The sequence below is a fragment of the Salvelinus fontinalis genome, chromosome 18 (assembly GCF_029448725.1).
Source record: "Salvelinus fontinalis isolate EN_2023a chromosome 18, ASM2944872v1, whole genome shotgun sequence".
NCBI lineage: Eukaryota > Metazoa > Chordata > Actinopteri > Salmoniformes > Salmonidae > Salvelinus > Salvelinus fontinalis.
Genome location: NC_074682.1, coordinates 29,781,996 through 29,926,174, shown reverse-complemented (window position 1 = coordinate 29,926,174; position 144,179 = coordinate 29,781,996). Strand labels below are relative to the sequence as shown.

General features: G+C 42.8%; 4 protein-coding genes and 1 pseudogene across 9 annotated transcripts; 2 read left to right on the top strand and 3 right to left on the bottom strand.

The window, feature by feature from the left end:
* Nucleotides 1–65,591: 65,591 nt before the first annotated feature.
* LOC129815261 (prolargin-like) lies at nucleotides 65,592–76,485 on the top strand (annotated as a pseudogene).
* Nucleotides 76,486–84,394: 7,909 nt separating this feature from the next.
* il19l (interleukin 19 like) lies at nucleotides 84,395–93,861 on the top strand. Its single transcript, XM_055868898.1, has 7 exons — nucleotides 84,395–84,565; nucleotides 84,773–84,835; nucleotides 85,062–85,214; nucleotides 85,356–85,418; nucleotides 85,738–90,996; nucleotides 91,349–91,394; nucleotides 91,863–93,861. Exons 1-5 carry the CDS (start codon nucleotides 84,407–84,409, stop codon nucleotides 85,843–85,845), a joined length of 546 nt encoding a protein of 181 aa, XP_055724873.1. The 5' UTR covers nucleotides 84,395–84,406; the 3' UTR covers nucleotides 85,846–90,996; nucleotides 91,349–91,394; nucleotides 91,863–93,861.
* On the bottom strand, nucleotides 88,260–91,321 carry LOC129815259 (zinc finger protein 189-like). The gene is made up of 2 exons (XM_055868897.1): nucleotides 90,839–91,321; nucleotides 88,260–90,688 (listed from the first exon to the last, which is right to left on the bottom strand). The coding sequence occupies exons 1-2, from the start codon at nucleotides 91,029–91,031 to the stop codon at nucleotides 89,946–89,948; spliced, it is 936 nt and encodes a 311-aa protein (XP_055724872.1). The 5' UTR covers nucleotides 91,032–91,321; the 3' UTR covers nucleotides 88,260–89,945.
* A 1,778-nt stretch (nucleotides 93,862–95,639) lies between the features above and the next one.
* On the bottom strand, nucleotides 95,640–107,326 carry LOC129815258 (zinc finger and SCAN domain-containing protein 31-like). Of its 2 annotated transcripts, XM_055868895.1 has the most exons (3): nucleotides 106,998–107,326; nucleotides 106,483–106,530; nucleotides 95,640–97,074 (listed from the first exon to the last, which is right to left on the bottom strand). In XM_055868895.1, the coding sequence occupies exons 1-3, from the start codon at nucleotides 107,182–107,184 to the stop codon at nucleotides 96,188–96,190; spliced, it is 1,122 nt and encodes a 373-aa protein (XP_055724870.1). In that variant the 5' UTR covers nucleotides 107,185–107,326; the 3' UTR covers nucleotides 95,640–96,187. The 2 variants fall into 2 exon arrangements, with proteins under 2 accessions (XP_055724870.1, XP_055724871.1); XM_055868896.1 differs by lacking the exon at nucleotides 106,483–106,530 and having other exon boundaries at nucleotides 106,998–107,324.
* A 904-nt stretch (nucleotides 107,327–108,230) lies between these two features.
* On the bottom strand, nucleotides 108,231–125,850 carry LOC129815257 (zinc finger CCCH domain-containing protein 11A-like). Of its 5 annotated transcripts, XM_055868889.1 has the most exons (17): nucleotides 125,559–125,850; nucleotides 124,125–124,378; nucleotides 122,221–122,347; nucleotides 121,965–122,084; nucleotides 120,799–120,922; nucleotides 119,533–119,712; nucleotides 119,004–119,093; nucleotides 118,361–118,441; nucleotides 118,046–118,153; nucleotides 117,425–117,520; nucleotides 116,850–116,912; nucleotides 115,915–116,427; nucleotides 111,754–111,833; nucleotides 110,734–111,640; nucleotides 110,472–110,644; nucleotides 110,176–110,354; nucleotides 108,231–110,044 (listed from the first exon to the last, which is right to left on the bottom strand). In XM_055868889.1, exons 3-17 carry the CDS (start codon nucleotides 122,272–122,274, stop codon nucleotides 109,858–109,860), a joined length of 2,955 nt encoding a protein of 984 aa, XP_055724864.1. In that variant the 5' UTR covers nucleotides 122,275–122,347; nucleotides 124,125–124,378; nucleotides 125,559–125,850; the 3' UTR covers nucleotides 108,231–109,857. The 5 variants fall into 5 exon arrangements, with proteins under 5 accessions (XP_055724864.1, XP_055724866.1, XP_055724868.1 ...); XM_055868891.1 differs by lacking the exon at nucleotides 124,125–124,378; XM_055868893.1 differs by lacking the exon at nucleotides 122,221–122,347 and having other exon boundaries at nucleotides 125,559–125,848.
* Nucleotides 125,851–144,179: the final 18,329 nt, after the last annotated feature.

Sequence of the window (144,179 nt, the reverse complement as noted above, 5' to 3'; positions counted from 1 at the left end):
ACGCGTTTTCACACTTATGCACGTACGCACACACACACACACACATTTTTACATACACATGTATGCACGCACGCACGCACACACACACACACACACACACACACACACACACACACACACACACACACACACACACACACACACACACACACACACACACACACACACACACACACACACACACACACACACACACACATATTCACACAGACAGATGTTGGTGATGAAAAGCCTCTCAGAGTGGCAGAAACATTAAACAGTGTAACCATGGGAACTATTCCTGCCTGATTGATAATGCCAAATCATAGAAATGCATTGAATAGAACATGAAAGATTCTGAATAGAACAACACTCAATGGGAATGACCATTCTACACACCCACATTCTGTGCTAGACTAGTGCATATTGAAATGGCGCCCTCTAGCCACAATAAGAGGGAGGGCCCTGGTGTATGATTAAATCATAAACATATCTGACTCACACAGTGAGGGTGGTGTTTTTTGTTGTTGAATTTAAACATTTTGATAACCTTTTGAGGGTTGAGCTAAATTATCTGGTGGTGACTCATGGAGTTGCAGGACTGACAATGGCAAGTGTTTTATGCTTGGATTGGCTATCTTTAGCTGAAGATGTGCTGGAACTTTGCAATTCCATGGTAACAGAATGATGCTGAACACAGATTTCTCTCTGAAATGGTATCAGAATGGATGCTGAACACAGATTTTTCTCTGAAAAAATGTATGTCAAAAGAACAAACATTGATTACAAAGTTAAACAAACCATACAACTTTATGCACAAAGACTACAATTAACAATTTCTGCACAGTTTTTCAAGTAAATGTGTTTTTGTAAAATTTTCTGTGGAAATTGTGAAGTCATCCTTGTGCATAGGGTTCTATGGTTTGTGTAACTTTGCCATTATTGGTTTAGTTTGACATACATTTTTTAAAGAGAAAAATCTGTGTCTCAGGACCATTCTGTTACAGTGGAATCTCCCATTTAGAATAGAGTTGGACAGCAGCAGAGAAAGAGCAGAGGACTGGACAGACTGTAGAACTCATAGAACTTAGTGGAACAGGAACCATAAGGACTGGAAATCATCCAGAAGACATCACACTGCTCAGATATGAGGCAGGTCTGTCTTTCTGCAACAGCAGTTAGCAGAGAATTACATCTGGATTGCATGTGTGTCTTTATGTGTCGGTGCACGTGTTCTAACATCAGATCAGAGACAGTTATCTGTCTGTTGATGATGTATGACCTCATCAGCTGTATATATGAGCAGACTGCTGGTGATTTAGTGCTACCACTCACATACTGTACACACCCAACTATCTGATAGCGCTGATATATGGGGATGAAGAGAATGGGAGGGTTGGCTGGGGTACATATGGAGGGGAATGGGAGACTGAGGAGAGAGTGGAGGAGATAAGGGGGAAGTGTGTGGGGATATAGGCAGTACAGTTTTGGAGGGTCTGGGCAGGGGAATAGGTACCACATGGAGAGAGCGAGAGTGAGAGAGGAAAGAGAGAGAGTTTTTAAATTTAAAGTAGGCAGACAGCCATAACTTCACTCTTTGTCTGCCTGGAGAAAAACGATGGACTTGGTCCTCTCACATTCACAAGGCTTGGCTTGGCTCTTTCTCAGCGTGGACTGGCTCTCCTTCACTGTTTACTGTTCTACTTTAGGACTTTTCCCTCTATCACTCTGTCTCTTCTAATCACAAGTTTGCTGGTTCAAGCCTTGTTCCAGCTGTTACCTCTCAATCCTTACACATATGGGTAAAACTCTGAAAATGAGCATGGGCCATACATGGTTACTGTACTAAACCTGAAGGAATGTTTTTGGTGTGAAAAGTGAATAGTGCATGCTACTGTTGCTGTCAACCTATACTCCCCTACGTATGTATATTGATGCTCCATTTTTTTATTTGTCTCTCTACACCATATCAAATATTTATTATGAGGTGACAGTACCTCATAGGCATTGAGGAGTACACCACATCAGTCACTGGCTTCATCAATAAGTGCATCGATGACGTCGTCCCCACAGTGACTGTACATACACACCCCAACCAGAAGCGATGGATTACAGGCAACATCCGCACTGAGCTAAAGGGTAGAGCTCCCGCTTTCAAGGAGGGGGAATCTAACCTGGAAGCTTATAAGAAATCCAGAAATACCCTCTGACTAACCATCAAACAGGCAAAGCGCCAATATGGGACTAAGATTGAATCGTATTACACCGGCTTCGACACTAGTCGGATGTGGCAGGGCTTGCAAACTATTAAAGAGTACAAAGGGAAGCGCAGCCGCGAGCTGCCCAGTGACATAAACCTACCAGACAAGCTAAATCACTTCTATGCTCGCTTTGAGGCAAGCAACACTGAAACATGCATGAGAGCACCAGCTCTTCAAGATGACTGTGTGATCACGCTCTCCATAGCCGATGTGAGTAAGACCTTTAACCTTTTGCCAATAGGTGGCGCAATTAGCATTTTTTATTTCTGGGTGTCGCCAAATTAAACTGCCTCGTGCTCAATTCTTGATCGTACAATATGCATATTATTAATTCTATTGGATAGAAAACACTTTCTAGTTTCTATAGCCGTTGGAATTTTGTATGTGGGTGACCCAGAACTCTTTCTACAGCGAAATCCATGACAGGTACTGCGATGGTCTGAGAGCGAAGCTCTGATTTCAGATCAGTTTTGGAAGTCTCTGTATATCCTATGGAACGACATGAACTGCACCCGCCTTCCCCTGGATGTCAGTAACCAATGAGAAGTGGAATGGGCTTGCTGCGTAGCTCTCAGAGGTTATAAAAGGCCAAGGAGCGAGAGGAGCCTTCCTTTCCACGCTGAGCATTGCGCAGAGAGGGACCTCAGGATGCCATTTTCAAACACTCAATTTTAAACGTTAGATGTATCCATCTGTAATTTAATTAGACATAGGTGTTAGAAGCATCATAACGAAGCTATTTTAAACCGAGTTATATCAGATTATGCGAGTATATTGCTATTTTTCGGAATTTCCTCAGTATTGCGCCTTGAGGATTTGGACACGTTATGGCAAAATAGCTATGGCTAGCTAGTGTTAGCTGCTATATCAGAAGTTGAATGCAACGTTTTACAACCAAGCAACGATTCTTTTGGACAAAGAACCACCATGGCAAGATTCTGATGGAAGCTCGTCGAAAAGTAAGAGCTATTTAGGATGTTATTCCGTTTTTATGTGGAAAAATGTAAACTCAATAATGGTGATTAGTGACGCCGTTATTGCGTCACTAGTCTGGCTGTAACGCACACTGTATGTCTAGTAACGTTAATTTTAAAAATCTAACTCTGCGGTTGCATTAATAACTAATACATCTTTCATTTCATGTCCAACCTGTATTTTTTTTGTCAAGTTTATGAATAGTTTTTGATAAAAATATTTGTATTTTCAAAATGGCGCCGGCCAGATTGCTTGAGTAGTTGAACACTATTTCCATTGTGTAAGCACGATTTGTGCCGCTAAATATGCACATTTTCGATCAAACTCTATATGGATTGTGTAATATGATGTTACAGGAGTGTCATCTGAAGAATTCTGAGAAGGTTAGTGAAAAAATTAATATATTTTGGCGATGTTGAGTTATCGCTCTCTTTGGCTAGAATCAATGCTCTGGTAACGTTTGCATATGTGGTATGCTAATATAACGATTCATTGTGTTTTCGCCGTAAAACACTTAGAAAATCTGAAATGTTGTCTGAATTCACAAGATCTGTGTCTTTCCATTGCTATGTGCTGTGTATTTTTAAGAAATGTTTTATGATGAGTAAATTGGTAATACACGTTGCTGTCTGTAGTAATTCTAGGAGCTTTGGTGAGATTTGTGATGCTGGCTGCAATGGCAAACTATGATTTATACCTGAAATATGCACATTTTTCTAACAAAACCTATCCTATACCATAAATATGTTATCAGACTGTCATCTGATGAGCTTTTTTCTTGGTTAGTGGCTATCAATATCTTAGTTTAGCCGAATTGGTGATAGCTACTGGTGTTGAGAAAAAATGGTGGACAAAGAAAAAGGGTGTCTTTTGCTAACATGGTTAGCTAATAGATTTACATATTTTGTCTTCCCTGTAAAACATTTTAAAAATCTGAAATGGTGACTTGATTCACAAGATCTGTATCTTTCATTAGGTGTCTTGGACTTGTGATTTAATGATATTTAGATGCTACTATTTAAATGTGACGCTATGCTAGCGATGCTAATCAGTGTGTGTGTGGGGGGGGGGGTGGCCAGGCACGACTCCAACACCATCACCAACTTTGCAGATGACATGGCCAGGCACGACTCCAACACCATCACCAACTTTGCAGATGACACAACAGTGGTAGGCCTGATCACCGACAACGATGAGACAGCCTATAGGGAGGAGGTCAGAGACCTGGCCGGGTGGTGCCAGGACAACAACCTATCCCTCAACGTGATCAAGACAAAGGAGATGAATGTGGACTACAGGAAAAGGAGGACCGAGCACTCCTCCATTCTCATCGATGGGGCTGTAGTGGAACAGGTTGAGAGCTTCAAGTTCCTTGGTGTCCACATCACCGACAGACTATCATGGTCCAAACACACTAAGAGAGTCATGAAGAGGGCACAACAAAACCTATTGCCCCTCAGGAGACTGAAAAGATTTGGCATGGGTCCACAGATCCTCAAAAGTTTCCACAGCTGCACGATTAAGAGCATCCTGACTGGTTGCATCACTGCCTGGTATGGCAACTGCTCGGCCTCCGACCGCAAGGCACTACAGAGGGTAGTGCGAACGGCCCAGTACATCACTGGGGCCAAGCTTCCTGCCATCCAGGACCTAAAAATTGAGGCCCTAAAAGGCCCTAAAAATTGTCAAAGACTTCAGCATAGACTGTTCTCTCTGCCCCGCACGGCAAACGGTACCGGAGCGCCAAGTCTAGGTCCAAAAGGCTTCTTAACAACTTCTACACCTAAGCCATAAGATTCCTGAACAGCTAATCAAAGGGCTAATCAGACCCCTCTTTTACGCTGCTGAAACTCTCTGTTTCTAATCTATGTATAGTCACTTTAACTCTACCTACAAGTACATATTACCTCAATTACCTCAACTAACCGGTGCCCCTGCATATTGACTCTGTACCGGTACCCCCTGTATATAGCCTTGGTTGTTATTTTACTGCTGCAGTTTAATTATTTGTTACTTTTATTTTCTATTTTCTATTTTTTACTTATCTATTTTTTACTTAAAACATATTTTCTTGAACCATTTTTGGTTAAGGGCTTGTATGTAAACATTTCACTGTAAGGCACATGTGACAAATACAATTTGATTTGATTTGACATAATGGCACCTTTTATTTGATGGTAGTTTCATACATATCTGATTTACCATTTGAAAATTAAATCACTTTATATATTTAGTCCCCCATTTGAATATTATGGATTATGGATAATGGCTCGAGGGTGCCAGGCTGCCCATCCTTACGCACACCTGTCACCTTCGTTATGCGCTGCAGCGCTTCATTGGACACACCTGTACTTGCCTTCCCTATATCTGTCTGTTGTTATGTTTTTCATGTCCAGACGCTGTCCTGTCCTGTTTCATGTCTGTTTATTAATTAAACATTAACTCCCTGTAAATGCTTCTCATCTCCAAGGGTCTGTCCTTACAGAATGCTGACAAACAATATTGGAAGCATCAGGAGAATCTTTTTTGTTTTTGTTGGTGACGTTGGGTCCGGGTGTCGTTGCCGATGGAACCGGGGGTGCCTCAGCTGGCTCGTAGGGCTTCCCTGCCTTAGCTGGCTTGAAAGGTTTCCTGGCATCGTTTGGCTCGGCCGGGAGGCTCCCATCCCACGTCGTGCCTCAGCCAGCTTGTCAGGCTCCCATGCCTCAGCCGGCTCGTCAGGCTCCCACGCCTCAGCGGGATCGTCAGGCTCCCACGCCTCAGCGGGATCGTCAGGCTTTCACGCCTCAGCCCGGCTCGTCAGGCTCCAACGCCTCAGCCGGCTCGTCAGGCTCCCACGCCTCAGCGGGATCGTCAGGCTCCCACGCCTCAGCGGGATCGTCAGGCTCTCACGTCCATACCCTCCAGAAAATGCTAACCTCCCCTGCTTTTGGTAATGGTGAGAGGATAGCATGCTTTGTTGTAGCCTCTAACATTCTCACTCATCATTATCCATGATTCATTCATGATTTTCTAAATCATGGCATTATCAGAATTGATATAGAAGTGTTTCACAAACATCTTATCTACCACTTAGAAAGAAAATTCCTCCAGTCACCATTCACCATTCAGTTCCTATTAGGTAAAACATGATCTGAAACCCAACCAAAACAAACTGCAAATGCACCCAACGAGTTTGTAGAGACCACGAGCTTGATGTAGTCATTGAGTGATAGGAATATGGGACCATATACTATACTTGTGATGACACACTACAAGTGAAATTTGTCCAAATACTTATGACATCTTCAAATGGGGGGACAGTAAAGTGCTTTAATTTCTAAACGGTAAATCATATATAGTTGAAGTCGGAAGTTTACATACACTTAAGTTGGAGTCATTAAAACTTGCTTTTCAACCACTCCACAAATTCATTGTAAACAAACTATAGTTTTGGCAAGTCGTTTAAGACATCTACTTTGTGCATGACACAAGTCATTTTTCTAACAATTGTTTACAAACAGATTATTTTACTTATAATTCACTGTATCACAATTCCAGTGGGTCAGAAGTTTACATACACTAAGTTGACTGTGCCTTTAAACAGCTTGGAAAATTCCAGAAAGTGATGTCATGGCTTTAGAAGGTTCTGATAGGCTAATTGACATCATTTGAGTCAACTGTAGGTGTACCTGTGGATGTATTTCAAGACCTACCTTCAAACTCAGTGCCTCTTTGCTTGACATCATGGGAAAATCAAAAGAAATCAGCCAAGACCTCAGAAAGAAATGTGTAGACCTCCACCAGTCTGGTTCATCCTTGGGAGTAATTTTCAAATGCCTGAAGATACCATGTTCATCTATACAAACAATAGTACGCAAGTATAAACACCATGGGACCACGCAGCCTTCATACCGCTCAGGAAGGAGACGCGTTCTGTCTCCTGGGTAAGAATGTACTTTGGTGCGAAAAGTGCAAATCAATCCCAGAACAACAGCAAGGACCTTGTGAAGATGCTGGAGGAAACAGGTACAAAAGTATCTATATCCACAGTATAACGAGTCCTATATCGACACAACTTGAAAGGCTTCTCAGCAAGGAAGAAGCCACTGCTCCAAAACCGCCATAAAAAAGCCAGACTATGGTTTGCAACTGCACATGGGGACAAAGATTGTACTTTTTGGAGAAATTTCCTCTGGTCTGATGAAACTAAAATAGAACTGTTTGGCCATAATGACCATCGTTATGTTGGGAGGAAAAAGGGGTAGGCTTGCAAGCCGAAGAACACCATCCCAACCGTGAAGCACCGGGGTGGCAGCATCATGTTGTTGGGGTGCTTTGCTGCAGGAGGGACTGGTGCACTTCACAAAATAGATGGCTCATGAGGCAGGAAAATGATGTGGATATATTGAAGCAACATCTCAAGACATCAGTCAGGAAGTTAAAGCTGGGTTGCAAATGGGTCTTTCAAGTGGACAATGACCCCAAGCATACTTCCAAAGTTGTGGCAAAATGGCTTAAGGACAACAAAGTCAAGGTATTGGAGTGGCAATCACAAAGCCCTGACCTCAATCTTATAGAAAATATGTGGGCAGACCTAAAAAAGTGTGTGCAAGCATGGAGGCCTACAAATCTGACTCAGTTACACCAGCTCTGTCAGGAAGAATGGGCCAAAATTCACCCAACTTATTGTGGGAAACTTGTGGAAGGCTACCCAAAACATTTGACCCAAGTTAAACAATATAAAGGCAATACTAACAAATACTAATTGAGTATATGTAAACTTCTGACCCACTGGGAATGTGATGAAATAAATAAAAGCTGAAATTAATCATTCTCTCTACTATTATTCTGACATTTCACATTCTTAAAATAAAGTGGTGATCCTAACTGACCTAAGACAGGAATTTTTACTCAGATGAAATGTCAGGAATTGTGAAAAACTGAGACTGAGTTTAAATGTTTTTGGCTAAGGTGTATGTGAACTTCCGACTTCAACTGTATGTATGAAAAGGCCTTCAAATTAAAGGTGGCATTCTGTACTGTCAACTCATATGAAACATTAGATCTCGAATCGAAAATGCTGGAGTATAGAGACACATTTAACATTTTAGCGTCACTGAATAAAGAAGTAGGTGAGTGCTTGTGGTTGTTTGACAGAGTAACTTATTCTAGTGGTTAGTTGGCTCTCATTGGCTGCCTGCTGGTGAAAAGACTGAAGGAACCTGGCCAAGAGACGATGGAAGGTTTCCTCATTTCATGCTTTTGTTTATGAAAAAGCCATTAGCCTTTGTGTGTGTGTGTGTGTGTGTGTGTGTGTGTGTGTGTGTGTGTGTGTGTGTGTGTGTGTGTGTGTGTGTGTGTGTGTGTGTGTGTGTGTGTGTGTGTGTGTGTGTGTGTGTGTGTGTGTGTGTGTGTAATACGCTAGAATGGTATGTGCTACCTGTCGGCAGTCTGTCCAAACATAAGCCACAGTTTTAAAAGATCAGTCAAGGTTTTTGAAATATCTTTCATTCAATTATAAACCAGACAGACAAATCCATTTCATAACAATGTTATTGTGAAACTCTGCCATTATGTACCCAAGTTTCTGTTACCATAGAAAAGATTAGACAAATTATGATTCCAAAACTTTTTCTGAAGTTCTTCATTCTTGTTTGTCTGTCAAGCATCAGTTTGAACTCTGTATACGTGTATCAAAAAGCACTAACTGCTCTTCTCATCAAACTTTCCCTCAGTAACATTATAGCTCATAATTAAACACTTTATCGTAGATCAAAAGAGTCCAATATCATAATAATAGTGCCCTATTTAGCTCCCTATTAATAATCCTCCATTTTAGCCCCCTCTTTCAGTCTCCTAATAACAATACACATTATAGTTCCCCTTTAGTCGACTATTTCAGTCCCCTACTCACCATAATAGTCCCCTGTTTTAGTAGTCATAGCTAAACCGGGTGACATTATGTCAGACCTATGATGACACTGTTCCCCTGAGGAGACTGTCATGTAAAACCCTTTGATTCTTCCTCTCGCAACATAGACAGAAACAGCATGACTGACACTCAGAGGGTTGGGCAAAGTGCTTACACGTGTGTGTGTGTGTGTGTGTGTGTGTGTGTGTGTGTGTGTGTGTGTGTGTGTGTGTGTGTGTGTGTGTGTGTGTGTGTGTGTGTGTGTGTGTGTGTGTGTGTGTGTGTGTGTGTGTGTGTACACATAGCCACACACACAGACACTTTGGATTCTGATGGTGGTGTTATGATATCTGTTTGTGCTAGGGGGAGCTACTTCTGTGTCTTTTTCTCTCTCTATCGCTCTGTTCCCACACTCCTCTTTCCCTCTCTTCCTCAGTCCCCACCCTCTCTTTCTACCCATTCCCTCAGTCCCCACCCTCTCTTTCCCTCTCTTCCTCAGTCCCCACCCTATCTTTCTACTCACTCCCTCAGTCCCCACCCTCTCTTTCTACCCATTCCCTCAGTCCCCACCCTCTCTTTCCCTCTCTTCATCAGTCCCCACCCTCTCTTTCCCTCTCTTCATCAGTCCCCACCCTCTCTTTCTACTTCTCTCCCTCAGTCCCCACCCTCTATTTCTACTCACTCCCTCAGTCCCCACCCTCTCTTTCTACTCACTCCCTCAGTCCCCACCCTCTCTTTCTACTTCTCTCCCTCAGTCCCCACCCTCTCTTTCTACTTCTCTCCCTCAGTCCCCACCCTCTCTTTCCCTCTCTCCCTCAGTCCCCACCCTCTCTTTCTACCCATTCCCTCAGTCCCCACCTTCTCTTTCCCTCTCTCCCTCAGCCCCCACCCTCTCTTTCTACTTCTCTCTTACCATTTTTTCTCTCTCCCTTCGTCCCCATAACTACCAGCAGTAACCCTGGAAAGCGCTGTAATATTTCCATTGTACGCAGCTGAGATGCACACACACACATGCACGCACAAAACCTGGGCCTGTTGTCCGGATCATAATTCCAGAGATTGTCCCTTTGCATATTGATAAAGTACAATGCATGCAGATTAAGGGCACTCCGAAGAGCACCTGATCCTGATGGCATGCAGCCTTTGAAAACTTCACCAGATTATAATTCAAACCCCAAGCTGTGATATCAGACATGTCTTTCTCCCTCTATCCTTTATAACCTTTTCCCACCTTCTCTCGCTCTCTCTCTTCATTTTAGATAACATGTTTCCACCAAATGTTGCAGGATAGACAGTTACTATAGGGTGTTGTGTCTGAGTGGGAAGAGGGAGAAGAGAAAGAGGGAGAGAGAGAGAGCGAAAGTAGAGAGAGAGCAGAGAGAGTAGAGAGAGAGAGAGAGAGAGAGAGAGAGCAGAGAGAGTAGAGAGTAGATAGAGAGAAAGATAGAGAAAGTGAAGGGTATCGAGGAGGTCAAGGACCTTGCCTGTGTGCCTCAGGAACGTATTTGGCAGTGGGTTTAAATACTGCCGGCATCCTGAACACACACACACACACACACACACACACACACACACACACACACACACACACACACACACACACACACACACACACACACACACACACACACACACACACACGCTTACCACCAACCACTACACTACTATATGCTCATCGGTGCAGACCAGAGGTGGGACCAAGTCACTATTATTTGAGTCATATACAGGTTTCAAGTCACAAGGTCGGAATCTCAAGTCGAGTCTCAAGTAGACCGGGCCGAGTCAAGTCAAAGTCATGCATTCTAAGAGCAAGTTAAATCGAGTTGAATCACAAGTTTTTAAGTCAAGTCTCAAGTCAAGTGAGAGAAAAAATCTATACATGCCATGACTTATTCAGCTACAAAGTGGTGTCTATTTATTGAGGCTACCAGAGAGCCCTTTCCATTGTTTTGTCTACAACACATTTTGATGATGTCATTGTAAAATAGGGACCTTGTAGCAGTGGTAAGGGCATGACATTAGCAGAAGACAAGGCAGGTTGATGTGCTCAGTGTAGATTTATTTACAGGTCTTGGTGATCCAATGGTGAAAGCACCATATCATACAAAATATACAAGTAGATTTACCCAATATCCATGGGCAATAGCCCAAAAGAAGTAGCCTCTGCATCAGGCTTCTGGTGTGTTCAAAACAACTGGGAACTCTGAAAAATACGAGGTCAAATCATGACGTCAGTGATCTTCAGGTCAGAAAGTCGAGTTCCCAAGTTGGAATTCTGAGTTGGATGACCGTTCAAAACTATTTTTCCCCGTCGGAGCTTGTTTTTTCCGAGTTCCCAGTTGCCTTGATTGCACTGAAGTCGTAAGTCTGAGATTTCCAAGTTCCCCGTTGTTCTGAACGCAGCATTAGTCTGTCCTATTTAACGGAAAAACAAACAGAATCTGTCTATGGATGTGTTTACCCATGCAGCCCAATTCTGATATTTTTTTTCACAAATCGTCTGAAAAAGATCTGATGTGATTGGTCAAAAGACAAATTAGTGGGAAAAATTGGTCTGCCTGTCATAATGCAGCATAACAGGAGCTCAAACAGGTACTTATAAGCACGCCCTGCCCATAACCATAAAATTGGCAATTACAACCAATAAACTGGTTCTACAATGTAAATGTAAATGTACACATCCATCTTAATCAGAATTAATGATTATTAATGATATGTCATCAACATTTATACATGCAAACATAATTGTATCTTATTCAACTGAATCCAATGCGTGGCGTGAAGGCCACATAGACTATTTCTATGCGCACTAAAAGCCAACGTATGCTTGATCTGAACAAATGTGGTCGAATGATCTGTATGGAGGGTGTGACGCAATTGTGGAGGCTCTGGACAAATTGAGCTCTGTACCGCGTCGCTGTGCTACTCACAAATTATATAACATTGTGGAAGGCTCCTTATAGCCCCGTATTGATATGATTAGTTGACAGTAGGTGTAGGCGGGAGGTCCTGTATAAACACAAACTCACTTCCTTGACAAATTCCTTCACAACAGCTCTGCAACAAATACAAAGCATCTCATTGTTCTAAAAATGCTCCATTCCAAAAATATTACTTTAAAACTTCCAATTAGGTAAAATGATGAAATAAAAAGTAACAATTAGTATATGTATATTATTAAAGACAAATCAAATAAAATGAACAGGTCTTGACAACTATAGCAAAGGGAAATGTCTCCATTCTCACAAGTCAGCGAAGAGCAAGAAGTATGAATGCCCTGACGTCTGCAGGCGGTATCACCGAGTCACCGGAAATGCTGCACTGCCAATGCAGATAACAGATTGACCATGCAGAGCTTTTTAGGCGCACGCGTTCCTAATACGCATAACCAGAATGATAGAGACAGGACATAGATACACGGAACTCCGACAAAACCTTGGAATTTGGGAAATTTGAACAAAGGAAACCATATATTGAATTAAATAAACATAACGTATATCCCATGAGTCTTGCAAACGTTCATGTGCACAAAACATCGCGCCCACTCAGTGGGTAAGAAATGGTCACTGAAAATGTATGTCAAACATGAAACAGAAATGTCCCCAAGTGCTGCAATAAACGGTGCAGGGATGTAATGATGAAACGCAATAAATTGTTGAAGAAGTTTAATGAAATATAGACTGACCACATATGTATTTAAACGTGTGCAAGCGATAGTAAACATTTTAACAAGAGAACAAAGTGCTCTCCACTGGCTGGAGTTTGGCAAGCGCTAATGGAGACGCGCCTATGGTGCGTATTCGCAACAGTAATAATACATTTTAACAAATTCCATTATGCAAGCTTAATAAGTAAATTATACATTTCAAACAATTTTCAAAAACCAAAATACCAGTAGGCCTATGCTAGTAATTGTTGCTTGATGCCCCATTGCTGGTGAGCTTGCAAAGTACAGTTATTATTATTGATCATCAAACATTTTTTGGAGCTGTATATTTATTTATTACAGTGGTGGAAAAAGTCATACTTGTGTAAAAGTATAGATACTTTAATAGAAAGTTACTCAAGTAAAAGTGAAAGTCACCTAGTAAAATACTAGTTGAGTAAAAGTCTAAAATATTTGGTTTTAAATATACTTAAGTATCAAAAGTAAATGGAATTGCTAAAATATACTTAAGTATCAAAAGTAAAAGTAAAAATATAAACCATTTTAAATTCCTTATATTAAGCAAACCAGATGGCACCATTTTCTTGTTTAAAAAATGTATGGATAACCAGGGGCACACTCCAACAATGCATTTGTTTTTAGTGAGTCTGCCAGGCCAGAAGCACTAGGGATGACCACGCGTTCTCTTGATAAGTGCTTAAATTTGACAATTGTCTTGACCTGCTAAGCATTCAAAATGTAACAAGTACCTTTGGGTGTCAGGGAAAATATATGGAGTAAAAGGTACATTGTTTTATTTAGGAATGTAGTGAAGTAAAAGTAGTCAAAAAATAAAATAGTAAAGTACAAATACCCCAAAAACCACTTAAGTAGTTCTTTAAAGTATTTTTACTTAAGTACTTTACACCACTGATTTAAGTATGGCAATCCTCTCTCCCTACAATTAGATTTTTGCGCTGCACTCGATCCGTTTAGATGTACAGAAAATCGGCAATCTGTTCGCTAGCTCGCTCGACCAGTGTTGATTGACAGTTTGCCCGTCCAATCAGAGGGCCGAGTGTGCGTTTCACTAGCCAATCTGTTGTACGTTTTTTGTTGCAGGGCGATGCTGAGGCTACTGTCTCTGGCTGCGTGGAGAATAATCCACGGAGTCTGTGGCACAAATTGATTTACAAACGTTACAAAACCTGTTTAGATAATTTCGAGTCATCAGTCTCAAGTCAAAGTGAAGTCTCAAGTTATTTTATTTTCCTTCAGGTCGAGTGTCAAGTCATCAAATTTGGGACTCAAATTAGACTCGAGTCCAAGTAATTTGACACAAATCCACAACTCTGGTGCAGAGACAGACCGATAACCACTTCTACTGTGTTCGACTACATGTTTATACTGTACAGAGAACAGCTCAGGAATACAAACAACCACAAGCCAGAACTACACCTGTTCTACCACAACTAAAACAAGTATGTCTACTCTGTTTTCTTCATTTACCTGGGGTAAAAAAAAAGAAGATTTTATTTCATAGATGAGTAATTCCACTGTAATTGTACTGTAGTGAGTTACACTTTTAAGGGTGGGCATTTCATCTTCTGACTAACAGGCAGAGTGGGGTGGATGTGTATGACTGTACTTTAATCCAATCTTCCCCTAACTCAATGAGATATGAATATTAAGTCCAGTTGACTTGTAACGATGATGCAGTCTGCCATCTTTGTGTGTATTATGTGTGTATTATGTGTTTGGGAGCGAGCATGTATGCATGTGTGTGTGGGTGTATTATTAGGATGCTGCAGCTGTGCATGTGGAAAAATACAGACACACATTCCTCTCTGTCCAAGGCAGATGTTTCTCTGCACAGCAAGAAATGTGAGGGAAAAAAGTTGCATGAATTCCTGTACTGTATTACAGTATTGAGATGTTAAGTGAAGAAAACGTAGTCACTGGTTGGTGTCTCATGCTGTCACAACAGTCTCTCCAGGAGTCACAGGCCGTAGCTTCTTGCTGTAGAAGTGTTGTGTTAAATGTGCTAAAGCAGATAATTAAAGTTGCTGTGTCCATGGCTGTAGTGTGTTCATGGTGCTGTGTCTGGTACTGGTCTGGGGATGTGCATATGTATTTCATTAATATAATTATTATTCCCAGGTAATCTAAACTATCTCCATTGCCACGGTGCGGTAAATAGTGGCCCTAGGTCTCTGGCTGGGTCTGGTGCTAAGTGTCTGCAGCTGCAGGTCTGTGTATTTATATATAATATATTTCATAAAAATCACCATTATTGTTACTATTATCATTCCCAGGTTGTCCATGGCTGTGCTGCGGTCCTTCTGGCCCTGTCTCTCGCTCTGGTGCTGGGTCTGGTGCTGAGTGTCTGCAGGTCAGTGTGTGGCACCCCAGGGGTACCCCAAGAACTGGACTACGGAGGGGTTCCTCTCTGGATCAACCGTCTGCTGGAGGAACCCTCTGTCCTCAGCCTGAGGGGCTGCATGGACCGAGCATGGTACTGTATTTAACATTGAACCTTTATGGACTGCATGGTACTTTATTTTGATATATGGACTGATCATGCAACTTCAATTAGATATATGGTGTAACGAAAGTCATTTTCTTCCTCCTCCTCGGACGAGGAGAGGCGAGAAGGATCGGACCAATACACAGAGTGGTTAGTTTCCATAGTGATTTAATATATAACAAAACAATATGCGATACAAAATAACAAAATAACTACCGTGACAGTCCCGTGTGGCACAACTACTGACACGTAAAACAAACACCCACAAAACACACGTGAAACCCCGGCTGCCTAAGTATGATTCTCAATCAGGGACAACGATTGACAGCTGCCTCTGATTGAGAATCATACCAAGCCGAACACACAAAATCCCAACATAAAAATCACACATCGACAACCCACCCAACTCACACCCTGACCATACTAAATAAATACAAAAACAAGGGAAAACAGGTCAGGAACGTGACAGAACCCCCCCCTTAAGGTGCGAACTCCGGGCGCACCACCTAAAACTCTAGGGGAGGGTCTGGGTGGGCGTCTGTCCGCGGTGGCGGCTCTGGCGTGGGACGTGGACCCCACTTAAACAATGTTTTTTCCCGCCTCCTTAATCGACCTCGTGGCCTCCTAACCACAACCACCCTCCATATCAACCCCACTGAACCAAGGGGTAGCACCGGACTGAGGGGCAGATCCTGGCTGGCAGGCGGCTCTGGTAGATCCTGGCTGACTGACGGCTCTGGCAGATCCTGGCTGGCGGGCGGCTCTGGCAGATCCTGGCTGGCGGGCGGCTCTGGCAGATCCTGGCTGGCGGGCGGCTCTGGCTGGTCATGGCTGGCTGGCGGCTCTGGCTGCTCCTGTCTGGCTGCTCCTGTCTGGCGGACGGCTCTGGCTGCTCCTGTCTGGCTGACGGCTCTGGCTGCTCCTGTCTGGCGGACGGCTCTGGCTGCTCCTGTCTGGCGGACGGCTCTGGCTGCTCCTGTCTGGCGGACGGCTCTGGCTGCTCCTGTCTGGCGGACGGCTCTGGCTGCTCCTGTCTGGCGGACGGCTCTGGCTGGTCCTGTCTGGCGGACGGCTCTGGCTGCTCCTGTCTGGCGGACGGCTCTAGTGGCTCGGGACAGACGGGCAGCTCTGACGGCTCGGGACAGACGGGCAGCTCTGATGGCTCGGGACAGACGGGCAGCTCTGACGGCTCGGGACAGACGGGCAGCTCAGACGGCGCTGGGCAGGCAGGCAGTTCAGACAGCGCTGGGCAGGCAGGCAGCTCAGACAGCGCTGGGCAGGCAGGCAGCTCAGACAGTGCTGGGCAGGCAGCTCAGACAGCGCTGGGCAGGCAGGCAGTTCAGACAGGGCTGGGCAGGCAGGCAGCTCAGACTCTGGCTGCGCTGGAGAGAAGGAAGGCTCTGACAGCGCTGGACAGGTGGTAGCAACTGGAGAGAGAAGACGGAGAGACAGCCTGGTGCGGTGGGCTGCCACCGGAGGACTGGTACGTGGAGGTGGCACCGGATATACCGGACCGTGAAGGATTACACGCGCTCTTGAGCACCAAGCCTGCCCAACCTTACCAGGTTGAATGCTCCCCGTAGCCCTGCCAGTGCGGCGAGGTGGAATAGCCCGCATTGGGCTATGCTGGCGAACCGGGGACACCATTTGTAAGGCTGGTGCCATGTACGCCGGCCCGAGGAGACGCACTGGAGACCAGATGCGTTGGGTCGGCTTCATGACACCAGGCTCGATGCCCAACCTAGCCCTACCAGTGCGGCGAGGTGGAATAGCCTGCACTGGGCTAAGCACGCGTACTGGGGACACCGTGCGCTCCACCGCATAACACGGTGTCTGACCAGTACGACGCCCTCTCACTCCACGGTAAGCACGGGGAGTTGGCTCAGGTCTCCTACCCGGCTTTGCCACACTCCACGTGTGCCCCCTCCCCCCCCCCCAATACATTTTTGGGTCTGACTCTCGGGCTCCCAACCGCGTCGCCGCGCTGCCTCCTCATACCAGCGCCTCTCTGCCTTCGCTGCCTCCAACTCCGCCTAGGGGACGGCGATATTCCCCTGGCTGAACCCAGGGCCCCTTGCCGTCCAGGATCTCCTCCCAAGTCCAGGAGTCCTGTGTTTGTTTCTGCTGCTGCTGTCGCTGCCCTTTTCCACTCTGCTTGGTCCTTTGGAGGTGGGTGTTTCTGTAACGAAAGTCATTTTCTTCCTCCTCCTCGGACGAGGAGAGGCGAGAAGGATCGGACCAATACGCAGAGTGGTTAGTTTCCATAGTGATTTAATATATAACAAAACAATATGCGATACAAAATAACAAAATAACTACCGTGACAGTCCCGTGTGGCACAACTACTGACACGGAAAACAAACACCCACAAAACACACGTGAAACCCCGGCTGCCTAAGTATGATTCTCAATCAGGGACAACGATTGACAGCTGCCTTTGATTGAGAATCATACCAGGCCGAACACACAAAATCCCAACATAAAACTCACACATCGACAACCCACCCAACTCACGCCCTGACCATACTAAATAAATACAAAAACAAGGGAAAACAGGTCAGGAACGTGACATATGGACTAAGCATGGCACTTTAATTAGATACACTACCATTCAAAAGTTTGGGGTCACCTAGAAATTACCTTGTTTTTGAAAAAATAAATAATAATTGTACATTAAAATAACATCAAATTGATTAGAAATACAGTGTAGACATTGTTATTGTTGTAAATGACTATTGCAGCTGGAATGGAATATCTACATAGGCGTACAGAGGCCCATTTTCAGTAACCATCACTCCTGTGTTCCAGTGGCATGTTGTGTTAGCTAATCCAAGTTTATAATTTTAAAGACTAAATGATCATTAGAAAAGTAGTTTGCAATTATGTTAGCACAGCTGAAAACTGTGGCGCTGATTAAAGAAGCAATAAAACTGGCCTTCTTTAGACTAGTTGAGTATCTGGAGCATCAGCATTTCTGGGTTCAATTACAGGCTCAAAATGGCCAGAAACAATGAACTTTATTCTGAATCTCGTCATTATTAGATATATGGGATAGAGGTCGACCGATTATGATTTGTCAACGCCGATACCGATACCGATTATTGGAGGACCAAAAAAGCCGATACCGATTAATCGGGCAATTTAAGGGGTTTCGTAAACAAATCGAAACTCACGAGGCGCGGGCAAGTCCAGCGGAAATGTCGGACGAAAATTCCAAAAGGTTATATTACTGGTCGTAGAAACATATCAAACGATGTATAGAATCAATCTTTTAGGATATTTTTATCATAAATGTTCAATAATGTCTCACCTGGAGAATTCTTTTGTCTGTAGAAAAGCAATGGAACGAGAGGTAACATTCTCATGACCGCGTGTGACCAGCCCGTGGCTGCTGGCAGACCTCTGACTCATTCCCCTCTCATTCCCCCCTCCTTCACAGTAGAAGCCTTAAACAACATTCTAAAGACTGTTGACATCTAGTGGAAGCCTTAGAAGATGACCAATATCCCACTGTATCTTCAATAGAGGCTGAGTTGAAAAACTACAAACCTCAGATTTCCCACTTCCTGGTTGGATTTTTTCCCCAGGTTTTTGCCTGCCATATGAGTTCTGTTATACTCACAGACATCATTCAAAATGTTTTAGAAACTTCTGAGTGTTTTCTATCCAAATCTACTAATAATATGCATATATTAGCAACTGGGACTGAGTAGCAGGCAGTTTACTCTGGGCACGCTTTTCATCCAAACGTGAAAATGCTGCCCCCTATCCATAAGAAGTTAAGAGTTTAATCTTGGTTTCATCAGACCAGAGAATCTTGTTTCTGATGTTCTGAGAGTCCTTTAGGTGCCTTTTGGCAAACTCCATGTAGGCTGTCGTGCCTTTTACTGAGGAGTGTCGTATTTCTGGCCACTCTATCATAAAGGCCTGATTGGTGGCGTGCTGCAGAGATGGTTTGTAATGAACGTCGTCGGGAGAAGGAGAAAAGGACCAAGTTGCAGCGTGGTAAGTATTCATAATACGTTATTTTAATAAATATGAACACTCTAATAAAACAACAACATGACAAATGAACAGTTCTGTAAGGTGACGAAAAACACTAAACAGAAAATAATCACCCACAACTCAAAGTGGGAAAACAGGCTACCTAAATATGGTTCTCAATCAGAGACAACGATAGACAGCTGCCTCTGATTGAGAACCACACACGGCCAAACACAAAGAAATAGACAACATAGAACACCAGACATAGAATGCCCACCCAAACTCACGCCCTGACCAACCAAAATAGAGACATAAAAAGGATCTCTACGCTCAGGGCGTGACATGGTTGTCCTTCTGGAAGCTTCTTCTATCTCAACAGAGGAACTCTGGAGCTCTGTCAGAGTGACCATCGGGTTCTTGGTCTGACCAAGGCCCTTCTCCCCCGGTTGCTTAGTTAGGCTGGGCGGACAACTTTACAAAAGTTCTTGGTGGTTCCAAACTTTTTCCATTTAAGAATGATATAGGCCACTGTTTTCTTGGGGACCTTCAATGCTGCAGGCATTTTTTGGTACCCATCCCCAGATCTGTGCCTCAACACAATCCTGTCTCGGAGCTCTATGGACAAGTCCTTTAACCTTATGGCTTGGTTTTTGCTCTGACATGCACTGTCAACTGTGGGACCTTATATAGACAGTTGTGTGCCTTTCCAATATTTATTTTATCTTTTATTTAACTAGGCAAGTCAGTTAAGAACAAATTCTTATTTACAATGACGGCCTACCCCGGACAACACTGAGCCAATTGTGCGCTGCCCTATGGGACTCCCAATTACAGCTGGTTGTGATACAGCCTGGAATCAAACCAGGGTCTGTAGTGATGCGTCTAGCACCGAGATGCAGTGCCTTAGACCACTGCGCCACTCGAGAGCCGATTCAAGTCCAATCAAAAGAATTTACCACAGGTGGATTCCAATCAAGTTGTAGAAACATCAAAGATGATCAATGGAAACAGGATGCACTGGAGCAAAAATGCTCTAGTCTCATTGCAAAGTGTCTGAATATTTATGTAAATACTTTTTTTCTGTTTATAATTTTTCGTAAATTTGCAAAGAAATATAAAAACCTCTATTCTCTTTGTCATTATTGGGTGTTGTGTGTAGATTGATGAAGAATAATTAATATTTAATCACTTTTAGAATAAGGCTGTAACATAACAAAATGTGGAAAAGTCAAAGGGCCTGAATACTTTCCGAATGCACTGTATTCCTTATTCTATTCTACTGAATTTTAGTCAATACCACTCTGACGTTGTTCGTTCTAATATTTATGTATTTCTTAATTCCATTTTTTTTTTTTTTTTTATTGTTGTGAATTGTTAGATGCTACTGCACTGTTGGAGCTAAGAACACAAACATTTCGCTACACCCATAATAACATCTGCTAAATATGTGTATGTGACCAATAACATTTAATTTATTTGATAGAAGGTAAGACTATACACACACGCACATGCACGCACAAACACACACAGACAACATAGGGCTGGGAGGGAAAGTAAGTTAACGCTGAGGAGAGGAGAAAACCTCTGTGAGGGCTTGACCAGGAGAATAAGATCTGCCAAAATGATGCTCAGAAAAACACTCCTCTTGCTGTGCCTCCAAATATTTTCAAATGACGAAAGCTGATAGAATTATGAACTCCTGAATGCTTCTCTTGGACTGCAAATCAGCACATGGAGAGTGGATTTATCTTCTTGCCTCATCTTCAACAATGAACCTGTGAATCTCACAAACAGTCAGACACTGCTTGGCCGCTCGGTCGCTCAGCCGTGTCTCCTGGACAAAACACTGTTAAGATTCCTGGATTCCTGTTCTGGCTGAACAGAGGATGTTTGGGCGGGAGGTTGAGAGAGGTAGAGAGAATGACGAGAGAAAAACAGATAAACAGGGAGGGAGGGAGAGAGAGAAAGATTTCACCGCTGGGTTCTCCAGGAGACTAGACTATAAGCTGGTATGTCTGACAAAGAGCTAAACACCAGACACTCCCCTCACTGTAGAGCAACCGTTACTCTTCTGCCAACAGCTATAGGCAGGAACCAGTGGCAGTCATTGCCGTTTATGATGAGGGAGGACGATCATTTTTTTCATGTGTTTTTCTATTACAGTATATTGGATGACTGTCATTCATATTCCATTTACCCAGTTCAATGTAACATCGATAGGTTTAGGCTACTACGTGATACTCAACATTTCCCAAGAACCATATCCCTCTAGTGGTGTGGGGGCTGTGCTTTGGCAAAGTGGGTGGGGTTATATTCTGCCTGTTTGGCCCTGTCCGGGGGTATCAGTGCCACAGTGTCTCCTGACCCTTCTTGTCTCAGCCTCCAGTATTTATGCTGCAGTAGTTCATGTGTCGGGGAGCTAGGGTCAGTCTGTTATATCTGGAGTACTTCTCCTGTCTTATCCGGTGTCCTGTGTGAATTTAAGTATGCTCTCTCTAATTCTCTCTTTCTTTCTCTCTCTTGTAGGACCTGAGCCCTAGGACCATGCCTCAGGACTACCTGGCATGATGACTCCTTGCTGTCCCCAGTCCACCTGGCTGTGCTGCTGCTCCAGTTTCAACTGTTCTGCCTGCGGCTATGGAACCCTGACCTGTTCACCGGACGTGCTACCTGTCCCAGACCTGCTGTTTTCAACTCTCTAGAGACAGCAGGAGCGGTAGAGATACTCTTAATGATCAGCTATGAAAAGCCAACTGACATTTACTCCTGAGGTGCTGACTTGTTGCACCCTCGACAACTACTCTGATTATTATTATTTGACCATGCTGGCACGACAGTATCCCCCCCCAAAGGTGCGGACTCCGGCCGCAAAACCTGAACCTATAGGAGAGGGTCTGGGTTGGCATTTCACCTCGGTGGCGGCTCTGGTGTCTTAGTCTTGGCCCACTTAGGTGGCGCCTTTGGAGCGGGGACCCTTACCGCCGACCCCGGACTGGGGATCCTCGCAGCGGGCCCCGGACAGGTGGGCGACTCTGGCTGCTCCGGACAGGAGGGCTACTCTGGCTGCTCCGGACAGGAGGGAGACTCTGGCTGCTCCGGACAGGAGGGAGACTCTGGCTGCTCCGGACAAGAGGGAGACTCTGGCTGCTCCGGACAAGAGGGATACTCTGGCTGCTACGGACAGGAGGGAGACTCTGGCTGCTCTGGACAGGAGGGCGACTCTGGCTGCTCCGGACAGGAGGGAGACTCTGGCTGCTCCGGACAGGAGGGAGACTCTGGCTGCTCCGGACAGGAGGGAGACTCTGGCTGCTCCGGACAGGAGGGAGACTCTGGCTGCTCCGGACAGGAGGGAACTCTGGCTGCTCCGGACTGAAGCTCGTCGCTGGAGGCTCCGGACTAGAGGGTGTCGCTGGAGGCTCCGGACTAGAGGGCAACGCTGGAGGCTCCGGACTAGAGGGCGATGCTGGAGGCTCCGGACTAGAGGGCGTCGCTGGAGGCTCCGGACTAGAGGGCGTTGCTGGAGGCTCCGGACTGACGGCCTTCGTTGGAGGCCTCGTGCCATGGATCCTCACTGGAGGCTTCGTGCCATGGATCATCACTGGAGGCTTCGTGCCATGGATCATCACTGGAGGTGTCTTGTCATGGATCATCATTGGAGGCTTCTTGCCATGGATCATCACTGGAGGCTTCGTGCCATGGATCATCACTGGAGGCTTCGTGCCATGGATCATCACTGGAGGCTTCTTGCGATGTATCATCACTGGAGGCTTCGTGTCATGGTCATCACTGGAGGCTTCTTGCCATGGATCATCACTGGAGGCTTCGTGCCATGGATCATCACTGGAGGCTTCGTGCCATGGATCATCACTGGAGGCTTCGTGCCATGGATCATCACTGGAGGCTTCGTGCCATGGATCATCACTGGAAGCTTCTTGCCATGGATCATCACTGGAGGCCTCTCTCTGGGAGAAGGCACAGGACTCAACAGGCTGTGGAGACATGCAGGAGGGTTAGGGCTTAGCATAGGCACAGGACTCACCAGGCTGGGGAGACATGCAGGAGGCCTTGTCCTTGGCTGAGGCACCGGATGCACTGGGCCGTGGAGGCGCACTGGAGGTCTCGAGCAATGAGCCTGCACAACCCGTTCTGGCTGGATGGTCCCTGTAGCCCGGCAAGTGCGGGGAGTTGGAACCGGCCGCACTGGGCTGTGCTGGCGAACCGGGGACACCGTGCGTAGGGCTGGTGCAGTATAACCCGGGGCGAGGAGACGCACTGGAGGCCAGATGTGCTGAGCCGGCATCATCCCTCCTGGCTCGATGCCCACTCTAGCCCGGCCGATTCGAGAAGCTGCGATGTAGCGCACCGGGCTATGCATGCGCACTGGGGACACCGTGCGCTTCACCGCATAACACAGTGCCTGCCCGGTCACTCCCTCGCCACGGTAAGCACGGGGAGTTGGCTCAGGTCTCTTACCTGACTCCGCCAATCTCCCCGTGTACCCCCCCCCCCCCCCCCCCCAAAAAAAATATTGGGCTGCCTCTCGTGCACGTTACCTCGAGCCAACTCCTCGTAATGTCGCCGCTCCGCTCTAGCTGCCTCCAGCTCCTCTTTCGGACGGCGATACTCTCCCGCCTGTGCCCAGGGTCCCTTGCTGTCCAAGATTTCCTCACATGTCCAGGAGTCCATTCCACCACGCTGCTTGGTCCTTTGGTGGTGGGTAGTTCTGTAACGGCTGTTGGAAGAAGAAGGTGAGGACCAAGTTGCAGCGTGGTAAGTATTCATAATACGTTATTTTAATAAATATGAACACTCTAATAAAACAACAACATGACAAATGAACAGTTCTGTAAGGTGAGGAAACACACAACACAGAAAACAACTACCCACCAAGCACAGGTGGGAATGAGGCTACCTAAGTATGGTTCTCAATCAGAGACAACGATAGACAGCTGCCTCTGATTGAGAACCACACCAGGCCAAACACCTAGAAATACAAAACATAGAACAACATAGAACACCAGACATAGAATGCCCACCCAAACTCACGCCCTGACCAACCAAAATAGAGACATAAAAAGGATCTCTAAGGTCAGGGCGTGACAGGATCTTAATTTGATCACCCTGTTGCAGGAGAACTTTCCTGCAACGCAGGAATTTTAAAACTTATCATGTATTTGAGGTTTAAAAAGGCTTATGAAGTTTGTACATTTCAAATTTGATTTTCCTTATGAAAAATGTATCAACCGCTACAAAATATCCATTAATTATAATCCAATTATAATTCACATTTCCTGTTGCTGCAGGATTATTTTCCTACTGTAGCAAACTGGCACAAATTTAGATCCTACACATGTCCTACACATCTATAACACATAGTCTGAACAGAGTATGAAACAGGTATTCATTAAACTCTGTCTCTACCTGAGAACATCTTCCACAGAGGCTTGTTCATATATCACAGTACTGTAGAGTCAGCTTGGAGATGCATTGATCCAACACACACATATAAATGTGCACATTATACAACATTGGTTATTGTTATGTTTTACAATATATTACAAATTATTTTTGCTGTTATTGGATGATGCATGATTGTTTCTTATTGCTTTTGCAAATGACAATAACAATAAAATGTACACCATTATCACACAAAACAATCATAGTTTTTCTCTCTCAACTAATATTTTACAACAGACACTACTGATGTAGACATGAAATAATCCCTATTTTATGTAAAACAAAACTGTTGTCCATTCCAGAGCATCAGTCACTATAAACCCTGTTATATTCATTAGTCTAGATCCTGGTCCAATTGCTCTACAGGTAGCTAGTTCACTGTCTGAGACACACAAAAACATTCCTTTACTATGACCACATTCCATAATGACCTGCTGTTCTCTCCATGGAAACCCACTGTTTGTTATTCCTGAATATCAGCTTCACAGACCTAGAAATCATACATATAACCCTATCCCTAGAGGTATAGGTCTTCCCGTGAGTGGCATTTTAACATGCTGTGTTCCAAGTACTTTACCATACCTCTGAACCTATAGGGGAAAGTCTGCATGTGTGTGTGTGTGTGTGTATTAATGTCAATGCCATATTTTTACAGGTGGCATTGCATTTTTTTGCAGACCCAGCCATTTGGGGGGGGGGGGGGGCACTAAATCTGCACCAGCATACTGTACATGCAATGGAAACTATGTGGCTGAGCGTGTATGTTTGTGTGTCTGTGTGTTTGTGGAAAACCTGTGATAAATTGCTATGTACCAGACTACAATTTTCCTGGGTTGATCATATCCCACTAGACTCACCACACACACACACACACACACACACACACACACACACACACACACACACACACACACACACACACACACACACACACACACACACACACACACACACACACCACTAATCACATGTTAATTTTCTCCTCTCCACCACACTTACCAGTGGTGGTAATGTCAGAGACTAGAGATGAGTCTGTGTTCTGATTAAAGACATGTATCATCGCTTACTCAAGACAGAAATTCAACATAAAAACCTGAGGTTCCGTCCCAAATGGCACCCTATTCCCTACATAGTGCACCACTTTTGAGCAGAGCCCTATAGGCCCTGGTCTAAAGTAGTGCCCTATATAAGCAATAGGGTGCCATTTGGGACAGTTGTGCTAGGTCTGTGCCAGCAGTGACTGCAGTCTAGCAGTGATTCAAGGTCTAATGCAGACATTTTTATCTCTATCCAATCTTTTCTGGGTAAGAATTAAGTACCTTACTGTGAATGTTTTCAATTAAAATGGTAAATTAAAAAAATTAACAAAAATAGCTTCTTAGCAAAGAACACCTGACTAACCGGTGTCTGTATGTAGCCTCGCTACTTTTATAGCCCCGCTACTGTATATAGCCTGCCTTTTTACTGTTGTTTTATTTCTTTACTTACCTATTGTTCACCTAACACCTTTTTTGCACTATTGGTTAGAGCCTGTAAGTAAGCTTTTCACTGTAAGGTTTACACCTGTTGTATTCAGCGCACGTGACAAATAAACTTTGATTTGATTTCTCAAGCAAGAATTTTGCTAAGACTGTCTGGGAGTGGGAAGGGGAAAACTGACAACTAGCTGTTATTGGCAGAGAGGTTTGGAACTATCTTTCTTATTGGTCTATTAACTAATTTATCGCCTGGTGATGTCACCAGGCAGGCCAAAAAAACATCACACCAAAACAGGCAAACATTTCAGGCAGCCTTTTCAAACGGCTAATAAAACATGTAACCATTTGCTGGGTGCTTACAGTATATGTGTCCTATATCACACATGTACAAGTATGTATTATACGCATGTGTGAATTGGAAATGTGTTTTTTGCATATCCCAACCCTCCCTGAGACGCCCTTGGAGAGTGGAGTCACATCCAGGGTCAGCCATTATCAACAGTGACCCTGGAGCAATTAGGGTTAAGTGCCTTGTTCAAGGTCACATCGAGAGATTGTTCACCTTGTTGGCTCAGGGATTCAAACTAGCAGCCTTTTGGTTTCTGGCTCAACGCTCTAACCTCAGGCCCAGCTCTTACACTAAAAGGGCGTTATCATCATTTTTAAAGTGTCACAGTATTATTCGAACCTCATACTGTGGAAATGTATATTTAACTTCACGTTTGACTGCACTGGGCCTTTAAGTCATGGTGAGGCGAGAGGAAGGCTGTGTTAAGAAACTCTCTGGTTCTATCATGGTCCTAGACACCGTTTCCTACACACTCCCTAAAAGAGTACATCATCACAGCTACGTTACACTGACTTTCCACATCTCACCTCTCCTGTTGTCTGAATCAGGACAAAGCCATATTTCCATCAGGCTTTTGGCCCAGTGGTGTTGGAGTATATAGAGGCCTATCTCAGCTGTTCTAGCTTAGTTTTGTGAATGTTAAGATACTGCCTCTCTGACCTGGACCTGTACCTGAAGAAATTCGGCTTGTCACCAAAAACACTCACAAACCTTTACAGATGCACAATCTAGAGCATCCTGTCGGACTGTATCACCACCTGGTACACCCACAACCATAAGGCTTTCCAGAGGGTAGTGAGGTCTGCACAACGCATCACCAGGGACAAACTACCTGCCCTCCAGGACACCTACACCACCCGATGTCACAGGAAGGCCAAAAAGATCATCAAGGACAACAACCACCCAAGCCACTGCCTGTTCACCCCGCTATCATCCAGAAGGCGAGGTCAGTACAGGTACATCAAAGTGGGGACCGAGAGACTGAAAAACAGCTTCTATCTCAAGGCCATCAGACTGTTAAACAACCATCACTAACATTGAGTGGCTGCTGCCAACATACTGACTCAACTCCAGCCACTTTAATAATGAAAAGTTGATGTAATAAATGTATCACTAGCCACTTTAAACAATGCCACTTTATATAATGTTTACATACCCTACATTACTCATCTCATATGTATATACTGTACTCTATACCATCTACTGCATCTTGCTTATGCCGTTCGGCAATCGCTCATTCATATATCTTTATGTACATATTCTTATTCATTCATTAACACTTGTGTGTATAAGATAGTTGTTGTGAAATTGTTAGATTACTTGTTAGATATTACTGCATGGTCAGAACTAGAAGCACAAGCATTTCGCTACACTCGCATTAACATCTGCTAACCTTGTGTATGTGACAAATACAATTTGATTTGATTTGGACCTGGTTTACAGCCTCTCCTGTTGTCTGGACCAGAACTGAGATATATTTCCACACAGCCTGATTTTACATTCCCTGGCCCTGTAGTGTTGGCATGTGTAGAGCCCTGACGTTGCTATTCTTTGGGTTGCAGAGTTAGTTAGTGAATGTTTAATGAACGTTTTTCCGTACCTAATATGGCAGACGTAAAATAACGCCCACCTTCCTTACCCCAGACACCTGACCCCTCCCTCACACCAATCCCACAATCTCCCTGCCCTCTCTTCACCGCCTCCCTTCCCCCTCCTAGCCTGGCTCTTGCATTCCCCATCCTCTGAGCCCTAAAGGCAGCAGGACAGCTCCCGGATGGACAGTTCAGACAGGGGAAGGAATAAACCAGCAGGAAAGGAATGAAGGAGAAGGAGGAGGGAGGTGGGGATGGAAAGATGATCTACCCTTTAGAACCAATAACAGTTACTCTTTAATATTTAGCCAACACCAGGTGCCCATTGAGCCAGATCTGACTCTCTCCACATTCATATTTAGCCAACACCAGGTCCCCATAGAGCCAGATCTGACTCTCCCCACATTAATATTTAGCCAACACCAGGTTCCCATTGAGCCAGATCTGACTCTCCCCACATTTAATATTTAGCCAACACCAGGTTCCCATTGAGCCAGATCTGACTCTCCCCACATTAATATTTAGCCAACACCAGGTTCCCATTGAGCCAGATCTGACTCTCCCCATATTAATATTTAGCCAACACCAGGTTCCCATTGAGCCAGATCTGACTCTCCCCACATTAATATTTAGCCAACACCAGGTCCCCATAGAGCCAGATCTGACTCTCCCCACATTAATATTTAGCCAACACCAGGTTCCCATTGAGCCAGATCTGACTCTCCCCACATTAATATTTAGCCAACACCAGGTTCCCATTGAGCCAGATCTGACTCTCCCCACATTTAATATTTAGCCAACACCAGGTTCCCATTGAGCCAGATCTGACTCTCCCCACATTAATATTTAGCCAACACCAGGTTCCCATTGAGCCAGATCTGACTCTCCCCACATTAATATTTAGCCAACACCAGGTTCCCATAGAGCCAGATCTGACTCTCCCCACATTAATATTTAGCCAACACCAGGTTCCCATTGAGCCAGATCTGACTCTCCCCACATTTAATATTTAGCCCACACCAGGTCCCCATAAAGGTCCCCATGTGTCAAACTCATTCCACAGAGGGCCAAGTGTCTACTGTACTTGATTGATTAATTAAGGTCACTGATTAGTAAGGAAATCCCCTCACCTGGTTGTCTAGGTCTTCATTGAAAGGAAAAACTAAAACCAGCATACACTAGGCCCTCCATGAAATCAAATCAAATCAAATGTATTTATAAATCCCTTCTTACATCAGCTGATGTCTCAAAGTGCTGTACAGAAACCCAGTCTAAAACCCCAAACAGCAAGCAATGCAGGTGTAGAAGCATGGTGGCTAGGAAAAACTCCCTAGAAAGGCCAGAACCTAGGAAGAAACCTAGAGAGGAACCAGGCTATGAGGGGTGGCCAGTCCTTTTCTGGCTGTGCCGGGTGGAGATTATAACAGAACATAGTCAATATGTTCACATGTTCATAGATGACCAGCAGGGTCAAATAATAATAATCACAGTGGTTGTCGAGGGTGCAACAGGTCAGCACCTCAGGAGTAAATGTCAGTTGGCTTTTCATAGCCGAAATGAGTTTAACACCCCTGCCATAGAGTTTTAAAAAGTGATTCAGTGTTTGAATACAGCATGCATAACGTTAGCATTTATGCCACTTGCCAGCAAAATTTTTGATCAGAGTTCAGTTCTTACTTGCTTTAATAACCAACCTGATTTATACTGGGCAGAGAGTGAGCTTTCTTTGCCACTTAACAAGCTCTTAATGCTAGTGTCTGCTCATGTTTCAGACCTTCCTTCTAGACACTGCTGTGTGTGTGTGCGTGTGTGTGTGTGTGTGTGTGTGTGTGTGTGTGTGTGTGTGTGTGTGTGTGTGTGTGTGTGTGTGTGTGTGTGTGTGTGTGTGTGTGTGTGTGTGTGTGTGTGTGTGTGTGTGTGTGTGTGTGTGTGTGTTTACAGTTCTGTTTACAAGGCTGAGACCTCATCTCATTCAGCAGACAGAAATGCTGACTGGGTTCTCAGGGCTCATTTCCTGTGTGCTTTTTTGTTTTATAGCAACACAAACATCTGCTTCCTGTGATTAAATGAATGGACTTTCGTTATCCTCATACAGTATGAGTTAATTCTACTTCACAGCATGGACAAAAAAGCAGTTAATAGGATGGTTCTCAACATTCCACATCACCAATGAACTATCATAGTCCAAACACACCAAGACAGTCGTGATGAGGGCACAACAACACTTTTTCTCCCTCAGAAGACTGAAAAGATTTGGCAATGGTCCCCAGATCCTTAAAATGTTCTACAACTGCACCATCGAGAGCATCCTGACCTGACTGGTATGGCAATCGCTCAGCATCCGATCATAAGGAGCTACAGGAGCTACAGCTACAGTATGCTTGGGGTCATTGTCCATTTGGAAGACTCATTTGCAAACAAGTTTTAACTTCCTGACTGATGTCTTGAGATGTTGCTTCAATATATCCACATAATTGTCCTCCTCATGATGCCATCTATTTTGTGAAGTGCACCAGACCCTCCTGCAGCAAAGCACCCCCACAACATGATGCTACCACCCCCGTGCTTCACGGTTGGGATGGTGTTCTTTGGCTTGCAAGCCTCCCCCCTTTTTCGTCCAAACATAACGATGGTCATTATGGCCAAACAGTTCTATTTTTGTTTCATCAGACCAGAGGACATTTCTCCAAAAAGTACGATCTTTGTCCCCATGTGCAGTAGTCTGGCTTTTTTATGGCGGTTTTGGAGCAGTGACTTCTTCCTTGCTGAGCGGCCTATCAGGTTATGTCAATATAGGACTCGTTTTACTGTGGATATAGATACTTTTACACCTGTTTCCTCCAGCATCTTCACAAGGTCCTTTGCTGTTGTTCTGGGATTGATTTGCACTTCTTGCACCAAAGTACGTTCATCTCTAGGAGACAGAAGCGCTATGATGGCTGCGTGGTCCCATGATGTTTATACCTGCATACTATTGTTTGTACAGATGAACATGGTACCTTCAGGCGTTTGAAAATTACTCCCAAGGATGAACCAGACTTGTGGAGGTCTACAATTTGTTTTCTGAGGTCTTGGCTGATTTCTTTTGATTTTACCATTATGTCATGCAAAGAGGCAATGATTTTGAATGTAGGCCTTGAAATACATCCACAGGTACACCTCCAATTGACTGTCACGCCCTGGCCTTAGTATTATTTGTTTTCTTTATTATTTTAGTTAGGTCAGGGTGTGACATGGGGTATGTGTGTGTTTGGGGGTATTTATATGGTAGAGGTGTTGTTGGTGGTAGTGTATGGGTTTGTGTTGAGTGTATGTATCTAGCTGTGTCTATGGGTGTGTAGTTTTCTAGGAAAGTCTATGGTTGCCTGAATGGGTTCTCAATTAGAGACAGCTGGTTTCGGTTGTCTCTAATTGGGAACCATATTTAAGGCTGCCATAGGCTTTAGCTGTTTGTGGGTCATTGTATATGTATATGTCGACGTAAGTAGTTTGTGTGTGCACTTACGTTTGAAGTTTCACGATCGTTAGTGTGGTTTAAGTGTTTCGTGTTCATCTTCGTCGTTATAAATTAAAGAAGATGTATTCATATCATGTTGCGCCTTTGTCCTCTCATTCATGTCAACACGGTCGTGACATTGACTCAAATGATGTCAATTAGCCTATCAGAAGCTTCTAAAGCCATGACATCATTTTCTGGAATTTTCCAAGCTGTTTAAAGGCACTTAGTGTATTTAAACTTCTGACCAACTGGAATTGTGATACAGTGAAATAATCTGTCTGTAAACAATTGTTGGAAAAATGGCTTGTGTCATGCACAAAGTAGATGTCCTAAACGACTTGCCAAAACTATAGTTTGTTAACAAGAAATTTGTGGAGTGGTTGAAAAACAAGTTTTAATGACTCCAACCTAAGAGTATTTAAACTTCTGACTTCAACTGTACATTGACCCCCCTTTGTTTTTACACTGCTGCTACTCACTGTTTATTATACATACTCACTTTACCCCTACCTACATGTATAAATTACCTCGACTAACCTGTATCCCCGCACATTGACTCGGTACCGGTACCCCCTGTATATATCCTCGTTATTGTTAAGTAATTTTATTGTGTTACTTTTATAACATTTTTTACTTTAGTTTATTTAGTAAATATTTTCTTAGCTCTATTTCTTTAACTGTATTGTTGGTTAAGAGCTTGAATGTAAGGATTGCACAGTAAGGTCTACACCTGTTGAATTCGAACAGGCTTTCAACAGGAATGCTGGCCCATGTTGACTCCAATGCACAGTTGTGCCAAGTTGGCTGGATGTCCTTTGGGTGGTGGACCATTCTTGATACACGGAAAACTGTTGAGCCTGAAAAACCCAGCAGCGTTGCAGTTCTTGACAGTAACTGGTGCGCCTGGCACCTACTACCATACCCCAATACCCCAAAGTCACTTAAATCTTTTGTCTTGCCCATTCACCCTCTGAATGGCACACATACACAATCCATGTCTCAAGGCTTAGAAATCCTTCTTTAACCTGTCTCCTCCCCTTCATCTCCACTGACTGAAGTAGATTTGTGCCATCAAGAAGGGATCATAGCTTTCACCTGGATTCACCTGGGCAGTCTATGTCATGGAAAGAGCAGGTGTTCTTAATGTTTCGTATCCACAGTGTACTGTACATCATAAAGTCTGGGTGGTGAAGAAGGAAAAACATACTGGCTGTGCCCACAATAACAGAGACATCTATCAACTCTTCTCTATTTCAACGAACACAATGTAGTGTCATTTAATAACCCACACCATCTGAAGGATTATGCATCAACATAAAACATGATTCACAACATTGGTGTACTACATTTGGACTTTTGAATGTGAGGAGGGGAAATACATTTAAATCCCTAGATTCAGCCAGAGCCACATAGGAGTCTTTCTGACTGAGAATAAACACTAAAATCATATTGGTTTCATTATGAAACCATCCCTTCATTTTACTGTGCTACTGGAGTCACAAAGGCTTTCTTTCTATATTTCTGCTGAGCTCTGAGTCTCCTAAACAACTTTCTTTCTTTATCTTTTCTCAATGTATACATGGCTTTATTAGTCCACATGAAATGGACATTTGTCTTCTGCTTTAATCTAACCCCCAGATACACACACACCCACACAAACATTAGGTTGGAGAGGCTGGAGCAGAGGGTAGCCTCAGGACAGCCGCAGTGCAGCACCCAAGAACAGTTTAGGGGGAACACTCCTTGTTCAACTGAACATCGGGGGCTCACTCCCCGCCTGATTTTGTCCCCCCCCACCACACCCCATCAGCACTGGGATTCAAACTGCTTCTCTAACCTCGAGGCTACTGCTACCCCCTAAAAATGATCTCATCTTAAAATGGCTTAAACTGATCTCGTCTATACCTCTACTGTAAACTTCTCTAAAGTTTGGATTTGTTTGGACGTTGTTGGATGACGTTAAAGACCTGTGATGAGAAACATCCCATATTTCCAAACATGATTAATTCTGTCAATAACATTGCCGATGTTCTGATTACATACTACAATTTCGTTGATTATATAGTGAGGATTGTGGCAGGGCGTTGTGGTGTGTGAGTGGATTGCATGCCAGACAGTATTCTGGAGCATGATCTCATATGTTGACAACGTGTGGTTTACAGTAACACACACACACACACAACACAGACACACACACGGAAGAGGACGGGTCATGCTATGCAGGAGACACAGCTCCGTTCACAACTCCCTCCCTCTCCATGTGCTCATGCATGTGTGTGTGTTGGCCATGCGTACTTGCATCCATGCTTGGTTGTGTGTGCGTCAACCGTGAGTCCGTGCATCCATTTGTGTGTGCGTATACACACGATTTTTGTGAGAGAGAGCAGTTCCAGCAATTTTTAAGAATTCATCCTTTCTCCATGTGAAATAGGTAACATAGAGATGCAGTCTTAGGGGCAGATATTCAGGAGGCAGAAAGTTCTGGTGCAAAGGTGTCCACATTTATTGTGTTCAATAGTGACAGCCAGCGATGAATATTTACAAAACAGTTAGACAATAGACTTCTCAAGCAAAATAACAAACCGCACTTAGCTTAAAACAGGCTTACCCTTTACCTTCCAAAGGTATTACAGGTTGGGGGTTTACATGGCTCACACAGTCTCCCCACTTGGTCTTCTTCTTCTTCTTCTTTGGTTTTTAAATTGTGGTTGGCGATCACAAGGTGCATTACCGCCACCAACTGTAAATCCATTACAAAAAACACCCCTCCGACTAACCCTACACTCATTATATACCCACTACCACATTCCACTACTTTGACCCTCTCTGCTCCTACACCACTGGGAGGACGGAACACCACCACTCAGAACACCCTGTAACTCTTCTGAAGTCAAATCTCGTACACCCAAGTACTTCTCTGTCACTGCCACCACAACATCTATTTTCTGTGATGTTCCATTTCTGTGGTAGAGTTGATAACTATTGCTATGCACACTAAGATGCCAAGCTGTTTCCGTCTGGAGACAAAGGGCCGGGAGACGGGGGTTTAATTCTAGATACATGGACATTGGGATGTATACGGAGGGTGAGGGGAAACAGAAGGAATATAGCAGAGGGGCTCAGGACCTTAAAGATGGGGAAAGGGCCAATAAAACAGGGAGAATGTTTGAGGGACTCCATCCGGAGGGGCAGATCCCAAGTGGAAAGCCAAACCTTCTGCCCAAGCCGGTAGCAGGGAGCAGGGGTCCGGTGGCGGTCCGACTGTTGTCGATACCTGGAGGTGGTCTTGAGAAGAGCGGCCCAGGCTCTCTTCCAGGTCTGGCGACAGTGATGGAGGAACATCTGGACAGAAGGTATGCTGATCTCTCGCTCCGGGAAGAGCGGGGGCTGATTTCCCAGGGAACACTCAAAAGGTGAGAGACCAGCAGCAGAACAGGGAAGGGTGTTGCGGGCATATTCCTCCCACATGAGTTGCTGGCTCAAGGCGGTGGGATTGGTGGAGACGAGGCAACGAAGAGTCGTCTCTAGGTCCTGATTGGCTGGCTCCAACTGGCCGTTAAACTGGGGATGAAAAGCAGAGGACAGGCTGGCCGACGACCCAATGAGGGTGCAGAACGCCATACAGAACTGGGATGAGAACTGAGGACCGCGATCAGAGACCATGTCGACTGGAAGTCCATGGATCCGGAAGGCGTGCTGCACCATGAGCTGGGCTGTCTCCTTAGCTGAGGGAATCTTAGGAAGGGGGATAAAATGGGAGGCTTTGGAAAACCTATCCACCACAGTAAGGATGGTGGTGTTGCCATCTGACGGAGGGAGACCCATGACGAAGTCCAAGATATATGGGACCAGGGGCTGTGAAGTACAGCGAGTGGTTGAAGCCGGAGCTTGCCGCGGAGTCCTGTTCTGCGCACACACAGTGCAGGCGGCAATGAACGTGGAGACGTCAGGAACCATGGTGGGCCACCAAAAACTTTGTCAGACGAAACCCAAGGTCCAACAGGAGCCAGGATGACAGGTGAGTCTCGAGGAATGTGCCCATTCCAGGACCGGAGCATGGGCAGAGTCCGGGACAAACATCTGGCTATCCGGAAGGCGCAGGGGTGCAGATGGAATATCGGGAAAATGCACCAAATTATGTTTTAATCTTCAACGTAGAAATACTACCAAAAATAATTAACTGAAACTTGTTACAAATGACAATAACCCATGACTAAAATCCAAGATGGCGTAGCAGTGCAGACGTGGTTATCGTTGTCCCGTGTACATTTGTTTTTTTGTTGTCTTTTTTGTATATAATTTCTATCTCTTTTTCCATTTTTATTTCAATATACCATCCGGCAACCCGCCTCACCCAATGTGATACGTATCTGCTATTTTTAGACTCTATAGCTAGAACCTCCATCAGAAGCTAGCCATCAGATGCTAACCAGATAATTAGCTACTAGCTATTTAGTCATTGTTAGCCACTGCTAGCGGCCTTTACCTTTAGCTTAGCTTTAGCTCAGACACCAGACGCTTTTAGCCCAGTCTGCATAGCGTGATATGAACCCTGAGCATTTCGGACTGCTTTTCTCCACTACATCTCCAGATTCCTGCCGTAAGCTCTGGACCATTACTCCAGATCATCGCAGCTGGCTAGCTGCTACCGAGTGGCCCAGTCCCGAAGCTAGCCTTGAGCCAGGCCTATCTCCCGGCCTGCTCAGTGGACACTATGATCACTCGGCTACACAGCTGATGCCTCCCGGACTCTTTACTAACACGACTAGAAGCCACTACATCACCGGATTCCTGCTGTAAGCTCTGGGCCTTTGCATTGAATCATCGCAGCTAGCTAGCTGTTACCGAGTGGCTATAGTGGCTAATGCCCTTGTGTCAAAGCTAGCACCAGTTACCTCAAGCCAGGCGCATCTCCCGGTTAGCAAACAACATTTGTCGTCACGGAGCCCCGCCGATCCATCACGACTGGTCTGACGACGTATTTCCGTCCAATGTGCCCTCAACCGGCCTTTGTCGTACGTCGGTGAAGACGCTTCTGCTAGCCCCGGCCTGCTAACTTTATGAACGCCATGTCTCCCGCTTGCTAGCGTAGTAACGACTACCTAACAGCTTCCCTGTTTCATCTATTGCTGTACACTAGACCCTATTGTCACCTGGCTACATAGCTGATGCCTGCTGGACTGTTCATTAATCACGTACTCCATTTATATTTATTTTGTTTATCTGTCGGTCCCATTCTCGAACTCAGGCCCTGTGTGTAGTTAACTGACCCTCTCTGCCCATTCATCGCCATTTTACCTGTTGTTATTGTCTTAGCTGATTAGCTGTTGTTGTCTAACCCGTTGTTGTCTTAGCTAGCTCTCCCAATCACCACCTGTGATAGCTTTATGCCTCGCTTTATGTCTCTCTCTGATGTCAATATGCCTTGTATACTGTTGTTTACGGTAGTTATCATTGTTTTATTTTACTGCGGATCCCCTAGCCCCAATCAACATGCCTCAGATACCTCTTTTGCCCCACCTCCCACACATGCAGTGACCTCACCTAGCATAACTAGTGCGTCCAGAGATGCAACCTCTCTTATCGTCACTCAATGCCTAGGTTTGCCTCCACTGTACCCCTGTCGGTACATTATTTCCTGAATCTATTCTACCACGCCCAGAAATCTGCTCCTTTTATTCTCTGTCCCCAATGCACTAGACGGACAGTTTTGATAGCCTTTAGCTGTACCCTAATCCTACTCCTCCCCTGTTCCTCGGGTGATGTAGAGGTTAACCAAGGCCCTATGTGTCCACAGGGGTTCTCATTTGTTGACTTCTGTAACCGTAAAAGCCTTGGTTTCATGCATGTTAACATCAGAACCCTCCTCCCTAAGTTTGTTTTACTCACTGCTTTAGCACACTCTGCCAACCCTGATGTCCTAGCCTTGTCTGAATCCTGGATTAGGAAGGCCACCAAATATTCTGAGATTTCCATCCCCAACTACAACATTTTCCGTCAAGATACAACTGCCAAAGGGGGAGGAGTTGCAATCTACTGCAGAGATAGCCTGCAATGTTCTGTCATTCTTTCCAGGTCTGTGCCCAAACAGTTTGAGCTTCTAATTTTAAAAATGAATCTCTCCAGAAACAAGTCTCTCACTGTTGCCATCTGTTATAGACCCCCCTCAGCTCCCAGCTGTGCCCTGGACAACACATGTGAATTGATTGCCACCCCATCTATCTTCAGAGTTTCTTCTGTTAGGTGACCTAAACTGGAATATGCTTAACTGACTTGCCTAGTTAAATAAAGGTTAAATAAATTAAAAAATAAATACATCTCAGAGCCCAGAGCTGATGAACTTAGAATGAGGGAATAGGGTGCAATTTTGGAGTCTTAGAGTCTTGTGGGTTATAGCCAGAGCAAATCGAGATGCTTGTCTATGGAAAAACACACTGACTGATTGACTACAGCCAACACCGCAAGATGTATTCCACATTTTTCTGTGTTGCTGTGTTACAGCCTGAATTCAAAATGGAATCTACTCACAATAACCCATAAAAACAAAGTGAAGACATGTTTTAGAAATTTTTGCAAATGTATTGAAAATTAAATACAGAAAACTCTCATCAAAAGTTTGGGGTTACTTAGAAATGTCCTTGTTTTTGAAAGAAAAGCACATTTCTTGTCCATTAAAATAATATCAAATTGATGAGAAATACAGTGTAGAAATGTTTTATGTTGTAAATGACTATTGTAGCTGGAAACGGCAGATTTTTTTATGGAATATATCAACATATTATCAGCAACCATCCCTCCTATAGTGCCTTGCAAAAGTATTCATCCTTTTCACGCCCTGACCGTAGATTGCTTTGTATGTTTCTATTTTTAGTTTGGTCAGGGTGTGATGTGGGTGGGTATTCTATGTCTGGGTATTCTATGTTGTACGTCTAGGTTTTCTGTTTCTGTGTGTTTGGCCTGGTGTGGTTCCCAATCAGTGGCAGCTGTCTATCGTTGTCTCTGATTGGGAGCCATATTTACGTAGCCTGTTTTCCCATTTTTGTTTGTGGGTGATGGTTTTCTGTTTAGTGTATGTTCACCTGGCAGATCTGTTTCATTTTAGTTTGTCCTCGTTGTTGTTTTGCGTAGTGTTCAGATTTAATTAAATATGACGAACACTTACCACGCTGCATTTTGGTCCTCCTCTCCTTCCACCAACGAAAGTCGTTACAATCCCCCTTGGTGTTTTTCCTATTTTGTTACATTACAACCTGTAATTTAAATGGATTTTTATGTGGATTTCATGTAATGGACATACACAAAATAGTCCAAATTGGTGAAGTGAAATGAAAAAATTTACTTGTTTAAAAACAATTCTTAAAAATAAAAAACAGAAAAGTGGTGTGTGCATATGTATTCACCCACTTTGCTATGAAGCCCCTAAATGTCACACCCTGACCATAGAGAGCTTTTTATTCTCTATGCTGGTTAGGTCGGGGTGTGAGTATGATGGGTTATCTATGTAACGATCGTCTGTTGAAGAAGGAGTGGACCAAAGCGCAGCATGGTAAGTGTTCATGATTTATTAATAAAACTGAACACTAAATAACAAAACAACAAAGCGAACGAACAAAACTGAAACAGTTCTGTCAGGTGCAGAAACACAAAACAGAAAACACTACCCACAAAAACCATGTGGGAAAAAACTACCTAAGTATGGTTCTCAATCAGAGACAACGATAAACAGCTGCCTCTGATTGAGAACCACACCCGGCCAAACAACAAAGAAATACAAAACATAGAAAATGAACATAGAATGCCCACCCAAATCACACCCTGACCAAACCAAAATAGAGACTTAAAAAGCTCTCTAAGGTCAGGGCGTGACAATCTAGGTAAATATATATATCTATGTTGGCCTGGTATGGTTCTCAATCAGAGGCAGCTGTTTATCGTTGTCTCTGATTGGGGATCATATTTAGGCAGCCCTTTCCTTGTTGTGCTTTGTGGGATCTTGACTATGTATAGTTGCCTACGAGCCCTATAGTAGCTTCACGGTTAATTTTGTGATTTATTGTTTTCTTTGAGTTTCACTTCCAAAATAAAGAGGATGGAACCATACCACGCTGCATCTTGGTCCACTCATTATAACGATCGTGACACTAAATAAGATCTGGTGCAACCAACTACATTCAGAAGTCAAATAATTTGTTAAATAAAGTCTAACTGTGTGCAATCTAAGTGCCACATGATCTGTCCCATGATGTCAAAATATATACACCTGTTCTGAAAGGCACCGGAGTCCACCAAGCAAGCGGCACCATGAAGACCAAAGAGCTCTCCAAACAGGTCAGGGACAAAGTTGTGGATAAGTACAGATCAAGGTTGGGTTATAAAAAAATATCTGACATTTTGAACATCCCACGGAGCACGATTAAATCCATTATTAAAAAATGGAAAGAATATGACACCACAACAAACCTGCCAAGAGAGGGCTGCCCACCAAAACTCACGGACAAGACAAGGAGGGCATTAACCAGAGAGATAACAAAGAGATCAAAGATAACCCTGAAGGAGTTGCAAAGTTGCACAGCGGAGATTGGAGTATCTGTCCATAGGACCGGTTTAAGCCGTACAAATCAAAGTTAATTTGTCACGTGCGCTGAACACAACAGGTGTAGACCTTACAGTGAAATGCTTACTTACAGACCCTAACCAACAGTGCAATTTTTAAGTAAAAAATAGGTATTAGGTGAACAATAGATAAGTAAAGAAAAAAAGAAAAAACAGTAAAAAGAAGTGAAAAATAGTGAAAAATAGTGAAAAAGAAGTGCAAAACAGTGAAAAATAACAGTAGCGAGGCTATATACAGTAGCGAGGTTATAACAGTAGCGAGGCTATATACAGGCACTGGTTAGTCGAGCTAATTGAGGTAGTATGTACATGTAGGTATGGTTAAAGTGACTATGCATATATGATTAACAGAGAGTAGCAGTAGCGTAAAAGAGGGGTTGGCGGGTGGTAGCCAATGTGCGGGGGCACCGGTTTGTCGGGCTAATTGAGGTAGTATGTACATTAATGTATAGTTAAAGTGACTTTGCATAAATGATAAACAGAGAGTAGCAGCAGCGTAAACGAGGGGTTGTGGGGACGACGACACAATGCAAATAGTCCGGGTAGCCATTTGATAACCTGTTCAGGAGTCTTATGGCTTGGGTGTAAAAGCTGTTGGGAAGCCTTTTGGTCCCAGACTTGGCACTCCGGTAGTAGAGAGAACAGTCTATGACTGGGGTGGCTGGTGTCTTCACTCCACATAGTCTACACTCCACAGTCTACACTCCACAGAGCTGGGCTTTACGGAAGAGTGACCAGAAAAAAAGCCATTGCTTGAGGAAAAAAATAAACAAACACGTCTGGTGTTCATGTGGGAGACTCCCCAAACATATGGAAGAAGGTACTCTGGTCAGATGAGACTAAAATTTAGCTTTTTGGCCATCAAGGAAAACGCTATGTCTGGCTCAAACCCAACACCTCTCATCACCCCGAGAACACCATCCCCACAGTGAAGCATGATGGTGGAAGCATCATGCTGTGGGGATTTTTTTTTTCATCAGCAGGAACTGGGAAACTGGTCAGAATTGAAGGAATGGATGGCGCTAAATACAGGGAAATTCTTGAGGGAAAGACGGAGGTTCACCTTCCAGCAGGACAATGACCCTAAGCATATTGCTAAAGCAACACTCTACTGGTTTATGGGGAAACATTTAAATGTCTTGGAATGGCTAGTCATAGCCCAGACCTCAATCCAATTGAGAATCTGTGGTATGACACAAAGATTGCTGTACACCAGCGGAACCCATCCAACTTGAAGGAGCTGGAGCAGTTTTGCCTTGAAGAATCTGCAAAAATTCCACGGGCTAGATTTGCCAAGCTTATAGAGACATACCCCAATCAGAACAACAGCTTTCAGCTGTGCTAACATAATTGAAAAATGGTTTTCTAATTATCAATTAGACTTTTAAAATTATTAATTTGGATTAGCTAACACAACGTGCCATTGGAACACAGGAGTGACGGTTGCTGATAATGGACCTCTGTACGACTATGTAGATATTACATAAAACATCAGCCGTTTCCAGCTACAATAGTCATTTACAACATTAACCATGTCTACACTGTATTTCTGATTAATTTGATGTTATTTTAATGGACAAAGAAATTGCTTTTCTTTAAAAAACAAGGACATTTAGCTTTCAACGGTAGTGTAATTATTCCCACCCCTGAGTCAATACTTTGAAGGAGGACCTTTGGCAGTGATTACAGCTGTGGGTCTTTCTGGGTAAGTCTCTAAGAGCTTTCCACACCTGGATTGTGCAACATTTGCACATTATTCGTTTCAAAATTCATCAAACTCTGTCAAATTGGTTGTTGATCATTGCTAGACAATCATTTTCAGGTCTTGCCATAGATTTTCAAGTATATTTAAGTCAAAACTGTATCTCGGCCAGTCAGGAACATTCACTGTCTTCTTGGTAAGCAACACCAGTGTAGATTTGGCCTTGTGTTTTATGTTATTGTCCTGCTGAAAGGTGAATTAATCTCCCAGTGTCTGGTGGAAAACAGACTGAACCAGGTTTTCCTCTAAGATTTTACCTGTGCTTAGCTCCATTCCGTTTCTTTTTTATCCTGAAAAACTCCCCAGTTCTTAACGATTACAAGCATACCCATAACACGATGCAGCCATCACTATACTTGAAAATATGGAGAGTGGTACTCAGTAATGTGTTCTATTGGATTTGCCGCAAAACACAACACTTTGTATTCAAGACAAAAAGTGAATTGCTTTGCCAAATGTTTTGCCTTGTTGCAAACATGATGCATGTTTTGGAATATGTTTTATTATATACAGGCTTCCTTCTTTTCACTCTGTCAATTAGGTTATTATTGTGGAGTAACAACAACTTTGTTGATCCATTCTCAGTTTTCTCCTATCACAGCCATTCAACTCTGAAACTGTTTTAAAGTAACCATTGACCTCATGGTGAAATCCCTGAGCAGTTTCCTTCCTCACTGGCAACTGATTTAGGAAGGATGCTCGTGTCTTTGTAGTGACTGGGTGTATTGATACACCATCCAAAGTGTAATTCATAACTTCACCATGCTCAAAGGGATATTCAGTGTCTACTATTTTACCCATCTACCAATATGTGCCCTTCTTTGCGAGGCATTGGAAAACCTCCCTGGTCTTTGTGGTTGAATCTGTGTTTGAAATTCACTGCTCGACTGAGGGATAATTGTATGAGATAATTGTATGTGTGTGGTACAGAGATAAGATAGTCATTCAAAAATCAGGTTAAAACTTCTTATGGCTGGGGGCAGTATTGAGTAGCTTGGATTAATAAGGTGCCCAGAGTAAACGGCCTGCTCCTCAGTCATAGTTGCAAATATATGCATATTATTATTAGTTTTGGATAGAAAACACTCTGAAGTTTCTAAAACTGTTTGTATGATGTCTGTGAGTATAACATAACTCATATGGCAGGCAAAAACCTGAGAAAAAATCCAACCAGGAAGTGGGAAATCTGAGGATTGTAGGTTTGCCTATCCAATATACAGTGTCTATGGGGTCATATTGCACTTCCTAAGTCTTCCACTAGATGTCAACAGTCTGTAGAACCTTGTTTGATGCTTCTACTGTTAAGGAAGAGGGAAGGGGAGCTGTTTGAGTCAGGGCTCTGGCAGAGTGCCACGAGCTCACTCAGGCATGCCCCCGTGAGAGTTAGCTGCGTTCCATCGCATTTCTACAGACAAAGGAATTCTCCGGTTGAAACATTATTGAAGATTTATGTTAAAAACATCCTAAAGATTGATTCTATACATCGTTTGACATGTTTCTACGAACTGTAATGGAATTTTTTTACTTTTCGTCTGGCCTGTGCCTCATCAATTTGGATTTTGGAACTAAACGTGCGAACAAAAAGGAGGTATTTGGACATAAATTATGGACGTTATCGAACAAAACAAACATTTATTGTGGAACTGAGATTCCTGGGAGTACATTCTGATGAAGATCATCAAAGGTAAGTGAATATTTATAATGCTATTTCTGACTTCTGTTGACTGCACAACATGGCGGATATCTGTACGGCTTGTTTTGGTCTCTGAGAGCTGTACTCAGATTATAGCATGGTGTGCTTTTTCCATAAAGTTTTTTTAAATCTGACACAGCGTTTGCATTAAGGAGAAGTTTATCTAAAGTTCCATGCATAAAAAATTTTTCATCAACATTTATGATGAGTATTTCTGTAAATTGATGTGGCTCTCTGCAAAATCACTGGATGTTTTGGAATCAAAACATTACTGAATGTAACGCGTCAATGTAAACTAAGATTGTTGGATATAAATATGAACTTTATCGAACAAAACATACATGCATTGTGTAACATGAAGTACTATGAGTGTCATCTGATGAAGATCATCAAAGGTTAGTGATTCATTTTATCTCTATTTCTGTTTTTTGTGACTCCTCTCTTTGGCTGGAAAAATGGCTGTGTTTTTCTGTGACTAGGTACTGACCTAATATAATCGTTTGGTGTGCTTTCGTCGTAAAGCCATTTTGAAATCGGACACTGTGGTGGGATTAACAACAAGTTTATCTTTAAAATGGTGTGAAATACTTGTATGTTTGAGGAATTTTGAGTATGAGATTTCTGTTGTTTGAATTTGGCGCCCTGCACTTTCACTGGCTGTTGTCAAATCGATCCGGTTAACGGGATCTTAGCCGATCTCAGCCATATTGCACAGAGTGAGTCCATGCAACTTATTATGTGATTTGTTAAACACAGTTGTACTCCTGAACTTATTTAGGCTTGCCATAACAAAGGGTTGGAATACTTATTGACTCAAGACATTTGCAAAGATTTCGAAAACCAAATTCCACCTTGACATTATGGAGTATTGTGTGTAGGTCAGTGAAAAACATCTGAATTGAATCCATTTTAAATGCTGGCTGTAACACAACAAAATGTGGAAAAGGTCAAAGGTTGTGAATACTTTCTGAAGGCACTGTAGCAATCTGATGCCCGACTGAAGCGTCAATGACGTGGCACACAACCATTGGTTGATGCAATGCAACGTCCTGCTCATCTAGTCGGACAGGAATTCAACATCTGTGTCTGCAGGATTGTTGATCCTCTGCTGAGCATGCTGTAACAGACTGTAGGACCTCCCACTGAAGCTCATCTATACCACAGACAGACAGAGGGGCTAGCCATGTAGGATGACAGCTCAATCCTGTAACTGACTCACTTAATCCACCTCATTCCTGGAAGAACATGCGGCTGTACTAAAGTTTTCCAATACTGCTGGTCTTTCTGGCTGCTTTCTTTGCCGCTGGGAAAAGTGACCATGACAAGTGGATTGTCTTGAGTTCTACGTTTAAATATCTTTTGTTGAAGGCTGTAAAACAGAACAGCACTCATCTGTCAGTAGCTTACCAGACATTATCCATCAGCCCTCATAACATACACAACCAGACCATGACCTAGACAGATAATACTTTTTCAGACAGATATACAAACACACTTTGAGCAGTAATATAGTAGATTACACTGACTGATGAACAGGCAGACTGACGGAGATAGAGGGTGAAATCCTTGAGATGACCTACATGCAAGTGTTCCACTGATAGCGATGCACGATTTATGTGAATGATTTATGTCCATGCAGACTTAAGGGCACATTTCATTTAGCCAGCTTCTCCATTGAAGGCTGTTATCATTAGCGGTTCTGTATAAGACTGTCTGACTTATTGTAATGACTGCCATCACCTGACAGGTATGCTGATCTGGAGTGTGACAATGTGGATTTATGCCCTCGTAATGAACATGTACTGTCTGAAATAATGTGTTCTATTTCCCTTATATATTTTGCAATTTCTTTCTAGAAGCATTATACTGCACATTACTATATTATTCTTTAGCTCCTTTGTTAGCTACTGTTTATAGTTCATACCCAGTTGGGAAGGAAAATGTTTGTATGGAAAGGAATTATAGAATAATTTGTTCCCCAAATAAATTAGGTTATTTACCTGACTCTAGCTTACCAGAGTGCACATAATCATCGTAACACTTACGAGCTAAAAGCTCTGTTTATTTCATTCTGTTAATGTTTTCCTTTGTTCATATTTCCCATATTGGGTCGGAGTTCCGTGTGTCTCTGTCTGTCCCTGTCATTTGACTTTTTCCACATGTAGTTGTGTTACAGCCAGCATTTACAATTGATTACATTTAGATTTTGTGTCACTGATCTACACACAATACTCCATAATGTGAAAGTGGATTTTTTTTGTTGTTGCAATTTTGGAATTTAATTAAAAATTAAAAGTTGAAATGTCTTCAGTCAATAACTATTCAACCACTTTGTCATGAAAGCCTAAATAAGTTAAGGAGTAGAAATGTGCTTAACAAATCTTATAATAAGTTGCATGGACTAATTCTGTGTTCAATAATATTGGATATCATGCCATTTCAAGCACAGATTCAACCACAAAGACCAGGGAGATTTTTCAAGGTCAGATGTGTAAAACATTAAAAAAGCAGACACTGAATATCCCTTTGAGCATGGTGAAGTTATTAATTAGGCTTTGAATGGTTTATAAATACACCCAGTCACTACAAAGATACAGGCGTCCTTCCTAACTCAGTTGCCAGCGAGGAAGGAAACTGCTCAGGGATTTCACCATGAGGCCGATTGTGATTATACCTCTACAGAGTACCTAACCCGGATCCGGGAGCACCCCCCACACCCCCCACACTGATTAGCATCGCTAGCATAGCGTCACAATTAAATAGTAGCATCTAAATATCATTAAATCACAAGTCCAAGACACCCAATGAAAGACACAGATCTTGTGAATAAAACCACCATTTCAGATTTTTTAAATGTTTTACAGGGAAGACACAATATGTAAATCTATTAGCTAAACACGTTAGCAAAATGACACCATTTTCTTACTCCAACAGTTTCTTACTCCATCAGGTGCTATCACCAATTCGGCTAAACTAAGATATTGATAGCCACTAACCAACAAAAAAATTCTTAAGATGACAGTCTGATAACATATTTATGGTATAGCATAGTTTTTTTTTTTTAAATGTGCATTTTTCAGGTATAAATCACAGTTCTACATTGCAGCTGCAATCTGATATAGTGCTGATGCAGCTAGAACAATTACAGAGACCAACGTTATATAACTAATTACTTGTCTTAAAACATTTCAGAAAAAATACACAGCGTACAGACATTGAAAGCCCAACATCTGGTGAATCCAAACAATATTTCAGATTTTTTAAATGTTTTATAGCGAAATTAGCATAACTAGCTAATTAGCATAACCAGGCCAGCCAAAACCAGCTGGACGCGCGCGACCAGTTCACATGCACGACAGATATATGAAATAACATCGTAAATTGGGTCTTACTATTGCTGGTCTTTCATCAGAATGTTGATCAAGGTGTCCTTAGTCCTGATGAGTCGTTCAATCCATTCACAATGGCAACTTCCCCTCTTCATTTAGCCTGGGTACTGGTCGACTGGCACGGTCCATGTCCAAAGTTAAAAAACTCAAAGAACGGAACACGGCAAAACTCCCGAAAAAATTATAATAATCTGATTAAACTATATTGAAAAAACATACATTACGGTGATATGGTCACATGTATCAAACAAACTTCGACACGGAGATAGTTTTCATCCGTAACGTCAGCATAACAAAAGACAATGCCACCTCTGAAAACGCGCATCTCAGAAACCGGAAGTTGTCGGTCACGCTAAAGAAATAGATCTTATTTCACGTCAGTACAAGATAAACAAAAAATTTCTCCTCTGACGTCTTCCAGACACCCAGAGGAAGAAGAAGGAAGTGTCATTCGGGTCATAGGTCGCGTGACCATATATAGGCAGAGCTTTGAAGCGAGCATACACATCTTGCAATCTTTTTCTGGCTCAGGGAAAGTGCTGTGAAATGACCTGTGTTTGACTCAGAGACTCAATTGGAACGGTTTTAGAAACCATAGCTTGTTTTCTATCCAATGCTATATGGTTATATGCATATAGTAACAGCAATAATTGAATAAGAGGCAGTTTAGTCTGTAGAGGCAATTATGCTAATGCGAAATAGCACCCCCTGTATTCTCAAGAAGTTAAAACAGTTACAGAGTTTAATGGTTGTGATATTAGAGAACTGAGGATGGATCAACAACATTGTAGTTACTTAACAATTGACAGAGTGAAAAGCAGGAAGCCTCTACAGAATAAAAATATTACAAAACATGCATCCTGTTTGCAACAAGGCACTAAAGACCTACCATAAAAAATGTGGCAAAGCAATTCACTTTTTGTCTTGAATACAAGGTGTTATGTCTGGGGTAAATCCAATACAACATATCATTGAGTACCACTCTCCATATTTTCAAGCAATGTGGTGGCTACATCATGTTATGTGTATGGTTGTAATCATTAAGAACTGGGGAGTTTTCAAAATAAAAAATGTTATGTAATGGAGCTAAGCACAGGCAAAACCCTGAAAACCTGATTCAATATGCTTTCCAACTGACACTGGCCGACGAATTCACCTTTCTGCACGACAATTAACTAAAACACGAGTCCAAATATACAGTACCAGTCAAAAGTTTCATTCATTCAAAAAAATTAAAATTGTGTGACTATTTTCTACATTGTATAATAATCATCAAAATGATGAAATAACACATTGTGGAATCATGTAGTAACCAAAAAAGTGTTAAACAAATCAAAATAGATTTTTGATTCTTCAAAGTAGCCAGCCTTTGCATTGATAACAGCTTTGCACACTTTTAGCATTCTCTCAACCAGCTTCACATGCAATGCTTTTCCAACAGTCTTGAAGGAGTTCCCACATATGCTGAGCACTTGTTGGCTGCTTTTCCTTCACTCTGCGGTCCAACTCATCCCAAACTATCTCAATTGGGTTTAGGTTGGGTGATTGTGGAGGCCAGGTCATCTGATGCAACACTCCATCACTCTCCTTCTTGGTCAAATAGCGCTTACACAGCCTGGGAATGTGTTGGGTCATTGTCCTGTTGAAAAACAAATGATAGTCCCACTAAGCGCAAACCAGATGGGATGGCGCATCGCTGCAGAATGCTGTGGTAGCCATGCTGGTTAAGTGTGCCTTGAACTCTAAATAAATCACTGACAGTGTCATCAGCAAAGCACCCCCACACCATCACACCTCCTCCTCCATGCTTCATGTTGGGAACCACAAATGCGGAGATCATCCGTTCACATACTCTGCATCTCACAAAGATACGGTGTTTGGAACCAAAAATCTCAAATTTGGACTCATCAGACAAAAGGAAACATTTCCGCTGTCTATTGTCCATTGCTTGTGTTTCTTAGGCCAAGAAAGTCTCTTCTTATTATTGTTGTTCTTTAGTAGTGGTTTCTTTGCAGTAATTCCACCATGAAGGACTCATTCAAGCAGTCTCCTCTGAACAGTTGATGTTCTGTCAACTGTGGGACCATATATAGACAGGTCTGTGCCTTTTCAAATCATGTCCAATCAATTGAATTTACCACAGGTACACTCCAGTCAAGTTGCAGAAACATCTCAAGGATGATCATTGGAAACATGATGCACCTGAGCTCAATTTCGAATCTCATAGCAAAGGATCTGAATAATTATGCAAATAAGGTTTTTCTGTTATTTATTTTTAATAAATGTGTCTAATAAAACTGTCTACAAACCTGGTTTTGCTTTGTATTTATGGTGTATTGTGATTGAAAAAAAATTATTTTTGGATAAGTTTATTAAAAACATGTTGAACACGAGCTACGCTGCGTCTTGGTCCGATCCCTGCTAAACCTCCTCTTCAGACGAAGAGGAGGAAGGCTGCCGTTACAATGTCGCTCTTGCTGCGGGTGATTCCTTGATCCACCTCTACGCAGACGACACCATTCTATAAACATCTGACCCTTCTTTGGACACTGTGTTAACAAACGAGCTTCAATGCCATACAACACTCCTTCCGTGGCCTCCAACTGCTTTTAAACGCTAGTAAAATGAAATGCATGCTCTTCAACCGATCGCTGCCCGCACCCGCCCGCCCGACTAGCATCACTACTCTGAACGGTTCTGACCTAGAATATGTGGACAACTACAAATACCTAGGTGTCTGGCTAGACTGTAAACTCTCTTTTCAGACTCAAATTAAGCATCTCCAATCCAAAATCTCCAATCCAAGTCATTCTAAAAACTAAGGCTGTTAATTCTGCCGATAAGAATACAGTGATTGACAGAGTTGAAAGCCTTGGTCAGGTCGATGAAGACGGCTGCATAGTACTGTCTTTTAACGAGGGAGGTTATGATATCGTTTAGTACCTTGAGCGTGGCAGAGGTGCACCCGTGACCAGCTCAGAAACCAGATTGCACAGCGGAAAAGGTACGGTGGGATTCGAAATGGTCAGTGACCTGTTTGTTAACTTGGCGGCAGCTTTCCAATCTTTAGGAATCTCAGACAATATGAAAGAGAAGTTGAACAGACTAGTAATAGGGGTTGCAACAATGGCGGCAGATAATTTTAGAAAGAGAGGGTCCAGATTGTCTAGCCCAGCTGATTTGTATGGGTCCAGGTTTTGCAGCTCTTTCAGAACATCTGCTATCTGGATTTGGGTGAAGGAGAAGCTGGGGAGGCTTGGACAAGTAACTGCGGGGGGTGCGGAGCTGTTGGCCGGGGTTGGGGTAGCCAGGAGGAAAGTATGGCCGGCCGTAGAGAAATGCTTCTTGAAATTTTCGATTATCGTGGATTTATCGGTGTTGACAGTGTTTCTTAGCCTCAGTGCAGTGGGCAGCTGGGAGGAGGTGCTCTTATTCTCCATGGACTATACAGAACTTCTTAAAGTTAAAGCTACAGGATGCAAAATTCTGTTTGAAAAAGCAAGCCTTTGCTTTCCTAACTGACTGTGTGTATTGGTTCCTGACTTCCCTGAAAAGTTGCATATTGCGGGGACTATTATGCTACTGCAGTACGCCACAGGATGTTTTTGTGCTGGGGGAGGGCAGTCAGCTTTGGAGTGAACCAAGGGCTATATCTGTTCTTAGTTCTACTTTTTTTGAAAGGGGCATGCTTATTTAAGATGGTGAGGAAATTACTTTTAAAGAACAACCAGGCATCCTCTACTGGTGGGATGAGGTCAGTATCCTTCCAGGAATCCCGGGCCAGGTCGATTAGAAAGGCCTGTTCGCAGAAGTGTTTTAGGGAGCGTTTGACAGTGATGAGGGGTGGTCATTTGACCGCGGACCCATAACGGATGCAGGCAATGGGGCAGTGATCGCTGAGATCCTGATTGAAAACAGCAGAGGTGTATTTGGTGGGCAAGTTTGTCAGGGTGATATCTATGAGGTTGCCCATGTTTACGAATTTAGGGTTGTACCTGGTGGGCTCCTTGATAATTTGTGTGAGATTGAGGTCATCTAGCTTAGATTTTAGGACGGCCGGGGTGTTAAGAACAAATTCTTATTTACTTATTTATTTATTTAATGACCCCTACCCGGGAACAGTGGGTTAATTGCCTTGTTCAGGGACAGAACAACAGATTTTTACCTTGTCAGCTTGGGGATTCGATCCAACAACCTTTCGGTTACTGGCCCAACGCTCTAACGACTAGGGTACATGCTGCCACAAAGCCCAGATAGATATCTGAACAGTGGAATCATCCCAATCATCTTCGAAATGACAGAACAGAACGTTCCTGCAGCACTTTTACCCAGTTGAACTGCTTATGGCTGGCCTATGATTGGGAAACAGCTGCTGGAATAGTGGGGATAAGGTGCAGAAACTGTAACAGTGGGAGTTATAGTTGTGATATGGGTGTCGGGTGCAGTAACACTGGGGTTTATAGATCAGATATAGGTGTAGGGTGCAGTAACACGGGGATTTATAGATCAGATATAGGTGTAGGGTGCAGTAACACGGGGGTTTGTAGATGAGATATGGGTGTAGGGTACAGTAACAGTGGGGGCTTATAGATGAGATATAAGTGTAGGGTGGAGTAACACTGGGGTTTGTAGATGAGATATGGGTGTAGGGTGCAGTAACACTGGGGTTTGTAGATGAGATATGGGTGTAGGGTGCAGTAACAGTGGGGGTTTATAGATGAGATATGGGTGTAGGGTGCAGTAACACTGGGGTTTATAGATAATATATGGGTGTAGGGTGCAGTAACACTGGGGTTTGTAGATGAGATATGGGGGTAGGGTGCAGTAACAGTGGGGTTTGTAGATGAGATATGGGTGTAGGGTGCAGTAACAGTGGGGTTTGTAGATGAGATATGGGTGTAGGGTGCAGTAACACTGGGGTTTGTAGATGAGATATAGGTGTAGGGTGCAGTAACACTGGGGTTTGTAGATGAGATATGGGTGTAGGGTACAGTAACACTGGGGGTTTATAGTTGAGATATAGGTGTAGGGTGCAGTAACACTGGGGTTTGTAGATGAGATATAGGTGTAGGGTGCAGTAATACAGGTTTATAAATGAGATATGGGTGTAGGGTGCAGTAACACTGGGGTTTATAGATAAGATATGGGTGTAGGGTGCAGTAACACTGGGGTTTGTAGATGAGATATGGGTGTAGGGTGCAGTAACAGTGGGGTTTGTAGATGAGATATGGGTGTAGGGTGCAATAACAGTGGGGTTTGTAGATGAGATATGGGTGTAGGGTGCAGTAACACTGGGGTTTGTAGATGAGATATAGGTGTAGCGTGCAGTAACACTGGGGTTTGTAGATGAGATATGGGTGTAGGGTGCAATAACACTCGAGATTGTAGATGAGATATGGGTGTAGGGTGCAGTAACACTGGGGTTTGTAGATGAGATATGGGTGTAGGGTGCAGTAACAGTGGGGGTTTATAGTTGAGATATAGGTGTAGGGTGCAGTAACACTGGGGTTTGTAGATGAGATATAGGTGTAGGGTGCAGTAACACTGGAGTTTGTAGATGAGATATGGGTGTAGGGTGCAGTAACACTGGGGTTTGTAGATGAGATATGGGTGTAGGGTGCAGTAACAGTGGGGGTTTATAGTTGAGATATAGGTGTAGGGTGCAGTAACACTGGGGTTTGTAGATGAGATATGGGTGTAGGGTGCAGTAACACTGGAGTTTGTAGATGAGATATGGGTGTAGGGTGCAGTAACACTGGGGTTTGTAGATGAGATATAGGTGTAGGGTGCAGTAACACAGGTTTATAAATGAGATATGGGTGTAGGGTGCAGTAACACTTGGGTTTATAGATGAGATATAGGTGTAGCGTGCAGTAACACTGGGGTTTGTAGATGAGATATGGGTGTAGGGTGCAATAACACTCGAGATTGTAGATGAGATTTGGGTGTAGGGTGCAGTAACACTGGGGTTTGTAGATGAGATATGGGTGTAGGGTGCAGTAACAGTGGGGTTTGTAGATGAGATATGGGTGTAGGGTGCAGTAACACTGGGGTTTGTAGATGAGATATGGGTGTAGGGTGCAGTAACACTGGGGGTTTATAGTTTAGATATAGGTGTAGGGTGCAGTAACACTCGAGATTGTAGATGAGATATGGGTGTAGGGTGCAGTAACACTGGGGTTTGTAGATGAGATATGGGTGTAGGGTGCAGTAACACTGGAGTTTATAGACGAGATATGGGTGTAGGGTGCAGTAACACTGGGGTTTGTAGATGAGATATGGGTGTAGGGTCCAGTAACACAGGTTTATAGATGAGATATGGGTGTAGGGTGCAGTAACAGTGGGGTTTGTAGATGAGATATGGGTGTAGGGTGCAATAACAGTGGGGTTTGTAGATGAGATATGGGTGTAGGGTGCAGTAACACTGGGGTTTGTAGATGAGATATAGGTGTAGCGTGCAGTAACACTGGGGTTTGTAGATGAGATATGGGTGTAGGGTGCAATAACACTCGAGATTGTAGATGAGATATGGGTGTAGGGTGCAGTAACACTGGGGTTTGTAGATGAGATATGGGTGTAGGGTGCAGTAACAGTGGGGGTTTATAGTTGAGATATAGGTGTAGGGTGCAGTAACACTGGGGTTTGTAGATGAGATATAGGTGTAGGGTGCAGTTACACTGGAGTTTGTAGATGAGATATGGGTGTAGGGTGCAGTAACACTGGGGTTTGTAGATGAGATATAGGTGTAGGGTGCAGTAACACTGGAGTTTGTAGATGAGATATGGGTGTAGGGTGCAGTAACACAGGTTTATAAATGAGATATGGGTGTAGGGTGCAGTAACACTTGGGTTTATAGATGAGATATGGGTGTAGGGTGCAGTAACACTGGGGTTTGTAGATGAGATATGGGTGTAGGGTGCAGTAACACTGGGGTTTGTAGATGAGATATGGGTGTAGGGTGCAGTAACAGTGGGGTTTGTAGATGAGATATGGGTGTAGGGTGCAGTAACACTGGGGTTTGTAGATGAGATATGGGTGTAGGGTGCAGTAACACTGGGGGTTTATAGTTTAGATATAGGTGTAGGGTGCAGTAACACTCGAGATTGTAGATGAGATATGGGTGTAGGGTGCAGTAACACTGGGGTTTGTAGATGAGATATGGGTGTAGGGTGCAGTAACACTGAAGTTTATAGACGAGATATGGGTGTAGGGTGCAGTAACACTGGGGTTTGTAGATGAGATATGGGTGTAGGGTGCAGTAACACAGGTTTATAGATGAGATATGGGTATAGGGTGCAGTAACACTGGGGTTTGTAGATGAGATATGGGTGTAGGGTGCAGTAACAAGGGTTTATAGATGAGATATGGGTGTACGGTGCAGTAACAGTGGGGTTTGTAGACGAGATATAGGTGTAGGGTGCAGTAACACTGGGGTTTGTAGATGAGATATGGGTGTACGGTGCAGTAACACTGGGGTTTGTAGATGAGATATAGGTGTAGGGTGCAGTAACAGTGGGGTTTATAGATGAGATATGGGTGTACGGTGCAGTAACACTGGGGTTTGTAGATGAGATATGGGTGTAGGGTGCAGTAACACGGGTTTATAGATGAGATATGGGTGTAGGGTGCAGTAACACTGGGGTTTGTAGATGAGATATGGGTGTAGGGTGCATTAACAGTGGGGGTTTATAGTTGAGATATAGGTGTAGGGTGCAGAAACACTGGGGTTTGTAGATGAGATATAGGTGTAAGGTGCAGTGAAACAGGTTTATAAATGAGATATGGGTGTAGGGTGCAGTAACACTGGGGTTTGTAGATGAGATATGGGTGTAGGGTGCAGTAACACTGGGGTTTATAGATAATATATGGGTATAGGGTGCAGTAACACTGGGGTTTGTAGATGGGATATGGGTGTAGGGTGCAGTAACAGTGGGGTTTGTAGATGAGATATGGGTGTAGGGTGCAGTAACAGTGGGGTTTGTAGATGAGATATGGGTGTAGGGTGCAGTAACACTGGGGTTTGTAGATGAGATATAGGTGTAGGGTGCAGTAACACTGGGGGTTTATAGTTTAGATATAGGTGTAGGGTGCAGTAACACTCGAGATTGTAGATGAGATATGGGTGTAGGGTGCAGTAACACTGGGGTTTGTAGATGAGATATGGGTGTAGGGTGCAGTAACACTGGGGTTTATAGACGAGATATGGGTGTAGGGTGCAGTAACACTGGGGTTTGTAGATGAGATATGGGTGTAGGGTGCAGTAACACAGGTTAATAGATAAAATATGGGTGTAGGGTGCAGTAACACTGGGGTTTGTAGATGAGATATGGGTGTAGGGTGCAGTAACAAGGGTTTATAGATGAGATATGGGTGTAGGGTGCAATAACAGTGGGGTTTGTAGATGAGATATAGGTGTAGCGTGCAGTAACACTGGGGTTTGTAGATGAGATATGGGTGTAGGGTGCAATAACACTCGAGATTGTAGATGAGATATGGGTGTAGGGTGCAGTAACACTGGGGTTTGTAGATGAGATATGGGTGTAGGGTGCAGTAACAGTGGGGGTTTATAGTTGAGATATAGGTGTAGGGTGCAGTAACACTGGGGTTTGTAGATGAGATATAGGTGTAGGGTGCAGTAACACTGGAGTTTGTAGATGAGATATGGGTGTAGGGTGCAGTAACACTGGGGTTTGTAGATGAGATATGGGTGTAGGGTGCAGTAACACTGGAGTTTGTAGATGAGATATGGGTGTAGGGTGCAGTAACACAGGTTTATAAATGAGATATGGGTGTAGGGTGCAGTAACACTTGGGTTTATAGATGAGATATGGGTGTAGGGTGCAGTAACACTGGGGTTTGTAGATGAGATATGGGTGTAGGGTGCAGTAACACTGGGGTTTGTAGATGAGATATGGGTGTAGGGTGCAGTAACAGTGGGGTTTGTAGATGAGATATGGGTGTAGGGTGCAGTAACACTGGGGTTTGTAGATGAGATATGGGTGTAGGGTGCAGTAACACTGGGGGTTTATAGTTTAGATATAGGTGTAGGGTGCAGTAACACTCGAGATTGTAGATGAGATATGGGTGTAGGGTGCAGTAACACTGGGGTTTGTAGATGAGATATGGGTGTAGGGTGCAGTAACACTGAAGTTTATAGACGAGATATGGGTGTAGGGTGCAGTAACACTGGGGTTTGTAGATGAGATATGGGTGTAGGGTGCAGTAACACAGGTTTATAGATGAGATATGGGTATAGGGTGCAGTAACACTGGGGTTTGTAGATGAGATATGGGTGTAGGGTGCAGTAACAAGGGTTTATAGATGAGATATGGGTGTACGGTGCAGTAACAGTGGGGTTTGTAGACGAGATATAGGTGTAGGGTGCAGTAACACTGGGGTTTGTAGATGAGATATGGGTGTAGGGTGCAGTAACACTGGGGTTTGTAGATGAGATATAGGTGTAGGGTGCAGTAACACTGGGGTTTGTAGATGAGATATAGGTGTAGGGGGCAGTAACACTGGGGTTTGTAGATGAGATATGGGTGTAGGGGGCAGTAACACTGGGGTTTGTAGATGAGATATGGGTGTAGGGTGCAGTAACACTGGGGTTTGTAGATGAGATATAGGTGTAGGGTACAGTAACAGTGGGGTTTGTAGATGAGATATAGGTGTAGGGTACAGTAACAGTGGGGGTTTATAGATGAGATATGGGTGTCGGGTGCAGTAACACTAGGTGTTATGGAGGGTTGAAAGAAGGAGTGAGTGAGTGAGTGAGTGAGTGAGTGAGTGAGTGAGTGAGGGCGGGGAACTTGAGGGGTAAGAGAGAGTGAGGGAGAGAAAGGGCTGAGGGAAAGAGTTCCCCACATGTGTTCTCCTCGTTACCCTGAGCTGCATGCTGCTCATTCTGCAGGAATGTGCTGCTAACGTGCCTGTAACCTCCACCTTCACACACACACACAGAGAGATGTGCACACACACACACACACACACACACACCACACCACACCACACTGGATAAGACTCCCCATTGCTCTAACCACACAGCTGCTCTGTGCGATACAGCACATCACATAATACAAAGCTTAAAGGAATAGTTCATAGAAATTACAGAATTACATATTGGTTTTCTTACCCTGTAAGCAGTCTATGGACAAGGTATGAGAGCAAACCATGCTTTGGTTTAGTTTCTCGGACACTGTTTCCAAATGCTAACAAATACACAAATCCCATTCAAGTCATGGGACCAATATAATACTTTTTCACACATCTCGTCCAAGTCAAGACTGAGGTACGTATTGTTGGAGCCAAAGCACAGATAGAGAATCTGGAATTTAAATTCACGGGCAATAAAATTAAAACACCAGGTAAAAAGCTAGGTGTCATTTTAGATTCTGAACTCTTCGAGTTACACATTAGGAACATGAACAAAATAGCTTTTCACCACCTGAGGAACACTGCCAAGGTGCGGCCGCTCAGGCTGATACAGAGAGACTCATCCATGCTTTTATTACAAACAGGCTTGACTACTGTAATGGTCTCCTGTCTGGTCTACCCAAGAAAGCCAACGGGCAACTGTAAAACATACAGAATGCTGCAGCACAGGTACTGACCAAGACCAGACAGAGAGCACACATTACACCGGTTTTAAGGTCTCTGCACTGGCTACCTGTGAGTTTTAGAATACATTTTAAGATTATTCTGTTTGTTTTTAAATCAATCCACGATTTTGCACCCCAATACATGTCAGACATGCTTTTAAGTTATGTACCCAGTAGGTCCCTCAGGTCCTCTGGTACTGACCTATTAACTATGCCAAAATCTAGGACCAAGAGGGTGAATGGGAGGGCTTTTTTGGTGGTCAGAGCTCTATTTTAGGTTATGATTGACACTCGCCACAGCCACACACACACACACACACACACTGGTGTAAAAAGTACTAAATTGTCATACTTGAGTAAAAGTAAAGATACCTTAATAGAAAAAGTGAAAGCCACCCAGTAAAATACTACTTAACTAAAAGTCTAAAAGTTTCTGGTTTTGAATGTACTTGGTGGAGAAATTATTCAGTCGTCATACTAAAAGTACAAAGTACATGTCAACGTCGTGTGTACAGGTGGCAGGGAAGTCAGACGCAGGAGAGTAAACGAAGTGTATATGGAGACTTTTAATAAACGTCCATGACATGCTCCAAACACGAGTAATATACATATATCAAAATAAAATGGGTACAAGGACCCGTCGCACACCTATACACTAATAAAACAACACTTGACATACAACAATCTCTGACAAACACATGAAGGGAAACAGAGGGTTAAATACACAACAGGTAATGAATGGGATTGACAACAGGTGTGTGGGAAGACAAGACAAAACCAATGGAAAATGAAAAATGGATTGATGATGGCTAGAAGACCGGTGAAGTCGACCGCCGAACACCGCCCGGACAAGGAGAGGCAACGACTTCGGCAGAAGTCGTGACATTACCCCCCCCCCTGACGCGCGGCTCCAGCAGCGCGTCGACACCGGCCTCGGGGACGACCCGGAGGGCGAGGTGCAGGGCGATCCGGATGGAGGCGGTGGAATTCTTTTAACATGGAAGGATCTAAAACATCCTCCACCGGAACCCAGCATCTCTCCTCCGGCCCGTACCCCTCCCAGTCCACGAGGTACTGAAGGCCCCTCGCCCGACGTCTCGAATCCAAAATGGATCGAATAGCGTACGCCGGGACCCCCTCGATGTCTAGAGGAGGCGGAGGAACTTCACGCACTTCAGCCTCCTGGAGCGGGCCAGCCACCACCGGCCTGAGGAGAGACACATGGAACGAGGGGTTAATACGGTAATTAGTGGGCAGTTGTAATCTATAACATACCTCGTTCACTCTCCTCAGGACTTTAAACGGCCCCACAAACCGCGGACACAGCTTCCGGCAGAGCAGGCGGAGGGGCAGGTTTCGGGTCGAGAGCCAGACCCTGTCCCCTGGTACGAATACCGGGGCCTCACTGCGGCGACTGTCTGCGCCAATTTTCTGGCGCCTTATGGCACGCTGAAGGTGGACGTGGGCTGCCTCCCAAGTTTCCTCAGCGTGCCGAAACCAATTGTCCACCGCAGGAGCTTCGGTCTGACTCTGATGCCAAGGAGCCAGAACCGGCTGATACCCTAATACACATTGAAAAGGGGTAAGGTTAGTGGAGGAGTGACGTAGCGAGTTCTGGGCTATCTCTGCCCAGGGCACGAACTTCGCCCACTCCCCTGGCCGGTCCTGGCAATAGGACCGCAGAAACCTGCCCACATCCTGGTTAACTCTCTCCACCTGCCCATTACTCTCGGGGTGAAAACCTGAGGTAAGACTAACCGAGATCCCCAGACGTTCCATGAACGCCTTCCAGACCCTTGACGTGAACTGGGGACCCCGATCAGACACTATATCCTCAGGCACCCCATAATGCCGGAAAACATGTGTAAACAGAGCCTCCGCAGTTTGTAAGGCCGTAGGGAGACCGGGCAAAGGGAGAAGACGACAGGACTTAGAGAACCGATCCACAACGACCAGGATCGTGGTGTAACCCTGTGAAGGTGGAAGATCAGTCACAAAATCCACTGACAGGTGCGACCACGGCCGTTGAGGAACGGGTAAAGGTAAAAGCTTACCTCTAGGCAGGTGTCTAGGAGCCTTGCACTGGGCGCACACCGAACAGGAGGAAACATAAATCCTCACGTCCTTAGCTAAAGTGGGCCACCAGTACCTCCCATCAAGACAGCGCATCGTCCGACCTATCCCAGGATGACCAGAGGAAGGTGATGTGTGAGCCCAATAGATCAATCGGTCGCGGACAGCAGACGGAACGTACAGACGACCAGCTGGACACTCAGGAGGAGAGGGCTCTGCACGTGACGCCCGCTCAATGTCCGCGTCCAGCTCCCACACTACTGGCGCCACCAAACACGACTCTGGGAGTATGGGAGTGGGATCCATGGGTCGCTCCTCTGTGTCATACAGCCGAGACAATGCGTCTGCCTTGACGTTCTGGGAGCCTGGTCTATAAGTAAGCGTAAACACAAAACGAGTGAAAAACATGGCCCACCTTGCCTGGCGAGGATTTAGTCTCTTCGCCTGCCGGATGTACTCCAGATTGCGGTGGTCAGTCCAGATGAGAAAAGGGTGATTAGCCCCCTCAAGCCAATGCCTCCACACCTTCAAGGCTTTTACGACAGCTAACAGCTCTCGGTCCCCCACATCATAGTTACGCTCCGCCGGGCTGAGCTTCTTCGAAAAGAAAGCACAGGGGCGAAGCTTCGGTGGCACACCCGAACGCTGAGAGAGCACTGCTCCTATCCCAGCTTCGGATGCGTCCACCTCTACTATGAATGGCAAAGAGGGATCCGGATGAGCCAACACAGGCGCCGAGGTAAACAGAGCCTTCAGTTTACCAAAAGCCCTATTCGCCTCGGCCGACCACTGCAAGCGCACCGGTCCCCCCTTTAGCAGTGAGGTAATGGGAGCTGCAACCTGACCAAAACCCCGGATAAATCTCCGGTAGTAATTGGCAAACCCTAAAAAACGCTGCACCTCCTTTACCGTGGTTGGAGTCGGCCAATTACGCACGGCTGTAATGCGGTCGCTCTCCATTTCCACTCCTGAAGTGGAAATCTGATGCCCTAGGAAGGAGATGGATTGTTGGAAGAACAAGCATTTCTCAGCCTTGACATATAAATCATGCTCCAACAGGCGACCAAGCACCCTGCGCACCAAGGACACATGCTCAGCGCGTGTAGCAGAGTATATCAAAATATCATCGATATACACCACTACACCCTGCCCGTTCAGGTCCCTGAAGATCTCATCTACAAACGATTGGAAGACTGATGGAGCATTCATCAACCCATATGGCATGACCAGGTACTCATAATGACCTGAGGTGGTGCTAAATGCCGTCTTCCACTCATCACCCCTCCTAATACGCACCAGATTGTACGCACTCCTGAGATCCAATTTTGTGAAGAAGCGGGCCCCGCGCATTGACTCCATTACTGTATTGATCAAAGGTAGCGGGTAACTATATTTTACCGTGATTTTATTAAGGTCTCGATAATCAATGCATGGGCGTAAACCGCCATCCTTCTTCTTCACAAAAAAGAAACTCGAAGAGGCGGGTGAAATGGATGGCTGAATGAACCCCTGACGCAGGGATTCAGAGATATAATTATCCATAGCCACTGTCTCCGCTTGCGACAGAGGATACACGTGACTCCTGGGATATGCAGTGTCTACCAGGAGATCTATCGCACAATCCCCCTGTCGATGGGGTGGTAATTGAGTCGCCTTCTTTTTACAGAAGGCGAGTGCCAAATCGGCATATTCTGGGGGAATGCGCACGGTGGAAACCTGGTCTGGACTTTCCACCGTAGTAGCACCAACGGAAACCCCTACACACCTACCTGAGCACTCTCGCGACCACCCCGTGAGAGCCCTCTGTGGCCAAGAAACAGTGGGGTTATGAGTAGTTAACCAGGGTAGGCCTAACACCACAGAATACGCAGGGGAATCAATAAGGAAAAGACTAATCTTCTCCTTGTGACCCTCCTGCGTTATCATAGACAAAGGTGCGGTGACCTCCCTGATAAACCCTGACCCTATTGGTCGACTATCTAAGGCATGAATAGGGAAAGGCATATCCACAGAAACAACAGGAATCCCTAAACTATGAGCAAAATTTTTATTAATGAAATTCCCAGCCGCGCCTGAATCTACTAGCGCCTTATACTGGGAATGCAGGGAAAAATCCGGAAAGGTGACAGAGACAAACATAAGTGCAGCAGAGGGCTCTGGATGAGTATGGTGCCTACTCACCTGGGGTGATGCCAGAGTGCCCTGCCTGCCTTCTCTATTCCCAGAGGAACCAACCCGGCACCGATCAGCAGTGTGATCTCTGCGATCATAGATGGTGCTCGAGCGGGTACCCCCTCCGGTCTCCCTGCGCACCATCCCTCCCAATTCCATAGGTTCGGGAGAGAGAGTGCGGGAGGATGGAACAACCAGACCCCGATCTAGACGTCCCCGAGTAGCCAGCATGTTGTCCAGCCTGATGGACATATCCACCAGCTGGTCGAAGTTGAGGGTGGTGTCTCTACAGGCCAGCTCCCGACGGACGTCCTCGCGTAGACTACAACGGTAGTGGTCGATCAGGGCCCTGTCGCTCCATCCAGCGCCGGCAGCCAAAGTCCTAAACTCCAAAGCGAACTCCTGAGCACTCCTCGTCCCCTGCCTCAGATGATAGAGGAGCTCACCTGCTGCTCTGCCTTCGGATGGGTGGTCGAATACCTTCCGGAAATGGCAGATGAGCTCCTCAAAATGGTCCAACGCCTTATCCTCTCCACACACAGCGTTGGCCCACTCCAGGGCTTTCCCGGTAAGGCATGAGACGAGGGCGGAGCTTTTCTCACGGTCTGATGGTACTGGAGAGACCGTGGCCAGATACAAGTTCAGTTTTAGGAGAAAACCCTGGCAGCTGGCAGTATCTCCATTGTATCCCGTGGGTAGGGATAACTGGATCCTGTTCTGTTCCGGAGGAGAAAAAACGTTCAAAGGAATTCCAGGTGGTGGTGGAGGTACTGGAAAAGCTCCCTGTCTCTCCCAGCGGTCCATACTCTGGACAATGCGATCCATGGCAGCGCACAGACTGTCAATCTCCTCTGCTTGTTCCAGGACGCGTTCCTCAACCTCCATTAGCGAAGTGCCTCCTCCTGCTGACTTCATTTTTTATGGTCAGAGATTCTGTCAACGTCGTGTGTATAGGTGGCAGGGAAGTCAGACGCAGGAGAGTAAACGAAGTGTATATGGAGACTTTTAATAAACGTCCATGACATGCTCCAAACACGAGTAATATACATATATCAAAATAAAATGGGTACAAGGACCCGTCGCACACCTATACACTAATAAAACAACACTTGACATACAACAATCTCTGACAAACACATGAAGGGAAACAGAGGGTTAAATACACAACAGGTAATGAATGGGATTGACAACAGGTGTGTGGGAAGACAAGACAAAACCAATGGAAAATGAAAAATGGATCGATGATGGCTAGAAGACCGGTGAAGTCGACCGCCGAACACCGCCCGGACAAGGAGAGGCAACGACTTCGGCAGAAGTCGTGACAGTACAAGTAAATGCAATACATCAAATTCCTTATATTAAGCAAACCATATGGCACTATTCTTGTACTTTTATTTATTTACGGACAGCCAGGGGCACACTTCAACACTCAGACATAATTTACAAATGCGGTATTTGTGTTTAGTGAGTACACCATATCAGAGGCAGTAGGGATAACATTATGTTATATTGATAGGTGCATGAATTGGACCATATTGCATCATGGTCACCTAATCTTCCATTTGGCTCATTCATCCCTCCTCATCTCCCCTGTACAAACTATAGTTTTGGCAAGTCGGTTAGGACATTTACTTTGTGCATTACACAAGTAATTTTCCAACAATTGTTTACAGACAGATTATTTCACTTATACTTCACTGTATCACAATTCCAGTGGGTCAGAAGTTTACATACACTAAGTTGACTGTGCCTTTAAACAGCTTGGAAAATTCCAGAAAATGATGTCATGGCGTTTGAAGCTTCTGATAGGCTAATTGACATCATTTGAGTCAACTGTAGGTGTACCTGTGGATGTATTTCAAGGCCTACCTTCAAACTCAGTGCCTCTGTGCTTGACATCATGGGAAAATCAAAAGAAGTCAGCCAAAACCTCTACAAAAAAATTGTAGACCTCCACCAGTCTGGTTCATCCTTGGGAGCAATTTCCAAACGCCTGAAAGTACCACGTTCAACTGTACAAACAATAGTACGCAAGTATAAACACCATGGGACCACGCAGCCGTCATACCGCTCAGGAAGGAGACTCATTCTGTCTCCTGGAGATGAACGTACTTTGGTGCGAAAAGTGCAAATCAATCCCAGAACAACAGCAAGAACCTTGTGAAGATGCTGGAGGAAACAAGTACAAAAGTATCTATATCCACAGTAAAACGAGTCCTATATCGACATAACCTGAAAGGCCGCTCGGCAAGGAAGAAGCCACTGCTCCAAAACCACCATTAAAAAGGCAGACTACGGTTTGCAACTGCACATGGGGACAAAGATTGTACTTTTTGGAGAAATGTCCTCTGGTCTGATGAAATCAAAATTGAACTGTTTGGCCATAATGACCATCGTTATGTTTGGAGGAAAAAGGGTAGGCTTGCAAGCCGAAGAACAACCGTGAAGCACGGGGGTGGCAGCATCATGTTTTGGGGGTGCTTTGCTGCAGGAGGGACTGGTGCACTCATAAAATAGATGGCATCATGAGGTAGGAAAATTATGTGGAAGCAACATCTCAAGCATCAGTCAAAGAAGTTAAAGCTTGGTGGCAAATGGGTCTTCCAAATGGACAATGACCCCAAGCATACTTCCAAAGTTGTGGCAAAATGGCTTGTGGACAACAAAGTCAAGGTATTGGACTGGCCATCACAAAGCCCTGACCTCAATCCCAAAGAACATTTGTGGGCAGAACTGAAAAAGTGTGTGGGAGCAAGGAGGCCTACAAACCTGACTCAGTTACACCAGCTCTGTCAGGAGGAACGGGCCAAAATTCCCCCAACTTATTATGGGATGCTTGTGGAAGACTACCCGAAACGTTTGACCCAAGTTAAACAATTTAAAGGCAATGCTACCAAATACTAATTGAGTGTATGTAAACTTCTGACCCACTGGGAATGTGATGAAAGAAATAAAAGCTGAAATAAATCATTCTCTCTACTATTATTCTGACATTTCTCATTCTAAAATAAAGTGGTGATCCTAACTGACCTAAGACAGGGAATGTTAACTAGGATTAAATGTCAGGAATTGTGGAAAACTGAGTTTAAATGTATTTTGGCTAAGGTGTCTGTAAACTTTCGACTACAACTGTAAATTAAAAACGACTTAACAAACACACACATGCACACGCACAGAGCATGGTGAGAAAACATCCTCCAACAGTGGAGATTGTAACACTTTATTTAGGATAGTTAGTTTGTAAACTATCTAGTAACCCTAGCTCTAACCCAAACCTTAACCCTTAACCTAACTCTTTTTCTAAACCTAACCTTGATTATCAACAGATCATTTGTGGATAGTATGACCATATGTAGAGCAACTACAGATGGAATATCCGGACTATACAAGTAGTAAAGTGTGACCGAGATTAATTGTTGATCTCTGCTGTGGGGGGCCAGAGAGTGGGAGGGGAGGGGAGGGGAGGGGAGAGGAGAGGAGAGGAGAGGAGAGGAGAGGAGAGGAGAAGAGAGGAGAAGAGAGGAGAGGAGAGGAGAGGAGAGGAGAGGAGAGGAGAAGAGAAGAGAAGAGAAGAGAAGAGAAGAGAAGAGAAGAGAAGAGAAGAGAAGAGAAGAGAAGAGGAGAGGAGAGGAGAGGAGAGGAGAGGAGAGGAGAGGAGAGGAGAGGAGAGGAGAGGAGAGGAGAGGGGAGGAGATTGGGAAACACTATGACTTTCAGAGGGAAAAATAACCAGGGAACCAACCCAATAGGAGGCTTGTCCACTGAGAAGAAGAGAGGGAGGGAGAGGAAGAGAGAGGTAAGGGTAAGAGAGACATAGAGCATAGAGACAGAAAACTCTCAACTTGATAAAAGAGGGCAGGTACCATTGGCAGGTAAGACAATATTTGTTGTTTCTTTCTTCCAGGGGGGATGCTATTAGATGTGACACGCTCGATAACAGCATGTAAACAAAGCAAGACCAGGAGAGAGTGTGTGTGTCTTACAGTGTGTGAGGTGTATGTGGGACGAGGAGTGTGTGTTTGTGTGTGCGTGTCTTGGCAGAGAGGCGGACGTGAACAGAGCCTGACAGTGTGTGTTTCTATAGAGATGCTGAATGAGAGTGGTACTGTCCTCTCCTCCCAAAGAGAGAGCTTGCACCAGAGCATTTGTTGCTTCTGCTAAATTTTTCTCACAAAGCAGATTCTAGAACGCTGCTGCGACATTCAGACAAATAGCGACACACCTATCCATTTCGTTCAGCTAAACATGCTGCTTTCTTGTTGCAAGTTGTTTGAAGGGTAGTACTGGGTGGCAAAAAGACTGAACTGAAAGTGAAGTTATTTTTCACAGTCAGATTTAGGAAAACATTGCTTTGCTGTGTTTGGCTATATCACGCTACCCTCCACAGCTCTAAGCTTTCAATCAGATAGGGCTTGACAACTGTCCAGGTGTCTGTCAAGACGACTGTCTGTCTGCTAAGATTGATAGGTCACTGTTATATACAGATTTTTGTTGATCAATGTCTTTGAAAAGAGAGGAGAAGCTTTCTGAAGTTTCCAGAAACATCTCAGGAATGTTCATTCCAGAGATGTGTTCATAATGGGCTGTGGTCTGGACTGGTTCTGTTGAATTGGATCTCTGTGTTTTTACACAGAAATAAAACTGTCAATTGAATTTATTATTGACAACATTTTTGGCTGCATGGGAAACATTGCTAAAATGGATCATTGTTGATCATACAACATTATCTGTTATAAAATATCTATATCATTCTGCCAAAACAAAGTTTCTTATTTAACATTTGGCGATATTTCCTTTAGAATGAGGGTCACCCAGGAGTTTAGACAGCCAGGCTATATATCTGCCTGCCAGGCTTAACAGTGCAGACAGTCCAATGATTTTCCTTGCTTGTCTGCAGACCCTCCTCTGTCTGCCTCAGTATTTTCCAAATGGTGTTTCACAGCCAAGCGTTCTTGGGCTGGAGCTATAGCCTGTATAGCCTGGTTCAAATCAAATCAAATTGTATTTGTCACACATACACATGGTTAGCAGATGTTAATGCGAGTGTAGTGAAATGCTTGTGCTTCTAGTTGGTTTACCTACCAGTAAGGTTGACGTGTTACCAGTCACATTTCTGCCTAGACTTTATAGCTCCCCTTCATAGAGTTACCAACCCTTTTCTCCAGTGGAGCAGAAAAGATATTCCGGGAGATTTAATCAACAATGGAAAAGTGAATAAAGTTGAATGATTCTTATCATCGTTCCAGGATGATCTTGGAGCAAGTGGGCAACGCTTACTCAGATGAGCTGACCCCTGAGTATTATTTATCTATACTGGTGTTATCTATCTATATACTTTATATACAGTACCAGTCAAAAGTTTGAACACATCTACTCATTCAAGGATTTTTCTTAATTTTTACTATTTTCTACATTGTAGAATAATAGTGAAGACATCAAAACTATGAAATAGCACATATGGAATCAAGTAGTAACCAAAAAAGAGATTCTTCAAAGTAGCCACCCTTTGCCTTGATGACAGCTTTGCACACCCTTGGTATTCTCTCAACCAGCTTCAGGAGGTAGTCACCTGAAATGCTTTTCCAACAGTCTTGAAGGAGTTCCCAAATACACTCAAATGGGTTGAGGTCTGGTGATTGTGGAGGTAGGGTGATTGTGGAGGCCAGGCCATCTGATGCAGCACTCCATCACTCTCCTTCTTGGTCAAATAGCACTTACACAGCCTGTAGGTGTGTTTTGGGTCATTGTCCTCTTAAAAAACAAATGATAGTCCTACTAAGCGCAAACCAGATGGGAAGGCGTATTACTGCAGGATGCTCCACGTTGGGAACCACACATGTGGAGATCATCCATTCACCTACTCTGCATCTCACAAAGACACGGCGGTTGGAAGCAAAAATCTCAAATTTGGACTCATCAGACCAAAGGACAGATTTCCACCGGTCTAATGTCCATTGTCCGTGTTTCTTGACCCAAGCAAGTCTCGTTTTCTTATTGCTGTCCTTTAGTAGTGGTTTCTTTGCAGCAGTTTGACCATGAAGACCTGATTCACGCAGTCTCCTCTAAACAGTTGCTGTTGAGATGTGTCTGTTACTTGAACTCTGAAGCATTTATTTGGGCTGCAATCTGAGGTGCAGTTAATACCAATTTCTAAATCTGGTAACTCAAATGAACTTATCCTCTGCAGCAGAGGTAACTCTGGGTCATCCTTTCTTGTGGCAGTCCTCGTGAGAACCAGTTTCATCATAGTTCTTGATGATTTTTGCGACTGCACTTGAAGAAACTTTAAAAGTTATTGAAGTTTACGGATTGACTGACCTTAAATGTCTTAAAGTCGTTTCTCTTTGCTTATTTGAGCTGTTCTTGCCATAATATGGACTTGGTATTTTACCAAATAGGGCTATCTTCTGGATACCAACCCTACCTTGTCACAATACAACCGATTGGCTCAAACGCATTAAATTCCACAAATTTACTTTTAACAGGGCACACCTGTTAATTGAAATACATGCCAGGTGACCACCTCATGAAGCTGGTTGAGAGAAAGCCAAGAGTGTTCAAAGCTGTCATCAAGGCAAAGGGTGGGTACTTTAAAGAATCTGAAATATAAAACATATTTTGATTTGTTTAACACTTTTTTGGTTACTACATTATTCCATATGTGTTATTTCATCGTGTTGATGTCGTCACTATTATTCTACAATGTAGAAAATAGTAAAAATAAAGGAAAACCGTGGAATGAATAGGTGTGTCCAAAATGTTGTCTGGTACTGTATATATATATATATATATATATATATATATATATATATATATATATATATATATATACAGTATATATATATACAGTATATATATATATATATATATATATATATATATATATATACAGTATATATATATATATATATATATATATATACAGTATATATATATATATATATATATATATATATATATATATATATATATATATATATATATATATATATATATATATATACAGTGGGGCAAAAAAGTATTTAGTCAGCCACCAATTGTGCAAGTTCTCCCACTTAAAAAGATGAGAGAGGCCTGTAATTTTCATCATAGGTACACTTCAACTATGACAGACAAAATGAGAAATAAAAATCCAGAAAATCACATTGTAGGATTTTTAATATCTTGATGACTAACAACCCTAAGTCACAGACACATAGCTGTGACTGTAGTATAGATGTGCAGAACTCTGTCATCTCTCTCTTGTGTCTACCAACAGCCCTAACTCTCTGTCCTGAAGTCGTAACATCTGATTATAGCTGTTGGAGTTCTGGACTACTGAGAGAGGAAAAGTGAAATCACACTCTGGGCTGAGTGGCATTGCCAGGAACACGATTAGTTTGGGAGGAAGGGAAGTTTAGAACTGTTTATCCTGGCCTGGACAGACTCTGGCTAGGAGAATAGTTTTGCAATGATTCTCAGCTATTTATCAGACTCAACAGAAGGCTTTCTCACAACAAACAAAGCACAGAAAAACACAGTCAATCCCACACTGTTGTAAGATGCTGATACTCACTGTTGTGAGTAGTCACTTGTTGTATCTTGGGAACTCTGTCAATTACTAACTAATGACCAACAACTGGTTTGATGTGGTCTCCTGTATGCTAGGTTGTAAGATTGCCAGAGAGCGAGAGTGAGAGAGACCAAGAGAAAAGAGAGGAAGACAGAGAGAGATGGAGGAATAGACTACTTAGGGTCCCTGCTGGGCGTCTCAGAACTCCAGTCCCTCTGTTCTCCCTCTTTAGGATCCACTCACACTGGACCAAGTTCTCTATTCAATACGCATCTCAGAAGTTCAGCTTTACAGCGTGATTGAAAGGCAATGTTCCCGCTTTACCGTAGACTGCATTCACGGTAAATGCTGCACGTGTCGGCTCAATCTGAAATGACCTTAACATTTCTATCACGGGAATCTGTAATGCTGCAGCGATCCAGATTGAATAGAGCCCCAAAACACACAATGGAGGCTTTATCTTTTAGCTCCCTCTTAAAACTCACCCTTCTCTCTCTCTCTCTCTCTCTCTCTCTCTCTCTCTCTCTCTCTCTCTCTCTCTCTCTCTCTCTCTCTCTCTCTCTCTCTCTCTCGCTCTCTCTCTCTCTCGCTCTCTCGCTCTCTCTCTCTCTCTCTCTCGCTCTATCTATCTCTCTCTCTCTTATCTTTAACAGCTATAAAGGAAAAGCTAGTGCTTCACCCGGTCATTAATGAGAACCATGTCTGTGTGCTTCGCCTGCACAGGTCACTGCTCTCAACTCAGCCTTTATATAAGCAGATTACCAAACCCTGCAAAAGGCTAGAGGAAAACATTTACTGTAGTGGCTGCTAGCAAGTAATCCACTTTAAACTGTGATCACTTTTAAGGTTTAACAAACAACACAATCATAACTCCCATTTAAACTGCATCATAAACGATTTAGAAACAAAGTTACACCAAATAAAGGGTCATATATAAAAGGTGCTTATATCTGGTTCTTTACCAAATGTCACATTTCCCATAACATTTTGCCACAATCTCTTTTCCTCCCTCCCACTCTCTGTCTCGGTCTCTCTGTCTTTCTGTCTCTATCTCTCTGTCTCTGGGTCTCGGTCTCTCTGTCTCTCTGTCTCTATCTCTCTGTCTCTGGGTCTCGGTCTCTCTGTCTCTCTGTCTCTATCTCTCTGTCTCTGGGTCTCGGACTCCCTGTCTCTGGGTCTCTGTCTCTATCTCTGGGTCTCTATGTCTCTGTCTCTATCTCTGGGTCTCTATTTCTATCTCTGGGTCTCTGTTTCTCTGTCTCTGTCTCTCTGTCTCTGGGTCTCTGTCTCTGGGTGTCTGTCTCTGGGTGTCTGTCTCTATCTCTGGGTCTCTATCTCTCTCTCTGGGTCTCTATCTCTCTGTCTCTATCTCTGGGTCTCTATCTGTCTCTCCACAACTCTCTGGATCTCTATCTCTCTGTCTCTATCTCTATCTCTGGATCTCTATCTCTCTGTCTCTATCTCTATCTCTGGGTCTCTATCTCTCTGTCTCTATCTCTGGGTCTCTGTCTCTATCTCTGGGTCTCTATCTCTCTGTCTCGATCTCTGGGTCTCTGTCTCTCTGTCTCTATCTCTGTCGCTCTGTCTCTATCTCTCTGTCTCTAGGTCTCTGTCTCTCTGTCTCTCTGTCTCTGTCTCTCTGTCTCTGGGTCTCTGTCTCTCTGTCTCTATCTCTGTCGCTCTTTCTCTATCTCTCTGTCTCTAGGTCTCTGTCTCTCTGTCTCTGTCTCTCTGTCTCTGGGTCTCTGTCTCTCTGTCTCTATCTCTCTGTCTCTAGGTCTCTGTCTCTCTGTCTCTGTCTCTCTGTCTCTGGGTCTCTGTCTCTCTGTCTCTATCTCTCTGTCTCTAGGTCTCTGTCTCTCTGTCTCTGTCTCTCTGTCTCTAGGTCTCTATCTCTCTGTCTCTGTCTCTAGGTCTCTATCTCTCTGTCTCTCTGTCTCTGTCTCTCTGTCTCTATCTCTCTGTCTCTCTGTCTCTCTGTCTCTATCTCTCTGTCTCTAGGTCTCTATCTCTCTGTCTCTCTGTCTCTCTGTCTCTCTGTCTCTCTGTCTCTGTCTCTCTGTCTCTGTCTCTCTGTCTCTAGGTCTCTATCTCTCTGTCTCTCTGTCTCTATCTCTCTGTCTCTAGGTCTCTATCTCTCTATCTCTCTGTCTCTAGGTCTCTATCTCTCTGTCTCTGTCTCTGGGTCTCTGTCTCTATCTCTGGGTCTCTATCTCTCTGTCTCTCTGTCTCTATCTCTCTGTCGCTCTGTCTCTATCTCTTTATCGCTCTGCCTCTATCTCTCTATCTCTCTGTCTCTAGGTCTCTGTCTCTCTGTCTCTCTGTCTCTGGGTCTCTGTCTCTCTGTCTCTGGGTCTCTGTCTCTCTGTCTCTGGGTCTCTGTCTCTCTGTCTCTGTCTCTCTGTCTCTCTGTCTCTGTCTCTCTGTCTCTCTGTCTCTGGGTCTCTGTCTCTCTGTCTCTGGGTCTCTGTTTCTCTGTCTCTCTGTCTCTCTGCCGCTCGGTCTCTGTCTCTGAGTCTCTGTCTCTCTGTCGCTCGGTTTCTGTCTCTCTGTCAATTCAATTAATTTCAAAGTGGCTTTATTGCCATGGGAAACGTGTTGACATTGCCAAAACAACAATGACAAAAACCAACAAAGGGATTAAACAACACAAAGACAGAAACAATCAAACATTAACAGTAAACATTACTACACAAGCAAAAAGTTTCAAGAGAGTACCATGGGAGGGGAGGGGGGGGGGGGGGGATTGTCACACATTTTGCTGCTGGGATTGATTTGTGTTTGAATTCTTTGTGGGTTTGTGTAATTTGAGGGAAATATGTGTCTCATATGGTCGTACATTTGACAGGGGGTTAGAAAGTGCATCTCGGGCTTCAACAAATTTTATGGACAGTGGTCACATATCTTGTCTTCTCTTGAGAGCCTGGTCTACCTATGGCAGCCACTCTCAATAGCAATGCTATGCTCACTGAGTCTGTACATAATCAAGGCTTTTCTTAGTTTTGGGTCAGTCACAGTGGTCAGGTATTCTGCACTGTGTACTCTCTGTTTAAGGCCAGGTAGCGTTCCAATTTTCTCCGTTTTTTTGATTGATTCTTTCCAATGTGTCAAGTAGTTCTCTTTTAGTTTATTCATACTTTGGTTGGGGCTAATTTTATGTCTGTTAACAGAGCCACATAACCAGCTGGCTGAGGGGACTCTTCTCTAGGTTCATCTCTCTGTAGGTTAGGGCTTTGTGATGGAAGGTTTGGGCATCGCTTTCCTTCAGGTGGTTGTGGAATTTAACAGTTCTTTCTGGATTTGGAAAATTAACGGGTATAGTCCTAATTCTGATCTGCATGCATTATTTGTGTTATGCATTGAGGATATTTTTGCAGAATTCTGCATGCGGAGTCTCAATTGGGTGTTTTTCCCATTTTGTGAATTCTTGGTTGGTGAGTGGACCCCAGGGCACACCGCCATAGAAGACAATGGGTTCTATAACTGAGTGGAGTATTTTAAGCCAGATCCTAATTGGGATGTCAAATTGTATGTTTCTTTTGATGGCATAGAAGGCCCTTCTTGCCTTGTCTCTGTCTGTCTGTGTCTGTCTCTCTCTCTCGCTCTCTCTCTCTCCATCTCTCTGTCTCTCTCTCAATTCAATTCAATCTCTCTCTCTCTCTTTCCTCCACCCCTTCTCTCTCCATCCAGGACAATGAAGGCAGGTGTGGGACTCTACTCTGCCCTGGTGCTCTGTCTCCTGATGGGGGCAGTGTTCTCCCAGAGACCGAGACCTAAAAAACCTCCTAAGCCTCCTAAGGCCACCAAGCGACCCTCTTTCAAGCCTAGCCTGCCACCTGATGAACTGGAACCCCAGGAGCCCACAGACTTCCCCCCTCCCATCCTTGGCCCCCCCTCCATTTTCCATGACTGCCCCCGGGAGTGTTTCTGCCCCCCCTCCTTCCTTCCCCAACGCCCTATATTGTGAGAACCGGAACCTCCGTACGGTCCCTGTGATCCCGTCGAGAGTCCACTACCTTTACCTGCAGAACAACTACATCTCTGTGGTAACAGCGGAACCCTTCAACAACGCCACAGAGCTGCGATGGGTTAACATGGCCAACAATCGCATAAAAAAAGTAGACAAGCAGGTGGGAGCTTTTTTCTATATATTTATTTAGTTGATTTATTTAGTCATGCATTCACTGATTTTCATTATTCCATCTTTCTTTTTTCTTTCGCTATTTGTCTCTGTCTCTCTCTCTCTGTCTCCCTCTCTCCTTCTCTCTCTGTCTCTCTGTCTCCCTCTCTCCCTCTCTCTCTCTGTCTCTCTCTCTCTCTCTCTGTCTCTCTCTGTCTCTCTCTCTGTCTCCCTCTCTCTCTCTCTCTCTCTGTCCCTCTCTCTCTCTCTGTCTGTCTCTGTCTCCCTCTCTCCCTCTCTCTCTGTCTCTCGCTCTCTCTGTCTCTGTCTCTCTCTCTCTCTCTCTCTCTCTCACTGTCTGTCTCTGTATCTCTGTCTGTCTCTCTGTCTATGTCGCTATCTCTCGTTCTGTCTCTCTGTGTCCCAGGTGTTTGAGAAGGTACCTGGTCTGTTGTTTCTCTACATGGAGAGGAACCAGCTGAAGGAGGTTCCTGATGACCTGCCAGCTGGGTTGGAGCAGCTAATTCTCAGCCACAACCAGATCTCCAAGATCCCCTCTGGAGCCTTCGGCAAGATGGAGCACCTCGCTCTGCTCGACCTGCACCACAACAAGGTACACACGCACACACTAATGCACAAACATACACACACATGTTTGCATGCACACACACACATACAAATGCATGCACACAGGCATGTATGCACACGGACTCGCACAAACACATGCTTGCACGCACACACAAATGCACTCACTCTCACGCTCACTCAATGTTAATTCTCCCTGTGTATTCTCTGTTGTGTTTAGTTGAGTGACAGTGACGTGGGGAAGAACACTTTTAAAGACATGAAGAACCTGGTTCAGCTGAACTTGGCCCACAACATCCTGAAGAAGATGCCAGCTAACATCCCCAACGGCATCACACAACTATTCCTGGACAGGAACAACATCGAGGACATCCCTAAGTAAGCACACATGCATGCACACACAATGCAGGTACACACACGTACGCACACACACATTATCTATTGACCGAAACATTGGTGTGAGATCCAGTAAAGCACACAAGAATGACATTGTGCTGAACTCTCTATCCTCTAAGCACTTGGAAAATACTACATCATCCCACTATTTACAGTAACCCACTTGTCTTCCCAATGCAGGGACTACTTCCAAGGCTTCTCCAACCTGGCGTTTGTGAGGCTCAACTTCAACCAGCTAAGTGATAAGGGAGTACCTAAGTCTGTGTTCAACGTTTCCACCCTGCTAGACCTTCACCTGGCCCACAACCAGCTCACCTCCGTCCCCCTGTTCAACCCCCAGCTGGAGCAACTCCACCTCAACCACAACAGCATCGAGAGTGAGTAGCCTAACATAAGGCCATAATAGGTCTGTAGCATGACCACAACACAACCACATCACAACTATAACAGCATTGAGAATGAGTAACATGCAATGGAGATGCAACCATTAGTAACATAACCACGACAGCATTGAGTAACGTGTGTGTGTGTGTGTGTGTGTGTGTGTGTGTGTGTGTGTGTGTGTGTGTGTGTGTGTGTGTGTGTGTGTGTGTGTGTGTGTGTGTGTGTGTGTGTGTGTGTGTGTGTGTGTGTGTGTGTGTGTGTGTTCATGTGTCAGGTATTAACGGGACCCAGCTTTGTCCATTCAGTCTGTCCTCTGAGAGTCTTACTGATGAGGCTCTGATGCCCAGACTCAGGTAATATAAATATTCATAACACAATAGGTACGATAGATGGATTGCTTTATTGATTTGTGTCTTTGATTGATTGATTGATTGATAGTTTGTTTGATTGATTGACAGTTTGATTGATTGATTGATCGTTTGTTTGATTGATTGACAGTTTGATTGATTGATTGATAGTTTGATTGATTGATAGATTGTTTGATTGATTGATTGATTGACAGTTTGATTGATTGATAGATTGTTTGATTGATTGACAGTTTGATTGATTGATTGATAGCTTGTTTGATTGATGGATTGATAGTTTGTTTGATTGATTGATCGTTTAATTGATTGATTGATAGTTTGATTGATTGATAATTTGTTTGATTGATTGATAGTTTGATTGATAGTTTGTTTGATTGATTGATTGATACCCAACAGGTACCTGCGTCTGGATGGGAACCACCTGAGCCCTCCTGTCCCTCTGGATGTCATCATGTGTTTCAGACACCTCAAGTCCATTGTCATCTAGAGTCAGGCCTGGACATCACAACATCACACGCACACACACACACAACCACACAACGCACACACAACCACACACATACACATTAGTATTTTAGATGGGTGAAATGGTGCCAGATAACCTGAGTAAAATGCTAACTGTACGGCTTTGACAACTTCAGGAATATTTCACAGCTGAAAGATTTTAAAGCGTTAAAACAAATATTTATAAAACTAGGTCTTTGGTGCATGGATGTATCTGCAGTTCCAGTAAGATAGGAGTTGTTTTGTCTGTAAGTTGTGTTTCTAATATTAAGGTAAATAAGTACCATAGAATAATGGAACAAGTGGCAGATGAAAAATAAAGGTACATTGACTGACATGCTACAAATATAGTGTAGTTACAATTAGGGTATGATTACTCTTTGCACATTATGAATGTACTGTAACACTACATCTGGGGTAGGAAAGAAGCATAATAATGGTTTACAAGGGCCAATACACAGGTACGGCATTTGGTGAATGAAAAACAGGTTAAAAACGTGACTACCATGTAGTTTAAAATGTCCTTGGTGTATCTGTGTTTTTGAGGTACTTTCAATAAAAGTATTTGTATCCCTTTGTTTTGTATGAAGCAGTTCTGTACAAATAAAATAAATAAAATGTGCTCTTGGGCTAATCATGTATCCTTTCCTAGCCACATCTTTCCTATCCTTCTGAGTGTGTTCACTGTTCCCCTCTGAAAGCACAGTCTCCACTACCTCCTCACGAACATGAACCTGTTATCACTGTCATCCCTGTTCCTGGCAACCAATTCTTGCTATATCGTCTGGAAAACCCAGAATCTGACTGCTGCTGTTATAGGGAGGCAGCGAGAGAGCCGGCGAGGAGAGAGCCGGCGAGGAGAGAGCCGGCGTCGAGAGAGCCGGCGAGGAGAGAGCCGGCGGCGAGAGAGCATATTGTGCTGCATGTTAGAGACAGACAATTTGCCATGTGAAGTTAATTATTATCTCCTTATCCGCCTGTCTGTTTGTCTAACCATACTGTATGTACAGAATATATAAACATACACACACATGTATGTGCATACACACACACACACACAGGAGAATGAGTCAGTTTGTTGTCTTTTAGAAAGAGATGTTTTGGAATGGTTTTCTGGGTGAGGAACGACCAATTGGTGAGTGTCCCAGTGGGTGCTGCTTTTTGTTACTCATCCATGGGCTTATCAACACTAAAGATAACAATTATATCATTAATATAACATTGATTTCTGAGAAACAATGACAACACTAGGTATTCTGTCTTGGAATTTGAAAGGCCTAAATTGTCCTATCAAATGTTACAACTGTATTGATATACTGTAGCAATGCTCCAAGAAACAACCCTGCTCCATAAGGACCTTGGCATCCTGTAAACCGAGCCATCAAGTTATACATTTTAAGTTTGTTCACAGACTATTTAACACGGAGGAAACATTTTACAATGAAATTGGTGTAACGTGTGTCATCGGATGAAGAAGGAGACCAAGGTGCAGCGTGGTAGGCGTTCATAATTTTTAATAAACTGAACACCGCAACAAAATAACAAAGTAGAAAAAACGAAAGCGCACAGTTCTGTCAGGCAACAAAACAGCTAAACAGAAAATAACTCCCCACAAAATTCAAACGGAAAATGACAACCTATATATGATCCCCAATCAGAGACAACGATAGACAGCTGCCTCTGATTGGGAACCATACTCAGCCAAAAACACAAAGAAATATAAAAGATAGATTCTCCCACCCGAGTCACACCCTGGCCTAACCAAACATAGAGAATAAATAAGGATATCTAAGATCAGGGCGTGACAGTTGGACCCATCTCTTGGCTGTTCAGTGTCCCCTAAAATGTGGTAGTGCCCTGCAGTTAAATGCTTCTGGGACAAAGTAAAAACATTTGTTTTAGAAGTGCATGAACGTAAATATATTCAAACGCATTCTTAAATGGAAGAAGTTTGGAACCACCAAGGCTGTTCCTAGAGCTGGCTGCCCAGCCAAACTGATCAATCGGGAAGAAGGGCCTTGGTCAGGGAGGTGACCAAGAACCCGATGGTCACTCTGACAGAGCTCCAGAGATTCTCTGTGGAGATGGGAGAACCTTCCAGAAGGACAATCATCTCTGATGCACTCCACAAATCAGGCCTTTATGGTAGAGGGGCCAGACGGAAGCCACTCCTCAGTAAAAGGCACATGATATCCCGCTTAGAGTTTGCCAAAAGGCACCTAAAGGAGTCTCAGTTATTGAGAAACAAGATACTCTGGTATGATGAAACCAAGATTGAACTCTTTGGCCTGAATGCCAAGTGTCACGTCTGGAGGAAACCTGGCACCATCCCTACGGTGAACCATGGTGGTGGCAGCATCATGCTTCTGAATGTTTTTCCGTGGCAGGGACTGGGAGACTAGTCAGGATCGAGGGAAAGATGAACGGAGCAAAGTACAGAGAGATCGTTGATGAAAACCTGCACCAGAAAGGTCAGGACCTCAGACTGGGGTGAAGGTTCACCTTCCAACAGGACAACAACCATAAGCACACAGTCAAGACAACGCAGGAGTGGCTTCGGGACAAGTCTCTGAATGTCCTACAGTGGCCCAGCCAAATCCCGGACTTTAACCCAATTTAACATCTCTAGAGAGACCTGAAAATAGCTGTGCAGTGACGCTCCCCATCCAACCTGACAGAGCTTGGGAGGATCAGCAGAGAAGAATCGGAGAAACTCCTCAAATATAGGTGTGCCAAGCTTTAGCGTCATACCCAAGAAGACTCGAGGCTGTAATCTCTGCCAAAGGTGCTTCAATAATGGCTGAGTAAAGGGTCTGAATACATATGTAAATGTGATATTTCCATTGTTTTTTGTTTATAAATTAGCAGACATTTCTAAAAAACATTTTTGCTTTCTCATTATGGGGTATTGTGTGTAGGTTGAATTTTTGTATTCAAAAGATTTTAGAATAAGTCTGTAACCTAACAAAATGTGTAAAAAGTCAAGAGGTCTGAATACTTTCCGAAGGGACTGTAATCGTTAAGGACTGGGGAGTTTCTCAGGCTAAAAATGAAAGAAATGGAGCTAAGCACAGGCAAAATGGATGGAGACATGTGGGATTGTGGGAATGAGATGGGAGTTGGGGGTGGAGTCTCACTTCTTTTTGTTTTTTTAACATTACATACTACATCTATTATTATGTTTTATCACAATGATCAATACTTTGTATCTATGTAAAACATGTTTCTATGTTTTTTATTTTTGAGTGGAAGCTCACAGGTGAATATGAACTACTACTCCCCTCCCTCCTAAAATGACAACAAAAACTAAAATAATTGGTCCCAAAAAGAGAAGAACACATGTATGCAGTCATGAGAGGTTCCGTCTACATCTGAAAAACAAAGGAAGGAAGAATGAGTCCTTGCTGAGGATGCATATGTGTCTCATATGTAGAAATATTTCACATTCATACCGCACCGTTCATTGTCCTAAAAAGAGTGTAGTTTCACAGGTCAAAATGACTGCAGAAATAGACAGCTTCTCCACAAGCTGTCTTGGCCATCCCTGCTTACCTGGATCCTTGTGATGGGTAGTCTAAAAGGTGAAACTACAGCACAAGGAAAGGAGAAACAGATCATTTCCAGAAGTTTTAAAATGTAAACCTCCACCCACACCTATTCACATAAGCATAAACTCACACCTATCCACATACTGAGTGAATTAGATGACGTCCCTCAAGACTTCTCTCCTCATGACACGCCAGCGAAAATAAACTGATCACCCTTTGTTTCTCGACATTTGACGTAGATTCTTTCTTCTCTATTGTTGTGCCATAGCTATGATCTTTTGCCAAGTTCTATATACTTCTATTAAATGCCAAAACATACCAGCTAATCCAGCATGAGTCCTGGAAATAACACGTTTTACAACAGTAACTGTAAGTGTCTCGTTCACTCCAGGAATCCTGTAAAGCTTGGCCTTAGGGCTTAAATACCGTCAGCACAACAGCCCAACCTTATTTGTGTCTCGAACTATGAGATCAGAGTCTGCTGCCAGGAAGTGGTTTAGTGAGGAAGACTCTTTTAGGGACACATTACGGTAAACCTATTCCTGGACTAAAAAGCACTTTCAATGGAGTAAATGAATGAAAGCGTTGTAAACCTTCATGTTCATGTCACAGTGACACTGTCAAATAAAGTATAACCAAAATGCTTCAGATTCCAGGAGTAGTCTTAATTAATCTGGGTTCCACAAAACTGGCCTAGAGAGTTCGAATCAGAAGTTTTCAATCTCACCCAGCTGCAATGGGCTACAATACCCTGAGGGGCCTAACAGCTTTTATTCAAGGGACCTGAAACTCACTCACATAAACACAGTAATGCTGACCTCTTATGGTTAGGACATGTATTACATCAATGAAAAAGTACAGAAAAACAGCACACCCTTTAAAGTGAGGTGCTGACTAATTGAAGACGGGTAGGGTAACACTTTACTTGACACCCAGCATCATAACACGTTATGACACAATCACAACCATGTCATAAGATGTCATAACAGCTGATTTAACTTGTCATAACCTGTCATAATATGGTCATAACATTGTCATGACACATATATTTACACCTGTTATGATATATATTGCATTATTTTATGGCTGGTTATGACACCTACATAAGAGTGACAAAACATGCCCTTATGTCAGTAATCAGTCAAAATGAGGGTGTCTTGTCCTGCTCCTGAAATCTGCTCCTGCATTCATCCCAGTTATCAGCAACAAAGCATTGGGGTAGATGCATGTCTGACATCAATGCATGCACAATTACAATTACAATTTAATATGGTCTATTTCAGGAAAAGTTATATAACATAAACATACTGTTGATAAGTAGTTTATGGTGTCATGGAATGTTTTGCCTTGTGTGGTACGTGTTGTGAGTTTTGACAAGCTTATGTACTCTACCGTTCAAAAGTTTGGGGTCACTTAGAAAGGGCCTTGTTTTTGAAGGAAAAGCACATTTTTGGGCTATTAAAATAACATCAAATTGATCAGAAATACAGTGTAAACATTGTTAATGTTATAAATGACTATTGTAGCTGGAAACTGCAGATTTTTTATGGAATATCTACATAGGCGTACAGAGGCCCATTATCAGCAACCATCCCTCTTATGTTCCAATGGCAGGTTGTGTTAGTTAATCCAAGTTTATCATTTTAAAAGGCTAATTGATCATTAGAAAACCCTTTTGCAATTATGTCATCACAGCTGAAAGCTGTTGTCCTGATTAAAGAACCAATAAAACTGGCCTTCTTAAGACTAGTTGAGGATCTGGAGCATCAACATTTGTAGGTTTGATTACAGGCTCAAAATGGCCAGAAACAAAGTGCTTCATTCTGAAACTTGTCAGTCTATTCTTGTTCTGAGAAATGAAGGCTATTCCTTGCGAGAAATTGCCAAGAAACTGAAGATCTTGTACAGTGCTGTGTACTACTCCCTTCACAGAACAGCGCAAACTGGCTCTAACCAGAATAGAAAGAGTGGGAGTAGGAGGCCCCGGTGCACAACTGAGCAAGAGGACAAGTACATTAGAGTGTCTAATTTGAGAAACAGATACCTCACATGTCCTCAACTGGCAGCTTCATTAAATAGTACCCGCAAACACCAGTCTCAATGTCAACAGTGAAGAGGCAATTCCAGGATGCTGGCCTTCTAGGCAGAGTTTCAAAGAAAAAAGCCATTGGAACACAGGAGTGATGGTTGCTGATAATGGGCCTCTGTACGTCTATGTAGATATTCCATTTAAAAACTCAGTCGTTTCCAGCTACAATAGTCATTTACAACATTAACAATGTCTACACTGTATTTCTGATCAATTTGATGTTATTTTAATGGACAAAACTATGCTTTTCTTTCAAAACAAGGACATTTCTAAGTGACCCCAAACTTTGGAATGGTAGTGTAGGTGTCATAACCAGCCATAACATAACGCAATATATGTCACAACAGGTCTGAATATATGTGTCATGACAATGTTATGACCATATTATGACAGTTCATGACAAGTCATGTCAGCTGGTATGACATATTATGACATGGTTATGACTGTGTCATAAATGTGTTATGACACTTGGTTTCAAGTAAAGTGTCACCCTAAGTTTTCCTTGAATGTGGATTTACGAGGGGATGATAGCTAATGAGCCAAACCGGCAAGCAGAGATGAGTCCTCAACTTTATTTTTTCTTTGCTCATGTATTACACCAAACATGCATCAAATGTTCTGCCCTACATTTCCTAGAGGAGCGCTGAGTCACTTCTTTATAGTTAGAGAGGAAGTACTTTTTTCTGTTAAAGCAGTATGTTCTGGTTCCACTGTGTGCTTTGATTTCCTGGACCAGCAGCCTGCTTCCTATACACTTCTTCTCATCCCACATAGCTGAGCAGGTGATGGCTTCCCATAAGCACCTGTCTGGTGGGAGAAGACGTCGAGAGCTATAGGCAGAAGGGTGTGACATCAAACAGAGAGCTCTGCTGGGGGTGGATGGAGATTCCGTACATATTTATGTCACAAGATGACGAGATGACAATCATTCAACAATGCCATTTTCCATTCATGGAGGAAAGAGATGCTGCTGGGAAATGTTCTGAAAATACAGCAGAGATGGAGCCAGAGCTTTCTAGCCCCAGCACCAGCTCAAGCCTCAGCCTGAGTTCCAGCCGCACACCCAGACCATTGGCCTTCTTGGAAGGTCAAAGAAAGTTAGGGAAGAACCTCACTGTGGTAGTGTATAGTTGTGTGCTTCATGGAAAGTTACTGTAAGCAGAGGTGAAATTGGGGTGGAATAGCAGGGAACGGAATTCTCAAAGTGAAATTATTTTGATTTTGACAGAAACGTACAGTGGTTAGTGGTTAAGGCCTGTAATATAGTAATAATGTGTGTGCTTATATTTGTCCTAGTTCACACATGTACAAGTGTGTGTTTTTTGCATATCCCAACCCTCCCTGAGACGCCCTTGGAGAGTGGAGTCACATCCAGGGTCAGCCATTATCAACAGTGACCCTGGAGAAATTAGGGTTAAGTGCCTTGCTCAAGGTCACATCGACAGATTGTTCACCTTGTTGGCTCAGGGATTCAAACTAGAGACGTTTGGTTACTGGCCCAATGCTCTAACCGCTAGGCTACAGGCTGTCCATATACAGGCTGTCCATATACAGGCTGTCCATATACAGGCTGTCCATATATATCGTTAACTGTCGAGGATATATTACGCAAGCCGTGATTTTAAATCCCAGAACTGTCATTAGTTCCTTCCTCTTCATTAAAATTACTCATGTAGAGATGAGCTGTTATTCCTTCCTATGCTGCTGTATTTCCTCTTACCTGTTTCTGTGTGACTGTGCATATGAACACCTTGTGGAGTATCTGGCGAAATTCCCCTCTCTGCCCTATAAGAGCCAGACATGAGAGTCAACATGGACACAGAGGACTGCTCATCAGAGAGATAGAGGACACACACAGAGGACTGCTCATCAGAGAGACAGAGGACACACACACAGAGTACTGCTCATCAGAGAGATAGAGGACACACACACAGAGTACTGCTCATCAGAGAGATAGAGGACACACACACAGAGGACTGCTCATCAGAGAGACAGAGGACACACACACAGAGGACTGCTCATCAGAGAGATAGAGGACACACACACAGAGTACTGCTCATCAGAGAGATAGAGGACACACACACAGAGGACTGCTCATCAGAGAGACAGAGGACACACACACAGAGGACTGCTCATCAGAGAGACAGAGGACACACACACAGAGGACTGCTCATCAGAGAGATAGAGGACACACACACAGAGGACTGCTCATCAGAGAGATAGAGGACACACACACAGAGTACTGCTCATCAGAGAGATAGAGGACACACACACAGACAGGTGAGTTGGAACACCTGCCACACACCTAAGGATTTGTTGGGGGCATGTGGTCGGGGGGGGGGGGGGGAGATTTTGACTTGGATGCGGGGAAGACTTTTAAATTGATTACTGGATGCTGCACTGAACTGAGAAAACGCTATAAACATGGATATGTCACAAACTATAAAAATGTAACCACCGAGTCATTTCTGGAGGCTTGAAGCAGCGTTACTGTAGCAATAACTCTAAGCAATAACTTAATAACTCTAGCTAACTTAGACTGAGAAGACTTAACATGAATGTGTATGTTGTGATGTCAGTGATGCTCTATCTAGAAGTTGGACTTTTCCTTTTATCAAGTATACTTTTTTTCTCCATACACCTGTCAGTAAAAAATGTTTTTATTGTCACATACACCTGAAAAGTGTTGTTTTGTACAGTCTCAGCCATAGTAGTACGGCACCCCTGGAGCAAATTAGGGTTAAGTGCCTTGCTCAAGAGTACAACAACAGATTTTTTACCTTGTCGGCTCAGGTAATCAAACCATCAACCATCTTGGTTACTGGCCCTACGCTCTAACCTCTAGGCTATGTGTTACAAGTACGTAAGGTGTGTGAGTTTACTTTCTAAGTGATGCTCTGTCTGTCTCCAGGTTGACATAGAGATGAAGCTGCTGTTAAGCGCCACCCTCCCCAGGTTCCTCTTCCTGTTAGCATGTCTCAGTGGGTGTGGCTTGGGACGTGGCATACACCTGGGAACCTGCTCTGTCAACGTACACACTCACGAACTACGCAAGCACTACACAGAGATACGGAGCTCTGTGGTGAGCACACAAATACACACACAAACACAGTCATTTCCATGTCATTGTATTAGAACAAGAAACCTACCCTGAGGCTCTCAGTCTTTACCTCTCTTTTACTCTATCTCTCTCTTCTCACTCTCTGTCACACTGTCTGTTTTACATATTCGTATTTTATTAGAGTGAATAGCATTTTGTATTGACTGTGTTGTTGTTAAATGTGTGCAGATAGCAGCAGACAGTCAGATGGGAGTGAGACTGCTGAGGGGAGACGTGATGAGGAACATAGAGGTAAATTGTTCTCACTACTTTAACCTGCATATCAATGTTCTTTAAAAGGCACTCAGTCTAGTGCTGTCCATTACGGGAGACCTTTTCCTGGTGCAAAAAAGCACATCTATGTATCTGTACAAAAAATACAGTAAACCCTCATAACCTGGCAGCATGATATAACTTGGAACATTTCTTTAACAACGTGCTGCAGTAAATGTAACATGTAGTGTGTCCTCCCTTTCAGGAGGGGGAGTACTGCTGTTTCCTGCGTCTATTGCTACGTTTTTATGTGGAGAGAGTGTTTGTTAGCCACAGCTTGTCTCAGCCACTGCACCGACGCTCAACCAGCGCTCTCGCTAATAGTTTCCTCACAATCAACAAGGACCTGAGGCAATGTGTAAGAAGACACACACACAGGCAGGCATGCACACATGCAGGCATGCACACACACAACAGCACACATTTTACACCTAAAAACTCACACATAAACAAAAGCTACTACTATCGATATCTAATGACATCTCTTTATGTCCTCCAGCAATGCCACTGTGGAGAAAACACCAGGAGAAAAATGGACTCCCTACAGGCCCAGTTTGACAAGGTAACTACACACACTGACATATAAATATACATATATAGAGAGATAGAGCGAAATAGAGAAAATACTGTTTGGGGAGTGTATGGTGAAAGAGGCTTAGAAAGTCCAAGAGAGGAGATGAATCCATAAGATCCATGCCAATATTAACCTCTCTCCGCCTCTTCTCCATCCTCACCCTAATCTCTCCCTCCTTTCTCACCCTCATCTATCCATCCTCTCCCCTCATGTATCCCTCCTCTCCCCCTCACCTCTCCTTTCTACCACCCTTCATTTCTCCATCCTCTCTTCCTTATCTCTCCATCCTCATCTCTCCATCCTGTAGCTGGAGATCTACCAGGCAGCAGTAAAGGCTATAGGAGAGCTGGACTCTCTACTGGACTGGCTGGAAGAACTCAAGCACAACTCACACACAACTCACACAGACAGATAACACACTCATATATGTTTATATGAACATTTGTAAATGTTGCAGTACAGATGATATGTTACATTTTTGTTACCACATATAATTTATTTGATGAGATAAGTTTACCTGAAAGGATTATTTATTAATGTGTGTATTGATGCTAATGTATGTATTAAAAGAGACATATGTCCGTCTCAGATGGTTGTCTAAGTTCCATAAATAATGGTTCTATAATAGTGTTATTAACCAGTGTGAATTTGACCAAACTGTCGAATTTCACTACAAATGACATGTACAGTGCCTTCGGAAAGTATTCAGACGCCTTGACTTTTTCCACATTTTGTTAGGTTCAACCTTATTCTAAAATGTATTTAATTGGGTTTTTTTCATCAATCCCCACACAATACCCCATAATGATGAAGCAAAAACAGTTTTTTAGACATTTTTGCTCATTTATAAAAAATAAAAAAACTGAAATATCACATTTACATAAATATTCATACCCTTTACTCAGTACTTTGTTGAAGCACAGTTGGCAGCAATTACAGCCTCGAGTCTTCTTGGGTATGACGCTACAAGCTTGGCACACCTGTATTTGGGGAGTTTCTCCCATTCTTCTCTGCAGCTCCTCTCAAGCTCTGTCAGGTTGGATTTGGAGCGTCGCTGCACAGCTATTTTCAGGTCTCTTCAGAGATGTTTGATCGGGTTCAAGTCCGGGCTCTGACTAGGACACTCAAGGACATTCAGAGACTTGTTCCGAAGCCATTCCTGCGTTGTCTTGGCTGTGTACTTATGTTCATAGTTCTGTTGGAAAGTGAACCTTCGCCCCAGTCTGAGGTCCTGTGTGCTCTGGAACAGGTTTTAATCAAGGATCTGTCTGTACTTTGCTCCATTCATCTTTTCCTCGATCCTGACTAGTCTCCCAGTCCCTGCCACTGAAAAACATCCCCACAGCATGATGCTGCCACCACCATGCTTCACCGTAGGGATGGTGCCAGGTTTCCTCCAGATGTGACGCTTGGCATTCAGCCCAAAGAGTTCAATCTTGATTTTATCAGACCAGAGAGTCTTGTTTCTCATGGTCAGAGTCTTTAGGTGCCTTTTGGCAAACTCCAAGCGGGCTGTCATGTGCCTTTTACTGAGGAGTGGCTTCCGTCTTGCCCCTCTACCATAAAGGCCTGATTGGTGGAGTGCTGCGGAGATGGTTGTCCAGAGAAACTCTAGAGGTCTGTCAGAGTGACCATCGGGATCTCGGTCACCTCCGGTCCCCTCATGTCCAACTGCTGAGGATTTTTTTTATATTTGATCAATTTTAGAATACGGCTGTATCGTAACAAAATGTGGAAAAAGTCAAGGGGTCTGAATACTTTCCGAAGACACTGTAAGTGTGCAATTGCTGGTACCTGGGCTGTCGTCCGTAAACGTAGTTGATTATAATTTGACAGGCACCTTGCCCTCATTAAGCTCTCGGAGCACACACTGGACGCTCTGGCAAAGGAGTAGGGTTGTTCTGAGCATTCTGACCTTACAATGGCAGTCAAGCACCCAAGCTTACTGGCTAAATGTTGGCTAACTAGCTAGCTACTTCCAGACAAATGAGATAACACCTCACTCTGACCATTTTACTCGCCCTAGCAGAGCTGGTTAGGCTGTTTTTATGTTATCCAGAGCGTTGGTGACTAACTGTGCTGCTGGCAACAATTTAATTACTCTTTTTTTGCCGACGTTTACTGACACCGGCCATATTCAACGGGTGTTGAACCTTCGTAAATGAATCAGTTATTCAGAGGAGAGTGCTCTGATATTGGTGTAGATAGTCAGAGTGAATTTATAAACTCTGGCTGTCCCTTCGCCACAGAACGCAGTAAACATAGAGAGCGAGGCTGAAAACCTGCATTCTGAAGCTGCCTTACTCAAAAAATGTACCAAAACAATAATACCAGAGGTGTCGAGTATGCTGCTTTTTTAACTCAATCAATGATTTTGTTTACATTGTTTTCTAACTGATATGATATAATATTGTGACATGAATTAATGCGAGAAGTACACGCAATCACCTGGATAGTGTTGGTCCCAAACAGATGCCTCTCTAAAGATAAAAGGTATACCCAAACACTCTTCAGCCCAATTGAAACGAAAAAGGGGGGATCCGGTGCTCGACTGAGGGACTTGAAAATCCCCAAAACATTCCATACCTCAGGATACTTCAACAGTTGATTATCCGGGAGAATAAAGAATAAGGAGCACTCTAACCCGATTGTTTGTAATGTCAATAAATCAGATTTATGCAGAAACATATTTATTTTCCGCGATAGTCACCAGTTGAAGTACCTGGGATAAGGAATGTTTTTGGGATATGCCAATCCAACACACAGTAAAAGTTATGCAGTAATGTGAAATATAATACATCTCTACCTGATAGTATTTATAATAATAAATACAGGTTGAGAATCTATATTTATTTGAGAGAAAAAAATAGCCTTCTATAACAGCTTGAAATTAAATTAAATGATTAAAAATAAAAAGCTTTATTTACAAGAAGCATAATATACCAACGCTAAGATGCTCACAACAATATAGCATGGCATTACATGGACTGGGGCTATGTCAGGTTTATGAGAAAGAACACCATGCAGTGGTGTCAAACCCACTACATAAGAAAACATACGAGGTAATGACACTAGAGCTGGTGAGGTGGCACTCCAACATTTGAACAAGGAGCCTTGTTGAAACCAAATATGTGCTGCTTTCAGTACAGCTAGAAGACAGTCACTGATACGCGTTGTGTATAATTCAAAACAAAATGAGATGGCAACTGCATATGCTTAAAAATCTATGGTTCTGTTATGCACACTATTTTGGGCTTCTACAATGTTGTGCATGTTTATTCCTCAATACAGTCACAATATAAAATGCCTTTGGAAAGTATTCAGACCCGTTTACTTTTCCAACATTTTGTTAGGCTACAGCCTTATTCTAAAAATGTGTTTAAAAAAATTACAAATCCTCATCAATCTACACACAATACCCATTAATGACAAAACAAAAACAAGCTTGGTCTGAGAGTATTTAGATGCCTTTTGTCAAACTCCAAGCAGGCTGTCATGTGCCTTTCACTGAGGAGTGGCTGGTCGAAAGCGAAATGTAACATGTAGTGGGCGGTCTGGTCACTCTACCATAAAGGCCTGATTGATAGAATGCTGCAGAGTTGGTTGTCCTTCTGGAAGGTTCTCCTATCTCCACAGAGGAACTCTGGATCTCTGTCAGAGTGACCATTGGGTTCTTGGTCACCTCCCTGAACAAGACCCTTGTCCCCTGATTGCTCAGTTTGGCCAGGCAGCCAGCTCTAGGAAGTCTTGGTGGTTCCAAACTTCTTCCATTTAAGAATTATGGAGTCCACTGTGTTCTTGGGGACCTTCATTGGTGCAGACATATTTTGGTACCCTTCCTCAGATCGTTGCCTCAACACAATCCTTTCTCGGAGCTCTACAGACAATTCCTTTGACCTCATGGCTTGGTGTTTGCTCTGACATGCACTGTCAACTGTGGAACCTTATATAGACAGGTGTGTGCCTTTCCAAATCATGTCCAATCAATTTAATTTACCACAGGTGGACTCCAATCAAGTTGTAGAAACATCTAAAGGATGATCAATGTAAACAAGATGTAACTGATCTCAATTTTGAGTCTCATAGCAAAGGCACTGTATATTTAACCAAGATCATTGACCTGATGGGTTTGTTTGTCCTGCCACTACAGGTATAAGGTAGCATGTCTTCAAATGTGAAGCACTTTCCCATCAAAATGTAGACATCCTTTATGTATTTAGATAACACCAATGTACTAGTTTGCTGTGACTTTAAGGTGTAATCCAAATGGGAGACTCATATGTTGGGACAAACTTAAAAAGCTTACTGTGTAAACTAAAAATACTGGTTCTACAAAACATACTATCCACTTTTGTGCCATGCTCAGATGGGTTATGAAACATCAGCTTTTACTATCGAAAGGTCTTACTGCACAAGTGAGAGAAAGATTTTGCCCTAAGCAGCAATGTCATGTTTCTCACTCTGTGTTCATCCTCATCCTCAGTTCTTACAAGTGAAGCATTAACCACAAAAAAGTCAGCAATATGGTTGTTCTCTGTGAATCTGTTGGTGCTGTTTTAGAAATCGTGCTGCCCTGAAGCATTTTACACACATGGGGCACTTATATGGTTTCTCACCTGTGTGAATACTAATATGTTCTTTCAGGCTGAACTTCTGAGTGAAGCTTTTGCCACAATAACAACACTGATATGGTCTCTCTCCTGTATGACTCCTCATATGCTTTGCCAGGGATTTGGTGTAACCAAAGCATTTGCCACATTCTTTGCACTGATATGGTTTCTCTCCCGTGTGTATCCTCATATGGACTGTTAAGTTATGCTTGAGGCTAAAAAATTTACCACAGTTTTCACATTGATGTGGTTTCTCTCTTTTGTGAGTCACCATATGTTCTTCCAGGCATATCTTCTGGCTGAAGCATTTTCCACATTCACTACACTGATATTGTTTCTCTCCAGTGTGTGTCCTCATATGATCCCTCTCTCTATTCTCCACCATTTGGATTTGGTAAATATGTGAGGGCTGAGGTGGGTCCTGATCACAGTCACTTTTCACAAAGGAAGGATTGTTTATGAACTCTTTGATATCAGACTCCAGCCCCTGAAGCTGCTCTTCCTCCCGACCTGTCCCAAACTCCTCCTGTTCCTCTTTAATCTGTTTGGGCTCTGGGTCCTCCTGCCCCAGACTGGTGCACCACCACTCCTGCTCACAGTGCTGCTGCTCCCCCTCTTCAGGGATAGGGAGTATTAGCTGCTGGGGATCTAAAAGGAAAGTCAATCAATCAATCATTATATTACAATCGATCCTGACATTATTTTAAAGAACCAATTGTGTATTGGTTGTTTATTGGCAATGTGGCTTGCCTGTTTACATAATCTGCTTGATTGATTGTTGTGATAGTCGCTACCAACCTGCTTTATGCAAATGTATCTTTGGTTGAGTCACGACATCCAGCAGCATCCGTAGACGATCGATCTCCTCCTTTGAACGGGAGATTTCTTCCTGGTACTCTGATACCGTTTTTTCCACGACCACAAATATCTCAACAGCCGCCGCTGTTAATCGCTCGGTAAGAAACACATTCAGCAGATGTAGTTTGGACATTTTGTAGAATGAACGTGTATTAGTTCCTATTGTTTAACTCACGTGGATTAGTAGTATGTTGTGTGTGTGAACCATAGACTGTGAAAAGAAAACGTATGAACGTCACAAGAGTAGCAGAGATTGCAATACCGCCCCCTTTTGTGTGGGTTGATTACGATAATTGTGCTGTCAATTAATGGATGTCTACAAACGTAAGGGCTGTCAAAAATATGTAAATATTAAAGAGTAAGGTTAAGTCACATTACATTTAGGATTACTCAGCGCTGCATCCATCCAAAATATATGGTTGGTTTGTTTATGGCTTTATCTCACTCCAGTCCAACAGGTGGCGGTATACAAATAGCGACCAATGAACAAAGAGCGGTAAGGAAGCATACACTGTTTACTTCCATATACCGTAGGACAGCATTTCTCTGGAAAAAAATTTGGACACTATCATAATGTCTAAACTACATCTGCTGAACGTGTTTCTTACCGAGCAATTAACAGCAGCAGCTTTTGAAATATTTAGGGCTTTGGTTAGAACGATATCGGAGTACGAGTAAGACATCTCCCGATCAAAGAAAGATCGAACGTCTACAAAGGCTAACATTAATAACGTTAGATGTCATCGCACAGCCTGAGATAGTGATATAAAGCAGGTCTGTAGCGTATTGTGATGGTTCCATAACGTTTTACCTTCAGGTATCATAAAGACGTTTCAGATTTTGATAAACCATACAATATTGTGCCCACACGTGCATGTGCGCAGTCGGATCTTCAGTGTCAGAGGAAAATAACTATAGCTATATCATAATATCGTTCGAGATATTTATTTTTTCATCTCTACAGATCCCCAGCAGCTAGTAACTCACTGTTCCAGAAGCAGAAGTTCCCCCTGAGCAGCAGCACTGTGAGCAGGAGTGGATCCCAGATCTGGGGCAGGATGACCCAGAGCCCACACAGATTAGAGAAACAGGAGTAGTTTGGGATTGGTCATGAGGAAGAGCAGATTCAGAGGCTGGAATCTGATACCAAAGATTCATATTAACTTCCCCCTTTGTGAAAAGTGATTGGGATCAGGACCCAGCCCTCATGTATTCACCAAACCCAAACTGTGGAGAATGACTTTCTACCCACTAAAACAACAAAGAGATCCAAACAGAACATGGAGAGGGCTATGGAGTATCAGAACCAAACAGTGAATTACAGCCCCTCTCCAGTAAATTCAGACTGTTCTCCAGCTCAGAATGAAAACAGTGAACGTGTCGATAGTAGTACATCAACTCTGAGAAAGCAGTCTGACAAAAGATCTCTGGGGAGAAACCGTTTAACTGCCATGTGTGCAGTAAATGTTTCCTTACAGAGAAATACTGTCAAAGACATGCAAATACATACAGGAGATAAATATTTTCATTACCATGGTTGTGGCACGTGCTTTACCAGGAAGGGACACTTGGTAGAGCATTTAAGATAGTTATACCCAGAAGAGAAGCCATTCCACTCCCAAGTTTGCATCAAACGTCCTCATCTTTTGAAGGATTATATGAAATTACACACAGGGGATACATATACACTCTCCTCCATATGTATTTGGACAGTGAAGCTAGCATTTTAAAATTGGCTCCCACATTTGGGATTTGAGATCAAAGGTTTCATATGAGGCTACGGTACGTAATGTCACCTTTTATTTGAGGGTATTGTCATATAGATTGTTTTTACCGCTTAGAATTACAAGCATTTTTATGTATCTAGTGCCCCCATTTGAAGAAGTCATAAGTATTTGGACAAATTCACTTAGTGTGTTTGAAGTAGTAAAACGTTTGGGTGCATATTCCGAGCACACAAACCTGTTGCTTGTTGGATGCATTTGTTGTCTTTTGGGTTATGTTTTGCCCAATAGGAAGTGAATGGTTAATTATAACTGGAGTCATTTTCTAGAAGTGTGCAGAAATGTTTCTGATCCTGAATGAATCATGAAGAGGCTACAACAAAACATGCTAACCCCTCACCATTACCATCTTCTCTTCCTACCTCCAATAAAAGGGACTCCAAAATGACAATACATTATTCACCATTTAGTTCCTATTGGGCAAAATGTAATCTGAAACACAACCAAAACTAACTGCAAATGCATCCAACAAGTTTGTATTTACGTTTGATGTAGTCATTGAGTGCAAGGAATATGGGACAAAATAACTTTTGACTAATAGAAGTGTAATACTTATTCAAATTGGGGAACTTGATACATTTAGTGCTTTCATTTTTAAATGACAAAATATATGAAAATGCCCTCAAATATTAAGGTGACATTCTGTACTGTCGCCTCATATGGAACATTTGATCCCAAATACAAAATGTTGGCGTATGGAGCCAATATTAAAATGTTAGCTTCACTGTCCAAATACGGAGGGAAGTGTACATGCTCACTGTGTGACCGCAGCTTTATATCTCAGAGTAGACGAAACATCCACTAGCTAGTTCACACAGGGGAGAAGTGTTTTAGCTGCAATGTGTGCGGCAAATCTTTCCCTAGGAAGGGATATTGACATACATATGAGGATACACACTTGGTAATAAAACTTTGTTGCCGTGTTTGGCATAAAGGCTTCCGTCAAACAGAGCATATGAAGACGAGACCCAAGGGTGGAGGTGCTCTGTGGGAAAAAGGATTCAGTTAGAATATCTGAAGGAACAGTTTAACAATTTAGGACATTCCGCTCATGTCACTACTGTTAGTTGATTTAATCTAATGTATTGATTGATGAATGAGGGTAATTGACATGATTTGCTATGTGTCCAAGGATAATATTTATATAAAAAAGAATAAATACAATCTTATTACAACACATTTCTACATGTTCTCTTCTGTTTGTCACTGTATAAATGTATCACAAAGAATGATACATTTGTACAGTTTTTGCATATCAAAGTGTGAAAATATATTGGGCAACTGTCCACGGTTGAATTTGAACTAAAATGGGATATTGGTGTCGTTCATAAGAAAACTGCAAGTATTGACACTTGTCCATACAGTTAATAAGAAAAAAGAATTCTGCCTTTAAAATAAAGAAAAAAAGGAGAGGGCTGCACGACACACTTTCCATCAAGGAGAGGGCTGCACGACACACTTTCCATCAAGGAGAGGGCTGCACGACACAGGTCACGGATACATTCTGATCCTCTAGCAAAGGGGGAATACCTTGCCAAGAGAAGAGTATGGTAGCATTTTCTGAATTTCATTGTACATTTCAACTTATTTAGTTAATTGAATGGTCAGTGTAGAGTGATTTACATCTGGTATCAGTTATTGTTTTGCTTTTAGCTATCAAAGAAGGGCTCAAGGGAAGAAGGATCAACCTCCAATGGAATTGATGTCCGAAACGGCCAGGGCACAAAAAAGGGAACAGTGGAGGGCAACAAATGCTCTTATGGACCTTCAACCAGAGTAGTCCTCAGTCTCAACACATGACAAAGCAAAGAAAAGTACAGATTGCAGAAAAAATGCAAAAGAAAACTCAAGTTAAACAGCTACGGAGGGTTGAAAAGAAATTGCAACAAAGCAAAAGGGGAGAAATTTCCAAAATATTTAGAGGTCAAACAAAACCAGAAAGTAAGTAAGCATACAATAGAGGGAAAAAACTATTTGGAGAAAAAAGTGGAGTTATGAAAACGGTTGGATGAAAACAGTCACCTGCTGTTTAAGATCCTGTAACCAAAAACAATGTCAAAGTTCAGAGAAGAGGTCTTGTTTAACCTCACAGAACTCCATGCAGCATTCAATGAATGGGTGAGCTCTCCATGTTGTACAGGCAGGCAGTTTGTGCCCATTTTATAGAACTGAATGTGTGACTAACACTTGTACCTGTTATAAGGCTAACCTGAAAGTGCAAATTGTGAGGGCTCATGCCGGTGTCCTGTGTGGAAAACAATTTAAACATAATTCATATAAAAACACCAAGTCATTCATACTGGGAAAAAAACATTTCCGTGTCAAGATTGTGGTAAACATTTCAGTCGAAAAGGAAGCTTGCAGATGCATGAGGACACACACGAAGGAGACGCTGCATCGTTGCCATATTTGTGGAGAGCTTCCCTGACCACACGTATGATGAGTCAGAGGGTTGAAACCGCCTCGCTGTGAAGAATGTCACAAGGTCTCCGCTGAGTGAAGCCCTGACCGTACATATGAAGACTCACCTAGAGGAGAAACCGCATCCGTGCCATGAATGCAGCAGACTTCAATCAGATGGGATCACTTAGAAGGTATATGAGCTTGTTTCACAAACTGGAGGAATCATGATTTGCGTGGGGAAAATGTGTCAGTTTAAACTAAATTGAAAGATACAGTATGTATGTTTAGATATCAGTTAGTATCTCAGAGGCACTGCTTTAGGTTGAAATTGGTAGTCACACACACAGTACTTCCCATCCCATCCCACACACGGTGCTACCCACCCCACACACAGCTACCCACCCACTGTGTTACCCCCCCACACACACAGTGCTACCCACACACACAGTGCTACCCACCCCACCCACGGTGTTCCCCCTACACACGCGGTGCCCCCCCCCCCCCACAGTACTGCAGCCTGAATGGTAGAAGATAAAGTCATCCTGACCTTAAAAAACATTTGACCAATTATTTATTAAAAAACAGTTAACATTCAGCACAGAACAGTACATTTTTACACAGTAATTTCATCAGGGATAACTGTCAAGACCCTAATAGGATAGTCATACAGCCCAGCAGTTATGTCCAAGTCCTAAGGGGAAATAGATGAGGATGATCAAATTCATTGATCTGCATCTACTAAAACAGGCGATATCCTCTGCTTCCTGTAAAATATGTAGTGTATTTACAAAAGAACAACATCAGTCAACATATATATAGCTACTAGCAGTATTCATATCGTCATGCTGGCACTGAACCAAGCATGGCTTCAGATGATGATGCATGCAGCAACACAATCACATGGATCAGTGAAAAACATTAACATTTTCATTACTCAAAGTTATTCCCATTCCCCACTGTATTGTAATGCATTGTTCAAACATCAATCACTGATTCTTCTAGTGTTTTAAATCCTGGCCAATAATTTAACTGCCCAGATTTACATGTCACTCTCCTTCTGTGCTCAGAACTTAATTTCAAGAGAGCGTAAATGTCTCTGCTGTTAACGTTTTGACCGAGCCATTTTCCAGCCATGTGGTCTCTCCCCTGGGTGAATTTTAAAGTGAGTGTTCAGGTGAGCCGACTGGTTGAAACATTTCCCACAGATGTGACAGCGGAAGGGCTTCTCTCCAGTGTGAATGCGGTGGTGCCTCCTCAACATGCTGATGGTTGTGAAGCCTTTTCTGCACACTGAGCAGCTGAATGGTCTTTCCTTGGTGTGCCATCGCATGTGGACCTCTAACTGACAGGAGAAACTGAAGCATTTCCCACACTCTCTGCAACGATACACTCTCTGTATGCCCTGGGGTTGATAGGGGGATCTCTGTTGAGGCAGCTTGGAGGTGTTCTGGCCTCTAACATCTATGTGTAGACCTATACTTTCTCTTTCATATGCACTGCTTGTTCCCTGTGGGCCCTTATATCCTGAGAGTCCTTCTCTCAGAATTCTATTGTTGATATTGGGTTGGGCACCGTTTTCACTCGAAGCTGCAAGACAATCGGAATTCACATTGATGACAGTCTGTAAGTCACTGGTTGGTTCTGATGTGCTGTAGCCTTCTTCATTTTCTATTTTGATCTGCTTAGAAGATATGGTTCTGGCTAAAGAGTCTCCTCTGATGTCCACAGTTTGGGTATGTGGAAGATGTGAAGGCTGAGCTGGGTCCTGATCACAGTTACTTTTAACAAAGGGAGGAGTTAATATGGACTCTCCTTTGGTATCAGACTCCAAACCCTGAAGCTGGTCTTCCTCCTGGCTGATTCTGAGCTCCTGTTCCTCTTTAACCTGTGTGGGCTTTGGGTCCTGGCCCAGACTGGGGCTCCACTCCTGCTCACAGTACTGCTGCTCAGGGGAAGATGCATCTTCAGTGAGATGGATAGCATGGTGGTCTAGAGGGAACAGAAAGGAAGAAAGTCAGCTGAAGGCAATTCTATCTTAGCACCACAGTACATGTATGACACGTGTAGCCTGCATAATGTAATAATGATATCAGACCTTCTTGTTGCGTGTCTGATAATCTATCATTTATATAGGAGTGGTTAAAACAAGCTAATAATGGTCCTTTGAGTATATCAAAAAAGGTTTTGTATACTTCCACTGGTATGCCATCCAGCCCTGGAGTTTTCCCATCCTTAAAAGGCCCCAATTGCATCAAGCAGTTCCTCCTCTGTAATTTGGCCTTCACATGAGTCTTTCTGTACAGATGTTAATTTTACATTATTATTAGGGAAAAAATCCATACAATTAGTTTCAGTTAGTGGAGATGGAGGAGCCTGAAACGAAAACATATTCTTAAAGTACTTTACTTCCTCTTTCAAAATATCATTTGGTGAATTATGCGTGACTCCATTTGTAACAAGTTTTAATACATTTTTTTTTGTAGCATTTCTATATTGAAGATTGAAAAAGAATTTGGTGCATTTCTCCCCATATTCCATCCAGTTCGCTTTATTTTTATAATATATTACACTGGATCTTTCTTGAATAAGTTCCTCCATTTCTTTTTGTTTTTCCTCTAACTTATTCTGTGCCTCTATAGTACCGTTTTTATTGCTATCTAACTGTACTGTTAGTCCTTCAATTTCCTTTGTTAATATGGACTTGTTTGATCTAAATTGCTTTTGTTTTATAGATGAGTACTGAATTGCATTGCCTCTACAGGCACATTTAAAAGTAGCCATACAATAAGGGAATCTGTTAAGGAGCATTTTGGTCCTAGACTTGGCGCTCCAGTCCCGCTTGCCGTGCGGTAGCAGAGAAAACAGTCTATACAGACTTGGGTGACTGGAGTCTCTGACAATTTTACAGGAGTCTCTGACACTGCCTATTATATTGGTCCTGGATGAAAAGAAGCTTGGCCGTACGCACTACCCTCTGCAGCGCCTTATGGTCAGATGCCGAGCAGTTGCCATACAAGGCGGTGATGCAACCGGTCAGGATTGTATGTTATTTTTTATTTCACCTTTAGTTAACCAGGTAGGCCAGTTGAGAACAAGTTCTCATTTACAACTGCGACCTGGCCAAGATAAAGCAAAGCAGTGCGACAAAAACAACACATAGGATAAACAAACGTACAGTCAATAACACAATAGAAAAACCTGTATACAGTGTGTGCAAATTAAGTAAGGAGGTAAGGCAATAAATAGGCCAATTGTGGCAAAGTAATTAAAATGTACACTGGAGTGATATATGTGCAAGTAGAAATACTGGTGTGAAAAAGAGCAGAAAAACAAAAACAAATATTGGGATGAGGTAGGTCGGGTTTTTTTTAAGGGGTGGATCAGCTTAATATTGCGGAAAGAATGTTGCTTCATTTCCAATCCCCCATATTTTTGGGGTAAATATATCCATACACGCATGCATACATATACACATATATACATTTTTAAAGAATATACCTTTATTATTATTCCCCGCAAACCCTACCGCCGATCCCCAATTGGAGTAAACTAATAAACACTTCTGCTTTTACCTTCAATTTAACAATCTTATACACATTTTACAGACACAGTCTACTTTACAATAGTTCTCTCTTGTTTGTTCTTAGTCCTTCCTCTATTTCTGATGTCCATCCAGTTTGATTTCTATTTGTAACTATGCTATTTCACAAAAGTTCCGAACCTATATACATTTTACAGATCCCGTATGTTTTACATTGTTTATCTTGTTATTAGTCCCACCCTTCAGCTCCCTTCAACCCCTCCCATCTATCTCTCAACATCATCCATTTCGGATTTCTATTTGCCATATATTTTTCAACTGTGCTGTGATGCTTCACAAAAGAATTGAACCTTCCTATTCTCATAGCTTCTACAGATTGTAAATTAAAAATAAACATTTTTGCTAAAATAATTATTATATTATTGATTGATTGACTATGGCTTTTCAAATCACCCAGTATTGCTATCTGTAGCGTTAGTTCTAGGCAAATGTTGCAATTCTTCAGCAATTCCTGGACCCGTGACCAAAAACGAGCAACATATGGACAATACCAAAATAAATGATCTAATGAATGCCTCCTCACAGCAGAATCTGCAGAGCTGGGAAGATTGTATCCCCCATCTTATATAACATTCTTTAGTTGGAAGAATTTTGTATAGTAATTTAAATTGAAAAATGTTTAGTTTTGAATCCGGCGTTGTTTTGCGTATCAATTCATAAACCATGTGCCATGGAATGGGTATATCGAAAATCTCTTCCCAACTATTTTGCAATTTATATGGCACAGCTGACAGTTTTTTGGTCCTTAAATGAAATTGGTATATGTTTTTATTTATCACACTTTTCTTTAACCATTTATGTTCTTTAATACAGGGCCGACATACAAGTTCCTTACTTTTTTCCCCTTCAATTTTTGTGGTAATGCTGCAATTAATTAGTTGTAATTTTGGGTAGAGCAGACATTTCCATATGTCTGTGTTAGCTGCATGTGTGACATAACTCCACCAGTCCTATTTATGATATCATTCACTAAAATTATACCTTTTTTTTTTTTTTTTCTTCGATAAATACAGTTTTTTTTAATCAATTAGTATATTTGAATTTAACCACAATATATGTTGTACTATTTGTTCCGTCCTTTCAGGTGGATTAAACTGAAATTGCAACCAACTTTCTAAGGCTTGTTTGAAAAAGAAAGATATTTTGGAGATTATTTCCTTTTCAAACAACCGAAAGTGAGCAGGTGTAATCTGAATATAAGGGGAAAAGGCCCTTCCTGAATATAGGACGAGACATTCGTACCAATTGACTAGAGAACCAGTTTGGATTTAAGTATAACTTTTGTATGACTGATGCCTTTAGTGAGAGGTCTAATGCTTTAATATTTAATAATTTCTGCCCACCGAATTCATATTCGTTATATAAATAGGCCCTTTTAATTTTATCTGGCTTGCCGTTCCAAATAAAATTGAATATTTTTTGTTCATATAATTTAAAAAGCAGGTCAGAGTTAATCAGGGTGATTTTTCCACAAATAGACAGGTATTTTCCTTTCCATGATAGCAAGATCTTATCTATTTTTGCTAACTTTCTATAAAAATTTATTGGAGTGAGATCATTTCTTTCTTTTGGGATTTGTATACCAAGTATGTCCACATCTCCATCAGACCATTTAATTGGTAAACTACATGGTAATGTAAAATGTGCATTTTTTTATGATCCAATACGTAATATGGTACATTTATCATAATTTGGTTTTAATCCAGAGAGGATAGCAAAAGTATCCAGATCCTCTAAGAGGCTGTGGAGACTAATTGTGGTTTTAAAAGAAGATTTGCTTTTGTTTTATAGATGAGTACTGAGTTGCATTGATTCTAAAGGCACATTTAAAAGTGTCCCATACAATAAGGGGATCTGCTGTACCTATGTTATGTCTGAAAAAGTCAGTTATAAATTCTTCTGTCCTAGTTCTAAACAATTTATCATCTAGTAGACTTTGATTAAATTTCCAATATCCTCGCCCACGTGGAAGTTCTGTAAGAGTAATATATATGCCTATAATGTGATGATCCGACTGCATTCTGTCCCCTATCAACACTTTTTTAACTGTTGGTGCCAGAGAGAATGGTATAAGAAAGTAGTCAAGACGACTAGCTTGATTAAGCCTCCGCCATGTACATCTCACTAGGTCAGGGTATTTAAGTCTCCATATATCCACTAATTCCAATATATTCATGACATTCATGATTTCCTTAAATGCCTGAGGGTGATAGTTTGTAGTGTGATTTCCTTTCCGGTCCATAGAGGTATTTAAGACCGTATTAAAATCTCTCACCATAATAATAGAGTCTAGTGTTGCTTGTAGAGTTGATAAATTCTTATATATATTTATTTATTTAAATATATTATATACTATTTAAAATAATCCATCTACCTTGAGGATCTGTTTGAACAATTTGCACATTTGGATCAAAATTACTGTTAATTAAAACCATCACCCCTTTTGAATTTCTTTGCCCATGGGAGAAGTATATTTCGCCCCCCAGTTCTTTTTCCACAAAACTTAATCTAAAACTGTTGAATGAGTTTCCTGTAAACAATAGATATTATATTCCTTCTCTTTTAGCCAGGTAAATACTGATTGTCTTTTCTTATTATCTGCTAAGCCATTACAGTTGTAACTGGCTATACTTATTTCACCACCTATCATAATGAGACACAACTTTCAATTCTTTTTATCAAAATATATGTTTGTAAACGTACCATTAAAAAGTAACATGATGATTGAGTGTCTATATAGCTGAACCATGATATTTGCATTTCTACTAAGTAAACCTCCAATTGGTCCCTACTATTCCACCCACTAAAAGCCCTCCACATCCCGAGTTGGGTTGTCATCCCAATGCCCGGCAGACCACCCTCGACCCCCTGTATCCCATGGTCCTGAACCGACTGGGATCCATCCTTTGAAAAGAGCACACAGTGCCATTTACCGAATTGAAGTAGATCAACTGCCAAATGCATTTCCACCGCCCTCACCTCGATTTGTATTATATATAGCTGTGGATCATCCTCTATTGTCCCTAACATATTTTGCTCCTTCTCAACAGTTGTGGGATACACACATACACCCACACACACTCAACCCATACCCCCACACAACCATAAGCTCACTTACTCAACAATTGCACCAACCCAGAGCCCAACTCAAGATAGGTCTTAATTTACAAATGCACTTGCAGTTGCAGCTGCATGAGAAGGCCTGCAAGACCACGCAAAAAAATTGGCAAAAATTGAGAGATTTTATTTACCATTGTCACATCCTAGATGATGGAGGTCAAATGTACACCTTTTCCCTGAAAATTAGGTAGGTAGTTGGTTGGATGGGCTATTTACAGGTGGACTGTTTACAGCTGCAGCGATCGGTAAGCTGCTCTGACAGCTGACGCTTAAAGTTAGTGAGGGAGAAAAGTCTCCAACTTCAGTGATTTTTGTGTTGGCTTTGGGATGACCAGTGAAATATTCCTGCTGGAGTGAGTGCTACGGGCGGGTGTTGCTATAGTGACCAGTGAGCTGAGATAAGGTGGAGCTTTACCTTTGATTTTACCTAGCAAAGACTTATAGATGACCTGGAGCCAGTGGGTTTGGCGACGAATATGTAGTGAGGACCAGCCAACAAGAGCATACAGGTTGCAGTGGTGGGTAGTATATGTGGCTTTGGTGACAAAACTGATGGCACTGTGATAGACTGCATCCAATTTGCTGAGTAGAGTGTTGGAGGCTATTTTGTAAATTACGTCGCCGAAGTCAAGTATCAGTAGGATGGTCAGTTTTACGAGGGTATGTTTGGCAGCATGAGTGAAGGAGGCTGAGTTGCGGAATAGGAAGCTAATTCTAGATTTAACTTTGGATTGAAGATGCTTAATGTGAATCTAGAAGGAGAGTTTACAGTCTAACCAGTCACCTAGGTATTTATAGTTGTTCACATATTCTAAGTCAGAACCGTCCAGAGTAGTGATGCTAGACGAGCAGGCTGGTGCGGGCAGCGATCAGTTGAAGAGCATGCATTTAGTTTTACTAGTATTTAAGATCAGTTGGAGGCCACGGAAGGAGTGTTGTACGGCGTTGAAACTCGTTTGTAGGTTTGTTAACACAGTGTCTAAGGAAGGGCCAGATGTATACAGAATGGTGTTGTCTGCGTAGAGGTGGATCAAAGAATCACCCGCAGCAAGAGCAACATCATTGATATATACAGAGAAAATAGCCGGCCCAAGAATTGAACCCTGTGGCAGCCCCATAGAGACTGTCAGAGGTCTGGACAACAGGCCCTCCGATTTGACACACTGAACTCTGTCTGAGAAGTAGTTGGTGAACCAGGTGAGGCAGTCATTAGAGAAACCAAGGCTGTTGAGTCTGCTGATAAGAATGCGGTGATTGACAGAGTCGAAAGCCTTGGCCAGATTGATGAAGACGGCTGCACAGTACTGTCTTTTATTGATGGCGGTTAGGATATCGTTTATGACCTTGAGCGTGGCAGAGGTGCACCCGTGACCAGATCGGAAACCAGATTGCATAGCGGAGAAGGTACGGTGGGATTCTAAATGGTTGGTGATCTGTTTGTTAACTTCGCTTCCAAAGACTTTAGAAAGGCAGGGCAGGGTGGATATAGGTCTGTAACAGTTTTGATCATGACCGCGGCCGCATTCCAATCTTTAGGAATCTCAGACGATACGAAAGAGAGGTTGAACAGATTAGTAATAGGGGTGCTCTCTATAATGCTCTCAATGGTGCAGTTGTATAACTTTTTGAGGATCTGGGGACCCATGCCAAATCTTTTCAGTCTCCTGAGGGGGAAAAGGTTTTGTCGTGCACTCTTCATGACTGTCTTGGTGTGTTTGGAACATGATAGTTCGTTGGTGATGTGGATACTAAGGAACTTGAAACTCTCGACCCACTCCACTACAGCCCCGTCGATGTTAATTGGGGCCCGTTCAGCCCACCTTTTCCTGTAGTCCACAATCACATTGAGGGAGAGGTTGTTGTCTTGGCACCACACTGCCAGTTCTCTCACCTCCTCCCTATAGGCCGTCTCATCGTTGTTGGTGATCAGGCCTACCACTGTTGTGTCATCAGCAAACTTAATGATAGTGTTGGGAGTCGTATTTGGCCTCGCAGTTGTGGGTGAACAGGGAGTACAGAAGGGGCCTAAATACACACCCCTGAGGGGCCCCAGTGTTGGGGATCAGCGCGGTAGATGTGTTGTTGCCTACCCTTACCACAGCCTGTCAGGAAGTCCAGGATCCAGTTGAAGAGGGAGGTGTTTAGTCACAGGGTCCTTAGCTTAGTGATGAGCTTCATGGGCACTATGGTGTTGAACGCTGAGCTGTAGTCAATGAACAGCATTCTCACATAGGTGTTCCTTTTGTCCAGGTGGGAAAAGGCAGTGTGGAGTGCGATTGTGTCATCTGTGGATCTGTTGGGGCATAATGCGAATTGGGACTAGGGTATCCGGGAGGATGCTGTTTATGTGAGCCATGACCAGCCTTTCAAAGCACTTCATGGCTATCAACGTGAGTGCTAAAGGGCAGTAATTATTTAGGCAGGCTACCTTCGCTTCCTTGGGCACAGGGACTATGGTGGTCTGCTTGAAACATGTAGGTATTACAGAATCATTCAGGGAGAGGTTGAACATTTCAGTGAAGACACTTGCCAGTTGGTCCGTGCATGCTTTGAGTACACATCCTGGTAATCCATCTGGCCCCACGGCTTTGTGAATGTTGATCTGTTTAAAAAGGTCTTGCTCTCATCGGCTACCGAGAGTGTTATCACACAGTCATTTAGAACAGCTGGGGCTCTCGTGCATGCTTCAGTGTTGCTTGCCTCGAAGCGAGCAAAAAAGGCATTTAGCTCATCTGGTAGGCTTGAGCAGCTCGCGTCTGGGTTTCCCTTTGTTGTCCGTAATAGTTTTCAAGCCCGGCCACATCCGAACAGTGTCAGAGCCGGTGTAGTAGGATTCAATCTTAATCCTTTATTGACGCTTTGTTTATTTGATGGTTCGTCTGAGGGCATAGCGGGATTTCGGATTATTGTCCCGCTCCTTTAACGCGGCAACTCTAGCCTTTTGCTCGATGTGGAGGTTGCCTGTAATCCATCCATGGCTTCTGGTTGGGATATTTACGTATGGTCACTGTGGGGACGACGCCATTGATGCACTTATTGATGAAGCCGATGACGGAGGTGGTATACTCATCAATTCCATTGGATGAATCCCGGAACATATTCCAGTCTGTGCTAGCAAAACAGTCTGCCGTCATCTGACCACTTCCATATTGATCGAGTCACAGGTACTTCCTACTTTAGTTTTTGCTTGTAAGAAGGAATCAGGAGGATAGAATTATGATCAGATTTGCCAAATGGAGGGCGGGGGAGAGTTTTTGGATGAGCATCTAAGGAACTGCAACGCAGCGCTAGAGACGTCACTACAGACCCGGGTTCGATCCCGGGCTGTATCACAACTGGCCGTGATCGGGAATCACATAGGGCAGCATACAATTGGCCCAGCGTCGTCCGGATTAGGGGAGGGTTTGGCCGGGAGGGCTCCACATTGGAGAGTTACAGTGTTGAGACAAGATTGAAATTTGGGAGAAAAGGGGTTAAACGTTTTTTTTTTTATCGTATATGAATAGATCAGACGGTATTCTTGATTTTTTATTTTTTTTTACCAAACGCCCCTCAAGATTATAGTGGAGTTGAATGAAGAGAGAGAACGTTCTCTGCTGAGTTTATAAAATTGTAAAATGAGCAGCACGGTAGTGCATTTTTAGATACAATGTTGTCAACAAATTTAGGTTGCTGTTACTCCCATCCCTATTGCAGGATGCAGCAATTTGACAGCATGTACTAATGTCGATTTAATCCACACTTGCATTAGTACCATTGTTTTGGTGATTGGCATTTAGGCTCTGACAATGAAAAGGTAGCAGACAGACCTACAGTATGTTTAGGTAAGGTGACCTGATTTGTCACTATGAAAATAATTTGGTCAAACAGATTGTGAACTCAAAAGCGTACGTTTGATTCTAGAGGGGGGACAATAAATATAAAAACATTTTGGTTAGGGTGTAGGGGCAGATTTATGTCTTGCCTAGAGCAGATTTGATTATCAATTTAGTCTGATCAGTTGAACAATTCTCATTCTTAACAATGGGCTGAAATAAAAGTGGAATTAGTGTGCATGTCAGAAAGAACACTACTGTTATTCCCCACATTTACAGTATTTTATTGTTCTACTTCTTCCCAATATTGCCAGTGTAATCACAGATTTTAAATCTGATTTGCCTACTTGTGTCTTTGAAAATGAAATTAAGGCTATATATTTTTGCAGCCATTCATGGACAGTTTTGAATAAGTCCTACAAATAAGCATTGGATATTAAAATGCTCCAGGCCTCAAATATAATTTGACATTTTAGTATTGTGCACATGCAAGGCAGCGATACGGGGAGACTGACAACTCATTAACAAATATTTTGTCTATGTAGAGTAAGATAATGACAATGATCTTCAACTAGTAGACATAAACCACCTGAATATTGATATTCATTTGACTTTTTTTTTTTTAAAGGTTGGATGATTGACAAATAAAGAACATCCAGCACTTGGGAAACATAGATCAAGGAGAGCAAACAGGATTTTCATCCAGCACTATTTAAAAGAGTTCACCAAAATTACAATACACTAAATGTTTGTGTCCTTACCTTGAAAGCAGTCTACGACAAAACTGCAATCTATGATTTGGTTACCCACTGCCATCAACCATTAATATTAGTATTTCCTGTGCAGAGCATTTTCACTGACCTTCCCACTGTTTCTCCCATTGGCCTGTTTCCTCATCTAATTTCATTACTGAAAAAAAACATATTTTAAAGTGTCAAACCACCTAAAAAATAAATAAAAAAATTGTATACTTTTAATTCCATCCCACAAACAACTAAAAGTAACAAAGTCTGTAGAATTTTGAGTGTTCATTTATTGTTTAAAGAATTCTGAATACAGCTGACCTGTTCTTTTTTTTTTACCCTGGTCATAGTCCTAAACCATTTCGAAATACATAGAATTACAGGAAATTAGCTGAAAAACAGTAACATTTCACAGGCCGTCTTGGCAAAATCTCACTCCAAGCTTTCTTCAAAGTTGGCAGCCCTGTGGTCGGCTTTTCATATTCTCAGTCCAGTCTAGTCTAACGTTAGTCCAAAAGAACAATTCTGGTATTTTGTATAGATTAGTTTGTGGAGTCTGGCAACAACCAAAACAATTCCCTCGTTTTGAGAAATAAAAGTAGGTTCATATCCTAGCGTTACTTAGCTAGTTACCTGTTTGAAGTAGAACGCGCTGAACAGCGATATCCAGCAGCTTTCGGAGACGATTGTTCTCCTCCTTGGAGCGAACGATTTCTGTCTGGTACTCAACTATCGTACCCTTCACAGCCCCAAATATCTCCTCGGCAGCCGCGGTTAATCTCTTCGTAAGAAATATATTCAACAATTCCAATTTTGACATTTTGTTTGCTGTGCGAGTAGTACCACAAATGAAAGATGTTACTTATCTTTCAGGTAGTATTATTATTTTTAACAATCCACCATCTTTGTTTATAGCTATCTAGTTTCACGAATGTGACGACACAGATGAAACAATGAGCCAGATATTTCACCGGATGTATAAATGTGAAGCATCCAGTTGGCGTTCCCACTTACTACCAAATCTGATAATGAGAGGAAGACCAGTGACCGGCAGTGGGAGAAGATGGAGGGAGATGGATTTTGGACGACATTCTGCAAATTTTCTCATCGATGAAACATTTGATCTACATAGTTTTATTTTTCCAAAACTAGAATTTGTTGCGAACAGAGTGGACTAATATTTGTAGACTATACCCTTTGCAATAGTTTTTTAAAAATTGCGTTTTTTAGGAGCGTAAGGGCGTATTGAGTTAATGCACACGCGCACTTCAGAGTAGGCGTTCGCTTACGGAAATATGCAAGTACATGCTAGCTCTGCCTATATCCTTGCGTATTCTGCCTACTTTGATTCATTTGCTCCCATTGGAAACGCAGGCCATGGTCTATCTTGATTTATAAAAAATCTTCGGCTACGATGCGTCTGATATTTCTGCTTAGATAGCACTGACCAAACTTAAGAGCGCCGTCTGCTGTATCGGAGGGGAAGCCAATTTGTATTGAAAAACACATTTCAAGAATTATAAAATCAACAGTAGTTGATTGATTCAGGTAAGTTTAGGGCACATAATGAACTGAAATGACCCTGGCACTCAGATTTTTCCAAAGTAGCTGTAGCAACCACTTTCTTAGGTTGACATGTCTTTTGAATGTTTTCAGTCATCCTCACGCTATTTGCATACTGTATATAGACTTAATTTTTTTCCTATTGTGTTATTCACTGTACGCTTGTTTATTCCATGTGTAACTGTGTTGTGGTTGTGTTGCACTGCTTTGCTTTATCTTGGCCAGGTCACAGTTGTAAATGAGAACTTGTTCTCAACTAGCCTACCTGGTTAAATAAAGGTGAAATAAAGTCCTCGAGACTGGTGAATAGCAACTATTCATGAAAACCTTTTTATTATGTACAACACCCTTTAGACATTTACATCAGAACAGGCTCAAGCAGGTACAGATACACAACCAACAGGCTCATCATTCAAGATCATACAACTCTGATCAGCAAATATCTGATCACAGTTGACATGGGACAGGACCAACTGGTACTCCAACCACTAAGGCCAATTGTCACATGCTAGCAGTGGAAAGTGTCAGTTGAATTCAGACATGGTGTATGAACATTACAAATGGGTTCAAAGTCAGACAGCAGATTCATAGTCCCTGAGAAGCTGCTTTTTCACATTTTAAGACTAGAAAACACTATTTGTAACAAAAGGTTGAATAGAGAGCAGGTTGGATGTTAAACAATCAACTGTGTTGAATTGTTCAGTCAAATAATTGGGTAGGTTTAAAACATTGTCCAAAATGGTATTTCATCCAAACACACGTGTTGACCAACATACAATACAAATAAAAAAGGGGGGAAAAATAGGTAGGCGAAACTAGAGGAACATGGTAGTTGTATTTAAAAAGGGACTAATTTCAGAGTTAACTTCTATAATACAAACCTGAAAAACAAATCTTACTTTTAGGTCCAAATACTTGAGGGTAAACATTCACTTCATATTTCAAATATAGCTAACTCAAAGTTCCCACAACCACTTTACATTTACCGTTGTTATCAGTTCAAAACTTGAGGTGAACAAAACTTTGTACATGATTTTTGGAGCGTCAGTCTGACAGTAGACATGAGCTCAAGGCAAACGCAGGAGCAGGCTAACGATTAATTGCAGTTCTTCCATTTAAAGCAGTCTTCTTAGCATACACAGATTCAGTCTTTCTGCAACAAACAATGATACATGATTGAACAACCATGGGTGACAGGCCTGGCAGATAAGATCACAAGCTCGTCTTTACAATGCAAGATGGTAATTCCTGAGGATGTTTGAAAAATATATTTGTATATCATTCAACAAATTGTTTGCTTTTTCCATGTTATCTTTCAGGACAAAAAAAAGAAAGCCCAAAAAATAAAAACTTAGACAAGTATATCACTACTAGTGTCAAATAATCAAAAAGGTACAGAAATTAAAATACATAAAGGATCGTTTTCCCAGGACAAAAGGTAACGACTATGAATGAAATAGTAAAGAGTAAAAACAATACCATCTAAAAATGTAAAATACAATGCATTTATTTTTTTATTTAATTAACATAAGTCCCCTCTGACATGTTGGAGCGAGCAACCAGTCTACTACCATGAAATGGGCTGAGAGATGGTGAAGGTGGTTGGAGATCTTCAGTAACATTGATGCCCTGCAAGTTTGTCTGGTAGTAGGTTAAAGTTCAACTGGTGTTAGTTCAGGTGGTTGACTGAGGGTTTTTGATTAGTTCCGGTGGTGAAATTCTATTGGTGGTGATGAATGTAGGAGTTACTCTAGGTCAAGGGTCAGTCAGGGGTCATGAATGGGGTATCAGGTTACATGAACATTTGCATTGGTCAAGGGTCGGTCAGAGGTTGTGAACGGGGTATAAGGTATCAGGTGACATGAACATAAGCGTTACTCAAGGTCAAGGGTCGGCCAGGGGTCGTGATTGGGTTAGCAGGTAGGCCAGTCTAGCTGTCAATCATCTCAGACAGCTCCAGCAGATAGTCGTCCTCTCCCTTGCCGGGGTCCAGCTCCAAGTCGTCTTCCAGACGGTCATCTGTGAACTCGATCATCAGTTCGTCAAATTCGTCCATGGCGGAGGAGCTAACGGTGGGCCGCCGAGCCTTGGGCTGGGTGGGCGTCTTCACCAAAGGACTGGTGAGGAGAGCAAGAGGAGCATGGTTCATTTAACCTCATTCAGCCATGGAAGTTTGGGTTTATTTTATATTTAACCATATGACAGTATAAAGGTGAGTTGTAACCATAGCGCGGTTTGCCAGTGTTACCTTTGTGGGACTATGTAGGTATCTGGGGCTGCTGTGGGGATGGCTGGGCTGTGCTGTTTGACAGGGACCGCCTGGAACTCCTCTCTCAGGGGACTGGAGCTGCGGCCCGGGATAGTGGGAGGACTCCTAGGAACCATCGGACTTATTTGGGCCTGTATTCTGGAGAAGGGAAAGGACACCTGGAGAAAACACACAAGGTTATAAACACAGTATATAATAACAGTGGTTTTATAAAGTACATCTCTATAACATAAAATAAATCCTGTCACAGAGAGAGCTTGAGGTTTGAGACCTACCTCTCTCAGTTTGCAGGGCAGCTCCTGTGGTGGCTCTTCCTGTGCTGTGGAGGTGCAGTTGAGGGGTTTGACTGCAGCAACAGCAGATCTTTCTGCTGCTCTCCTTTTCTGGCCTGGCTTTACCTGGGCAGCCGGCTTCATCACAGAAGGCCTCACGTTCAGCTTGGGTCTTACTGAAACAGCACACAGGAGGTAAGACTAATATTTTGGAGTTGATCTTTGCATAAACTAAGGGGATTTTTTTCTCTCTGCAGGCACGTACCTTTAGTTTCAGTAGCTTGCCCAGCCTTCTCAACTGGAGCCTCTTCCACAGAGGGCCTAGGGGAGGTAGCTGATGCTAAGGCAGCCTGCTTGGGGGGACTGGAACCCCCTGGGGAGCCTCTCTCCCTCTTGCCTGGGGCAGTGCTCAAGCTCCTGGGGCTGAGGGAGGGGGAGTCTGGCTCAGCCTGCCTTAGTGGAGTCCCCTGTTGGGGGGGTAGGGTGGCCCAGAGCAGAGGGGATGGGGCCATGGGAGCATGGGCAGGTGCCTCCAGGGTGATGGTGGGGGGCGAGGAGGCGGCAGAGGGGCTCACCCACACCCTCTTCTCCCTCTGGGGGGCAGGGCCTCCGGCCTGTTTCTGGGTAGATTCAGCCTTGGCGAAGCCCTCTGATTGGCTGGTGGACGAGGCATGCTCTGAGTGGCTGGTGGACGAGGCCTGCTCTGAGTGGCTGGTGTACGAGGCCTGCTCTGAGTGGCTGGTGGACGAGGCCTGCTCTGAGTGGCTGGTGGACGAGGCCTGCTCTGAGTGGCTGGTGGACGAGGCCTGATCTGAGTGGCTGGTGGACGAGGCCTGCTCGGAGTGGCTGGTGGACGAGGCCTGCTCGGAGTGGCTGGTGGACGAGGCCTGCTCGGAGTGGCTGGTGGACGAGGCCTGCTCGGAGTGGCTGGTGGACGAGGCCTGCTCGGAGTGGCTGGTGGACGAGGCCTGCTCGGAGTGGCTGGTGGACGAGGCCTGCTCGGAGTGGCTGGTGGACGAGGCCTGCTCGGAGTGGCTGGTGGACGAGGCCTGCTCTGAGTGGCTGGTGGACGAGGCCTGCTCCTCCTGCAGCTGTTGCCTGCGGAGCCTCTTCTCATGCATGATCTCCTCAAAGGTCTTCACACTCACCCTGCTACCGTTAGCAGGGGTGGCCTAAAGACACAGAGATACTCAGTGATTAACCGCTCTGATTCAGAGTAGGACTACATATTTGGATCTAAGGTATTCAGACAGGACACACATGATAGAAGGTATGGAAGTCTTACCTCAGTAGCAACAGCAGCAGGCTCAGCTGGCTTCTCTTTCTCGGTCACCTCGGATGTCTTCTGGGTGGTAGTGCTGGCAGCTGTAAGGACAACAAAATAATGTCTTAGAATAATACATAACACTACAGCTAGTGGTTGTTATGAGCAATTGGAAAAGGGTTCCCAAATCAATCTACAAATAATTCACAAATTAAAAATATTTGGGATGCACGATAGGTCGGTGAACATATCGGAATCAGCTGATATTAGCTAAAGATGCCGGTATCGGCCCGATGTCTAGTTAACAGCGATGTGCAAAACCAATGTCAAAGCTGACGTGCATACCAAAATAACGTAGGTACATGACGCCACGTAAAATCTGGTGCTACGCAGCATTCCTAACCTAGCCCACAGTGATGTTGGCTTTCGCGACTGGTCGGCACCAGTACACACTACCAAGTGAGTTATTTTTCAGATGTTGCCCTACCGGAGTTACACAGTAATAGCGTCACTGCTATTAGCTTCAATACATACTATGGAACGCCGTTTGAGTCTTTGATTGTCAAATAACATTATTTGACAATAACACAGTTCTATTATAGAATGTTGTGTGTTCTGAATTTGCACGTGCAAGCCAAGTGCCACCACTACCATCAGTAGCACTGTTAAAGCTGTACAAAAAAAGTATGCAAACAAGCAAACACCGGCCACGAACGATGTGTTTACAATACCAAGTTGGTAATACAGCATTATTTGTTCGACCGCAACTTCTGGGATAGCTAGCTAGCACCAATACAACCAGCCTGAAAACAATAACCAGTAGAAACTGCAGTCATTTTCATTATTAGCAATGATTTAGGAATCCTTGTAAGTATTAGCTAGGTAGCCACTTGTTCTTCGCCTATTGAAATTGAACTTCAGTTCATGAAAATAAATAGCTAGCCAGCTACTTAACCCTGTTGCCCAAAGCTAAAGTTATAAGTAGCCAGCTAGCTTCATCTGGCTAGTGAGGCTGGACCAGACCGGGTTATATGTTGTGAAGCTAGGCACAATAAGGTTTAGGCACAATAGTGGAATTTGTGGTTTGCCTTCAAAATAAAAGTACCTATTTGAAAGTGATGCAGAAGGTTACAATTGGTGGAATCATGTCATATTTAGACTAGATAATGTTAAACAAGGTTGGAATGTGAAACAAAGAATTGGGGTATCAGTCTACTCGGTGACACCCACAGAACACAACTGTGAAGGGTTTACGCAAATATTAGCGTTGCAGCTCTTATCGCGGGACTGTGACTGTGTTAAATCACCTCCCCAGTCAGCCTACTGTGTGTATTGACATTCATATTGCACTGTACAGCTTTACCTAAGGTTTGAGGATCAATGAAATGGGCCAACAGTCTACTCAATACCCAAGCAATTTTTTCCTAACATCCTCCTCAGAGTTATCAGACTCCAAAACATCCACGCAGAATTGTTTTCCCCCGGGAATAGTGTTCAATACACACAGGTTGACAATAAATGTGGCTCAATTCACAGTTGTTTCAGGGTCCCGCAATAAGAGCTATGACGCTAACGTTCTCTGGGTGTCACTGAGTAGACTGATACCCCATGTCATTGATCCACAATCCATAGGAAAGGCTGTACAGTGAAATAAGATCAATACATCCAGTGTGATTAACAGATGTCAAATGAACAAATAATTGTCTTTTGTTGATTTATATAACATTCCAACCTCATTTAGCATGATCTATTCAATTATGGCATAATTCACTGTCAATGACATACTTTTATTGAAGGCTAACCGCAAAGTCCACTTGTGGCTAATCCTTATTGTGGCTAGTTTCACATAGATGGGTCCGACCACCATTAATCAAATAAGAACTGTCTTATAAATTAGGGTTATTTTAGATGAAACCTAGCTATATAGATAGCTAGCTAACTATAGCTACTGAAACAGATGTTGTTTTGCTATGTTTTTGAGGAAGAACATCGTTTGCGTCCATGAGCTAGCTAGCTTTCTTTATGACCAGCACTGTAGGTGTGCAAGACAACTTACCCGCATCATAGCATACGTGTCGATGAATCGTTGTGACATATGAAATACGAATGATAGTGTAATCAATGTGTAATAACTACATAACATTTATGAACGCGTTAAATTATTATGTAACATGCAGTTATATTCAGGTCCTGATTGGTCAACAAGCTTATTTGACACGTCAAATAGTGTTATTTGACACGCAAAAACCCAAACGGCGTTCCATAGAAATCCTGGTCAAGAATGAAATGACTGAACAAATGAACAACAAAAAAGCACAGCAAGTAAGTGAAAGAAACAGGTTTTGATTGTTTTACTGGTAATGGGGACATACATAAATGGCAACAAAATAACTTTTTGGTCAGTGTGGTGACTGTGTATAACCTTTATTTAACTAGGCAAGTCAGTTAAGAACAAATTCTTATTTACAATGACGGCCTAGCCCGGACGACGCTGGGCAAATTGTGCGCCGCCCTATGGGACTCCCAATCACGGCCGGATGTGAACACCCTGGATTCGAACCAGTGACTGTCGTGACACCTCTTGCACTGAGATGCAGTGCCTTAGACCGCTGCGTCTATGTGTGTGTTAACTATTTAACTGTACTAGAATGCTTAACTTCTTTGGGACAGGGGGGCAGTATTGAGTAGCTTGGATAAAAAAGTGCCCAGAGTAAACTGCCTGCTACTCAGTCCTAAAAGCTAGAATATGCATACAATTAGTAGATTTGGATAGAAAACACTCTGAAGTTTCTAAAAGTGTTTGAATGATGTCTGTGAGTATAACAGAACTCATATGGCAGGCAAAAACCTGAGAAAAAATCCAGCCAGGAAGTGGTAAATCTGAGGTTTGTAGTTTTTCAACTCTTTGCCTATCCAAGATACAGTGGAAATGGGGTCATATTGCACTTCCTAAGGCTTCCACTAGATGTCAACAGTCTTTAGAATCTTGTTTGATGCTTCTACTATAAAGGAGGGGGGAATGAGAGGGGATTGAGTCAGAGGTCCGACAGAGTGCCACGAGCTGGTCACGCGCATTCACATGAGGTAGCTTGCGTTCCATTGCATTTCTGAAGACAAAGGAATTCTCCGGTTGGAACATTATTGAAGATCTATGATAAAAACATCCTAAAGATTGATTCTATACTTAGTTTGACATGTTTCTACGAACTGTAACATGACTTTCGTCTGAACTTTCGCCTGGACCTGCCTGCGCGTCGTCAGTTTGGATTGTGTACTAAACGCGCAAACAAAAGGAGGTATTTGGACATAAATTATGGACTTTATCGAACAAATCAAACATTTATTGTAGAACTGGGATTCCTGAGAGTGAATTCTGATGAAGATCATCAATGGTAAGTGAATATTTATAATGCTATTTCTGACTTTGTTGACTCCACAACATGGCGGATATCTTTTTGGCTTGTTTGGGCTCTGAGCGCTGTACTCAGATTATTGCATGGTGTGCTTTTTCGGTAAAGCTTTTTTGAAATCTGACACAGCGGTTGCATTAAGGAGAAGTTTATCTAAAGTTCCATGCATAACACATGTATTTTCATCAACATTTATGATGAGTATTTCTGTAAATTGATGTGGCTCTCTGCAAAATCACCGGATGTTTTGGAGGCAAAACATTACTGAACGTAACGCGCCAATGTAAACTGAGATTTTTGGATATAAATATGAACTTTGAGTCCTATTAGTGTCATCTGATGAAGATCATCAAAGGTTAGTGATTCATTTTATCTCTATTTCTGCTTTTTGTGACTCCTCTCTTTGGCTGGAAAAATGGCTGTGTTTTTCTGTGGCTATGTACTGACCTAACATAATTGTTTGGTGTGCTTTCGTCATAAAGCCTTTTTGAAATCTGACACTTTGGCTGGATTTACAACAAGTGTAGCTTTAATTTGGTGTATTGCATGTGTGATTTAATTTAATTTTTATAGTAATTTATTTGAATTTGCCGCTCGGCATTTTCACTGGATGCTGGCAATGCGGGACACTAGCGTCCCACATATCCCAGAGGTTAAAAGGCCGAAAACATTTAAAATATCGATAGGTTTTTTTTGGGCAAGGAAAATATTGGATATTGGTATCAGCCAAAAATGGCATATCAGTGGCATCACTAAAAATATATATATTTACCAGAAGCTGGTTTGTTGATAAGCAGTATGCAGGACTTCTTGGCACCTTCCTCTTTGGAGGCCTGGGCAGAGCCTGGGATTTTCCCGTTAGACGCCTCCTGTCCCAAGGCCTGCATCCTGGCTGCCTTCTCCCTGCGGATTTCCTCCAGGGTCTTCACCTTAACTCTTCCCCCAGGAGGGGCCACCCGCATGGGCATGGCAGGCTCTGGGGGTCTCTGGGAGTTACCCAAAGCTGCTTCCACAGCCAGCAGCTTGGCCTTCCTGAGGCTGGGCCCCTGGTCCTCCTCCAGCTTCCTCTTGGCGTGGAGGATCTCAGAGAAGGTCTTCACATGAAGACCAGCTGCAGATTTGACAGCGGCACTTTTCTTTGAGGCCTTGGAAGCGGTGGTATCAGGGACTAAAGGACGATGGTCGTCCCCTTGACCCCGAGTCTTGGCTAACTTTTCATGCCTAATCTCCTCCAGGGTTTTGATGCGGATTACTTCAGACGCTGTAGTCTTGCTGTTGCTCTCAGCTGAGGGAGAGGTTACTTATCAACATTGACAAAAGGAGAATAGCTGTATACTGTTCAGATTGATACTGTTAAACCGTTTAAAAATGGTATTAGCTACCCAAAGCTCTTTACAGAAGAATATACGAAGTAACTAAATAATTAAAATATTAAAATTAAATCATTAAAATGACTAAGCAATTTTGAGACATTTCAATGAATCAATCAAATGTATTTATAAGGCCCTTCTTACATCAGCTGATGTCACAAAGTGCTGTACAGAAACCCAGCCTAAAACACCAAACAGCAAGCAATACAGGTGTAGAAGCACGGTGGCTAGGAAAAACTCCCTAGAAAGGCCAGAACCTAGGAAGAAACCTAGAGAGGAACCAATTAACAAGTATCAAGAGATACTTGTTAATTGTGAGAGGTGAGTTAATTATTACCTGATTCAGATGCAGCAATGGGTTCAACAGGTAATCCCAGTCTGTCCCTGACAGGTTTCACAGCTAAGGGTTTGGAGAAGAAAATAACATGAAAACCAGTCCTAATTCTACAAAAAAATTACTATCAACAATAGTTTTACTTCTTAGTATCAACAAATCCAACAATACAACTATTGCGTGGCACAGGTGGGTAACCCTGGCCCTAGAAAGAAACTTGTGTGCGTTCCTTTGTTCCATCACAGACACATCTGATTCAGATAAAGCACTAATCAGGGGCTTGAACTAATTAGTACAACCAGAGTCATTTTCATTAGGCACGGAGGACAGACTACCCATAAGAAACACACATTTTTCTTTTCCATTGCCATTTTTTTTTTACATGTTCTCCGTTGAGTGCCCTAATGAACACGACCCAGGTATTTGAGGAATATTTAGTTCAAGACCGACTCAACATATAACATCAAGAACAAAGACTAAATATACCAGTTCAATTACATATACTTAAGAACTAGTATTCCTATAAGTCTGAGGTATTTCAATCCATTGTGGATATATTCAAGTTTCCCCTCGCTCACCTTTCCGAGGGGGCAGGTCCATTTCATCCTCCTCCATGTTCCTCCCGAGGCGCTCGGCCAGACGGCGGTTCATTGGCATGTCACCCCCGGCAGGAACTTCAAAAAGGTCAGAGGTTAATGGTCATGGAAGTTTAAGGTGTTGGTGATAGCACAACTAATAATGCCCAGTGTGATTTTGTAGCTCATGATTGTACCGTTGTGTAGCTACATGGACTGGCAGCGTTGTACATGTATACGCTCACTACTGTAAGTCGCTCTGGGTAAGAACATCTGCTAAATGACAAATGTAATGATTAGTGATTCTCAGATAGTAATGTTTGCACTCTTTCCTCCGAGTCATTCTTTAACTACGACAATACAAGACATTGTTTCCAGAAGTCTCCTTTGACTATTCTCTTCCTGAGCTTGTCCACAAAGTTGTCTCCCAGTCTCTTCACCAAACACCACAGGGGGCAGCATGCATATGTTACAAATTACATGTACATAACATGTAGCAAGTGTGTGTTCATATGTACTTGTGGGATTCACTTCAACAATATTCAAACTGGGAAAACATCTCATCTTGTTAATCAATGCATACACAATGGGGGCTCAGCTAGATCAGTGTTCAATGATTCTTACCATCCTTAGCTGTGAAGAGAGATGGACGCATAAAGGATTTCATGTTCTCCTTCTCGCTGCTCATGCCATTGTTTCCCTGGTCTGAGCCCTGGCCAGGAACTGGATAACCTGAAAGACAAGGACAGTTGATAAACTCACACCATATCACTAACAGTAGGAGAAAAGATAAGTGCTCACTTATGAACAAACCTATTTTTTTTTATCACAACCAGAGTTTGTCAATAGTTTCTTAAAATGACAGTTTTTCTAATATTGACGACGATACAAAAGGCAATGGTTGATGCATTTGGGAGGAGAGAGGAAGGATGAACTCACCAGCTATCCTCATACTGGCTTTCAGGGCTTTCCTCAGTCTGATATCCTCCAAGGTTCTGACACCAAAGTTGAGCGATTCATCTGTGTCCCCCAAAAAATGTGTTAGCCAATTACAGAGAGACAAAGAGGCCACTCAAAGACAATGACGTCCCCTGACCAAGGTTTTAAAAGAGGGTCTTTCTCTACCCCTCTGTAATGGCCACTTGAGACACACACAGCCTTGAATGGGCAAAGCTTTGAGAGGATTGTTCTTTCAAATACAAGACCTTTGAAATATATGCCTGTTGTCACGGAGGCATTAAATTATAAATTATTGATGTTATTCTTGAAGAATAACTTAAATGTCAATGACCTTAGTTCAACTGTTGTACCCCATCAGAACCTAAAATATTATCTTGTTTTACGCCAATGTTTGTAAAAGTAAACGTAAACAAATACTGTATAGTCTCAAACCATGGGTAAAATATCCATAGCTCTATCTGAATTTGAGAGTGGTTACATTTCTCCAGCCACATCACTCAGCTTTTAAATGAAACAGTGGGGGGAAAATACGCTTTGTTATTGATTCAACTTCTGATTGACGCTTTAAAAACAGGCATTGTGTTGGATGTTCATCTGTTCTATTTCTTTGTCCTCCTCATACCGGAGTTGGAGGCCACGGCCATCTTTCTGGGAGAGACCACTCTGGATCCATCTGAGCCGTACCTGCTGTCCTCCCCCTCTGAGAACTGATCTGCATAGGTACACACACACAGGAACCTCCCTTAGTCAAATGGTAGTTCACAAATTAAATCGCAAACAAAAGTACTGCGTTTCCTAACAACATCAATACCATCTCCACCTTCAAATATAATTTACACCTAAAACTTGAATCACCTTGACGGTCTGCTCCATGTGTCTCTGCACTACTGCCCCTTTAAGAGCTCCATTCTGTCTCTGCATTGTGTATCTTTCCACTGCGTTTCTTTCCACTGCCCTGCTCCTTCTTATCCTATGGACTATTTGCTCCTTAATTGTTGTTTATATTGCCTTTCTACATTTTAGTCTAACTTTTGAGTTATGTTAAGTGTGTTGTGACCTTTGTAGATTGCACTTGAAATAAACTTGACGTAAATACACTACACAAAAATGTCATTGTCCTAGTTAAGATGTAAGAACAGTGTGTTTCTCACCATCTTCATCCTCATCATCATCTGCCGGATTGATGACCACAGGCGGGTGGGTAGGGCTGGGAACGTTCTCCTGTGTCTCCGCCTTAATGACCCCATGGAGCTGGGGGTTGACTGGGATGGGGGCAGAGACAGGAGGCAAAGGATCCTCATGAGGCTCCACTTCCTCTTTCAGGGCGAAACCTAAGTGATAAAACCATCCGGTTCAGAAACTATTGACAAACTCTGGTTCTGATAAAAAATTGGTTTGTTAATAAGTGAGCCCAAATAGGCTATTCATCTCAGTCCTGAAAAAAAAAATATATATATATGCAGCACCCTCAGCACCCCTACTTCCCACAGCTATGGGGGCATGGATTAGAAAACCAGTAAGTATATGGTGTGACCACCATTTGCCTCATGCAAAGTGACACATCTCCTTCACATAGAGTTCATGAGGCTGTTGAATGTGGCCTGTGGAATGTTGTCCCACTCCTATTCAATGGCTGTGTGAAGTTGCTGGATATTGGCGGGAACTGGAACACGCTGTCTTACACGTTGATACACAGCATCCCAAACATGCTCAATAGGTGACATGTCTTGTGAGTATGCAGGCCATGGAATAACTGGGACATTTTAAGCTTCAAGGAATTGGGTACAAATTCTTGTGACATGGGACCGTGCATTATCATGCTGAAACATGAGGTCATGGTGGCGGACAATTGGCACAATGGGCCTCAGGATCTCATCACAGAGATAATACACGTGGTTATACATGTGGTCTGCGGTTGTGAAGCCGGTTGGACGTACTGATAAATTCTCTAAAACAATGTTGGAGGTGGCTCATGGTAGAGAAATGAACATTCAATTCTGGCAACAGCTCTGGTGGACATTCCTGCAGTCAGCATGCCAATTGCATTGTGTGACAAAACTACACATTTGTGTGGCCTTTTATAGTCCCTAACACAAGGTGCACCTGTGTAATGATAATGCTCTTTAATCAGATTCTTGATAATCCATCCACCTAACAGGTGTGGCATATCTTAGCAAAGGAGAAATGCTCACTAACAGGGATGTAACAGATTTGTTCACAAATTGAGAGAAATACTTTTTTTTTGGCGTATGGAAAATTTCTGTGATCTTTTATTTCAGCTCATGAAATGTTGCGTTTATATTTTTGTTCAACGTATATCTGCTTATACACAATATCATGTCAAGATAGAATTCTGTCAAGATGCTGAGGAGATGAAGATCAGCAAGTTAACAGTGGCTGGGTCAGAGTCTACTCACTTTTGTTAGGCGGTACGTATTGGCCGTCTATGAAGCGTGGTTTCTCATGGTGGAACGCACAGTGAGGCTTCTGGCAGCCAGCAGGCTGGTTCTCCCAGTAACACGCCATCTCCTTCCTGTTTTTCTGTATGAGAGGAAGAGGTAGAGAGGGGGCATGTCAGAAGACGTAGTAGCATGACTTGCAACATACGAGTATTTTTATTCTATATTTTATTATTTTCGTTTTGGTTATTAAACGTTAAAACTAAGTTGGAATCCTTAACCTTAAGAAAAATGTCTACATTTGCGAGCCATACAAGACAATTAAGACATTGCGAGACGCAGAATTTTAAGACATATGCGCACGGTTCTGCCTGCCCCGCTCTCTCGCACTGGCCTGCCTGCTCTTTCTCTTCGCTAATGACACGAATGTGTGTTCAGTCTTCGGTCTGTTGCATGTAGAATATCTTAGCTTAGGCTACTCATGGGACCAATTTGTCACCGGGTTACAGTTTCTTTGGGCCAGCACGGTAATAAGATGCAGCACATTTTTTTTAATTGTCTGAAAAGTTATCAACATGTTACTGTGTTCTGTCTGTAAAGGGTCGCAATAGATAGAACTTCAATGCCCGGGCCCCTAGAGGTCATACATACGTAATAGAACCATTATTCTGCATTGTGAATTGACCTGGAATTTCGGATTTTTTTGTGTGTTTTAACAAAAATCCTTTAAAAATGGCAGTTGAAACGATAATACAATGTTAATTTGTCACATCCCTACTTGATACCATATACAGGGGTACTATAAATACCAACAGTATGATTTTCAAAACTGTTTTAAAAAGAAATTATAAGCAGACCCCCACCCCCCAAAACTTAAGTTAAGTATAACTAAGATGTGAAAAATGATATCCAGCTCAGGACTCCTGCTATAAATTTGGTTTGTTGGCATCTAGCCACTTAACTAGCAAGTTAAGATCAAGCTTCTTGGTTACAGCAGAAACATTCAATCCCCTTCTGGAACTTGATCCCAGTTTCCTAAATTGTTTTGTGAGGTTTTTTGAAATAGCGCCCCATGGGGATATTCCTGAAATACTTTTTTTGTTTGTGACAAAACTCAGGCAATAATGAGCAAAGATAGTCTAAACACACACACACACACACAGATCAAGGAGATCTATCCTTACCTTAATCTCCATGTGGCGAAACTTGCAGACCTGTCGGAAGCAGCGTCTCTCCTGCCACAGGCTGCAGACATCTTCACTGCCTTTGGCGGCATCACAGTGTCTGAAGGGGCAGCAATCACCCTGCACCAGGAAATACAAACCACAACCATTTCAATACATACACATCTGAGCTGCATTTACTGTCATTTACCCCCCCCCCAGCTCAAAAAAAAAAAAATACTACAGTGCACGATGCCGTTTTTGTTATGGCTCCTACTTTAGCACAGTCGGAGTAGTAGAAGAAATAGCAGTCATCTCCATGGTTAGTCATGTTCAGGCTGGTGGACGGGATTCACTTCCGGGTCAGGGGTGTTCTCTTCAGGTCCAGCAGGACTCTCCCTGGGCTGGCAACAGTGAAACAGGAGCCATGGTCATTTCTCTGGCAAGAGTGGATTTGATTGCTTCACTGTGGCGGCAACAGACAGTCCCTCCAAGATTTTGCAGGGATTTCTTGTTATATTTGCAAGCAAAAATGCTTGATATTGCTGCGGAAATTCTGACATTTTGCATGGCAATATGCAATGATTGTCAAATGTCACAACTGCACTGACAAGGGAAAAAGTTTGTTGACATGTGGCTTTGCTGAACCATATTATGCAGTAAATGTGTGGTTATTGGTTGAAATTGCGAACCTTCTTTGTACTGCGGTGATGGGTCAGTTTTATGCAATAATATTGCTATGATTTGGACTGTCTTATGGAGAAATAGTGCAGTGATATTTGCAAGCCCTCAAATAATGTGGGGTATTGGTGATTTTGCAAAAGATTGTGATAACAGAATTACTGAATCCTGGAGGGACTGAACATAACTCTACAGAGTTTAATTCTAAAGAATTAGAATTCCTTTGTGGTCCATTGTGACATATGTCCACGAAAGGAATGTGACTCGGAGTATAAGTTGCAGAGAAATTAGACTCTGCTTCAGGTTTGTTTGGCTAAATTCACCTGGCGTGGCTGAGAAGATTCCTCCCTTCCTCAAGCACTTCTAATATGGTGTCTCCGTGACTATCATGGTCCTGAAGGAACACTCGATCCGTGAGATAAGAAAAGAGGAGTTCCAGAGACACTTGTCATCCTACGACCTTCCTTCTGACTCTTTCCAGCCAGACTGCTAAGCATTACAGATGGATGGTGCAAGAATGGGGGGAATAATGTGAGAGAAGTGAGGGATTGCGCTCCCAGCAAATCATCCAAAAAGACTGGCAGGAGAAAAAAAAGAGGCTTTGAGAGAATCTCTTTTTTTGTCAATTTCATAAAGGATGATGTCGAAAAATATAGGTGGGATGGGGCTTCTAGGGATTCCAGCAGGCGACAATGAGTGGCTTTTTTTGTTGTTGCATGAAATCTTCAGTAAATCTACTTTTCTTTATAATAAACTCTATCCCCCATCCAAAGAGCTAAAGGAATGAACAAGAAGATGCTTCTTAACCTAGATTTTAATAAAACAAACACTCCCCTGGAAAACTGAAAATAAACAGAACTACAGTTTCTCACCCAAGTGTAAGGAGAGAAAATGTAGAACATAACAAGGATGTACCAACACCATCCACAATAGCGTGTGATAGAGCATAGGTCAAACTGAATTATATCATAACGGACTAACTACACAACTGAGTATTGTATAATCCATTATTGGGAGCTAAATCAGCGCATACTATGCGATACATTTGGATATCATCCCATTCCTTCACATTTAATGTATTTCATTTGGAATTATAAATGTGAAACTGTATATTGTGCGTCATTTGACATCTGTCCAGAGGCCCCCACAACATCAGGGACAGGCATTTCAAATCATGTAAGCAGCTAAACAGCATCCCAGATTAAAACACATAAATATAAAACACTAAATAAATTACACTGAACAAAAATAAAATGCAACATGGAACTATTTTACAAGTTACCGTTCATATAAGGAAATCAGAACTTTTATTTTCTTACAGACCGTTATATCCGTACACTAATACAGGACTAGTAGGAAAGGGAAAAAAACGTCTGATTTTTCAGATGGTGCTGCAGCACCCTCAGCACCCCTACTTTCCACAGCTATGGGGGCATGGATCAGAAAACCAGTCAATTTCTGGTGTGACCACCATTTGCCTCATGCAGTGCAACACATCACCTTCGCATGGAGTTGGTCAGGCTGTGGATTGTGGCCTGTGGAATGTTGTCCCACTTCTCTTCAATGGCTGTGCGAAGTTGCTGGATATTGGCAAGAACTGTAACACGCTGTCGTACACGTCGATCCAGAGCATCCCAAACATGCTCAATGGGTGACAAGTCTTGTAAGTATGCAGGCCATCGAAGAACTGGGTCATTTTCAGCTTCAAGGAATTGTGTACATATCCTTGCGACATGGGGCCGTTCATTATCATTCTGAAACATAAGGTGATGGCGGTGGATAAATGGCATGACAATGGGCCTCAGGATCTTGTCAAGATATCTCTGTGCATTCAAATTGCCATCAATAAAATGTAATTTTGTTTGTTGTCCGTAGTTTATGCCTGCCCATACCATAACCCCACCACCACAGGGCACTCTGTTCACGTTGATGTCAGGCCACTCTAAAACTGCACATTTTAGAGTGTCCTTTTAATGTCCCAGCACAAGGTGCACCTGTGTAATGATCATGCTGTTTAATCATCTTCTTGATATGCCACACTGGTGGATGGACTATCTTGCCAAAGGTACAATGCTCACTAACAGGGATGTAAACACATTTGCGAAAAATAAGCTTTTTTGTGCGTATGGTTCATTTCTGTGATATTTTATTTCCGCTCATGAACCATGGGACCAACACTTTACATGTTGTGTTTATATTTTTGTTCAGTGTAGCAAGACGAATTAGCTACTAGAATTATTGTGCGAATACGATTTTCATCTTCAGTGCGTGGTAGTTACTGAAAAAACAAAAGTAATTTGGACATTTAGTTTATCATTTTTACTCCACAACAGGTATGATTTAAACTAAATTAAAATAATGTTCCAAATGACGATACCACAGGTCACTAAAACAGGCCTAGCATGTGTAATTAGCTAACGTTACTGTATGAACTGTATCTAGCCCCACATCAAATTAACTTAACTAAGATACCGTTACCTAGACACAATATGCCAACGCCAAGTTACCTGACTAGCTAAGAATTTTTTCTTGAAAACAATAGCTTTTGTATTGGAAATAGTTAGTGAGCGCTAGCTGGTTACCGTTACTGTGTCATCGTTTGGTTATTAGCTAGTTACTGTTAGATGAACTGGGTGGTCATTTTCCTTTATTAGGTACCGTTAGATTGTAATTTAATGTTACAACTAGCTAGCTTTAGAATATGGTTAAAGGGCGTCGATGCAAGCAACTAACGTTACACTTCCAAATCCTGGCAAAACTCTGGCCTGGCTGCTAACGTAAGATAGCTAGCTCTCTGGCTGTTACTGTAGTTAGCGAGCCTCGTTGTATTCAGCTAGCTAACTCAGACGTTTTACACCTCACTTCCAGTTAACGTTTTTCCCTTACATACAAATGCAATCACAACAACATTATTGAATAAAGCGAATTAGTTACCAGTAATACTAAAAGTGAAAAAATATGTTCCACTACAATAGAGAAACACGTCCACCAGCGTCGGGTTCCTCCTGAATGCGCAGGTCTGAAAAACGGCCAAAGAACGCTCGCTAGGCTGGAACACTAGAGCGAAGACAAAGCAAATTAATTGAAACGAACCTTCACTGAGCCTCTTCTGATTTGAGTGATGTTTAGAATTATATTTTCCCCAAATTGCACAAAAAAATGCAGAGCTGTCAATTTTTGAAGAAGGCTTGGAGTGAGATTTGCCACATGCTTGGTGAATTTAATTGCCCCTTGGGACAACCCCCAATAAAATTGTACCGTTTAAAGCTAATTTCCTGCAATTCTACGTATTTTGACATGGTTTAGGCATATGACCTGGGTAGAGAATAAAACAATTACAACCACAGGTCAGGTGTATTCAGGATGCTTTGAACATTAAATGAATACTCACAATTCAACGACTTTGTTACTTTGAGATTTTGGGGGGGTGAAATGTTCAAATATGCTAATATTTTTTTTATTTATTTTTTATTGGTGGTTTGACACTCCATTCAGACAGTAATGAAAAGAGAAGGGAGGTGGCAAATGCTAAAAATAGTGGGAAGGTAGGAAGTAGGGATTGATCCCTGTTCTCAGGTTGAAAGTTATGTGCAACATGTGCAGGGAGTTTTACCATTAAACCAAGGATCTGTACAGGAAATGTTTATATTAAATGGTTGATGGCAGTGTGTAAGCAAATCATAGATTGCAGTCTCCTTGTTCATAGACTGCTTGCAAGGTGAGGACACAAACATTTTGTAATTTGGATGAACTATCTCTTTGAAATAGGTCTGGAGAAAATCCTGCTTGCTCTCCAGGAGGGTTGGTCACCCCTGATCTATGTTTCCCAAGTACTGGGTATTTGAAGATGTTATTTTTTTAAATAAAAATGTATTTCTCAAAATGACCCAACCTTCAAGAAAAATCAAATTAATATCAATATTCAGGTGGTTTATGCCTACATAGACAAAATATGATGTCTTTATGAGTTGTGAGTCCCTCTACCATATCTGCCTAGCATGTGCACAGTACAAACATTTCAAAAATTATATTTGATTCCTGGAGCATTTAGTATCCTAGACTTATTTGTATGACTTATTCAAAACTGTCCATGAATGGCTGCAAAAATGCATAGCCTCATAGCATTCATTTCCAAAGACACAAGTAGGCATATCAGATTTCAAATACGTTATTACTCTGGCAAAATTGGGAAGTGGGATACTAAAATAAGTTTGGGGAATAACAGCAGTGTTCTTGCTGACAAGCACAGTGATTACCCTATATTTTAGGCCATTGTTATTAATGATTATTGTTCCACTAATCAGACTAAATAAAGTAAATAGAAAATATAATCTCCTGAAGACAGGATGACAAATCTACCCCTACACCAATGATTTTCATAATTACAAATCACGTCACCTTTCCAAACTTCCCTGCTAAAACATACTGTAGGTCTGTCTGCTACCTTTTCATTGTCAGAGGGTAAATGCCAATCACCAAAGCAATGGTACTAATGCAACTGTGGATTGAATCGAAATTAGTAAATGCTGTCAAATTGCTGCATTCTGCAATCGATTAATGGACGGGAGTAACAGGAACCTATATTTACATAAAACAGCTCTACCTTGCTGCTCTTTTTTTTTACCGTTTTATAAACAACTGAGAACGGTCTCACTCTCCATTCAGCTCCACTCTAATCTTGAGGGGCGTTTCTTTAAAATATGCATCCAATCTCTTTGATCCCTCACCTAATTAGGCTAATCACATGCTTCATTGTGCCGCGGTTCACAGCGCTGTGGCAAAACAGGACAATGATAGATTCCGCTTGTGATGTTAAATTGCAGGCGCAGATGCAAATTCAACACGATTTGGAGTTGAAAAGTTAACGCGCTGACTGGACTAATTAGACAAATTAAAGCAACAATTTTCAATGCGTGAGATAAGAGGAGTGTCAAATGCTTGTTTCACGGCCAATGCATGAGAGTTGGCAGCTCTGAAAATGTGTACCTTTTTATTTTACAATTACAATCGGTTCTTAGGAGGAAACGGAACAATAGCAACTCGTGTAGAAAGTAAACATACGCACTTCGATAGTGTCTAGTGTGCTTATTTCCAAGTACTCCTGACTGCAGTGTGCAATTCGGGCAGGGTTTAATATGGGCGTAGTCAAACGTTTGACCCCGCCCACTTGTTTGTCCATCTGATATTTGACAGTCACACACTGAATACAAATACACACGTTGAATACAAACGTATTTCATTTTTGAAGATCGTAAGAAATATGATATAAAGTACCAGCAGATGTGTTGGAACACTTTTTGCTTCATGCTATATTTGAGACAAGTTACTGATATTGTTGCAGTGAACAACATACTTGTTATGTATGTCATGTACTGTTAAATTGTGTTAATATAATTACAAAGTTATAACATTTAATTGAGCATATATATATATATATATATATATATATATATATATATATATATATATATATACATACAGTTACTACCTATCCTGATTTATAATGCTATTTACTTTCCTCATGAGAATGGAGACAGACTATACCATATAGACATACTGACAAGCTGAATGTGCTCTGTACATTAAGTCATACCAGCTCCAGTAAAGAGATCAGAGACTCTGACTTCTACATCATCTTTACTAAACAACATAACACAAATAACAATTAACACAGCAGACAAAAACAAGGTTCGACCACTCCTCAAAAATGGCTTTACTCCTGCTCCTAAAAAGAAGCAAAGAGAGTCATTTGGTTGTTGTCAACTGCCTCCACATAGAACATCTTATCTCTCTGTAACTGGAACGTGAATGGTTCCTTGAGGAGAATATTTTCCTCTTCATCCAGGCCATCATACAACCGTAGTTCTTTAAGGGTTGTAATGTGGTCTTCCCCGTCCATCCCAACTACACTGGGGAAGGAAACAATGCCTTTACATTTTTTGGAGTTCACACCACCTGCCTGCCTCTAGGGTGTCCCTTAGAATAACATCTGCTTCCTTGAAGAAAAAGGAAGAATACATATTAAGAGTAGTGCCTCATTAGGTGATCAAGTCAAATTACGCCCCACTTTCACAATACCACCATGCAAACAAAAGCCACTATTACAAATTTCAGTGATATCTATAACTACTCAACAAGTCATCACAACTGTTATATCTTGCCATGCATCAAGCCTTCAGCTTTACATACAGTAGACTACATACCCAATTCACAGCTCCCAGTTCACTGTTCATTTTGTTTTCAGTATCGTCTAGAAAGAAAACTGATTGTGGTCATTAAGTAATGTAAGGGAACCTCTAGGGATGTGTGTGCAAGAATGCTGGATGCTGATGTGACATGCTGTGACTTCTTGGGGGGGACGTCTTCTACATCATCTTGAAATATATTGGAGAAGGGGGGAGGGGGAGGTTAAGTCTTTAAACATTGGGTTAAGACCATACCACTCATCATATGACACCTACCTGTAGTGTGTTTTGTTTTCAACACCTTTCTTCATCTTTCAACCTCTCTTTTTCAGACCTTAGTGAGTGAATGACATACATTCAATATGAAAATATATTCAGATCAGTCTGGCTACAGTGAAACAAATGATTTTAAGGATGCAAATGAAAAGACTTACGGCATGGAAAAGTTCTGCAGGAGAACTAGGCACCACCATCGCCTAATTTGCTGCATGTTTCACTTTGAAAAGAAAATCACACAATCGGATGGGTATCCCAAAAAAACTTATATCCACTAGTGATGAGAATTTCATAATTTATACATACCTCAGTAAAATCACACTGCTTCCATTGCAATGTACAGAGCGTGCTGTAAGTTAAAACTTCTTACGGGTGAAATCCCGCTAACGGGTTCGAAATGACAACAGCCAGTGGAAGTGCAGGGCGCCATATTCAAACAACAGAAATCTCCTAATTAAAATTCCTCCAACATACAAGTATTTTACACCATTTTAAAGATAAACTTGTTGTTAATCCCACCACAGTGTCCGATTTCAAAAAGGCTTTACGACGAAAGCACACCAAACGATTATGTTAGGTCAGCAACTAGTCACAGAAAAACACAGCCATTTTTCCAGCCAAAGAGTGGAGTCACAAAAAGCAGAAAGAGATCAAAATTAATCACTAACCTTTGATGATCTTCATCAGATGACACTCATAGGACTTCATGTTACACAATACATGTATGTTTTGTTCAATAAAGTTCATATTTATATCCAAAAATCTCAGTTTACATTGGCACGTTACGTTCAGTAATGTTTTGCTTCCAAAACATCCAGTGATTTTGCAGAGAGCCACATCAATTTACAGAAATACTCATAATAAAGGTTGATGAAAATACAAGTGTTATACATGGAATTATAGGTCCACTTCTCCGTTAATGCAACCGCTGTGTCAGATTTCAAAAAAACTTTACGGAAAAAGCACACCTTGCAATAATCTGAGTACAGCGCTCAGACACAAAAAAAAGCCATACAGGTACCCACCATGTTGTGGAGTCAATAGAAGTCAGAAATAGCATTATAAATATTCACTTACCTCTGATGATCTTCATCAGAATGCACTCCCAGGAATCACAGTTCAACAATAAAGGTTTGTTTTGTTCGATAAAGTCCATCATTTATGTCCAAATACCTCCTTTTTGTTTGCGCGTTTAGTTCACAAATCCAAATTCATGAGGCGCGAGCACTAGGTCCAGACGAAAAGTCAAAAAGTTCCGTTACAGTTCGTAGAAACATGTCAAACGATGTATAGAATCAATCTTTAGGATGTTTTTAACATAAATCTTCAATAATGTTTCAACCGGAGAATTCCTTTGTCTTTAGAAATGCAATGGAATGCAGCTAACTTTCACAGGCCCGCGCATGGCACTCTGCCAGACCTCTGGTTGAAACAGCTCTCATTCTCTCCCCCTTCACAGTAGAAGCCTCAAACAAGGTTCTAAAGACTGTTGACATCTAGTGGAAGCCTTAGGAAGTGCAATCGGACCAAATTTATACTGTATCTTGGATAGGCAAAGAGTTGAAAAACTACAAACCTCAGATTTCCCAGTTCCTGGTTGGATTTTTTCTCAGGTTTTTGCCTGCCATATGAGTTCTGTTATACTCACAGTCATCATTCAAACAGTTTTAGAAACTTCAGAGTGTTTTCTATCCAGATCTACTAATAATATGCATATCTTAGCTTCTGGGCCTGAGTAGTAGACAGTTTACTCTGGGCACCTTATTCATTCAAGATACTCAATACTGCCCCCCATCCATAAGAAGAAAGAGTAGGTTGTGAAGTTTGATAGTTATGATAACAACAATAATAATGATAATGGTAAATAATAATACCATCCCCCCAGGAATACATTTCAGTATGTCGAAGACATCCCCCGCCAAAAAGTCACAGCATGTCACATCAGCATCCAGCACTGCAGGAGTTTGATGTATGAATTGTGTATGTAATGTCAAAACTGTAGGAAATAGGTCCCAAAAAGTGTCAAGAATAATAAACAAGAAAAGTATGAGCAATAACAATAGTGTGCTTACCATGCTGCCAGCACAGAAATAATAATAACTTTTCATATGTTATAACAGAAAATAGGACTAATATAATATACTGAACAGCCAGCATCTTACCATCAAAACAAACAGCCCACAGTTGTTTGAGAAACCTTGCTTTGGTAGATCCTGTGGTGTGAACAAGGTACAATTTTCTGTAAAGGAATGACAATCAAATGGTACAGTTCAGTGGAATAGTTTATAGAAATATCTAACCATCATCTACACCAAAAGTCCTCCAAGGTCTAGTGGACAAGATCTGAGCACTGTTTCTGTGAACAAAGCGTATGTGAAAGTAAAGAAAAAGTACAATTCAACAAGTTTTTATACTCGAGCATGCATAACAGTTTTGAACACAGTTGGAACTGAATTAGCCAAGAGGCTCGAACTCCAATTTTTGGGGGGAGTCATAATGGGTTCAAGAGAACATTATCAGTGGGACAGATATCTATGGTACTGTTTCCATCTGTTTAATGCACCGAATGGGAAGTAACGTATCATACATGTATGTAAGTACATATATATTTTACATATTACATTTTACTTTAAATAAAACAGCCATAGATTTTCTTTTAAACTGAATGGTTGGGTGCGACTCATCTCTCCAGCCAGTGCCATGGAGGGGATCTAGAAAGAATATCTCCCTAGCTTGTGAAAGAGAGGAATAACATTTTTTATTTTTTTTATTTTTTTATTTCACCTTTATTTAACCAGGTAGGCTAGTTGAGAACAAGTTCTCATTTGCAACTGCGACCTGGCCAAGATAAAGCATAGCAGTGTGAACAGACAACAACACAGAGTTACACATGGAGTAAACAATAAACAAGTCAATAACATGGTAGAAAAAAAAGAGAATCTATATACAATGTGTGCAAAAGGCATGAGGTAGGCAATAAATCGAGTAATTACAATTTAGCAGATTAACACTGGAGAGATAAATCATCAGATGATCATGTGCAAGAAGAGATACTGGTGTGCAAAAGAGCAGAAAAGTAAATAAATAAAAGCAGTATGGGGGGTGAGGTAGGTAAATTGGGTGGGTAGTTTACAGATGGACTATGTACAGCTGCAGCGATCGGTTAGCTGCTCGGATAGCAGATTTTTAAAGTTGTTGAGGGAGATAAAAGTCTCCAACTTCAGAGATTTTTGCAATTCGTTCCAGTCGCAGGCAGCAGAGAACTGGAAGGAAAGGCGTCCAAATGAGGTTTTGGCTTTAGGGATGATCAGTGAGATACACCTGCTGGAGCGCGTGCTACGGGTGGGTGTAGCCATCGTGACCAGTGAACTGAGATAAGGCGGCACTTTACCTAGCATAGCCTTGTAGATGACCTGGAGCCAGTGGGTCTGACGACGAACATGTAGCGAGGGCCAGCCGACTAGGGCATACAGGTCGCAGTGGTGGGTCGTATAAGGTGGTTTAGTAACAAAACGGATGGCACTGTGATAAACTGCATCCAGTTTGCTGAGTAGAGTATTGGAAGCTATTTTGTAGATGACATCGCCGAAGGCGAGGATCGTTAGGATAGTCAGTTTTACTAGGGTAAGTTTGGCGGCGTGAGTGAAGGAGGCTTTGTTGCGGAATAGAAAGCCGACTCTAGATTTGATTTTGGATTGGAGATGTTTGATATGAGTCTGGAAGGAGAGTTTGCAGTCTAGCCAGACACCTAGGTACTTATAGATGTCCACATATTCTAGGTCGGAACCGTCCAGGGTGGTGATGCTAGTCGGGCGTGCGTGTGCAGGCAGCGAACGGTTGAAAAGCATGCATTTGGTTTTACTAGCGTTTAAGAGCAGTTGGAGGCCACGGAAGGAGTGTTGTATGGCATTGAAGCTCGTTTGGAGGTTAGATAGCACAGTGTCCAAGGAAGGGCCGGAAGTATACAGAATGGTGTCGTCTGCATAGAGGTGGATCAGGGAATCGCCCGCAGCAAGAGCAACATCATTGATGTATACAGAGAAAAGAGTCGGCCCGAGAATTGAACCCTGTGGTACCCCCATAGAGACTGCCAGAGGACCGGACAACATGCCCTCCGATTTGACACACTGAACTCTGTCTGCAAAGTAGTTGGTGAACCAGGCAAGGCAGTCATTAGAAAAACCGAGGCTACTGAGTCTGCCGATAAGAATATGGTGATTGACAGAGTCGAAAGCCTTGGCCAGGTCGATGAAGACGGCTGCACAGTAATGTCTTTTATCGATGGCGGTTATGACATCGTTTAGTACCTTGAGCGTGGCTGAGGTGCACCCGTGACCGGCTCGGAAACCGGATTGCACAGCGGAGAAGGTACGGTGGGATTCGAGATGGTCAGTGATCTGTTTGTTGACTTGGCTTTCGAAGACCTTAGATAGGCAGGGCAGGATGGATATAGGTCTGTAACAGTTTGGGTCCAGGGTGTCTCCCCCTTTGAAGAGGGGGATGACCGCGGCAGCTTTCCAATCCTTGGGGATCTCAGATGATACGAAGGAGAGGTTGAAGAGGCTGGTAATAGGGGGTGCGACAATGGCGGCGGACAGTTTCAGAAATAGGGGGTCCAGATTGTCAAGCCCAGCTGATTTGTATGGGTCCAGGTTTTCCAGCTCTTTCAGAACATCTGCTATCTGGATATGGGTAAAGGAGAAGCTGGGGAGGCTTGGGCGAGTAGCAGCGGGGGGGGGCGGGGCTGTTGGCCAAGGTTGGAGTCGCCAGGAGGAAGGCATGGCCAGCCATTGAGAAATGTTTGTTGAAGTTTTCGATTATCACGGACTTATCAGTGGTGACCGTGTTACCTAGCCTCAGTGAAGTGGGCAGCTGGGAGGAGGTGCTCTTGTTTTCCATGGACTTTACAGTATCCCAGAACTTTTTGGAGTTAGAGCTACAGGATGCAAATTTCTGCTTGAAAAAGCTGGCCTTGGGCCTCCCGGGTGGCGCAGTGGTCTAGGGCACTGCATCGCAGTGCTAACTGCGCCACCAGAGTCTCTGGGTTCGCGCCCAGGCTTTCTCGCAGCCGGCCGCGACCGGGAGGTCCGTGGGGCGACGCACAATTGGCATAGCGTCGTCCGGGGTAGGGAGGGTTTGGCCGGTAGGGATATCCTTGTCCCATCGCGCTCCAGCAACTCCTGTGGCGGGCCGGGCGCAGTGCGCGCCAACCAAGGGGGCCAGGTGCACGGTGTTTCCTCCGACACATTGGTGCGGCTGGCTTCCGGGTTGGAGGCGCGCTGTGTTAAGAAGCAGTACGGCTGGTTGGATTGTGCTTCGGAGGACGCATGGCTTTCGACCTTCGTCTCTCCCGAGCCCGTACGGGAGTTGTAGCGATGAGACAAGGTAGTAATTACTAGCGATTGGATACCACGAAAATTGGGGAGAAAATGGGATAAAAAAAAAAAATAGAAAAAAAGAAAAAGCTGGCCTTTGCTTTCCTGACTGACTGCGTGTATTGGTTCCTGACTTCCCTGAACAGTTGCATATCGCGGGGACTCTCCGATGCTATTGCAGTTCGCCACAGGATGTTTTTGTGCTGGTCGAGGGCAGTCAGGTCTGGAGTGAACCAAGGGCTATATCTGTTCTTGGTTCTGCATTTTTTGAACGGAGCATGCTTGTCTAATATGGTGAGGAAGTAACTTTTAAAGAATGACCAGGCATCCTCAACTGACGGGATGAGGTCAATATCCTTCCAGGGTACCCGGGCCAGGTCGATTAGAAAGGCCTGCTCGCAGAAGTGTTTTAGGGAGCGTTTGACAGTGATGAGGGGTGGTCGTTTGGCCGCGGACCCGTGCCGGATACAGGCAATGAGGCAGTGATCGCTGAGATCTTGATTGAAGACAGCAGAGGTGTATTTGGAGGGCAAGTTGGTCAGGATAATGTCTATTAGGGTGCCCATGTTTACGGATTTAGGGTTGTACCTGGTGGGTTCCTTGATGATTTGAGTGAGATTGAGGGCATCAAGCTTAGATTGTAGGACTGCCGGGGTGTTAAGCATATCCCAGTTTAGGTCACCTAACAGAACAAACTCTGAAGCTAGGTGGGGAGCGATCAATTCACAGATGGTGTCCAGGGCACAGCTGGGAGCTGAGGGGGGTCGGTAGCAGGCGACAACAGTGAGAGACTTATTTCTGGAGAGATTAATTTTTAAAATTAGAAGTTCGAACTGTTTGGGCATAGACCTGGAAAGTATGACAGAACTTTGCAGGCTATCTCTGCAGTAGATTGCAACTCCTCCCCCTTTGGCAGTTCTATCTTGACGGAAAGTGTTATAGTTGGGTATGGAAATCTCAGAATTTTTGGTGGCCTTCCTAAGCCAGGATTCGGAAACGGCAAGGACATCAGGGTTGGCAGAGTGTGCTAAAGCGGTGAGTAAGGCAAACTTAGGGAGGAGGCTTCTGATGTTGACATGCATAAGGCCAAGGCTTTTTCGATCACAGAAGTCAACAAATGAGGGTGACTGGGGACATGCAGGGCCTGGGTTTACCTCCACATCACCCGAGGAACAGAGGAGTAGTAGGATGAGGGTGCGGCTAAAGGCTATCAAAACTGGTCGCCTAGAGCGTTGGGGACAAGGAATAAAAGGAGCAGATTTATGGGCGTGGTAGAATAGATTCTGGGCATAATGTGCAGACCAGGGTATGGTGGGGCACGGGTACAGCGGAGGCAAGCCCAGGCACTGGGTGATGATAAAAGAGGTTGTATCTCTGGACATGCTGGTCTCAATGGGTGAGGTCACCGCATGTGTGGGGGGTGGGACAAAGGAGGTATCAGAGGTACGGAGAGTGGAACTACGGGGTCCCTTGCAAACAAAGTAACAAGTTATAAAATTAAATTAAATACACTGATGTAACTGAAAAAATAGGGCAAATCAAAAAATGTGAACGTCAAATATATTCAATCAACAAAGAAAGAATTAGTACCTCTGTGCCCCACCGAAGCATGACCCTTGATGTGGTTGTTGACCATATATTGTTCAGCCTTACATGTGCAGAAGGGGCAGTGATGAAATTGACTGCTGCCACATTTTTACATGTTGGGACTCTCGCCCTCCAATAACACACTAACGTGTCTCTATACATCAAAGAAAATAGGTATAGACATAAAATAAGCAATAGGAATTTAATTTCATTATTGTATATACACTATGTGTAGGCTGTGTAGACTCGCTATGTGCAACTTAGGGAATGGCCGTCGGCATCAACGATACACATTTAGAGCCAGCCATACACAACAAGGCATACATTGAAGAAACACAGAAAATCAACGATCAAATCGATTACATAACTGTACATGTAAACCTAGGCTTACTGCTCAAGTAGGCAAATTTGTCCAAATAAGATTCCCTCATTGTAAGCAATTAGCTAGCTCACGTGCAAAAGGGTGCTATTGCTAATTAGCTAGCTCACGTGCTAATTAATGCTATGCTAACATCGGTTGGTTATATAAAAATATACCACTGCACTGGTATAGCATGAATATTACAAAGTACATTATGCATAATTACAGTCTCACTTACTTCCATGGTTTACATTTGTATCCATGTAGGTTAGGTTCGATTAAGATTTGCTTTCGTTGATGTTAATACCTTCGACATGAACCTCAATTTGGGTGGCCTTGAATGAGACGGGAAGGGTTTGGCCCACATTAAGTCCGCACTCGAACTACACACTCCAGTCAGGGGCTTCTCCTTATTTCTGCTAATGAGGAATTTCTATTTCGGGTCTACCGATTGATGACAGCAGAGTACGCTGCCCAATTTTATGTCATTAGAAAAATTAGATTATCCAGATTAAAATGGTTCCCGATTTGGGGAAAAAAAAGAAATATATATATATATATATACGATACATTTATTAAACATAAGAATGAGTGTGAGTTTTTGTCACAACAAGGCTCGTGGGAAGTGACAAGGAGCTCTTATAGGATGAGGGCACAAATAATAATATTATAATAATAATCAATAATTTTGTTCTTTATTTAACCATCACAATGTGTGTATATATATATATATATATATATATATATATATATATATATATATATATATATATATATATATATATACAAACACATTGTGATGGTCAAGAACATCAAAATATTTTGAGATATTTGGCGAAATAGACAGACATGTTCCTATTTTCCCCAAACAATGGTAGTTTGAAAGTCTTTTATTTAACCAACTTATGATTTATCTGCAACCATTTGCCTTTCTGTGTTTAAAATTGTAGTTTGAACTAGGCCCCTATGTGAAAGCGTGGCAATACTTATTATTCACAGATCTACTACTCCGATGACATGGCAGACAGGCAGACTCCTCTGATGGCAGGCAGCACACTCCTGAAAATGAGGTGCTCAGCAAAGCAAAGGCTCGTTTGAAAGCTACGATATTTATTTTAAAAAGCTAATTTTCAGTGTCTGTGTGCAGTGTCCATGTGTTTATATGTTAAGGGGGTGTTATTTTGGCAGATCATGTTATCCAAGTAAAGCAATAATGTTTATGCCATGGCCGGTCGGTTTCATTGTTCATTGTTATGATATAAATTGTTATTTTATAGTTGTAAGTGGTAAAATGAACGAGCAAATATTTTGCAATTCTGAGTAATCACTATTTCAGTAAGGATATACACTTTATTTAGTGACCTTGGGTATAGAACCTTCTTGATCTGATCAACACATTGTTAAAAACATGTAGAAACTGCAATTGCTAAATAATTTCAACAGATGGAAGCACAAGACGACAAATTACATTTCAGAAGATTAGATTTCTCCCTGGATACACCACTCCCCCTCACCAGCAGCCAGCTTTCCATCACAGAAAAACTCACGCGCACGCTGAAAAAGTAACAGATGATTGTGACTGGTCTCATCTGGCTGGACGACCGACTGGTCCTTTCTGGCCGGCCGACTGGACTCATCTGGCCGGACGGACGCATCTGGCTGGCTGGCCGACCCTATCAGGGCCTTCCTAGTGGCTGGCCTACCCTATCGGGACATACCTCCCAAGCCGGCTGGTTCTATCTACTTTGCTGGCCGGACCTATCTACCTACCTACCTGACCGGCCGATCCAACCGGCCAAACCTATCCGGACCTACCTGGCCAGCCGGACCTACATACCTGGATGGTAGATCCGGTCAGCCTGCCGGACCTACGGACCTGGCCGGCCGACCTTTCGTACCTGGCAGGCCGGCCAGACCTACCTTGCCGGCCCTACCGAACAAAAAGTAGAATACTAAATATATAAAAATGACAAAGATAGATGATCTAGACCAGTGGTTCCTAAACTTCTTATAGTCCCGTACCCCTTCAAACATTCAACCTCCAGCTGCACCAGGGTCAGCGCACTCTCAAATGTTGATTTTTTGCCATCATTTGTAAGCCTGCCACACACACTATACAATACATTTATTAAACATAAGAATGAGTGTGAGTTTTTGTCACAACCCGGTTTGTGGTAAGTGACAAAGAGCTCAAATAATAATATAATAATAATCAATAATTTTGCTCTTTATTTAACCATCTTACATATAAAACCTTATTTGTTAATTGAAAATTGTGAATAACTCACCACAGGTTAATGAGAAGGGGGTGCTAGAAAGGATGCACATAACTCTGCAATGTTGGGTTGTATTGGAGAGAGTCTCAGTCTTAAATAATTTTCTACACACAGTCTGTGCCTTTATTTAGTTTTCATGCTAGTGAGGGCCGAGAATCCCCTCTCACATAGGTACTGGTTGCAAAGGGCATGAGTGTCTTAACAGAGCGATTTGCCAAGGCAGGATACTCTGAGTGCAGCCCAATCAAGAAATCTGTCAGTGGCTTCTGATTAAATTAAATTTTCACAGAACCGCCTGTTTTAATTTCGATGAGGCTCTCTTGTTCAGATATTGGTAAGTGGACTGGAGGCAGGGCATGAAAGGGATAATGAATCCAGTTGTTTGTGTCATCCGTTTCGGTAAAGTACCTGCATATTTGCGCACTCAACTCACTTGGGTGCTTCTCTGTTATCACATTTGACATTGTCTGTAAGCTTGAGTTAATTTGCACACAAAAAATCATACAATGATGGAAAGACCTGTGTGTTGTCCTTGTCAATACAGACAGAGAAGAGCTCCAACTTCTTTTAACCATAGCCTCAATTTTGTCCCACACATTGAATATAGTTGTGGAGAGTCCCTGTAATCCTAGATTCAGATCATTTAGATGAGAATAAACATCACCCAGATAGGCCAGTCGTGTGAGAAACTCGTCATCATGCAGGCGGTCAGAAAAGTGAAAATGATGGTCAGTAAAGAAAACATTAACCTCTACAGAGTACCTAACCCGGATCCGGGAGCACCCCCCACCTCCCCCACACTGATTAGCATCGCTAGCATAGCGTCACAATTAAATAGTAGCATCTAAATATCATTAAATCACAAGTCCAAGACACCCAATGAAAGACACAGATCTTGTGAATAAAACCACCATTTCAGATTTTTTAAATGTTTTACAGGGAAGACAAAATATGTAAATCTATTAGCTAAACACGTTAGCAAAAGACACCATTTTCTTACTCCAACAGTTTCTTACTCCATCAGGTGCTATCACCAATTCGGCTAAACTAAGATATTGATAGCCACAAACCAACAAACAAATTCATAAGATGACAGTCTGATAACATATTTATGGTATAGCATAGTTTTTTTTTTTTAAATGTGCATTTTTCAGGTATAAATCACAGTTCTACATTGCAGCTGCAATCTGATATAGTGCTGATGCAGCTAGAACAATTACAGAGACCAACGTTATATAACTAATTACTTGTCTTAAAACATTTCAGAAAAAATACACAGCGTACAGACATTGAAAGCCCAACATCTGGTGAATCTAAACAATATTTCAGATTTTTTAAATGTTTTATAGCGAAAACAAAATGTAGCGCTAAATTAGCATAACCAGGCCAGCCAGAACCAGCTGGACGCGCCCGACCAGTTCACATGCACGACAGATATATGAAATAACATCGTAAATTGGTTCTTACTATTGCTGATCTTTCATCAGAATGTTGATCAAGGTGTCCTTAGTCCTGATGAGTCGTTCAATCCATTCACAATGGCAACTTCCCCTCTTCATTTAGCCTGGGTACTGGTCGACTGGCACGGTCCCTGTCCAAAGTTAAAAAACTCAAAGAACGGAACACGGCAAAACTCCCGAAAAAATTCTAATAATCTGATTAAACTATATTGAAAAAACATACATTACGGTGATATGGTCACATGTATCAAACAAACTTCGAGACGGAGATAGTTTTCATCCGTAACGTCAGCATAACAAAAGACAATGGCTTCTCTAAAACGCGCATCTCAGAAAACCGGAAGTTGTCGGTCACGCTAAAGAAATAGGTCTTATTTCACGTCAGTACAAGATAAACAAAAAATTTCTCCTCTGACGTCTTCCTGACACCTAGAGGAAGAAGAAGGAAGTGTGTTTCGGGTCATAGGTGGCGTGACCATATATAGGCAGAGCGTTGAAGCGAGCATACACATCTTGCAATCTTCTTCTGGCTCAGGGAAAGTGCTGTGAAATGACCTGTGTTTCACTCAGAGACAAAATTGGAACGGTTTTAGAAACCATAGCTTGTTTTCTATCCAATGGTATATGGTTATATGCATATAGTAACAGCAATAATTGAATAAGAGGCAGTTTAATCTGTAGAGGCAATTATGCTAATGCGAAACAGCACCCCCTGTATTCTCAAGAAGTTTTAAGCTCGTCTCTCAATTCAAAAAATGTGTCAATACTTTGCCCCTTGATAACCAGTGTACTTCTGTACGTTGTAAAAGTGTTACATGGTCAGTGCCCATATCATTGCATAGTGCAGAAAATACACAAGAGTTCAGGGGCCTTGCTTTAACAAAGTTAATAATTTTCACTGTAGTGTCCAAAACGTCTTTCAAGCTGTCAGGCATTCCCTTGGCAGCAAGAGCCTCTCGGTGGATGCTGCAGTGTACCCAAGTTGTGTCGGAAGCAACTGCTTGCACGCGCATTACCAATCCACTATGTCACCCGTTACCAATCCACTATGTCTCCCTGTCATGGTTTTTGTGCCGTCAGTACAGATACCAACATGAGCAGCAGCTACGTTTGGCTACATACGGACAGTTAGTGGAATTCCTGCGAGAGTGTAACGGTTAATATGATTGGATGTTAATTATTGGACTAGGCTACGTGTATTTGACATTGTGTTGTTATTTCGCTGAACACTAGATGGTTAAATTGTATTTTTGGCAGTGAATTGAGGCTACTCAGGCGAGAAATAAACCTCACTCAAATGTATAGCTCCATTGGAAAATATCAATGGACTGTTTGAAAATGTGAAGAAAAAAATATATATTTTAAATGTGAATCACATTTTTATTTGGCGTAACCCCAACGGCATTGCGCATACCCCAGTTTGGGAATACCTGAGCTAGACCAAATTAAAATGGTAAAATGAAACCGAACATATTAAAATCATAATAGGGTATTAAAACAACAGTGAAACCAGAGAGACTGATGAAAGTAAAATGAATAAGATGAATTGAATAAAACAAATACAATTATATCAGGTTGATTAAAATAGCACAATAAAATCACCCTAAGTAAATGACGGATAGAAAGGTGTCTTGAGCTCTCTCTTAAAAATGTCTACTGTCTCTGAGGCCCTCAGGTCCTCCAGAAGGCTGTTCCAACTGGTCTGGTCTCATAAACTAGACATAACATAGTAAACATAAATCAGGTACACTCAAATTCGTGTCATATGATACTTTTGGTATGGTTACATAAGACAGGTGGTTGCTTAAGTCAAAAACTAAAAAAGGGTGGTTGTTTGGGGTGGATGGGTGGACGTATAACACAAAAGGTTGTGAGTTTGAATCTCATCAGGGACAAATGTATCATTTTGACTAATTAGCAACTTTTCAACTGCTTACTACATTTTAGCTACTTAGCATGTTAGTTAACCCTTCTCCTAACCCTTTTAACTAACCCTTCCTCTAACGCTAACCTTAAGGGGTTAACTTTAAACCTAACCTTAATCCTAAAACCTAGCTAACGTTAGCCAGGTCGGTCTGCCCGGCCAGGTATATAGGCAGGTCCGGTCAGCCTGCCCACCAATCTAGCCACCTAGCTAGAATTCGTAACATATAGTACCTGTCAAAAGTTTGGACACACCTACTCATTCAATTTATTATTATTTTTGTTAACTATTTTCTAAATTGTATAATAATAGTGAAGAATAAAGAAAAACTCTTGAATGAGCAGGTGTGTCCAAACTTTTGACTGGTACTGTGGGTTGAGTTACTGACGTGATCTTCCTGTCTGGGTTGGCGCCCCCCCTTGGTTTGTGCTGTGGTGGAGATCTTTGTTGGCTATACTCGGCCTTGTCTCAGGATTATAAGTTGGTGGTTGAAGATATCCCTCCAGTGGTGCGGGGGCTGTGCTTTGGCAAAGTGGGTGGGGTTATATCCTTCCTATTTGGCCCTGTCCGGGGGTATCTTCGGATGGGGCCACAGTGTCTCCTGACCGCTCCTGTCTCAGCCTCCAGTATTTATGCTGCAGTAGTTTGTGTCGGGGGCCTAGGGTCAGTTGGTTATACCTGGAGTACTTCTCCTGTCTTATCCAGTGTCCTGTGTGAATTTAAGTATGCTTTCTCTAATTCTTTCTTTCTCTCTCTCTGAGAACCTGAGCCCTAGGACCATACGTCAGGACTACCGGGCATGACGACTCCTTGCTGTCCCCAGTCCGCCTGGCCTTGCTGCTATTCCAGTTTCAAATGTTCTGCCTGCGGTTACGGAACCCCTACCTGTCCCAGACCTGCTGTTTTCAACTCTTAATGATCGGCTATGAAAAGCCAACTGAGATTTATTCCTGATTATTATTTGACCATGCTTGTCATTTATGAACATTTTGAAAATCTTGGCTCTCTCTAATTTTCTCCTTCTCTCTTTCTTTCTCTCGGAGGACCTGAGCCCTGGGACCATACGTCGGGACTGCCGGGCGTGGTGGCTCCTTGCTGTCCCCAGTCCGCCTGGCCTTGCTGCTGTTCCGGTTTCAGCTGTTCTGCCTGCGGTTATGGAACCGCCACCTGTCCCAGACCTGTTGTTTTTCAACTCTTAATGATCGGCTATGAAAAGCCAACTGAAAATTATTCATGATTATTATTTGACCATGCTTGTCACTTATGAACATTTTTGAACATCTTGGCATAGTTCTGTTATAATCTCCACCCGGCACAGCCAGAAGAGGCCTGGCCACCCCTCATAGCCTGGTTCCTCTCTAGGTTTCTTCCTAGGTTTTGGCCTTTCTAGGGAGTTTTTCCTAGCCACCGTGCTTCTACACCTGCATTCTAGCTGTTTGGGGTTTTAGGCTGGGTCTCTGTACAGCACTTCGAGATATTAGCTGATGTACGAAGGGCTATATAAAATAAACTTGATTGATTGATTGATACTGTATATCATATGTTTTAAGAATTCATAACATATAGTACGTTTTGCAAAGTTGTAACATATCATTTGAATTGATGTGATGGACATCCACAAATTAACACATACCACACAAAACTTTACATATCATGCTAAATTGAGTGTCCAGATTTATATACAGAATAATACAAAATGTTTTTAGACCAGGTTGGTTTCATAAGCCCGACCATATTGACTGAACATATACACACCAAATGTTTTAAAACGAATGTCTCAAAATGTTGCATCCTGCTGAACGCACCAGAGAATAGCAGAGTGGAGTAAAGAGTCAGGATGTTTTAAGAGATTAGGTCAAAACTCAAACATGAAAACAATTAACTGTAAAATAGACATGCTCCAGAACACATGGAGGTAGAATACTGTCATGTTGGTATTTTATCGGAAAGGTATTATGTAAGATAAATGTACATACAAAAATGAAAAAAATTAAAACCCAGTCAATGATCCTATCAATAACGATTTTTACAATAATGAAAGTCTGTATTTATTTTTCACAAAAATATTCAGACAAAGGGATAAACATAAATTATGATAAATGATACAGTAA

Coding starts and splice junctions, on each gene's coding strand:
- LOC129815258 (XM_055868895.1), bottom strand. CDS start 107,184: ATGTCAAAATTGGAATTGTTGAATATATTTCTTACGAAGAGATTAACC. Junction 106,531..106,997: donor GCGCGTTCTACTTCAAACAG/GTAACTAGCTAA, acceptor GTTTTTTTTCAG/TAATGAAATTAGATGAGGAA. Junction 97,075..106,482: donor ATGGGAGAAACAGTGGGAAG/GTCAGTGAAAAT, acceptor TGTTCCCTCTAG/ACCACCATGCTATCCATCTC.
- LOC129815257 (XM_055868889.1), bottom strand. CDS start 122,274: ATGACTAACCATGGAGATGACTGCTATTTCTTCTACTACTCCGACTGT. Junction 119,094..119,532: donor TGATGATGAGGATGAAGATG/GTGAGAAACACA, acceptor GTACCTATGCAG/ATCAGTTCTCAGAGGGGGAG. Junction 110,045..110,175: donor ACCTACATAGTCCCACAAAG/GTAACACTGGCA, acceptor TCTCCTCACCAG/TCCTTTGGTGAAGACGCCCA.
- il19l (XM_055868898.1), top strand. CDS start 84,407: ATGAAGCTGCTGTTAAGCGCCACCCTCCCCAGGTTCCTCTTCCTGTTA. Junction 84,566..84,772: donor CAGAGATACGGAGCTCTGTG/GTGAGCACACAA, acceptor AAATGTGTGCAG/ATAGCAGCAGACAGTCAGAT. Junction 85,215..85,355: donor ACAAGGACCTGAGGCAATGT/GTAAGAAGACAC, acceptor TATGTCCTCCAG/CAATGCCACTGTGGAGAAAA.
- LOC129815259 (XM_055868897.1), bottom strand. CDS start 91,031: ATGTCCAAACTACATCTGCTGAATGTGTTTCTTACCGAGCGATTAACA. Junction 90,689..90,838: donor GATACATTTGCATAAAGCAG/GTTGGTAGCGAC, acceptor CTTTCCTTTTAG/ATCCCCAGCAGCTAATACTC.